This window comes from Pleurodeles waltl, chromosome 4_2, assembly GCF_031143425.1.
Source record: "Pleurodeles waltl isolate 20211129_DDA chromosome 4_2, aPleWal1.hap1.20221129, whole genome shotgun sequence".
Taxonomy (NCBI): Eukaryota; Metazoa; Chordata; class Amphibia; order Caudata; family Salamandridae; genus Pleurodeles; species Pleurodeles waltl.
Genome location: NC_090443.1, coordinates 341,442,025 through 341,586,203, shown reverse-complemented (window position 1 = coordinate 341,586,203; position 144,179 = coordinate 341,442,025). Strand labels below are relative to the sequence as shown.

Sequence of the window (144,179 nt, the reverse complement as noted above, 5' to 3'; positions counted from 1 at the left end):
TGGCCCTGAGACTTCAGAACAGGAGGCAAGCTCAGTTTAAGCCCTTGGAGTTTCTTCTCAAGCAGGAATGCACAACAAAGTCCAGTCTTTGTCCACTTTCACAGGCAGAAGCAGCAACTACAGGATAGCCCAACAAAGCACAGGCAGCACTTCTCCTCAGCTCTTTTCTTGGGCAGAGGTTCCTCTTGGTTCCAGAAGTGATCTTGAAGAAATCTAGAGTCTGGGGTTTTGGATCCACTATTTATACCCATTTCTGCCTTTGAAGTAGGCAAACTTCAAAGAAAAGTTTCTGTTGTTTACAGGACCCTGCCTTGCCCAGGCCAGACCCCAGACATACACCAGGGGGTCAGAGACTGCATTGCGTGAGGGCAGGCACAGCCCATTAGGGTGCAAGTGACCACTCCTTCCTCCACTCTAGCCCAGATGGCTCATCGGGATATGCAGGCTACACCCCAGCTCCCTTTGTGTCACTGTCTAGAGAAGATTCACAAACAGCCCAACTGTCAGTCTGAATCCACAAACAGGCAGAGTCACAGAATAGTTAAAGCAAGAAAATGCATGCTTTCAAAAAGTGACATTTTCAAACAGACAATTTAAAAACCAACTTCACTAAAAGATGTATTTTCAAATTGAGCGTTTGGAGACACCGAACTCCACATTTCCATCTGCTCCCAAAGGGAAACTGCTCTTAAAAGATATTTAAAGGCAGCTCCCATGTTAACCTATGAGGGAGATAGGCCGTGCAAGAGTGAAAATCGGATTTAGCAGTATTTCATTGTTAGGACATGTAAATGCATCACTACATGCCCCAACTTTAAAACACACTTTACCCTGCCTATGGGGCTACCTAGGGTCTAACTTAGGGGTACCTTACATGTATAAAAGGGATGATTTGGGCCTGGCAAGTGGGTACACTTGCTAGGTCAAATTGGTAGTTTAAAACTGAACACAAACACTGCAGTGGCAGGTCTGAGCCATGTTTACAGGTTTACTCATGTGGGTGGCACAACCAGTGCTGCAGGCCCACTAGTAGCATTTGATTTACAGGCACCTCTAGTGCACTTTACTAGGGACTTACTAGTAAATCAAATATACTAATCACGGATAAACCACTCAACAGTACAATTTACACAGAGAGCATATGCACTTTAGCACTAGTTAGCGGTGGTAAAGTGCCCAGTCCTAAAGTCAACAAAAACTTGTCAGAAACAAATAGGAGGAAGGAGGCAGTCTGGGGATGACCCTGCAAAAAGGGCCAAGTCCAACACATACATATAAAAAATTACATACTTATTCATTTTTATTTCTGGTATTTTACATACAATAAATTTATAGGGCAGGTACAGTGGGGCTGTCTGCAAAGATTTTTACTATAGCAGGAGCATCGCAAACACTAAGTGTTGTCCATTAATCAGTGGTGTGTGGGATGCAGTGAGACCAGAACCAGACAAGACTCTATGCTTGGGAAATACCTGCACTAGACGATAGTCTGAACTAGAAAACTTACTGCACTAGAGCACAAACTATACTGGAAACCACACTGTTGGACAGCACAAAGCATTTGAAAGCAGTCTACTAGACAGCACACCATGCTATACTACAACATACTCTATGCTGCCCTAGACAGAACAATGTTTTAGACTGCACACATCACTAGACAACACAGAATTAGCACAAAACAAGACTCCCTACTGCTCTATACATAGTAAAAAATAAACAAAATAGCCATACTCAAAACTAAATTGCATACAGTTCTAGGCTGCACAATGCACTAGACACCACACGGTGACAGACAACACAATGCTACACAAAACAAAATAGTAGACAGCACAATAGTGTACAAAGGGTGCCTCTGGCCCTCTTACACTGGTGATGAAGGACAATGGGCCCTCATACACTGGTGTAATGGTAAGACACAGCATTATCTAGTAGCAGGGGCCACTAACAACCCTATCCCTGCTGACACTCCACCTACAGCATTATTGATAGCTATGTTCTTGGCACTAGAGACTAGACAGCGCACAGTACATTGCACACTACACTAGACACACATTGCACTATAAAGTACCTTGTATATATAGTACATTGAGTAGACCAGGGGTCTCCAAATTTGGCTGTAATAAGAGCTACTTATGTTTAAGGAAAATTGTAAGGAAATGCCTCCTTGGCATGGTTGCCCCCTGACTTTTTGCCTTTGCTGATGCTATGTTTACAATTGAAAGTGTGCTGAGGCCTGCTAACCAGGCCCCAGCACCAGTGTTCTTTCCCTAACCTGTACTTTTGTATCCACAATTGGCAGACCCTGGCATCCAGATAAGTCCCTTGTAACTGGTACCCCTAGTACCAAGGGCCCTGATGCCAAGGAAGGTCTCTAAGGGCTGCAGCATGTCTTATGCCACCCTGGAGACCTCTCACTCAGCACAGACACACTGCTTGCCAGCTTGTGTGTGCTAGTGAGGACAAAACGAGTAAGTCGACATGGCACTCCCCTCAGGGTGCCATGCCAGCCTCTCACTGCCTATGCAGTATAGGTAAGACACCCCTCTAGCAGGCCTTACAGCCCTAAGGCAGGGTGCACTATACCATAGGTGAGGGTACCAGTGCATGAGCATGGTACCCCTACAGTGTCTAAATAAAACCTTAGACATTGTAAGTGCAGGGTAGCCATAAGAGTATATGGTCTGGGAGTCTGTCAAACACGAACTCCACAGCACCATAATGGCTACACTGAAAACTGGGAAGTTTGGTATCAAACTTCTCAGCACAATAAATGCACACTGATGCCAGTGTACATTTTATTGTAAAATACACCACAGAGGGCACCTTAGAGGTGCCCCCTGAAACTTAATCGACTGTCTGTGTAGGCTGACTAGTTCCAGCAGCCTGCCACACCAGAGACATGTTGCTGGCCCCATGGGGAGAGTGCCTTTGTCACTCTGAGGCCAGTAACAAAGCCTGCACTGGGTGGGGATGCTAACACCTCCCCCAGGCAGGAGCTGTGACACCTGGCGGTGAGCCTCAAAGGCTCACCCCTTTGTCACAGCCCAGCAGGGCACTCCAGCTTAGTGGAAGGGATTGTAACTAAATATGAAGATGGTGATGACATCACCAAATGGTTCACAGCTTTTGAGAGGGCTTGTGTAACCAGAAAAGTGAACAGATCTCACTGGGGTGCTCTCCTTTGGGAAATGTTCACAGGAAAGTGTAGGGATAGACTCCTCACACTCTCTGGACAAGATGCAGAATCTTATGACCTCATGAAGGGTACCCTGATTGAGGGCTTTGGATTCTCCACTGAGGAGTATAGGATTAGATTCAGGGGGGCTCAAAAATCCTCGAGCCAGACCTGGGTTGACTTTGTAGACTACTCAGTGAAAACACTAGATGGTTGGATTCAAGGCAGTGGTGTAAGTAATTATGATGGGCTGTACAATTTATTTGTGAAAGAACACCTGTTAAGTAATTGTTTCAATGATAAACTGCATCAGCATCTGGTAGACCTAGGACCAATTTCTCCCCAAGAATTGGGAAAGAAGGCGGACCATTGGGTCAAGACAAGGGTGTCCAAGACTTCAACAGGGGGTGACCAAAAGAAAGGGGTCACAAAGACTCCCCAGGGGAAGGGTGATGAGACAACCAAAACTAAAAATAGTAAAGAGTCTTCTACAGGCCCCCAAAAACCTGCACAGGAGGGTGGGCCCAGAGCCTCTTCACAAAACAATGGGTACAAGGGTAAAAACTTTGATCCCAAAAAGGCCTGGTGTCATAGCTGTAAACAGCATGGACACCAAACTGGAGACAAGGCCTGTCCCAAGAAAGGTTCCACTCCAAACTCCCATCCAGGTAACACTGGTATGGCTAGTCTCCAAGTGGGATCAACAGTGTGCCCAGAGCAAATCAGGGTCCACACTGAAGCTACTCTAGTTTCTGAGGGTGGGGTGGATTTAGCCACACTAGCTGTCTGGCCGCCTAACATGCAAAAATACAGACAGCAACTCTTAATTAATGGGACTAGAATAGAGGGCCTGAGGGATACAGGTGCCAGTGTCACCATGGTGACAGAGAAACTGGTTTCCCCTGGCCAATACCTGACTGGAAAAACTTACACAGTCACCAACGCTGACAATCAGAGAAAAGTACATCCCATGGCAATGGTTACTTTAGAATGGGGAGGGGTCAATGGCCTGAAACAGGTGGTGGTCTCCTCAAATATCCCAGTGGACTGTCTGCTTGGAAATGACCTGGAGTCCTCAGCATGGGCTGAGGTAGAGCTAAAAACCCATGCAGCAATGCTGGGTATCCCTGAACTGGTGTGTGTGAAAACAAGAGCACAATGCAAGGCACAGGGTGAACAAGTAGAGCTGGAGTCTGGAAGAATGGCCCAGCCTACCAAGAGAACAGGAAAGTCAGTTGGGAAACCAACTGCAACACAGCAAAAGAAAGGGAACCTCTCTTCTCAGGAAGAAGTTCTGCCCTCTGAGGGAACTGAGCCTTTGGAGCTTGAACCTTATCAGGTTGAGCTCTTAGGCCCAGGGGGACCCTCAAGGGAGGAGCTGTGTAAGGGACAAGAAACCTGTCCCTCTCTTGAAGGCCTTAGGCAGCAAGCTGCTGAAGAGTCCAAAGGCAAGAAAAATGGAACACATAGGGTCTATTGGGAAGATGGACTCCTGTACACTGAGGCCAGAGACCCCAAACCTGGTGCCACTAGGAGAGTGGTAGTGCCTCAGCTGTTCAGGAAGTTCATCCTAACATTGGCCCATGACATTCCCCTTGCTGGACATTTGGGACAAACCAAGACGTGGGAGAGGTTAGTCAACCACTTCTACTGGCCCAATATGTCCAACATGGTTAAGGAGTTTTGCCTCTCCTGCCCCACCTGTCAAGCCAGTGGTAAGACAGGTGGGCATCCAAAGGCCCCCCTCATTCCACTTCCAGTGGTGGGGGTTCCCTTTGAAAGAGTGGGTGTGGACATAGTTGGTCCACTAGAGCCTCCCACAGCCTCAGGAAATATGTATATCCTGGTAGTAGTGGATCATGCTACCAGGTATCCTGAAGCTATTCCCCTTAGGTCGACTACTGCCCCTGCAGTAGCCAAGGCCCTCATTGGTATCTTTACCAGAGTGGGTTTCCCTAAGGAGGTGGTGTCTGACAGAGGTACCAACTTCATGTCAGCATACCTAAAGCACATGTGGAATGAGTGTGGGGTGACTTATAAATTCACTACACCATACCATCCACAAACTAATGGCTTAGTTGAGAGATTCAACAAGACATTAAAGGGCATGATCATGGGGCTCCCAGAAAAACTCAAAAGGAGATGGGATGTCCTCCTGCCATGTCTGCTTTTCGCTTACAGAGAGGTGCCACAGAAGGGAGTAGGATTCTCACCCTTTGAACTTCTGTTTGGTCATCCTGTAAGGGGACCACTTGCCCTTGTTAAAGAAGGCTGGGAGAGACCTCTCCATGAGCCTAAACAGGACATAGTGGACTATGTACTTGGCCTTCGCTCTAGAATGGCAGAGTACATGGAAAAGGCAACCAAAAACCTTGAGGCCAGCCAACAGCTCCAGAAGTTTTGGTATGACCAAAAGGCTGCACTGGTTGAGTTCCAACCAGGGCAGAAAGTCTGGGTTCTGGAGCCTGTGGCTCCCAGGGCACTCCAGGACAAGTGGAGTGGCCCTTACCCAGTACTAGAAAGGAAGAGTCAGGTCACCTACCTGGTGGACCTGGGCACAAGCAGGAGCCCCAAGAGGGTGATCCATGTGAACCGCCTTAAGCTCTTCCATGACAGGGCTGATGTCAATCTGTTGATGGTAACAGATGAGGATCAGGAGGCAGAGAGTGAACCTCTCCCTGATCTTCTGTCATCAGACCCAAAAGATGGCACAGTAGATGGAGTGATCTACTCAGACACCCTCTCTGGCCAACAGCAAGCTGATTGTAGGAGAGTCCTACAACAGTTTCCTGAACTCTTCTCCTTAACCCCTGGTCAGACACACCTGTGTACCCATGATGTGGACACAGGAGACAGCATGCCTGTCAAGAACAAAATCTTTAGGCAGTCTGACCATGTTAAGGAAAGCATCAAGGTAGAAGTCCACAAGATGCTGGAATTGGGAGTAATTGAGCGCTCTGACAGCCCCTGGGCTAGCCCAGTGGTCTTAGTCCCCAAACCTCACACCAAAGATGGAAAGAAAGAGATGAGGTTTTGTGTGGACTACAGAGGGCTCAATTCTGTCACCAAGACAGATGCTCATCCAATTCCAAGAGCTGATGAGCTCATAGATAAATTAGGTGCTGCCAAATTCTTAAGTACCTTTGACTTGACAGCAGGGTACTGGCAAATAAAAATGGCACCTGGAGCAAAAGAGAAAACAGCATTCTCCACCCCTGATGGGCATTATCAGTTTACTGTTATGCCCTTTGGTTTAAAGAATGCCCCTGCCACCTTCCAAAGGTTGGTGAATCAAGTCCTTGCTGGCTTGGAGTCCTTTAGCACAGCTTATCTTGATGATATTGCTGTCTTTAGCTCCACCTGGCAGGATCACCTGGTCCACCTGAAGAAGGTTTTGAAGGCTCTGCAATCTGCAGGCCTCTCTATCAAGGCATCCAAATGCCAGATAGGGCAGGGAACTGTGGTTTACTTGGGCCACCTTGTAGGTGGAGGCCAAGTTCAGCCACTCCAACCCAAGATCCAGACTATTCTGGACTGGGTAGCTCCAAAAACCCAGACTCAAGTCAGGGCATTCCTTGGCTTGACTGGGTATTACAGGAGGTTTGTGAAGGGATATGGATCCATTGTGACAGCCCTCACTGAACTCACCTCCAAGAAAATGCCCAAGAAAGTGAACTGGACTGTGGAATGCCAACAGGCCTTTGACACCCTCAAACAGGCAATGTGCTCAGCACCAGTTCTCAAAGCTCCAGATTATTCTAAGCAGTTCATTATGCAGACTGATGCCTCTGAACATGGGATAGGGGCAGTTTTGTCCCAAACAAATGATGATGGCCTTGACCAGCCTGTTGCTTTCATTAGCAGGAGGTTACTCCCCAGGGAGCAGCGTTGGAGTGCCATTGAGCGGGAGGCCTTTGCTGTGGTTTGGTCCCTGAAGAAGCTGAGACCATACCTCTTTGGGACTCACTTCCTAGTTCAAACTGACCACAGACCTCTCAAATGGCTGATGCAAATGAAAGGTGAAAATCCTAAACTGTTGAGGTGGTCCATCTCCCTACAGGGAATGGACTTTATAGTGGAACACAGACCTGGGACTGCCCATGCCAATGCAGATGGCCTTTCCAGGTTCTTCCACTTAGAAAATGAAGACTCTCTTGGGAAAGGTTAGTCTCATCCTCTTTCGTTTGGGGGGGGGTTGTGTAAGGAAATGCCTCCTTGGCATGGTTGCCCCCTGACTTTTTGCCTTTGCTGATGCTATGTTTACAATTGAAAGTGTGCTGAGGCCTGCTAACCAGGCCCCAGCACCAGTGTTCTTTCCCTAACCTGTACTTTTGTATCCACAATTGGCAGACCCTGGCATCCAGATAAGTCCCTTGTAACTGGTACCCCTAGTACCAAGGGCCCTGATGCCAAGGAAGGTCTCTAAGGGCTGCAGCATGTCTTATGCCACCCTGGAGACCTCTCACTCAGCACAGACACACTGCTTGCCAGCTTGTGTGTGCTAGTGAGGACAAAACGAGTAAGTCGACATGGCACTCCCCTCAGGGTGCCATGCCAGCCTCTCACTGCCTATGCAGTATAGGTAAGACACCCCTCTAGCAGGCCTTACAGCCCTAAGGCAGGGTGCACTATACCATAGGTGAGGGTACCAGTGCATGAGCATGGTACCCCTACAGTGTCTAAATAAAACCTTAGACATTGTAAGTGCAGGGTAGCCATAAGAGTATATGGTCTGGGAGTCTGTCAAACACGAACTCCACAGCACCATAATGGCTACACTGAAAACTGGGAAGTTTGGTATCAAACTTCTCAGCACAATAAATGCACACTGATGCCAGTGTACATTTTATTGTAAAATACACCACAGAGGGCACCTTAGAGGTGCCCCCTGAAACTTAACCGACTGTCTGTGTAGGCTGACTAGTTCCAGCAGCCTGCCACACCAGAGACATGTTGCTGGCCCCATGGGGAGAGTGCCTTTGTCACTCTGAGGCCAGTAACAAAGCCTGCACTGGGTGGGGATGCTAACACCTCCCCCAGGCAGGAGCTGTGACACCTGGCGGTGAGCCTCAAAGGCTCACCCCTTTGTCACAGCCCAGCAGGGCACTCCAGCTTAGTGGAGTTGCCCACCCCCTCCGGCCACGGCCCCCACTTTTGGCGGCAAGGCTGGGGGGAACAAAGAAAGAAACAAGGAGGAGTCACTGGCCAGTCAGGACAGCCCCTAAGGTGTCCTGAGCTGAGGTGACTCTGACTTTTAGAAATCCTCCATCTTGCAGATGGAGGATTCCCCCAATAGGGTTAGGATTGTGACCCCCTCCCCTTGGGAGGAGGCACAAAGAGGGTGTACCCACCCTCAGGGCTAGTAGCCATTGGCTACTAACCCCCCAGACCTAAACACGCCCTTAAATTTAGTATTTAAGGGCTACCCTGAACCCTAGAAAATTAGATTCCTGCAACTACAAGAAGAAGGACTGCCTAGCTGAAAACCCCTGCAGAGGAAGACCAGAAGACAACAACTGCCTTGGCTCCAGAAACTCACCGGCCTGTCTCCTGCCTTCCAAAGATCCTGCTCCAGCGACGCCTTCCAAAGGGACCAGCGACCTCGACATCCTCTGAGGACTGCCCCTGCTTCGAAAAGACAAGAAACTCCCGAGGACAGCGGACCTGCTCCAAGAAAGGCTGCAACTTTGTTTCCAGCAGCCTTGAAAGAACCCTGCAAGCTCCCCGCAAGAAGCGTGAGACTTGCACCACTGCACCCGGCGACCCCGACTCGGCTGGTGGACATCCGACACCTCAGGAGGGACCCCAGGACTACTCTGATACTGTGAGTACCAAAGCCTGTCCCCCCTGAGCCCCCACAGCGCCGCCTGCAGAGGGAATCCCGAGGCTTCCCCTGACCGCGACTCTTTGAACCTAAAGTCCCGACGCCTGGGAGAGACCCTGCACCCGCAGCCCCCAGGACCTGAAGGACCGGACTTTCACTGGAGAAGTGACCCCCAGGAGTCCCTCTCCCTTGCCCAAGTGGAGGTTTCCCCGAGGAACCCCCCCCTTGCCTGCCTGCAGCGCTGAAGAGATCCCGAGATCTCTCATAGACTAACATTGCGAACCCGACGCTTGTTTCTACACTGCACCCGGCCGCCCCTGCGCCGCTGAGGGTGAAATTTCTGTGTGGGCTTGTGTCCCCCCCGGTGCCCTACAAAACCCCCCTGGTCTGCCCTCCGAAGACGCGGGTACTTACCTGCAAGCAGACCGGAACCGGGGCACCCCCTTCTCTCCATTCTAGCCTATGTGTTTTGGGCACCACTTTGAACTCTGCACCTGACCGGCCCTGAGCTGCTGGTGTGGTGACTTTGGGGTTGCTCTGAACCCCCAACGGTGGGCTACCTTGGACCAAGAACTGAACCCTGTAAGTGTCCTACTTACCTGGTAAAACTAACAAAAACTTACCTCCCCCAGGAACTGTGAAAATTGCACTAAGTGTCCACTTTTAAAACAGCTATTTGTCAATAACTCGAAAAGTATACATGCAATTTTTATGATTTGAAGTTCCTAAAGTACTTACCTGCAATACCTTTCGAATGAGATATTACATGTAGAATTTGAACCTGTGGTTCTTAAAATAAACTAAGAAAATATATTTTTTCTATAACAAAACCTATTGGCTGGATTTGTCTCTGAGTGTGTGTACCTCATTTATTGTCTATGTGTATGTACAACAAATGCTTAACACTACTCCTTGGATAAGCCTACTGCTCGACCACACTACCACAAAATAGAGCATTAGTATTATCTATTTTTACCACTATTTTACCTCTAAGGGGAACCCTTGGACTCTGTGCATGCTATTCCTTACTTTGAAATAGCACATACAGAGCCAACTTCCTACAAAAATGATCCTGAGCTACTAATATTATATATGTAATAGTAGACATACAGGGAGTGCAGAATTATTAGGCAAATGAGTATTTTGACCACATCATCCTCTTTATGCATGTTGTCTTACTCCAAGCTGTATAGGCTCGAAAGCCTACTACCAATTAAGCATATTAGGTGATGTGCATCTCTGTAATGAAAAGGGGTGTGGTCTAATGACATCAACACCCTATATCAGGTGTGCATAATTATTAGGCAACTTCCTTTCCTTTGGCAAAATGGGTCAAAAGAAGGACTTGACAGGCTCAGAAAAGTCAAAAATAGTGAGATATCTTGCAGAGGGATGCAGCACTCTTAAAATTGCAAAGCTTCTGAAGCGTGATCATCGAACAATCAAGCGTTTCATTCAAAATAGTCAACAGGGTCGCAAGAAGCGTGTGGAAAAACCAAGGCGCAAAATAACTGCCCATGAACTGAGAAAAGTCCAGCGTGCAGCTGCCACGATGCCACTTGCCACCAGTTTGGCCATATTTCAGAGCTGCAACATCACTGGAGTGGCCAAAAGCACAAGGTGTGCAATACTCAGAGACATGGCCAAGGTAAGAAAGGCTGAAAGACGACCACCACTGAACAAGACACACAAGCTGAAACGTCAAGACTGGGCCAAGAAATATCTCAAGACTGATTTTTCTAAGGTTTTATGGACTGATGAAATGAGAGTGAGTCTTGATGGGCCAGATGGATGGGCCCGTGGCTGGATTGGTAAAGGGCAGAGAGCTCCAGTCCGACTCAGACGCCAGCAAGGTGGAGGTGGAGTACTGGTTTGGGCTGGTATCATCAAAGATGAGCTTGTGGGGCCTTTTCGGGTTGAGGATGGAGTCAAGCTCAACTCCCAGTTCAACTCCCAGTTCCTGGAAGACACCTTCTTCAAGCAGTGGTACAGGAAGAAGTCTGCATCCTTCAAGAAAAACATGATTTTCATGCAGGACAATGCTCCATCACACGCGTCCAAGTACTCCACAGCGTGGCTGGCAAGAAAGGGTATAAAAGAAGGAAATCTAATGACATGGCCTCCTTGTTCACCTGATCTGAACCCCATTGAGAACCTGTGGTCCATCATCAAATGTGAGATTTACAAGGAGGGAAAACAGTACACCTCTCTGAACAGTGTCTGGGAGGCTGTGGTTGCTGCTGCACGCAATGTTGATGGTGAACAGATCAAAACACTGACAGCATCCATGGATGGCAGGCTTTTGAGTGTCCTTGCAAAGAAAGGTGGCTATATTGGTCACTGATTTGTTTTTGTTTTGTTTTTGAATGTCAGAAATCTATATTTGTGAATGTTGAGATGTTATATTGGTTTCACTGGTAATAATAAATAATTGAAATGGGTATATATTTTTTGTTTTGTTAAGTTGCCTAATAATTATGCACAGTAATAGTCACCTGCACACACAGATATCCCCCTAACATAGCTAAAACTAAAAACAAACTAAAAACTACTTCTAAAAATATTCAGCTTTGATATTAATGAGTTTTTTGGGTTCATTGAGAACATGGTTGTTGTTCAATAATAAAATTAATCCTCAAAAATACAACTTGCCTAATAATTCTGCACTCCCTGTATAGGGCATGATTTAATCAATGCCTCCCTTGTTTAAGATTACCAACAGTGATCATCTCAGTGCATTAGTCACGGCTGCCAGCATACTGTAAATGTAAAAAAATGCTTTGTCAATGTGAAATGCCTGTACATGAGTAATATATACCAGCTATATTTACAATGCCCCTGGCACCAAGTGAATAATATTAGCAATAAGTCTCCCCCAAATTGTTGATTTTTAGCACTCAAATATCAGCTTTAAATATATTTTGGAACTTAAAATATATTTGTCCAAACATCAGCATATCAGTTCTTAAAACATACTCATTTTCAACCCAAATACATGCTTTTCAATTTTAGCACACACATTAATTCAATCAAGCAAAAGCTTCTAATTTAGTTGACTGGACTGCACACAGGAGAACTACTTACAGATAGCTGGAGAGCTACCAGTCAATAGCTCATGAGCTACTTGTTGGAGAAGCCTGAAATACAACACACTGCATGTACAGTACGCTACACCATGCATTATACAGCAGTGTAAAGCATACTGCACTAGAAAGCAAAAAATAGACTGCACATTGAATTAAACAACACAATGCTCGAGACAGCAGGCTACACTCAATAGCATACAATTCTAAACAACAAACTGCACTAGACTGCACGCTCCACTAGACAAACCATTGCTAGGCCATGCCTGACAGCTGATTACTGTACTAGGCAGAATACTGCATACATTGACCTTATCGAGAACTAGACAGCAACTTGTATTAGAATGTCTACTTGGCTGGAATGCACACTGTAGTAGACTGTTTGCTGATTCAGAAACCCTGTTGCAGTATTCAGCAACCTGTTCTAAACAGAATGCAGTACTGGTCAGCACTGTATTAGGCAGTATGCAGCATTAGGCTACATTCTCCTCTGGACCAGATACTGTACTAAACAGCATGCAGCAAGAGAACGCAGTCAGTACTATGTTGTCCTAGATAGCAACTGTACTAAACAGCACACTACCCCGCACTTTACTAACACACTGAACTGGATAAGCTTGTATTAAACTACACTAGATAAAATGCTGCTCTACAAGGCTGAATCTACTACCTAGTACACTGCACTAAACTGCACACTGTACTGCACTACCCAACACTCGATAGGCAGGCAGGGTGCTGCACTAAATGACACCCTATTTTATACATCACTCTGTATGGGGCAGCATGCTGCCCTAGACTACACTCTGCACCATAATGCACATGCTTTTAAGACAGCTCAATGATCAAATGCACATATGGCCTTAATAGGAATTGTACAAACCGACATTTCTGCCCACTAATACAACCTGCTTCTCCAGTAACACATTCCACCTGCTAAATTGCTGTTTCTATCAATTGGACAGGGTATTCTATATATACATCCCAGTTATTGTTGGTTTTTAAAGTGTCAATTATGTACACAGGAGTAGTACCCCTACATAGGTTGTTGCAGACATAGTACTGGCATTCTTGAATAACGGTCTCATCAATTTATAACTTTTTAAATAGCGTTGCAAAATCTCCAATATTCTTTTATATGCTCTGAGGAAGACACTGTTTCACTCCCATTTGAGGATACGCATGTTATAGTCAGAAAGAATATATTCAAGATAATTGACCAGAAAGAGTTTCCAAAACCAGAATTTGATTAGACTGTACATTATGATGGGTTCTTGGAAAAAGTCAACGTGGAATACATAATCAATGGGCTTGTGATATGTTGGTAGAATGCTTGCACACAAATACAAATGTGTAGGCGGATTTTTATTGATTGTAATATCAATTAAAGGAATTAAGTTTCAGACGGGCTAAATCACACAGCCATTTGATTAAGCCAACACATGTCTGGCGACAAACGCAACTGAACTGCTTCATCAGGGCCTAACAAAAAATCAAGAGTATTAAATCCACCAGAAGATAGGATAATGGACCAATAACAAAAGAATACATATTGGTTTGGTGACAGGACAACTACAGCGGATAAGATAGAAACATAAGACCAAACACAAGATAGAACAACAATGACATTAAAATCAACAGAATTGATGTAATAAAAACATGACTCTTGGGACAAGTTACAACAATCATGATTAATAACAAGTCATAAATGCAGTGATTATCATAAGTGGTGTTGCACATAGCCAAACCCCCATTCTAAGAATAATCTGCCTTATTAAATTTGTATTGTACCTTTTGTTAAAGTCAGATTGTTATTGCCAGGGTTTTTAGAACAACTGCTGATTACAGCATTCATGTGTGCCTATTGGTCCTAATATTCAACCTTTTATGGGCAGTTCCAGAAAATCTCTCAAAGAACAGGCTCTGCACTAGGGCAATTGACAAAGTGCGAGATCCATGGTTACAGTCAGCTCAAGTGCTATCGTCTTGCGTTAAGTATGGAACAAGAACCCTGCTTGAAGTGCTGCTGGACGGCTCTGAAAGGACAGTGTCCTGCATGCTGTACAATATGATGCTGAGTTGCAGCTTTCATAGGAAAACCCACCGGCCAGTAGAGTTCAACAGCCTAGCTGCTCTCCAAATCTGTGCCAGCATCGAGGAGATCTATGCTTCTCCCAGACATGAGGTAACTGTGCTTGCTGTACAAGAGGAAGAACCCAACGTCCTCTCTCTGCATCACTTGTGGCCCAGGAAAAGAGTCATCACCTGCACTGTCCGTTGGGGTGCCCGCTACGTCCTTGTGCCCATATAAGCTGCAGGGAAAATGTGTGGGCCCCCAGCTGCTTCCAGAAACAACCAGAGGCATCTCAGCCTCTTGGCTCCAACACCTGTCCTGAGTATATCGGAGAGGTAGGTAGACAAGGCCGCTCTGAACCTTGACAGTGACTATCCATGAAGTAATTCCAGAGATATCAAAGCTTTAATTCTGAGTTTGTTGTTTCCAGTTTTGTTCTGGCTCTTTGGATCTGTGGTCACTCCTGGTGCTAAGAAAATCAAAATGCAACCAGCAGTTCCAATGCTTACAGGGACTTTAAAATACCTTGTGCCCTGGATGGGTATTCCAGGCCTAGCTACAGTCCCCTATTAGTAGTCTCTGAGGTAGTGGTAGTTGAATGGACTGTGGTAAGACACCAGACACTTGGCATTGCCCATTTACCCCTAAAGTGAACATTTGGGGTTTTAAGGCGTGGCTGAGCTCTTTGCGCTTTTGGGATGGCTGTGGCCATCACACTTGAGTCTGAGAGGTTCCCTGTCAGGGGGACAAATCTTGTAGAACAAATGGATAATTTTTTTTATTTGAAGTGTAGCAACGTGATTGGGGCCACCAAGTTCTATCTAATGAGAAACTGAGATTTTCTTTACATAGTCATATGTTGTGTGCAGTATTTAATGTATGGCTATTAAATTGCTTTGTTTTAACAAGGTAAAGCCCTGACTGAAGTGAGGACTGTCCTGAGTGATAGTACTGTCTTATTCTCAGTCTCTAGTCCTCATCTTGTTGAGCCTTAGACTTCACTGTTCCACACTCACAAGAGAGTCAAGTGTTAAACAGGAATAATTGGCAATCCAGCTTGCAATCCAATAGTATTGTGGGCCAAGAAAACAAGCGGTAAACAACCTTAGTTTATTACAGTGACCTTTGACTGCACTGGAGTAACATGAACCAGGCCTCACACTCTTACCACAAAGTATCAGTCCTCGTTTAGAATACACAATCGGACATTAAGTTGTACATCAAAGGTTACTGGCACAGTAGCCCTGTACCGTTGTGCTTTGTCAAAATTCTGCCAGATTGTACATTTTCCTGATAGACGACCAATGCCAGAAAGTCTCTGACAAGTGCTCCATCTGTCTTTTGTTGTTGTTCAACCAGTTGACTAGACTCTGCTGGAAATCAGAGTCCACTCAAACGGCAACTTCTTTACTGGTTGGTGGCAGCTAACCGATTGTCATGGTGCAGAGGCTGCTTTGCCGGAACTCAAAGCTGGGCAGATAACTTTATACGGGAGAGTAAAAAAATATTTAGAATGTCATGAGGGCTCCACTCAATTATTCAGAATGAGAGAGGTTTGTGTTTGACAAGTGTTTGTCTATAGGAGATGTGGCACAGTGCAGTATGGTGGTCCTTTATTATGTATGTTATTCCAAGTTTGTGGGTTGGTGTCTATGGAAGCTGTAGTATAGAAAGGTAGCAATATCCCTGCCCTTGAATTTTCCCCTACACCGCTGTCTGCATTCCCCACTGACTGCCTTAGCCATTTTAAGCCTGAACCTGTATGCATAAAAGCCTCAATGTAGCAGGGTGCTTTCTTTGTGTTTACCTTTCTGTGATCAAAGATGGTCTAGATCAGCCAGTGGAAAGAGAGAAACACCTGGACAAAAGAATGTGTCCAAGGGTATGCGACTACCAAATACCTAAAAGACAGGCGGTGTATCCACCCCTTTCTCCTGTGTCCAGCTCTGTCATCGCCAGGCAAGGACAGCTGACCCTGGCAACTGTCTATGTCTCTCTAAGGTACCATTACAAGAGCATGTGCGTGCTATCCCATACATTAAAAGGAAAATGTTACTTACCCAGTAAGCATCTGTTTGTGGCATGTAGTGCTGTAGATTAACATGCTCTACATACTTCTGTCATCTAGTGTTGGGTCTGGAAAGTTACAAGTTGTGTTTCTTGGAAAACGTCTTTCGAGTCATGAGGTGTAGCGGCGGCTCCTCTTGCTGCAAATGCGCATGGTCCTGGGCTCCATATTCAGATTGTTTTCCCGCAGTCAGTTGTGAATGGAGTGTACAGCAAATATGAGCAATATATGTTGACCATGCATGTAAAACTTATATTAGATTACTGCAACGACCACAGGTGTCCGGAAAGGCGGGTGGTCGCCTGTGAATCTACAGTACAACATGGCACAAACAGATGCTTACTGGTAAAGTAACATTTTCTGTTTGATGGAATGTGCGGCTGTAGATACACATGCTCTGCATATATTATAAAGCAGTGACGCCCCACAAGCTTTGGCTAACGTGTGGGTGTTGCAGTGTTTTGAAAAAGAGTAAGAAGCACTGCCTGACCTACATTAGCTTGTTGGCATGGTAAAACATCCATGCAGTAGTGTTTGGCGAATGTGTGCGGTGTTGACCATGTAGCTGCCTGCAGGTGCTAGCTATGGGTATGTTACCTAAAAAAGCTAGATGCACCTTGTTCACGTATTGAGTGTGCTCTAGGGGCATGGTAGTGGTCTCTTAGCTTTTGCATAACAAGTTTGTATACGCTTTACAATCTATTGTTATACTTGATTCAGTAACACAGATTCCTTTATGAGGTGGAGAGAAAGTTATTTTATCTTCCTAAATCTTTTAGTTCGATCAATATAGAACATAAGTGCTCGCATCACGTCTAACGTGTGGATTGTTCTTTCAGCAACAGGCTCAGGTTGTGAAAAGTAAGATTGAGATGAAACTGAGATATTACTTTTGGGAGAAATTCTGGATTGGTACGAAGAATTACTTTGTCTATATGTATTTGGGAAAAATGGTTCTTGTAATTTTAATGCCTGGAGCTCACTCACACGGTTTCACAAATTGACTGCAACTAGAAAAGCCATCGTCCATGAAAGAAACTGTAATGGGCATAAGCAGAATGGTTCAAAAGGCGATCCATTAAGCCGAATGAGTACCATGTTAAGATTTCAGGAAGGCACTGGAGGTGATCTTGGTGGCATCCCCCTTTTAAGTCCTTCCATAAAAGCTTTTATGACATGGATTTTCAAAAGAGAAGACATTTGTCTGTTCTGGAGATACATAGCGATAGCTGCTAGATGCAACCATATAGAAGTATACGCCAAGTTTCCTTGTAGAAGACCCAAAATAATATTTTGTACGGACACCTGCAAAGGGTTTCACTTTGTAGAGATGCAAAAGTGAACAAAGCATCTCCACTTTGCCGCATAGCATGCTCTTGTGGTTGGTCTGAGTGCGTCTTTAAGGATGTCCATACATTCTTGAGGTAGATTCAGATATCCAAATTTTATGACTTCAGGAGCCAAATTGCAAGATTCAACTCCTTGGGGCTTGGCTGCCTGACTGGTACCCGATTCTGAGTGAGAAGGTCCAAGCTGAAGGAAAGCTTCTTGTGAAGTACTTCTGACAGATCCAGTAGAGTGGTGAGCCATGGTCCTCTTAACCCATGTGGGTGCCACTAGAATCAGTGAGAGCTAAGTTTGTCTGAGTTTCCGAACCACATACCGAAAGAGAGGGAGAGGTGGAAAAGCATAGGCAAATATTCCTGACCAGTACATTCATAGAACATTGCCCTGAGACTGAGGGTGTGGGTACCTGGAGGTGAGGTTTGGGCATTTTGCATTTTCCTTTGTTTGCGAATAGGTCTATATTTGGAAACCCCCACCTTTGAAAGCAAGAATTTAGGACTCTGGGGTGGAGATCCCACTCGTTGACTTGGTGAAGCATCCTGCTGAGGAGGTCGGCTAAGTTGTTGTGTGAACCGAGAAGGTATTCTGCTAGCAGGTAGATCTTGTGTTGAAAAAAGCCCAACGCCAAATTGTCCGTGCAAGGAGAGACAGCTAAAATAAGTGCTCCCTACCGTTTATGAAGGTAGAACATGGTTGTCATGTTGTCTATATGAATAAGAACTACTTTGTTGACCAGATGCATCACAAAAGCTTTGAGTGATAAATGAACAGCTAGCAATTTTAGATTGTTGATGTGCATCATTTTGAGTGTTTGATCCCAAAGACTCTGTAATGTGAGATTTTGAAAAGGAGCATTCTATTCCATTTGGGAAGTGACTGTTGAAAGTGACTTGTCAAACCAGGTCCAGGAATGGCCGCCCTTTCGAAAGGCTGGTTTTGTTCCACCACTGCAGAGAGAAAAAAGGTGCAGTTGTCAGCTAACACTAGATCCTCCAAGTGATCCTGTGCTTGAGACCATTGGCATGATAGACATTCCTGCAACGGGTGCATGTGCAGATGTGCGTGTGGCACTATTGCAATGCAAGAGGTCATCATTCCCAGAAGTTTTATTATTAGCTTCACTGGAACCCATATACTCGGGCGCAAGTGAAGATTTCGTTCTTGAACATTCCGAATTCTTTGTGTATTTGGATAAGCTATGCCAAGCTGTGTCTGGATTACAGCACCAAGGTAGGGCTGTATCTGAAGTAGGGTGAGATGCGATTTCTGAAAATTGATTGTGAACCCCAACCAGTGAAGCAAGTCTATAGTGGTAAGAATATGGTTGAGACACCGATTTTGAGAGCTGACTTTGATAAGCCAGTCCTCTAGACAAGTGCAGACATGAAACTTTTGTCTGTGGAGGTGGGCTGCTACCACCGCAAGACACTTTGTGAACTCTCTTGGTGCTGTGGTGACCTTGAATGGAAGCACTTTGAATTGATAGTGCTGGCCTTTTATGACAAATCTGAGAAACTTGTGATGAGCTGCGTAAATAGGAATATGAAAAGTAGGTGTCTTTCAGATCTAGTGCTGATCTAAAATGGCCTTTCTGAAGAAGAAGTAACAAATCTTGAAGAGTGACCATGTGAAAATGTTCTGATATTATGTAATGATTTAAGGGTGATCTGAGATCCAGAGTGGGTCTTAGGATGCCATCTTTCTTGGAGATAAGAAAAAGTGAATACACACCTGTTCCTTGATGCTGAATAGGAACCAGCTTTATTGCTCTTTTTGCAAACAGCGATTGAACCTCCTGTTTGAGGAAGGTGATGTGATCTTGCAAGAATTTGCGAGTGGACACCCATTGATCTGCTGTGATATGCTGCTAGTTTTGTGAAAAGAACTGAAGGCGCCCTCCTACAGGTGACTGGTGTGCAGAGGTGAGCTGAAGTAAGTCACTGCTTGGAGGCAGTGGTAGATGCTCGAGAGGAAGTTGATTTGCCTCTACCTTTAGCCTTATTTCCTCTATAGAAGCCTCTAAAGAAACCTCTGTGTGAGGATGTACGTGTCTGACCTCTGATGTATGTTGAGGATGACTTGGCTGAGAAGGTTTAGAAGCCGTTTTTTCATTATGAAACCTCCCTTGCGAATTGGGAAGATGGAGCGCACCTCATCATCCATTTTCATTTACTACAGGGCCTGATCTACTTGGGGCTCGAAGAAGTGTTGTTTGTCAAGAGGGCCATTTAAAATTGTTTGCTGCACTTCTAGTTTAAAACCAGAGATACATAACCATGCATGTCGGCGTAGTAGAACACTAGTGTTGATACCGTTGGTTGCAGTATCAGCTGAATCTAATGCACAGCGTATGGAGCTATTCGATAAGAGCTGCCGTTCATCTATGTTCTTCTGAGAGGTATGGGAGCATTTGCTCCATTTCGTCCCAGTGGGCCCTATCATAAGTTGCTAGGAGTCCCTATGTATTAGCGATTCTCCAGTGCTTAACTGCTTGAGCAGCCACACGCTTGTCTGATGCATCAATAAGTTTAGACTCCTTGTCAGGAGGTGGTGTGTCTTGGGAGTTGACTCTTTTCCTAGCATTGGTTACGGCTATAAGGTCAGCTGGGATCTGACTCTTAATATACACAGGATCTGAGGGGGAGGCCTTATATTTCTTCTCCTCCCTTGGAGTAATAACCTGAGCCCTAGCTCGATCTTGGAAAATGTCTGCATGTCTAAACATTCCCTTAAGCATTAGGAGATACTGAGTATTCTTATGAGATGATGTAAGCGTCTAAAAAAGGAAACCTTCCTCTATAACAACATCATTATGCAGCGGTACCTGATGGTAAGCTGCAGCCCTCCCTACTAGTTCCTAGAAAGACGTAGTGTCATCAGGTGGTGAAGGCCTAGCAGGGTATACTGCAACATCTAGATCTGTGTATGTATCAACATCATATTGACACCAGGGATCTTTGTCTGTGTATAACTGGTTTTAAGTCCTCTCCAGTATCCCCTGCAATGTAACTCCAAGGGATTACTATGCAATTGAAGCGGAGACAGAGAATGTGGTGGAGGAGAGGAGGCTCAACAGTCTCCTTTTTGTATGTCCTTATCTGTCCTCCTTTGCTTGACTGAAGGTGTAGAATGGTCCAAAGCCCCCTCAAAAGAGAGCTGTCCTAAGGAGTGGAGATAGCGGTTTTTACCAACACCCTTCCTGTTTTAAGCTGGATATGCAGCTAAGATTGTTTGCCTTGGAGCTGCTACTTCATTTTATGCAGGATGGGCTCCAATAGTGATTTCGATTCAGAGCTCTTTTTAGACTCAAGTTTCTTCGGTTCTGAAGTGGATAGTTTTGGTGCCGAAGTCGTCGGAGCAGAGTCAAGCGGTCTTTTCGGTGCAGAGAGAGCCAGAGTCAAATAGGAAGTGGAAGGTTTCTGTGCCAAGAGAGATTGTGTTTGGCTTGGAGTAGAAGCAACCACTTACGGCTTAGTTTTCGGTGCCAAGCCCGAGGGCGGGGAATCCAAAAAGGGTTTTCCAATGCCTGCCATGGCTGGAATACGTTGGCAGGCATTGGAGAGTTTTAGCTTCCAAGGTGGTATGTTTTTTGGTCAGGGCAGGGGGTGATTTACTCATGGTTTGTTGACCTGGGGGAACTTCCTGCGTCTCCAATGTGACTTCAGTTTCGGAGTCCAAATCTTGTATGGAGAATGCCTCCTCCTCTGAAACTGAGGCCTCCTGGATCTCCTGCTCTGTGTCCGACGTGGTGTCCTCAATACCGAAAATGTTGAGCGTCTGTTCTATCTCCTGCCTCTGTATCTTTCTTCAAGGAGCTCTTCTGTTCCGTAGAGTCTTTTTTGACCTAAAAAACTGGTAAGCCTCACAATCCTCCTCTCCGTGCTCCAGCGACAAACAGTTTACAGACCTGATGCTGGTCAGTCCAAGGAAATTTGGAATGGCACTTCGGACAGAAACAGAAGGGCGTCCATTCCATCAGTCTTCCATCCTCCAAAGATGTAAAGTGAAGAAAATGGCTGCCCGAAGTGCCCGAGTCGAAAATTCGAATCCCAAGAAGATTTCTTCAGTCCCGGATCGAAATGGATAAAGAATAACGCATTCAGAAACAATACCGACGGGGTTGGAGAGGGTTTCTAGAACAGAAGAGACTTACACTCTCGAACTGGAGCTTCGAAGAAACACGACCGGACCCGACAGCGGAAGAAAACAATCTAAAGATGGAGTCCAAGGCCATGCGCATTAAAAGTAAGAGGAGGAGTCACTACACCTCGTGACTCGAAATACTTTTTCGAACAAAAACAACGTATAACCTTCTAGACCTAACATTTGATGGCAGAAGTATGCAGAGTAAGTGTATCTACAGCCACACATCCCATCAAACTTCCATTTTCATGAAGCCTACAACACAATTAATGACAACACAACTGTATTTACCTTTATAACTCTTTATATCCTCCTCCGGTTTCTCAATTTTTGCACGTTCATTATTTTTTAATTTCGCCATAATTTTTTTTATTTCTGGCTCTGGACCCTGAAATTTTACAGCATCACACCTGAAAGAGTACACAGGACTTCTTGGCATTAGTGAATAATCACAATTTGCATAATCTCTCAAAAGATCTTTTGATACAAATAAAATACAGTACTTAAATGGTCTCTGTGGGTCCAGAACACAGCATATATTACTATTCAAATACAAAACCCATAACTACAAGACTCTGAAACACACCATGCCTAAAAGTGGTAAACCCTGTTCTGGCTGCTCTAGAACCCTGGAGGAAATCGTCCACAATCCCTGATATTCTAAATTTCACCGTCACCACTCTAGGGCCCTGAAATAATAAGCATAAAATAATCCCAGCGTCAAGCACTCACAAATGGCTGCAAATAACGTTATACAAAGGTACAAATGCATATCATAATGAGGCTCTGGTAGGCCTAGGGTGTTTATGAAACACAAGTGCAGTGTGTAGGTATGACCTGCAATTTCATTAACAATTCACTTGTGACCATATATGGTGATGCTTCTATGTCTGACAATCCAAACTCAAGATAATGATACTGTCCTGATGAGAGAATGTTGCTCATGTGATCTGATATTATGTTAGTCCTGATACAGATGAAATGCACTGGATGATCACTGACGAACTTTACATATGAAAATGCAAAATTGCAGCAAAAACTCAAAGATATATATTTTGAACAAACAGTGAAGTGAAGTCTTTTGAAAAAGGGTGTTATTGAGATTGCTTACTTGGAAAGACTAAGTGCAGCACATGTTTTGCTTGATGGGCCAATACTCTCTTTCTGCTTTTGATACATTAGTCCTGCTCAGTGCTGATTTGCGAATGGTTCCTTTGTCAAGACTTTTTGCTCTGCAGCTTATCTCTAGGATTATCCGTGTGTTTGATTTGTCATTTAACAATGTCACTTCTTTTCTGCGATAGGATTATTATATTATTTCAGGACCTTTTCCTTTAGTACAAAGTCCCTTTTTTCTCTGTGAGGTTCTTTCTCGGTCGTAGTTCTGCATGCCGTCTCTTGTTGACTCCATGGTCTCTCTAAATGCCATACCTCCAACATCTGGACCACATAGACCATCCATGACCTTACAAAATCATTAACAGAAGACTCTTGGACCTAGAATTTTACATGGACACGTGGTTCTCAATACATTAAGAAGCATGCATTTTCATACCTCACTGGTAAAGCAAATATGTTTACCTGCCATGTGTTTCGGAATGTGATGCTAACAGCAGTGTGGGGCCCCCAGTGTAGGATCCAAAATGTCCCTTCAAAAGGTGTAAATTTGTGTCCCCTGCCCTGTGTGCCCAACTGTGAATATCTATTATCTCGGTTTCTAGATTTTGATGTCACTGTTTAACACAAATTTAGCATGTGCATGAAGGACTAGGCTGACTCTTGATTTGCGACTGGTCCTGGACCTGCCCTGATCCTAGAGGTGTACACCAATCAACCCCTAAGTAGTGACAGAAGGACTACTGCCCCGTCACGTATTCACACATGTAGTGCAATGCCCTGTGCCTGCCCTGCTTGAGCAGTTCTACCGCATGCCATGCAACAGTCCACCACAACTCGTGAACCTGCTTGCAAGCAGAAGGCCTTTTGCGGCCTTCTGCCGCCAGAGGAGATGGGTGAGAGACAATTTGTGCTACCAAACCTGGAGAGGATGTGTGCAAAGAGAGGAGCGGATCACTGCACCTAGCTAGGGATTATGCTACTGAGTTCCAGATTTAATGGGAGGCAAGATTTCCTGTGAGGGCCCTACTTAAGCACTCTGGACTTGCATTTGTCTATCAGGTATCTATGATATTATTGTGCAGGGTGCAGTATTATTCCTAACTATATAATGAAGTACTTGTCTTTTTTAAAAGGAGAAGCACTGGTCTGGGCCGTCACATTACTGCGCTGCTGGGTGCATTGTTGAATGCTGAGGATGTGTATAATCCTCACATTAACCCTCCTGAGAAGACTGAGGCTGCTCACCATCGCTACTGCCGAGAATGGAGTCCTGAGAGGACTGTACTTGGTCCAGTCTTCAGAGCCAAAGGAGGACAGGCCCCGGAACAGTAGAGGCAAACAACCCAGCCTCCTTGGCTGTTGCCCAGAAACCTCTGCCTGCCCTTTGCCCAACAATCAACAAGAGGGATGCAGGTAGGATAAAACCCCTCTGTGAGTCTCTCTTTTATTTTTAATTTTTTTAATTGTGCTTTGAAAGTAGTCCCTCTAAGAAAAGATTTGCATCCTAGGCCAGCAATGACTGTAGACATGGGTACGGAAGGTAGACACTGCCTGTGAGCTCTTTTAGGGTGTTTACTACCTCCCAAGATAGTTGAAGCGTATGGAGTCAAGTTTCCATTGCAGATTGTTTCAGAGTAATCCTAGGCTGGTACGGGGCCATGGGGTGAATGCTCTGCTAACACAGTACTGTAAGGTCACCAAAGGCTTCAGAAATGGCAAGGTTCTCTTTATATCATCTGAGAAAAGAACGTCGGTCACAGTCCCCCGGTGCCAGAAGTGATGTGCTGGGATATATTTCAGACACCCTTATTCTGTCAATACTTATAACAGATAGTGGCTTGGAGGGGAATTAATCCCTTGTACAGTGTAGTTCCTTCCAGTGTCCTACGCTGCTATACTGAAATCTCAGGAGACCAGTACTTTGGAGTCTTTGGAGCGCTACACCTCGGTATCTCTAGAAACCCTGCACCTTGGTATCTATGGAGGTCAGCATCCTGTAATGTCTGGAGCCTAATACCATGGAATATCTGCAGATCAGCATTTTGAAAGCTCTGATGTCCTGCACCAAGGAATCCCTGAAGCCCTGCCTCCCGGACTTTCTGGAGCTCAGCACCTAGGGATCTCTGGAGTTCTGCACCTTTGAATCTTAGGAGCACTCTACCTTGGGAATCTCTGGAGCACTATACCTTAGAATGTCTGCGCGCAGAATTCTCTGAAGGTCAGCTTCTTGGAAGTCCTGGAATCTTGAACCTTAAATTCACTGAAATCTTGCGCCTTAAGAGTCTCTGAAGGCCAGCAAATTAAATTCTCTAAAGTCCTGCACCTTGGAACCTCTGCAGCCCTCTTCCCTGGAACCTCAGATGGCCAGCATCATGGAATGTCTGGGGCGCTGCACGTTGGAATCTCTAAAGGCTAACACCTTGGAACCTTTCGAGTCATGCACCTTGAAACCTCTGAGCCTTGCATCTTAGAATATCTGGTGCCCTTCACCTTGGAACCCTTTGGACCTGCCCTATGGCATTTTTTTTTTTTTAACCTTGTGCCTTGGAATCCCTGCAGTCCTACACCATTGGATCTCTGCAGCCCAGTTCCCAAGAGGCTCTGAAGGCCAGAACCTTTAAACCTCTGAAATCCTACACTTGAGACTTGATCTTGTAATTTCCACAGCCATGCAACTTTGAATTTACATGGCCCACCGCCTTAGATATGCACTGTAGTGCTGTTCCTCTCTCCTTTGATCAGATAGCATGACAAGTTATGATAAATGGAGTCTGTTATGTCACTCTGAATATTGAGGTAGAATCAGATGACAGAGGATTAGATGGTTAGAGATAAAAATGCAGAGGATTAAAGCAAAGTCTTTGAGGACAGGTATAAGGATCTGTTTCTTGGTGAGAAGGTGCAGAGGAGTGCAGTGAAGCTTCTGAAGATTCAAGAGGATGCTACGGATTGAAGAGACATCACTGAGGGCTGGAGAGAGGTTTCTTAGGAACAGTTAGAATCTATGTGAGATTCCTGGGAACGTGTGGTAACATCTCTGCAAAGAAGGGACTTCACAAAGGATTGTGAACAGCTGTCTGAAGTGGACATGTTTTTTCCGTTTTTTTTTTCTTTGGAACTTTTAGGAAATTTCTAAGTACTATATGGATGCGCATTGGCCAGCAAAGGGTCCAGGAAGTCTTAAAGGAGTTTTCGGAGTGCCTCAAGGAGTTATCTGTGGACTCAGTGGGTATTTTCCTACAACTTTTTTAGTTTTTTCAAAAATTCAACAAAAAAAAATCTGAAAACTCAAATCATTTTCAGATTTTGCAAAAGAGTTTCCCAAGGATTCTACAGAGGTTTCTGTAAACACAAGGGATTTGTGTAAGGATTCAATGGAGTTTTCAGAGCAGGGGCTCCATACTCTCTGGAGTGGAGTTTCTGAGACCTGGGATAATCACCACAGAGTTATACTAGGAGGCCTTTTCAGGATAATTTGCTCAACAGTGGATTTATATCAGCTCAGCAGTGATCTTTCCATAGTGCACCCTGTACCGCTTGGTAAAAACTGAGATTAGGAAAATAACCAGCCATACCTTTTCAGGGTGCTTTTGATGTCCTGCAAAACAGAGGAAAACAGGATGTTATTTTAAACAGAACACGTTAAATTCTAGAAGTAGTCTAACTGTAACAAAATTTGAAATCTGAGCTTCATTAAACATGTGGCAGTATTGTCTGAGGAAAATTTTGAGGAGCTGTTGCCTCCTCTGCATACTGTGTCTGTGATATTGTGAATGGGGTTACATGACACGCACAACCTGTAATAATCTTACAGAGGGTTTTAGGGCACAAGACAGTGGTGACCTGAACAGTATCACATGGCAATCACAGTCTGTGATAAACTGAATTTAATTCCATGCCTGTGAAATAATAGATCTGTGCCAAATTCCACAAACTAGAACGAATAAATAAGAAATAATGAATAGCTCCAGAAAGGAAATATTTTACAAAGAGCTTGTGGGAAACAGACCCCGAAGGATAACTGGAGCAAAATGTATCGTCCCCAATGTGACATACCAAATGAATCTCAGGTACTCCTTTCTGTGTGCCCCATGAACCTCCTTTACCTCTCATGTGTGCCTCTCACATTTACATTGCCCCACGATTTCCTCCTAAATACCTGTCCACATGCCCCTTATCTTGACTTCCAGATACCATTCTCTTGACTTCATTAACCACCTCACATTATGTTTTCCTACCTTCGCTGTATGCTTACATGCATAAGACTGGCTAGGCACAATGTGCCCAGATAATGTGAAAAAGTAATCGGCATGCACTGTGCTTGTCGGTTAGTTGTGCTAGGTTCTCAGCATCCAAAGGGTGGAGGGTCACTGTAAATTAGACAACCCTGGAAATCACGCAGGTTCCCCTCATTCGTGTAAAGCAACTCATAACACATTGTTTCCTTATGTATTTGCTAAGCAGTGTCTTACCTTCAGTAGTCCCCAAACTGACTCCTTGCACTTCTTCTCTATCTCATTTATAAGGTCATTTAGAGAGGTGATTTGGTTTGATAGTTTGGTGATATTTGCGTTTTCTACTTTGGTTATATTCTTCTCCATCTCTTCAAGTCTCCCCTGCATGGTCTTTTCCTTTTCTTTTAGAAGCTGATGCAGTTTTCCAATCTCAGATGCAATTTTCTTCTTTTCGTCTCTTAAAATGTTCTGTCAGCAGCAAAGAAAAGATGGTAAGATACTGAATCATACATTCACTGCCTTCCTTAGGGTGCAGGTCCAGAGAGGCAGGAGGTTCTGTCAAAGGCCAAAACATTAGGAAAATAAGCTTTTCTTCAGTTCTGAATTGCACTCCTACCACTCCTCCTTCTACCACCCTCCTTACATCTCACTCTCCCATCCCTCCCCAACTGGTTGGCAGGTGGGTGCTTAGTAGGGCTGGGAGCAAGTCGCACTTTCACACTGTGGAATTCTGTGGAGTTATCTAATAACTCTGCAAGATTCCTCTGAGTTCCACAAGCGCTGCAATTTGGGCACATTGCACTGCTCGTGCTGATTGGAAGAGCCGGTAGGTTGTCCCATGCAACAGCACAACCGAGGGCGCTGCTTCTTCCTGTCGCTCGAGTAGATTTTCTACGCAAGCAGCAGCTTTCTCAACACGAGCAGCAATGACCTGCCACAACCATTGGCGCTGAGAAATCACGCAGAGACTCATCCTAGCGCCTGCATTTTCTTGCTTGCCAACTTAGTGCTGGTGAGCCACACGCGACAAAAACTCTGCCACATGGCGGTTGGCAAAGTTGTTGCAGAAATGGGCAAAACTCTGCAAACTATGCCAGGGGAGCAGAGTTTACCGCCCTCTCCTAGTGCTTAGGAGGGAGAATCTGTGTTCTCTGTCAGTTTGTGGAGCTGAACAGACATATGTCAGGGAGAATCTAGTAATGTGGTTGTTAGTTTGAGCTGTGAATGAATTTGCTCAAAGCAGGAGAATTAATCAAAATAGATAAGACTACCTAAAAGGCTGGGGAGTGATGAAGGATGCCCAGCTCTGAAAGGTCTAAATAGACGTGCTTTATAGAATTCTTCAATAAATGACATGCTGAATTAAGGAATACCAGAGGGGTAGTGCTCGCACTGCAGATCTTCCTCCACCCAGTTTTCAGTATTTGAAAGGAAGAGAGGGGGTTGGTTTTATGTTTGAAAAGAAAAGTGGTTTAAGGGTTTTCTGGGAAGGGATTGGAGTAGAGATGTTTAGGGAAAGGCTTGTTGTGCGCTGCTCTTCATAGACCGGTTTAAGAGATTTTAATTACCATCTGTCACTGAAGCCAATGGAGGGAGTCAGGTGAGGCTGAGGTGGCCTGCGCTGGATGCGAGTCAAACTTCTGAGCTGGAGCAAATGTTCTTGTAACAGTGGAGTTTACCTGCTTTACTGAAATGCTTGCTTGTGTACAAGTTCAGAGCTCTGGGGTAGACACGCTGTTTCAGATTGAAAAGATAATTGTACAAGAAACGTCCATGGGATAAAACAACTTTGAAAAGTACCTTGAAAGAGGTGAGCTTTGTGAATACTGTAGAAGCCCTTTACTTCTTTGATAAAGGACTGCCGTGACTGAAGATAGGAGTACTGGTGTGGAACCATTAGAAGGGATCAGGCCGAGTGAATGTCAAGGAGAACACTTTCCCAGGCATATTTATTTTGAACCATTTATGAAACTAAACGAAACGAAACGAATGGATGCCACCCACAAATTGGCTTGTATTATTCCCAGAAAGCCCAGTGTCATCATGTGCATCTTTGGGGTAAATGCGAACCCCTGACTCCTTAGTCTCAAATATCACCTAACTTGAAAGTATTAAAAATTTCCCAATGCCAGCATAAAAAGACACAAAAGGATGATAGACGGAGTGTTGACCCTTTTCAAACACTCACTCCCAGTTACAGATCTGGTTTTAATCCATCATTCTTTTGCTCATGGAAACAGTCCAGCACGAACTGCCAGGCTAGGTCCTCCCTGGACCGGAAACGAGCATAAAAAGACATGCATTAGCTAATCCGATAGCGGAAGCAGAGAGTGGTTGGATAGGAAGAGTGAGGCTGTGGAGGGAGGAGCAAGACAAAGCAAGCTGCAACAATGCTTAGTGTCGGAGAAGCAGGATGGAGTTCTGAGTCACAGAGCGAACAGTTAAAGATGATGGGAATGGGGAAAAGAGAAACGGTGAGAGGGGGGATGAAAAATAAAGCCTGAGAGAGAAAAAATATTGAAAGGGAGAGGGGATAAGTAGGAAGTCTGAAATGGCACACAAAAAATACAAAGGAAAATAGTCACCCTGATGTTAGCAATGGAAGGCCACACGCAACCAATCAAAAAGAAAGGTAAAACCTCAGTGCACTAGTCACAGAACAAACAATAGGGTGAAAGCATCAAGCCAGGAGCAGGGAACTGAAATAGAGAACAAAGCCATTCAAGCATGAGCGAGATACAGACCAAAAGCTCACTGTCACCATTTTAAAATATTGGTTGAAATGCTGTAGTGACAGGCAGTTGATGTTTTTTGAAAAAAGACGACAAAATGTTTTTTAAATATTTTTTTTAAAGATTAACGTCTGACACTGCAGACCCACATAAAAACAAAAAATCACATTGCACAAATCTTAAAAAATAAAAAAAATAAAAGACGTGTGATTAATTTAAAATGGCCATATATCTTCAGACACCGGAGGAAATCCTACAAATCACATTATAAACATGTAAACATAACAGATGCACATACTTGGAAAATTGAAATTAAGAAATTGCTACTGAATTGCAATAAAACACGTAACTCATTTCAACTTCTGACACCACTTTAGCCAAGACAAACAACATATTGCATGTCCCAAAAACAGAGGTACAGGATGTCTGACTTGCAAAATGAAGGTGCACACCAAAGGGGGGAAGATGACAGAAAGTACAGTGTGTGGGATGCATTTATGTTTTTCAGCTTGTGATGATGTCAGATACGTATTTTCTTCAGTTATACAATTTTTAGGTACATTTAGCATACACAGTGATCTCTGCCTATGCTAAGTATTACTACATGTTGCAGAGTTATACCTAGAATATCACTGCAAATGACAATTAGTAGTAACTGTCCAGTTCTATATTGAATCTCAACTGCTTCCACCTTCTGATAAAGGGGTGTAGAGTTTTGCAATCTTATTACTGTACACAAACCCCTGCCCAGAGTTGCTTATTTATATCGAGGCCAATATTTACACCGTGGCATTGGTGTCAACCAATGTAATATATGTGCAGGTAAATCTCTGCCTGTAGATTTACCTTTGTGAATTGGGCCCCATGTTTTTTAGGAATGGGTGACAATATTGCCGAGTCCGATGGAGACCACCGCCACTGAAGGTCGGTCTTCAATTGCGTCAAACGCTCCAGAAGGATTGAGAGTGATGAGCAAGGCACTGACATTTAAGACCACCAGTCATCTCAGGTAGGTCTCCATAGACCACTGTACGAGTATATTCGTTCCTCAGAAGATATGGCTCATCTCGTTTATCAAACATTTATGGCTAGTGGTGTGACCCTTGCATGAGGGAACTGCGACCGCATGTTCAGATTCTTGTAAAGTAGAGCTTAAACTATTTAAAAAAAAAAAATCTCACTAGGGCACACCTTGCAGCTTTAGTATTTTCTCGTGTGATATCAGATAGCCTTATTGTGCTGCCTCGTATCATCAATCTGTCACACGTGTTTAGATTTCTTTGGTAGACAGTAAATCCTAATGGGCCGTAATGTCATTTAATGGATTCCTAGCTTTACAGCTTCCTTTTTAATAGAGATCTTTGTCCCTTTGTGGGGCTACTTTCCACAGATTTTTTTTTCAGGTGAGTTGTTCTTAATGGCATATTCGGATAGATTTACTCAGCTCCTGATCGAGGGTTTGATAGCCACATTGGGCTTCCAGTATTGCTGAGGAAAGGCATGTAGTCGATGAATTACCTTCTTTCCGATCTCCCTTCAAAACTCTCACTATGGTTTTGGTGGAGGGGGCCTTTTGAAGCCAGGATCTTTGTTGCAAGTTAAATAATGAGGTCTACTGTGCATAAAAAATAACTGGGAGATGTTTGCATGAGATTGATTGCCAGAAGTGAAAGGTCAGCTCAGGTAGTGGAGAAGCATATCTGTTATCATGTCACCCACCAGTAAAATTTACTGTTTAGATAAATTTAAAAGGATGAACAGAAGATCATGTAGTATGTGAAGAATGCATTTACTTTGTAGGCAGTAGGTGTAGTAACTTGCATGGGGGGGGGGGAAACGAGCAGATTAGAGCTCCAAATGACGGGTGTGATGTGGCATTGAGGCTAGTGATGGTCATCATGTCCTGTAAAATTAAAACAAAACTCCACCAATCATGACAGTGGCGGTACGTGACGGTACTGTAACCGTCACAGGAGAACACTGATGAAAGTACATCAGGCGCCGTTCTGCCATGATTCAGGATGAACATCGATAGTTGGGGTCAGGTGAAAATTAATACTGCACCTTTACACATCTTTTATCACCAGACAAAGCAGATACTTAGAATAATGCGTAATACTGTGTCTAAAATCAGTCAGCGGTTAACACCCTTGCTCAGGACTTCTACCAGGAGGCTTTGCCCTCATTGTGATTTTTGTTTAGTGGGACTAACTTTCTTTGAAATTGTAGGACAATTGGGTCGTTCAACTACATTGTTTCCTTCCACTTTAGCCACTTGCTCCCACTCACTCAGGATTAAGGCAACCGACAAACCCTACATTAAATAAATACCCCTTTCTTCTCTCTTTCGTTTCCCCAAGCTTCAAGGTGGATTCCTGTTAGTTTCCAAAGCTACCCTCCTTTTTGTCTAATGTGCTCGTGAGTATACAAGGTCACAGAGAAATTCCGTTTTAGCCACCTTCTGTGAAAGACCTGGGAGAGTCTTGGAAGCAACATCCCAGGAGAAGGACTCTACAACCTTATTTACCTGCAGAGTTCACGGCCCAGAAGGAAGGTGATCCATCAGCTTTTGCATGTTTCGAAACTTGGCAGGAACATGCAGGCTCATGCATACACAGAATGATGTTAACGCAAAATGACTAATTAAAAATTATTGATGAGTGTTTATGTGATCAGATTATGAATTTGTTAGAAAATGGTTAACGTAGAAAATGAATGTGCACGTTTGAAATTGTGACCTCGGAGATTGTCCACCAAGATTCACGAATGTGCTAATAAAATGAAGAGCATACAGGAAATATAGAAAAACGTATAAAAATAATGTAGTAATGTGCCATATTGAGAGATATAACCTATGTTTTGCATTGATGGTAGACCTTAACTTAGCTAATGTCTTGACCTAGTTTTGCCATGCCACACGCAGAAGCTTTATTTCTTCGCATTTAATGGAAAATGCTGACAAGCGGAAATAACCGTGAACAGCTCATAGTTTAAATAAAATTTGCTTAGCTGAAACCTCTGCGTGAACCAATGGACAGGAGATGATAGAACTAGAATTGTAGCGATTAAGAGTGTAAAGCGCACTTAGGCGGTCATTCTGACTCTGGCGGGCGGCGGTTGCCGCCCGCCAGGCGGGAACCGCCATTTGGCCGCTACGCGGTCAAATGACCGCTGCCGGCATTTCAACCTTCCCGCTGGGCCGGCGGGCGCTAACCATCTTAGCGCCCGCCGGCCCAGCGGGAAGGAGGCCTGCAACACAGAAGCCGGCTCCGAATGGAGCCGGCGGTGTTGCGGGCGTGCGACGGGTGCAGTTGCACCTGTCGCGCTTTTCACTGTCTGCTAAGCAGACAGTGAAAAGCTTCATGGGGCCCTGTTAGGGGGCCCCTGGACGCCCGTTCCCGCCAGCCTCTTCCTGGCGGTGAAAACCGCTAGAAACAGGCTGGCGGGAAGGGGGTCAGAATCCCCAGGGCAGCGCTGCTTGCAGCGATGCCCTGGCGGATTCGCCCAGCCGGGGGAAAAACGTCGGGAAACCGCCGGCTCCGGTTTTCTGACCGCGGCGGTCAAAATGGGCTTGGAAGCACCGCCAGCCTGTTGGCGGTGCTTCCGTCATTCGCAAGACCGCCAGGGTCAGAATGACCCCCCTAATGTACTTTCCCAGGACTTGAACAATGAAGGCACTGACTGGAGAAGAAGATGCAACATTTTCGATACCTGACGAGCCGGACGATGAAAACACCGTAAAGCAGACCAATCAACAACATGAGAACTGTGGAATATTAGAATTCATAGATCTTGAATAAAACAACTATTTGGTAGAGTCTTAACTGGTGATTAATTGACCAATTGGAAATTGGGGGATAGTCTGGGTAACCTCGATATTACAACGTGACAGAGAGACGACAGACAGACAGTTGGAGAGAGGTGTCAGATGCCAGACGCAGTTGCTAGATGTTGTTAAGGTGATTTGAGATTCTATCATTGGGCTCATACTTTTGTGAGTCTGATGTGATGCTGACCGACTGATGACCTGAAGACGAAGACTGACTCTGTTGCTGATCTATACTGAGGATAGGTAGATATGATAATGTGACTGAACATAACTTTGTGCCTTTTCTTTCTAGGTACCAACTGCGCTGTCTGACACGTTTTTCATAGTCAGATGTTTTTCCAAAATTCTTGTTCAAAATTGTTTGGCATGAAGTCCCATATCCTGATGCTAATCTGGACTAGACAAGGTTTCCCATATATGACGATTGACTGACTTAAAGACAAATGATTGATGGACAGTTTTGCTGAACTCTATGAACAGGGAAGACTTATTGCCTTTGATCTTGCTATTGATTTTTACTAATGCATTAGAGTATGTTTTGATGCAAGTTTTGGTTAGATTATGTTTTTGGTGCTTTATGATAACTAATATGGAATTCTTTTGATTTGATTTGAATTGTGTTGAATTAATCTTATGACTTAGTATTGTAACAAATAGGGAAATAAAAATCAGTAAAACGTTTAACAGGTTGTGGTTATTCATGACTGGAGGGTTATGGGCGTTTCATTCAATTGATTCATTGCCGATTGATGACTAATGTTTATTGAGCTATGTATTGATCATTAGAGTACCAGCCGTAGCCTAGCTAGGATACTCCATGTGAATCAAAAGGTTCATCGACCCATGCGCGTCCCCTTGTAAGTTTTCTTATTAAAGACCAGGTGCGCTAGCAATGACAAACACACAGGAATCACAGCTACTACTCACCTTCATGGTTTTATATTTTTCAGCTTCCTTGAGTTTAGACTGCAAAATAGATTCTGTCTCCTTCTTTAAGGGACACAGCCAGTCCCGAAGCTTTCCCTGTGGGGGGAAAAGCACACAAGAGCTTACTACAAACATTTACAGTAAGGTGTTCCAAGCAATAAAGGCATTAACAAGCAACCATTAAAGATGCAGCCATGCATATTCATATTCTAAAAACAAGCATTTGCAATGCAATAGGTCTCACATTGAGACACATGAGATATACCTGCCTCCTCCCCCTTCCCCCCCCAATGTTCCCGTGCCACCCTGACTGGTCAGTGTAACGTACCACACAAGGGATGTGAGGACACAAAACCACTACCCACCCTGACTGACCCAACTGATATTAAAAGTCCAGAACATGCAAAGTGACTGCTCGTGAAGGGGATGCTCCTGCAAGCCCTGTCTAGGGTGTCAGGCAGACAGTGAATGGACCTTTGACCTACCCTTCGTCTTATATGTACCATCCACAACCCTGGGCCAGCAATTCACTTTCCCTCCCTCCCTCCAACGTGGCATGACAAAGGGCACCACATCATGCTGCAATGCACTAGAGGAAATAATGGTACTTGAGGGCTCACCTAGGGACCCGATTGACTCCTCTCACCCCACCTGCTCAACTGTGTCTACCCACAACAAGCTAGACCTAATCCTAACAGAAATTCGGAAATCACAAGCTACCCTTGAACGGAAAATAAATGCTATGGCCCTTTATCTTGGTGTGCTTAGAAAAGACCAGCAGAACCTGCAAGAGAAGATCCAACAACATACCTCCGCCCTGCAGGACATCTCCCCCCGGCACCCCATAGGCCTGCAACACCACATCCCTGCCTGAGTGGCTACAATATTGGTCTCTGACTGACGTGATGAGCTCAACATCGCCACAACAGGGAATACTTCTTCTCCCCACCCACGGGCTTCATGCCCGTTTGGACTAACATAGTGCACTCAGTAGACCTCATAGGGTACCCCACATACACATCCTACCTGGGCAAAACTTAAGTCACTGGAGACCAACTCTGAGCAATTGATAGCGCTCCAAGGGGACAGGATGGAAGGGCAGTGGCAGACCACACTCAGAGAAGTTCTAGAGAGGGACTGTTGCCACGCCTCTGCTGCCTGTATTGGACAGAACACGTGGCCCATACTCATGCCAAGGCTGTGCAGGCCTCTTGGCCACAGTAGTTACATTTCACTCCCAAAAGACACCCATGGACACTGTAAAGGAACTTGGGGGTGTGACACACAACACATAAAGGAGGCATCAACTCAACTTTCTGCTCTTAGTACTCCAAACTTGAACGGAAGGGGAGCCTCTAGGACACATGAGACACACTACCTGCCACCTGAAGACATACACCTACCCCATATACTGAGTGAACGCCAGCCTACACTAGAGGGCCCAATCATGGAACAAGATATCAAGGAGATTATCAGAACCCTTCGAGAGGCTGCACACACAGACCTGATGGGATACCCCTTGAATACTATGTGACCTACAAGACATCCATTGCACTGTGCTTCCTATAACTGTTTTAGACGGCTAGGGAACTTGGTTACCTCCGCCCACTCTGCAGGAAGCCCTGGTGGTGCCAATTCCAAAACCAGGCTCCAAGTGTCTGTGAATGTGTCTATTGCAGGGCATGGTGTTCCTCTTGTTCGTCTAGAAGATTCTTAGCAAACATTTTGCAGCCCAGACCCCACCTATCCTTCCAGAGCTGATCCATTCCGATCAGGATGGAATCATCCCTGGCCGCAATAGCTCATTAAACAGATAATGTCTGTATGTGGTTATGCAACAGGCATCTTGATTGTGGCCCAATGCAGACTGTCTTTGCATTGACCTGGACAAGCATTTGACTCGCTAAACTGGGACTGCATGTTATGGGCCCTCCGGCTCTATGGTTTGGCCCCCAAATCCTTCGCCGGATCATTCTCGCTCATACCAATCCTACTGCCAGGGCAAGCTGCCATATATCAGAGGTCTATCCAATATTGTGAGGCACCTGAAAAGGTGCCCCGTGTCCCTATTATTATTTGTACAGGCAGTAGAACCACTGGAGACGCAACTTCCAGCTAGGGGAGGAAGACTGCATCACTATGCTCAGCAACCTCATCACATACATAACACTAATGACTTTCTAAGAGCTCCAGGACCTCCATGACTTGCACGAGGGAGCCTTCCTAACCTACGCTGTGCTCTGGACAAAACTACTGTGGGGGACGGGGAGTTTGGGGCCCAGAACCAGCCCAGGACTGCATTACACTGAAAAGGACATGGTTGGCGCCTAGTGACCTGGCTATATCAGGTTTTGTGCTGGCCCCCTTACAGCACTGGCGCACCTATGTTCCAGATGGGAGGTCGCCCTGGGGTAACTGTTCCATTATTTGGAGTGGCTAAAGACCCTATAGTACACCAACAAGGGTTTCTGAAATGCCAGTTTAAAATATATACAATTCTGCATCTTAAACAGGGCCTACCTTGGCCCCAGACATCTGCACCATACATACTCCTCGGTAGCAAATAAGGGTCCCCACTACAGGTCAGACTCAGCAGAAATTATGAATATGTTCTGGGTCTGCAGGAAGCTTCAGGCTTCAGGCTGTCAGACATTTCACAGGCCACCAGCCAGAAGCAACTTCAGATGGTGTGCCAGTGCCTGCTCAGTCAGTTATTTCATCCCAAAACAGAAAAGGACACAACTCACTTTACAGTCCTTTCATTACTCCTGGACAAACAGACAGTGGCACTGAAATGGGAATATTTCACTATATCTTCAAAACACCTTTATAAAAAGCCCATCAGCAACTGCCATGTCACGTCATCTGACTTCCCAGTGTGCTGGCTGTGATAATGAGGTTTATTTGATACGGAAAACACATGCAGAGATTGATTATCAAGCTGGGTAGGCAGATGATGTGACATGGCATTTGCGGATGGGCGTTTTTATTTATTTTATAAAAGTGGTATTTAGATATAGCAAACGTTATTGATGCGGCAGTAGACTGGATTTCTAAGCAAACTGAGTTTTATATTGGATGCACATTTGTGATCACACAATTTTTACATATTTTAGAAGGATTTGATCTCACAAGCAAATCAAATATCTAATGTACGACATCAGTGCACTAAAGATTGGCCCTGAAGAAGTAACTTGAACGTCATGAAACAGGAGTTGGCCATTTTCAAATGGATCAGCTGGTCAGCTATGTTTTAACTCAGATCAAGTCTGTTTTTGTCTCATCATTGTGAATGCTTGGGAGAAAGCACTACATAAATTCTGAGGTTTGCTTGTCTGAATAGTCGAACCTGAGTCACAATGGCACTCACATAATAATGAATTGAAAACTAGAACGTGTAGACGAATCGACCATGAATGGAAAGATGCAACGAATACAGTTCGGCTGCCAGGTTACTATACCACATTATGGATCAGGGAAGGGCATAGTTTACAGTAAAGGTAACATTTGTGCCCATATATTAATACTGTTCGAACTTGTATTTAGGGTTCATTGATGCAAAGCCTTTATTGTTAGGGTGAGCACGCACTAAGGAAATGCATTAAGCGCATACAGCACTACTGATAGTAGTTCCAGTATAAATGTTTGCAAAATTGAACAATATGAGGCTACGCATGATGCTCCCAGAATGCTCTCTGATCAGTTGCAAGAATTTGCTGAAGCTTGATAGCAATATTCAGGATTCTTTGATTTCAAAATCAAAACGTTCATTAAGAAAATGCAATGAGGGAAAAAAAAATTGCTAAGCTGCTGTGAAATTTTAGGTACCATTTCTTTGAAGCAACATTTAGTAGTGTGTTGGTGCGTGCTAGTATTTCTAAAATAAATATATATATACATACATAATGGAAAAAACAGTGTAACCAGTTTCAACATGATTATGGGGAACAAGAAAATAAACAAGCATTGTCAAAGTCATTAGGTTCAATATTGGTCATCAGTCTTTTGGTTTTGTTAACGGATATCTTGTTTTGACGTGGTTTTTGTAAAACTTTATTGTTGTGGTGCTGCCAGGCCCTCTCTATTATAAAAACATTGGCAACAACAGAAATATTTTTGGATCTCAAAAAGCACACATTGCCAAGGTAGCTCCTGGTATTGAACAAAACTACTTTGTGTGCTGACATGCTCCTTGTAAAAGAACACAAAGCTGTTACACAAAGTGAAGCTAGCTAAGAGACAGAATTATAATAAAAACAAAAGGCATTGATTAATTTCAGACCTAGTTAGGGGCCTAATTCTTAAAGGAAATCACAATTGTGCACCTATGGTATAAGTCTTTGCATTAGTGCAGATTTACAACTCACGAATTACCAAATATTTGGGCAGGAAATGGTTTTCCTAGAAAATATTTGTGAACTACATTTTAGCTCAAGGAAATATGTATTCCTAGAGTTGCTCATTTGAAAATCTGTTGAGCATTTACAAGTTCAGTTTCCCTCCAATTACTTTTTTACCCAACTGTCAGGAATAAATGTCCAAGCTTTCTCAGTATGGAATGCAATTAGAGAAGAGCTGTTAAAACCTCTAAAACAAACAAGTTCATAGGTTGGCACGGATTCAAAAGGGCATTCCAAAACTGGAACTATTGCTTACTGCTACCTACAGCCTCAGTATGTACATCTGTGGAAAGGTGGCAAAATACGGAATGTGCTTGTACTCAACCCCTACTATAGTATTAGCCCTGTCATAATCAGAGAGGCTATTATCAGAGCCCTTGCATAATAAGATTGCTGCTGTCGTTTGTCGGCACACTACATGGTACCAAAGGGACAAGTGGATTTTCTTACAGGACAAGTAGATTTATGAAGCAACCTGTCCCATGGAAAAGTAGACATTTTAATAAATTCCACACCCCTGCCTGGCACTTTTTGGACAATGTTTTTCCATGTTAGTATGAGTAGTAACTTGGGACTTTCAGTCTTGTACATGGATCAGTGAGAATAATGACAATAGTTTTTTGCTTATTATTTGCAGACTCAGCATAGGTGGTAAGTGTATTGTCTGTGTGGGAATACTGGCACATTTATTTTCAGGACATCAGGAAATCTTAAGAAATTTTCCAGGAAATCATTCAAGATGAACAACGAATAGAGTGGTTGTCTCTAGCTTGTGTTTTACATTAGACAGATAGCAAATTATGAGCATTACTGAGTGAAGTTTGTGCCTTTTGTGGAATTACAGTGAGTGCATAAAACGCTGAACTTCGCAGCACAGTCATATGCTATGAGTATGTCTGCATCTGACAGACTGATGTGAATAGGTCATATTTGGAAGCCATTAAAAATGAGGAAGAGGCCACTATGGGATACTGGATATTTTATGAAGCTAAATAGAGCTCAAGAATATTGGACGAGTCATCGACCTTAAGCAGGGTACTATGTGAGAAAAGCACAGGGGCAGATTATTTTTTTAGCCTTTTTTTTTTTAGGAGGATGTCTCCTTTCCTTTGTCCTGAAGGAGACCCTTATAGAAGACTAAACCACACACACTAAAATGGGTTGAAACATCAATGGAATATACATGTGGCCTGCACTGTAGAACTGGATGGAGAAATAAGAGAGAGGATTTGTTTTGTCTAATTTCGTCAGGAACACTTTCACACGACACAAGCACGTTTTGTTTCAGAACAGCACGGAGCACCTTGCTGATGCTGAATTTTTTATGACATAATATGAAATTGCCTCAACAGTAATATACATTTTGTTTTTTTGTCCTTAAACGTGTGTTTCTTGTAACATTTTTCATCGAATGTTTATGGAGAAGGATTGGCTATCCTCCCAGGAACTGAGAAAAGGTTGATGAAGAAATTGCAAGAGAACCATAAATGTGTTGTGCTGCGAAAAGCCCAGGTTATGATGAATACATGGTTACCCTATATAGTATTGTGTGGAGGGATAGAAGAGGCAGATTACTTTACAGTAAGCCACTGTTTTGTTTTACTGGACCCAATCCCCTGAAGCGCTGGACGGAGTTGTGCTGCCACAATACAGCATGCTATATCTGGGAATCTCAGGCCATCCCCTGACAGTTTCTTGAAGAAGGCTGATCTTGCGGTCTAAGTGCTCTGATCCTCCATATGAACAAAAGGCAAAAAAACTAGATGTCTATGTACATTTTTGAGAAATCTTAGTGAATGGGTTTGGTCACATGCCTGACGTACCAGCACACAGCCTGCCTGAAACGCGAAGACCAGTGTCGGCCAGAAATTGAGCATTCTAGCCATCAGGATTCTGATGAAGATTTTTGTGTAGTTGCTAAAGACTATACGGCGCTATGAACCACATGATTTTATGGTCCTTGTCAGGTGTTAGGAGGACCATGATGGCCAACTCCATGTGTCTATGTGCCTTTCGACTGCACTTGAATGATTGTACATTTTTGCTAAGGTACCAGCCAAGGCAGTATCACTGAAAAGCTGTCAGAGCCTGGGGCTTTGCTGTGAGCCATTCCTGAATCGCTAACTTGACCAACACTGGGAGGATTGGATGATCCAGCTCATCTGTGTCACTTCATCAAAACAGTGAAGCAACACTTTGACAACTGAGTTTCTTATATTAATATCCTTGAATACCACTTTGCTAAGAATCCATGTGCCAGGGTTTCAAGGTTTAGGAACCAAGAGTTACTGTGATTGGAGAGTGATGAGATTGTATAAGATTCATTGACAGCCCAGTACTGTGTCAAATGTCTGTTTACCAGAAACAAGCCAATCCTGGAGTATACCGCTGACTCTGGAATAAGACAAGCAGTCCATCCACCTAGTGTGTAAGGATTGCTAAATATTTATCAGTCCTGAGGCTTCAAGCACGTGTATCAATTCCTTCAGCCCACTGGTAGTCCACAACCTAGAGGATGAACAGTCAACAGACTTTTCTCTCTTGCTTCAGTTGCTTGTTTTCTGACACAAATCTTATAAGGGGTTTGTGCCTATTGTCTTGTTCTGCTTGTCTGTCCCCTCTCCAAAACCTCTATGAAGTTGGTGTCTGTCTGCCCTGACTCATTGATGCTATAAGGGTTCGGTACCTGCCTTCTATTTCAGACTTCCTGGTCCTTGTTGTACACCCTTTATGAGATTGGTTCCACTCTGTCACTGTGGCTGCATGTTTCCTGTTGTAGTCCCTGAATAGGGTTTGCACTTTCTTTGTCCCTCCTACTGTTTCCATCACAGACCCAGTATGGTGCTGGTACTTGCACTCTTCTTTTGACCGCCTGGTCTCTGTCCCAGACAGTAAAAGATGCCACTGCCAGATTTTTTATTCTGGCTGCCTGTTCTCCGCCATTGACGGTGTAGTGGACAGGCACCTTGGAGGACAGTAGATTTGAGTGGAGTGCAGTAGACTGGAGTGAAGTAGAGTGGAATACATTGGGCTAGATTGTGTGGAATCGGGCAGACTGGAGTGGATTGTGTAGATAGGATCGTAGTGGAGTGGACAGCGGTAGTTTGGAGCAGATAAGAGTGGAAAGGAGTTGGATACATTGCAGTGGAGTTTGGAGTGAGGTAAATTGGAGTGGGGCAGAATGGAGTGGGGTAGACTGTGGTAGAGTGGAGCAGGATAGATTGGGGTGGAATGTGATTGGAGTTGAGTAGATTGGAGTGAAAAAGACTGGGGTAGACTGGCGTGGGGGCGACTGAGGTAGATTGGGGTGGGGTAGACTGGTGTGAATTGGGGCAAGTGCCTGAATGGTGGGGCCTAGAGCGTCTTAAGAGTGAAGTATTATAGTGATGTGGCGTAAAGTGGAAGGGCATACAGTGAAGCAGAATGTTCTAGAGTGGAGTGGCGCAATGTGGAGTATGCATGGTAGCGCACTGCCATTACAGACATATTTTCAATTTAAATTACTATTACATTTGCACAGAAATACAGTTTACCGTGCACAAATTATAGTGTGGAAATGCTATAACCTGGTGCACTGATGTGTTTTGACAGTCAAAATAAAAAGATTGTATTGCCGTTTTGTTTTTTTCACCTTCTGGCAGCAAACTGAGTGTGAGAGCACAGCGGGCCAGTCGTCCCTGCTGCCAATGATTGGGAGCAGTGGGGAATTGGCCACTTAAGTTTGAAGTGTGCATGCTGGTTTGGCCAGCTACCTTGCTACAGCCAAAGAGACATGTGCAATTCAGGTCACTCCAATTCGGCTGTCTTAGCAGGGTTGGAGAGTAGACACAGGCCTACAGTGTGTTTTGAAGCATGTGAAGCTGGCCTGCTCAAGCCCATCAAGACGCTTTACTCATGCAGCTTAACAGCATGAGACCAGCATCTTGATTGGATAAGGGATTTGGCTGTGGACTTTGCGCTCGGAGGACGTGCTGCAGAACATCGAGCAACAGTGTAAGCTAAGTCAGTGGTTCCCAACCTTTTGATTTCTGTGGACCCCCACTTTAATATTAATGGAACCCAGGGACCCCCACTGAATCACCAGGAGAATCCAGGGACCCCCGCCCGCCTGAGTCATTACTGGAAGCTGGGGACCTAATTTGTCAATATTGTTTCATTTTCTAGGCTCTCGCGGACCCCCAGGGGTCCCCAGACCACAGGTTGGGAACCACTGAGGTAAGTGATTTTGTTAATGCTTATATTAATGTGCATATTATTGTGTGTAGATTTGTTTGCCCCTATGTGATTTGCCAACAACTGCCACTGTATAAAAGTAGTGTTGAGCATAAGGTAAAACGTTCATAACAGGACAAAGGTATAGCAATTTGACTGACACTGTATAACCAAATAATTTGATTGGCAACGTATAATAAATCATTACAATTACTGCAGTGCAAATGAAACAGAGAAACAATTCCAAATAACAAAATGAGTAATCAAACAATGACTTACGAGCGGCTGATTCTAGAGTGGGCTAGGGGAGATAGGGGTCAGGAGCATCACAGGTTGACCACCTCGGGCACATTACACATACATACAGGACAGACCCGCCCACACAGTGACCTCGCCGAAGCATCGCCCAATCACCCCCGCTGAAATCTAAACCACCTGATTCCCTGCTCTCCACAGCCAACTTCGTCGCCTCAAGCAGGCACTGTCGGATGTGCCTCATCACCACTCAGACGTTACAGTTCATTTTTGTTGTATGCTAGAAAGAATAACATGCTACAGCCTCTCTCATGGGTACCCAGGATTGCCACATAAATCATCTCCCTTTGAAGCCAGAGAAAGACAAGTAAACACCATGTAAACAATGGGCGACATGCATTCCCAGGGAAGCTTTCAGAATGCCCACAAGACGTTATTAGCAACCCATACAGCTGCGCTGTTGAGTAGGCTTCGACCGAAAAACAACATTCCAAAAGGGTCTGCGAGAGGGGGCAGGCACTCTGAAGAAGACACACAGGGACAGACCAAATCAAATGGCCGATCCCAAAGCCCTGCAGGGTCTGCGACAAATCAGACAGCCAGAGAGAGACCGAAAGACAGGGAGAACGAGCAAGTGCCAGCTTCCTACATGAACCTAACTGAGAACAGGAGTAAAGGTGCCGACTGGCAAAGCCATATTGAGCAACCCCAGGCAGTCAGAGGCCGCAACAGGTGGAACTATGGGACAAGGTTCCAATCCCGGCGTCGCCTCAAAACCGCGGGAAATTCACAATCTCCAGTTGGATAAAAACGTATCTGAGCTTGTGTGATGTAACTGGAGCTCGTGCAAACCCCAACAATAAATACCCTTGGGACGAGTTCGCGCTATGTCAAATTGCAAAAATTGCAGAAAAAAACAAACCCGATTGGTTTCGTTTGTATTGTACGTATTATCACCCTGCTTTGTGGCTGCCCCCTCCAACGTGGGGCTCGGAGTGTGCAAACACCGTAGCTCCCACACACATACCTTGTACTCCTCGGCAGCCTCGTCTATGGGACTCGTTGAATGAGTTTTATGATCCTTCGACTCTCGGCACACCAGGCATATCATTTTCTGATCCTTCTCACAGAACAGCCTCAGTGTCTCCTCGTGTTTCTCGCACAAGTTCTCGCCCCGGGGCTTTACGGGGGATCGGTGAAGCTGTTTTGCAATTTCCACCACGTTTGCGAGTTGTCGGTTGGGCCGGATGTTTCTTCGAAAAGATACTGCTCTGCACTCAGGACAGGGAAAGTTTTTCTCTCTTCGCTCCCAACACTTTGTGATGCAGGACCGGCAGAAATTGTGTCCACATTCAATAATCACGGGGCTATCGAAATATTCCAAACAGATCGAGCACGTGGCCTCCTCCTGGAGATTCCCCAAAGGAGCCGGAGCAGGAGCCGCAGCCATGATCACGGAAGTGGAGCGCGTATACACTGAGTTTCGTTTTCTCTTTTGTGAAGTGGGCGTGTCTGCTTGCCCCCCCCCCCCCCTCCCCCCCCCCCCCCCTTCCCCCATCCCATCCCCCTCCAGTGCGCCAGGGCTTAGGGTTTCGGAACTGGGGAAGAGACTCGTAGGCGTGGGCACTTTTGCTAGTGCCACAGACTAGTATGGGATCTTGTGAGCCTGAGAGCACTGGGGGCGGTGTCAGAAACGTGATGGGACAACATATTCAGTAGCTATTATGTTGGGCCTTCACGTTCAGGCAACTGCAATAAAGTAACACATTTCAAAGGAAAATAATGACAAGGTAAATTGGAAGGTGCGAATGCGCTCCTTTGAGTTATGAAACCTCCGTTGGTTAATGCGATTACCTCAGATGCGTATGTCTGTAACTAGACAGCCAAAGAATCAGTCCTGGTTGGTATAGTATGAAATAGTGAGTTGCAATATGCTACTGAAGGTTACTGTTAAATTACTACTTCTACAGTGCAAAATCTACCATTTTATAGCATTGTCGAGCTTGCCATCAGCCAGGTGTATGACTTTTCACACACAACTTTTAATTGTATTATCCATTTTCTGACAATTCAAGCCGAATGATGCCAAACAATATAGACTTTTATGATGAAGGTAGAGATAGACCGAAGTGAGATAAAGTTCACATTTCCAAGGGCCCCTTGGAAGCTGGGGGCCTTGGGCCAAACTAGTGGAATTGTTCATTTTATTAAAGAAAATTGAGAAATATTTAAAGAATCTTTGAAACAGATAGTGACTGTTTTGTAAAAATACACAGCTCGTATCCTGCGTAAGATCTGTGGTACTAACTGGTGTGTGGGAGAGCCACCATCTTAGAGTGAATTGTCACATTACTTCTATTTTGAGGAGTCTGCATCGGCTACCTGTATCTTCTCAAACAGATGCTATAGTTTTTTGCGGTGGTCTTGAAGTCTATTCATAAACACAGAGGGCTGCACTAGCAACATATATTTTACTTGCACTAACGTTCGATGGATCTCCAGACAAGAACTGAGAAACTATTGGCTATCTCTCTTATACAGGAGCTAAATATTGCAAATGACAGGCGTGCATCTTTGGAACATCTTTCCCATTGACATCAAGCAGTAGCACAGCTTGAGATTTATTCAGCAGGCACCTAGGTACCATTTGATTTAGGTTCTTTACAAATCTACTAAACTTAAATTAACTGTTTTTGAGACCACTGTCCATTTTCCTACTGACATTCCAGAGGCTCCGAAGCGTCCTGGAACACTCTATATGCCAAAATGACCCCTCCTCCACTGTTAAGGCTTCTTTAAGTCTGGCCTATAGACTGCTTTAGGTGTCTCACCATCTTCACATTTTAACAAGAATCATAATAAAATTCATATATCCTTACAGACAGAAGTTACATTCTGGTTTGGTCACCAAATGTACAGCATCCATTTTAGGACATTCTCATTCCTCACTCCTCATCCCTACTTCTCATCCCTGCTTCTCATCCATCATCCCTACTTCTCATACACATCCCCACTTGTCAGCCATCATCCCTACTTCTCATCCATTATACATCATCCCTACTTCTCATCCGTCATCCCTACTTCTCATCCATCATACATCATCCCTGCTTCTCATCCCTACTGCCCATCCATCATACATCATCCCTACTTCTCTTCCATCATCTCTACTTCTCATCCATCATCCCTACTTATCATCTGTCATCCTTACTTCTCATCTATCATACATCATCCCTACTTCTCATCCATCATCCATCATCCTTACTTCACATCCATCATCCCTACTTCTCATCCATCATACCTCATACCTACCTCTCATCCATCATCCCTGCTTCTCTTTCATCATCCCTACTTCTCATCCCTACTTTTCATCCATCGTCCCTACTTCTCATCCATCATGCATCATTCCTATGTCTCATCCATCATCCTTACTTCTCTTCCATCACCCCTACTTTTCATCTGTCATCCCTACTTCTCATCTGTCATACATCATCCCTACTTCTCATCCATCATCCGTACTTCTCATCCATCATACATCATCCTTACTTCACATCCATCGTCCCTACTTCTCATCCATCATACACTATTCCTACTTCTCATCCATCATCCCTGCTTCTCTTTCATCATCCCTACTTCTCATCCCTACTTTTCATCCATCATCCCTACTTCTCATGCATCATCCCTACGTCTCATCCATCATCCTTACTTCTCCCCCATCATCACTACTTCTCATCCCTCATCCCTGCTTCTCATCTATACTTCTTTTCCATCATCCATACTTCTCTTCCATCATTCCTACTTCTCATCCCTCATCCCTGCTTCTCGTCCATCTTCCATCATTCCTACTTCTCATGCCTCGACCATCATTCCAACTCCTCATCCATCATCCCTACTCCTCATACCTTATCCCTCAGTCATAACAACACATTTTCAGTTTTGTGAAACACACCTTCACACTGATTGGCTGGCAACAGCCAATCAGAGTTATGAGAGAGGCCAGCATTGTATTTCACTGAAAAACAGCCTTCTCATTGCATGCCCCACCCTCATGTATCTCCACCTAACCTTGCTCTTCTCACCCTCTGCATCCTAATGCCTCACTCTTGTTTCTTCACCTTACCTTCCTCTTTTTCCATGTTACCCATCGTTTGCTATCTCATCCTCCTGTCTCCCTCCCTGCAGTGGCATCCTCTTTCTCTTCTCCACCTCACCCTAATGTCTTTCTCCCATCACCCTTCTGTTTTTCTGCCTCAGTCTCCCTGCTCTTTACCTTACTATCCTCTCATTATACTTCCACTTCCACTTTATTTTTCTGACTCCACTTCATTCTTCTCTGTTGCTCACCCTTCTTCCTCTACTATGCCTTTCTCTCATTCTCGCCTTCATTTGCCTGATGCATCTCTTTACTTCTCAAGCCTTAATCTCTTTCCTCAGTATCCTTAGTCTCTTTGCCTGATCCTCCTGTCTCCCTCACATATTCCTACCTATCTCCCATCCCTGCCTCTGCTTCAACACCCCGTCTTTGAAATACCACCTCCTCTCTCCATCTCAACCTTGACTCTCTCCACCTCACCATCTTCTGTCAGCCTTACCTTCACTGTTGCTGCCTACGGGGTAATACGTTTGAATATGTAAAGGAAGCTTGAACTGTTTCGGCCCAAGCAGTTTGTCACAACCTACTCGTTGTCTGTGGTCCACTGTAAATGTGGCGAAGTCTTTGTTCTTATAGGTTCTGCCTTGACCCAAGTAGGGGTGACCCTTTCTGGTAGCCAAGGTGCTGCTGACTGAGGGAACGCCAAAGACAGTCCGTGCCCTCCAGAAGGAGTCCCAGAGGGAAAAAAAAACAAAAAGGGAAAAAACCTCAAATAGGAACTCCTGGAACAAAAACAAAAGGTTAAAAAAAAATCTGAACAAAAGGCAAAAATGACAACGAAAAAAGCTCAGAAATCATATATCGGATGCAGAAGACCAGGAGCGAAGATCACCACCCAAAGGAAGTGTTGCAGCGCAAAGAGAAAAGGAATCACACACCTGTATACCCAAAGAACAGGAAGTGACCGGCAGGAAGTAAAAGACACCATATTGGATTGGGAACATAACATAGAATTCCATAGTAAAGTCACCACGTTAAGTAAGGTTCTAAAGGCATGCAGGGAGAAGGAAGGCATGCTGGGAAAGAGAAAAGAATCATGGACATGAAAGAAAGGCATAAAGTCAGGAAGAAACAAGGAAGGCAGAAAAAAGAAGAAAGGAAAAGAAGCTGAAGGCAAGTGGGGAAAATGGAGAGTGGGGAGAGGCAGGAAACTAGCGGAGCGCGTCGCGCAATTACTGTAGCGAGGCCCCATGCCCAATTTGGGGCCTCGATAAAAATAATAAATTGCCGGGGCGCGGCGTGTCTTACTGCTGCGCGCCTCGGCCGCGTCCCGAGCCGAATGTTCGGTGCCGCGGCGCGACACAGTTGTGCTTTTGTTGGTGTGCATAAATGGACTTTGTAATCCTGCTGCCCACTACCTCTTCTCCACTAATAGCTCTCAGTATTTCAAACACCAGTAGCACCAAGGCCTAGATTATACAGTGTGTGTATGTAGACAATCCAGAAAGACTTGAGGGACCTGCATATTTTAAAAAGATTGTAAAGGGCTGTACTACTTTTTGAAGATCCTATGTCTGTCCATTTACTATTGTAAGAGCAATCAAAGATGGCAACTGGCCAAACATCACATGCAAGCCTGTTAGAGCCTTTAGCTGTTCACTGTGCCAAGAGCACCGATTCTGCAGATTAAGACTGGAATTGTAATTTGATGGTTACTTCTTTTCTCCCTCTAGTCTCTTCTGTTCCATCTCCCTCTCTGTCTCCATCACCCTCCCCACCCATTATTGTCCTACCCTTCTGTTCTACCACGCTCCTCTCATCACTCCTTCTCTGCCCCAACACAATTTAGTATTCGCTTATATCGCATCTCAAATAAGTATGCTGTTTATCAGAGATCATGGACCCCTAGAAGCTCAGAATTGTTATAATGATGACAGGGCATACCATTTTTTACAGCTTCTACTGGCCCAATCTTTAGTCAAAAATAAGAAAGCTGAATAGCAATATTTGAACTCCATAGATTGTAGGAACATCTTAGCAGCAAGTGCATTAGCCCACTATATTATCTTATTGGTTTACGACCAAGGGGTTACAGTAGCCCTATAATCCATTTCTATTCACATAATATAAATAATTTGTTGGGAGAGAATAAATACACAGTTCATCGCCCCCTAAAGGGTTCTTCCTCCGCCTTAAGGTCCTTCAATTTATGTTAGCCTCAGCTATCACTCCTGGAGATTTGGATTAGGCAGGATAGTGGCAGGACGTGATGTCAGTGCTGACACAGAATAGCTGCCAATACTGTTTTTTGTATAATAGGAACTTGCACTGCTCCTGTCCATTCTGTTTCTGGGTTATGTTATTGAAACTTAGAAAAGTCTTTTCAATTCAGAAAAGTAAAAAACATGTGGCTTGGGTAGTGATTTTTTTATATAGTGCAACAATTTAAGAATAGGGACACAGCAGGAAGAAACTAAAACCACTACAAAAAAAAATATTGTTTGTAAGCTTATTTCCAATTACTTTTCTTAGGATGACAAAATCCTAATAGATTGTTTCTGCCATATCCAGGGCCAACTGTGATTGCGTGGCAAGGAAGGACAAAATAATGTGGCAAGGTGTACTAAATTATATACACAAGAAAATACAAATTATGTGGCCTCATGAGTCATATTTTTTAAGCAGTATTTTTACACATATTAACTGTGTGGACAAAACATTACCCTCACAAATATCAATTTAACATCTAAGTACAGCAATCTGCAACAGAGAAGTGGTTTGCCTATTCGTGTCAAAAAGCCTGCTATTGCATGGCAACACGTGGTAGTCTTTTGGGTACTTTTGATCCGTTTGAACTAGAAACATTTTTGGTTAAAATCTGCAAATTATTGGCACTATGTGACAAATGCGACCAATCTATAACAATGCGGAAATCACCACATCTGCAGAATCACAACATTCTCCGTGATTCTGGCCTTATATCATCTCTTAAGTAATGTGTAATTGGAGCTTGCAGGCCTCTTTTAATTCAATAGAAATGTCTTAGGTATCCCTGCTTTCACGTGTGCATTTAAACAGCCACCACCCCATGGACTTCACGCCTATCCCAGGCACTTCAGGTAGCCCATTGCCAGGAAGTTTACCAATTAGGTTCACTAAGCGAGGCTGAAAGCCCACATGAATCTTTAAGAAAAGAAACAAAATATATGTTTCTACTTCCATATGGGACTTGGGAGGGCCAGGGGGCTACCGTGAGTGGGCCTGGCCCACGTGGCCTCCCTGCTAGAACTGGGCCTGCTGAACAGGTGGAAAGTGTCAGCGGGAAGGATGGTCAGAGTGTCAGGGCCGCTCTTCGGGGAGAGCATTGTCGACTCATCCTGTATTGCTTCAGGGGTGAGGCGGGGCCAGCAATGCTACTGCCAGACCCCCTGCAGCATTGTAAAGGCTCAGCTGTCTACAGTTCTGGAATTATTGGCTTCTGAGATTGCAGACCTGATAATTCCAGCCTGGAACAATAAGGCTGGGCCCCAAAGTTTTACTAAGACATTCGCATAAGGCACAGTGCTTAATTAGTGCTTGTTGTTTCCGGTGCAGAGCACCGGCACTTATTTCTGAGGGCCGGCGCTTAGTTTTCTGTCTCAGGCTTTTACTGCGAACAAAAGACACGTGGGAAAGACGGAGGAAGAGAAGAACGAATAGGGGCGGAAGACAGAGGAAAAGCAGGAAGCTGACAGTGAGCTTAAAGGGCAGGGAGTGGCTTAGATGAACTGAAGAGGCCCGAGGTGGCTTCAGGATTACGCTGCTTCAGTATTCAGTACTCGCACTTTTAATTGCAGCAGCCTCGTGTTTAAGAGGAGGGCTTTGAGCACCGGCACCTTTTTATTTACAAATTAAGCACTGTCTCCTGAATCCGCCTGCCCAGCCCTTCATTTGTGATCTTGGTTCCATGTGATAGTGGGACTACATCATAACACCCGCAGTGTGGGGGAAACAGGGCAAACACCCCTTTATAAATGTTACAGGGTCCACACTACCCTGCTCTAATTGCATAACAGGAGTGACAGTACAACCCTAAACTCCACAGCCTACTACCATGCAGCTTAGTTAAGCTACCCACTGGAGTGGTAGAATGTAAAAACAGGGCACTATTGGTGCTTCATTGACCATTTTCTTGTGGGAAGGCTCTCTTGGAAGTCTCCTGGCTACAATCCCAACTCTAAAAGTATGTGACATCATACAGGAGGCCACAGAACTCACACTGTTTCCTTGCCTTACACCCGGCTGTTTGGAAATCCAGATTTTGGACCTGGAATGGAAAAGTAGGTTTAGATACTGGTAACAAGCCGGGTGCATAATAATGAGCTTTAATTTTAAAAACGGATCAAACAGGACATTCGGATAAATTAAGTCTGACAATGGTCTGGGGAATCAGAAAGCTACAGATGTACAGAGATCAGACACTCGGCAATATATTAACTGAGTTCGAAAAATTGCTAAGGAAATTGAAAGATGACACACATCCAATATTTTGAATGAAGAGATTGACCACCGAGGGCAAGACAAGACAGAAACATACGAACCACGATGCTTAACTTGCCTCAGACCAGTGGTTGTTAACCTTTTGACTTCTGTGGACTCCCATTTAATCACTACAGAAACCTGGGGACCCACACAGAATCATTATTGGAATCTGGGAATCCCCATTGAGTGATTTTTAGAAAGTAGGGACCCTGGCTGAACATTTTTGATGATTTGAATTTCAAAGTGGTACACAAAAAGTTTGGAAACAAGCATTCTTGAAACAAATACACACATGATGAAATATTTTATTTAATTAATAAATAAAAAATAAATAAAAATTTAATGGGACGTCTGGATCTATTCTGTTTGATGCATTTGCACTGCTCTCACAAATCTGTAAAACATTTATGAAAGGATACTATCTTAATTTTTAGTCTCCAATTTTAAATTCCTTCAAATTTACAGAACGTTTTAAAATGTTTCGTTTTGCAATTTCCTTTTTTATGTACATGCTCTTTACTTTCTGTTGATATCATTGAATTTTCTAAGCAATCCCGGACCCCCTAAGATGGCTTTGCAGACCCTGGGGGTCCCTGGAACACAGGCTAAGAGCCAATGCCCTAGACCACCAAGGGCTTGGGGTGGTCTCTTACAAACTCAGTAAAGAGGAATGAGACCAAGCGACCCATATGGAATATCTCATTCCTAAAATTGCACTTTTCTGGAGAGGGCGATAAACTTTAGTATGTGTAAAGATAAGGCCGTTTTATGTGCATAAGAAGAATCCTTTATTCTTCTTAAAATCCCTAGCACAACAGCGTAGGACATGACCACTTCCTTCCCTCGCAGATCTTCCCTTCCAACTGCCATGGAATCTCCTTACCCCCTCTTTGCATCACACACCAATAGTTCTAGACCGTACGGAAACCGATTAAGAACAAAATGTAAATAGAATAATCAAAACTCTGTGCAAATACAACAGCATATTTTGAAATTCAATAAAAATTTAGTGAAACGTGAAAGTGGAGATCAACTGCTTTCCGTGCCCCTTTTCACCCATCGTCCTTTGTGCCCTCCCCTGCGTGGCAGTGAGGGGTAGGGCGTGGATTTATTGAGGGAAGTAGTAGGGTCATCCCAGTGACTGATTTAAAAAAAAAAAAAAGTGTCGTCTTTTGTTTCTGTGTGGTTAATGCATTGATGAGGAGTGATGTATTGTGATGTCGACGCTAAAAATTGTAACACTTGGTTAATCAATATAAAGTTTGAAATCATACTAATTGCGTATACTATCCAAGGTGATTGTACTTATTCCATCGTCCTTAGAGGAATATATATTTCAGTTAGCCATGAAGGGGTTCAAAGTATGTCTGGTGTCGGTATGCAGATCTTTGCAGCAAGTGCACAACCCTCTGAGCTGTTTAACCAGGAATGGAGTTTGGGAGCAACTCATACTCGGAAATCTGCATGGACCCACTGAGCTCTCTTACTAGGATTGTAGTCTGCGATCTACAAGTCATACACAAGCTGTGCGGAAAGTACGTTACATATGTGTTTTCTTTTGAGGGTTTGAAACTTGCTACCTGCAGAATAGATACACACGTCTGCAGCAAGTGCATCAACCGCCCACTCTAACTCACACATATCCCTCTGCAGCAGTGGCTACTACCCAATGAGCTATGTTATTAGTGATGCACACGGAGGTCAGATGTAATGATAAGGTAAGACTGTGGCTTAATGTTCCTATTAGAGTCATCTCTCCGGATCTCGCTTCCGCCTGGGTGACACAATCAATTTTCCCCAACATCCCGTGGCTGTGGCTTGAATAAGGCACAGGCGCAAATTACTTTATGCTGACCCCACAGGTTCAGATGCGCAGTCGGTTCACTCATTCATACCTCCATTATTGATGCGGGCAGAAAAGTTTCTAGTCCCCAGGTTCGTGTCTTCGGCACGCATTACAGCCTGTGTTCCTACCTACCTGGCGGTTCTGCAGCAGCAGTAGGGGGAGGTTTAGGCATAGCCCGTGAAGTGCTTGTTTGTAAATAAAAACGTGCTGGTGCCCAAAGCCCTCCTCTGAAACTCGCGCTGCTGCAATTAAATGTGCGAGCACGGAATATTGACTCAACTTTTCCAGTGCTCCAATTTTTCAAGCATAATCCTGAAGCCATATCGGGCTTCTTTAATTAATTTACAGTCACTCCCTGCCCCATTAGATCTCTCGTGCAGATTTCTGCTTTCTCCCTTTGTGACGCTTTTTCGTTTTTCTCTTCCTCTGTCTTTCCCATATGGGACTTTTGCTCGCAGGAAATGCTTGAGGCAGAAGAATAAGTGCAGGCCCTCAAAAATAAGTGCGGGTGCCAGTACCGGAAACCACCGGCACAAATTAAGCAATGAATGCCTTGGGCATGGTGACGGCCTCTCTTTGGAACATGATTTGGTGACACATGCAGCATGGTGGGAGCTGTTGTAGCTGTGACAGCATCTTCGGCAGTGCTGCCCTCTAGTGTCAGAATGCAGACTGGCCGTAGTGCAAGGCAGTTGTGGCAGTCACTGGGCCAGTTGTTCAGCGAGGACATGTCTCTGCATTTACAGCCTTCCCAGGCCGACTGGCTCTACTCTACCTTAGTGGCGTATTCCTCTGTCAGCCTGCCCCACGGTGGCTACCTGGCAGAGATCATGATTGTTGAATTTGTGCATGTCTTTGGGTGCAGTTCTCAACTTATTTGGGTGCAGGTTTAAGCAATAAGCAGACAGAGACTCCAGCAGCAAGCGCAGACTTCAGGTGATGTCCTCTCTGTGACTGAGAATAAAACACACACCTGCCTTGGTTACACAGAGTTCTTTGAGTACTCTGAGCAGCACTCAGTACTGTGGTCATGACAATTCGGAAATGTATCAAAGTGGAGTGATACACCCAGTAACGGGACAGTAGTCTACCGTCTCTATCATCCCATTGGTACCCAACTCTGCGCTATGCACGACCTGTGGCCATGTGCGGCGGGGTTGGCGACCAACTCCCCGTATGTACCCAACCCCACTTAGGCCGTGTGCAGAGGTGGGTCTGCAGTAGGGCCTGGCCTGCAGCCAGGTCCTGCAACCATCTCCCGCAAGCACCTACCCCCACCCCTCGCACAGCTTTTGGCCGTGCTCGGCAGGGGGGCGGTCGCAGGGCTTGGCATGTGGAGAGGCCCTGTGGACCACCCCCCCATATGTAGGCAAACCAGCTGGGGGAAACACAACACCCCTCCCCAGGCCAATTACATCCCAGGGACTCCATTCCCTGGGGCTACCAATTACTAAAAGGGAATTGGGGGACGATTTTGGCCCCAAGGAATTTAAAAGGTGGTGTCCACTTCAGCTCGTACTCCTTAGGGGTGGGACTGGCATGAAGTGGGCACATCTTCTCGGGACAGGGGGGACGGTCATCTTCACCATCTGGAAACACCTGGGTCGCATTACAAAGGCGGCTAGGCCTTTAAAGCTGCCTGGGTGAGGTGCTAACACTCCCGCCCAGTGCAGGCTTTTGTTTCTAGTCCTCGAGAGCTCCGGCTCTCACCTTGGGAAGCCAGAAACGTGTCTCAGATGGTTGAACTGGTCAGGACCAGTCTGGTCAACACACTAGTAGCTGGTAGGTTTTCAGGGGGCACCTCTAAGGTGCCCTCTGGCTGCAGTTATTAATAAATCCCTCACTAGTATCAGTGATGGTTTATTAATTTGAGCTGTTTGATACCAAACATCCCTATATTCAGAGAAGCCATCATGTAGCTGGAAAACTTGTAGTGACCAGTGTCCAGCATAAGCATTTAAAATGGCTTCCCTGATCACTATGTCTGAGAAATGACAAAGACATAGCAAGGACATATCTGCTTGTGCATATATGCCGTCGCATGTAATATAATGCACCCTGCCTTAGGGTTATAAGGCCTGCTGGAGAGGAGACTTACATATATTGCATGCAGTATTTAGGGTACATGGTACACAGGCTGTATGCAATGTTGTGTTTTCACTTTTGTCTGCACCAAGACACACAGCCTGCAATAGCAGTCTGTCGTGTGCTTGGTGAGTGGTCCCCTAGGGTGGCAAAATTTGGGTGGCAGCCATTAGGGACCCTCTTTAGTACCTCAGGCCGTAGGGAGCTAAAGGTTTTGCCAATTGGGGAAACATCTTTTTTGGGGGAAAGAGATCTGGCACAGGGGACCCAGTTAGCAGGAGCCCAGCACATTTTCAGTCAAAAATACACCAGAAACCAGGCTAAAATTGGAGGGGGTGACCATGTCAAAAGAGGCACTCTCTTACATGACCCACTTTCAGACGTAAGAGGATAAAACTAACCCTTCCCAGGAGAGTCTTTATCTTGTAAGTGGAATAACCTGGATAAGCCATCCTCATTAGCATGGCCAGTCCAAGGTGTGTGTTCCAATGTAAAGTCCATTCCCTGTAGGGAGAAGGACCACCTTAACAGTTTGGGGTTTTCACCCTTCATTTGCATTAGCCACATGAGAGGCATGTGATCAGTTTGCACTAGGACGTGAGCGCCAAACAAGTATGGCCTCAGCTTCTACAGGTACCAAATCACAGCAAGGGCTTCCCTCTCAATGGCACTCCAACGCTGCTCTCTGGGGAGTAACATCCTGCTAATTAAAAACAACAGGTTGGTCATGGCCATCATAACTGATTTTGGACAGGACTGCTCCTATCCCATGTTCAGCGGTATCTGTCTGCAATATAAACTGCTTGGTGTAATCTGGAGCTTTAAGAACAGGTGCTGAGCACCTTGCTTTTTTCAGGGTGTCAAAGGCCTTTTGACAGTTTACTGTACAGGTTACTTTCTTTGGCATATTCTTGGAGATAAGTTCTGTGAGAGGGGCCACATTGCTGTCATACCCTTTTCAAACCTTGTGTAGTACCCAGTCAAGCCAAGGAATGCCCTGAGTTGAGTTTGGGTGGTTGGAGCTACCCAGTCCAGAATTGTCCAGATTTTGAGGTTTAGTGTTGAACTTGGCCTCCATCTACACAGTGTCCCAAGTATACAACCTGAACCTGCCCTGTCTGACACTTGCTTGCCTTGATAGTGTGGCTTGCCTTTCTCAGAGCCTCATGGACCTTTGGGTGGGCATCTGATTCGGTCACAGCATTGACCCCTAAAGTCCAACACAAAACCTCATGTATTTATTTCCATCCTGGGAATGATCCTTGGGAACCAGAACAACTAGGCTGGCCCAGAGACTCTCAGAGTTCTCAAGGACTCCCAATTCCAGCATCTTGCTTACCTCAGCTTTGATGCTCTCCTTGACATGATCAGACTGTCTATAGATTTTGTTCTTGACAGGTAAGCTATCCCCAGTGTCCACATCATGTGTACACCAGGTAGTCTGACCAGGGTCAAAGAGAAGAGCTCAGCATGCTGATGCAAAACTTGCTTGCAGTCAGTCAGCTTCCTGTCCCTCATCAGTGACCATGAGCATGGTCATCTCAGCTCTGTCCTGATGGGGTGTAAGGCAGTTTCATTGCAAATGCTGCAGTGATATTATAATTGATTTATTAGAAGATGTCATGGTTGATGTAATATGTGGGGTAATTAGCAGTGCATGGCCAGGGCGCTCATTATGGTTACCGTAGGGCACAAGTTATAGTTATTTAAGATAACTATAACTGCTGAATTTCAATTGGTTTTGCATGTGTAAAATTTCAACCTAAGTATAACGTCCCTGTAACCGTGTTTTTTAGTGAATTTCTACGTTTTTTTCAAATTCTATTTTCTAACTATAAGGTCCTTGTAACTTTTGTTTTTTTTTCAGTGAATTTTTAGATTTTATTTAACGTAAAGTAATATTTAATTACCATACATTAATCCAACCGCCGCAGTGCAAGGCTTTTGGCCATGTAAGGCAGGGGGTGCTGTGTCTGGACTGTGACCAGGCCCTGCAGCCAACCCCCGCATGCAGCCAACTCCACACCATACACGTCCTTTGGCTTTTGGCCATTTGCGGCAGAGGGTTGGCCACAGTGCCAGGCCCTATGGCCAAACCCAAGATTGCAACCAACCCCACGCGGCACACAGTCTTCGGCTGTGCGCGGTGAGGTTTGGCAATAGCGTTTAGCCTATGGTCAGGCCCTGTAGCCAATCCCCCCCAAAGGCAGCCAACCAGGCTAACCCCTCGCATGTAGCCAACCCCATGCCACACACAGCCTTCAGATGTGTGCAGCGGGGTTTGGCCAAAGTCCTGGCCCCCAGTGGAGGCTAAGCCAGGAGGGGGGCACAGAGTCCCCCTCCTCAGGCCAATTTCGGCCCGGGGTCCCATTCCCCTGGGCCAGCCACATTTTTAGGGGAGGGGAGAAGGGAGCCCCTTCCCCAGGCCATATGGAACCCCATCCTCTGGGACCCATTGCTTAATTTATGGGGTAGCAGGGCATGCAGCGCCCTCCCCTGGGCTAATTTCAGCTCCGGGGACCCCATCTCCTGGGGCCTGCCAGACTGTAAATGGGGAGCGGGGCAAGCAGCCCCGCCTCCCGGCCAGTTTTGGGGGCTGGGGCCACATATCCCAGAGCCCAGCCATATTAAGGAGGGGTGGGGGCATGCAACCCCTCTCCCCGGGGCAAAATTGCCCCCAGGGACCCCTTTCCATGGGGCCTATCTAATTAAAAAGTGGGGAGGAGGGCCGTGTGGCTCCCTTCTCCCCAGGCCGAGTTCGGCCCTGGGGATCCCATCTCCTGGGGCCCGGCCACATTACGAAGAGGGAGGGAGGCATGCAGCCCCCATCCCTGGGCCAGTATTGGCTCCGGGGACCCAATTCCCCGGGGGTCAGCCAGTAAAGGGTGTGTGCCTTGGAGCCAATCCAGGGCACCCACTGCATCTTTTTTGGGCCACTTCGTATAACCCTTGTGCCGTGTTATACCTGCACCAGGTATAATGTATGCAAGGGGAGTGTTCCCCCACAGGGAGGTAAAAAAAAAATGGCACAGTGAAATTCACAAGATTTCACTGCGCCATCCTAGCGTCATTTTTTAACACCTGTCCAGGGCAGGCATTAAAGTGATGCTAGTGCTCTATCCTATGGGCCTTCTTGAGCTTTTCTGGAGTAGCGCCAACATTTTTGGCACTAATCCAGCAAAGCGCCACAACTGCGCCAAAAATGCTGGTACAGTCCTGCTAATGAGTTCCATGGTGCACTGTATTGTAAATACAGCGCTACCATGGTGTTGTTAGGGAGGCACAGGGCAGAAAAGGAAACTGGTGCATCGGAGCCAATGCACCAGTTCCTTGTAAATATGTCCCTTAGTGTTTGCCCTTGCTTGGCGGGAGCTTTAAAATTGCTCCTGCCAAGCAAGAGCAAACACCGGATTCCACTATCTCTCCGCGTATGCACTCTGGGACATAGCTGGAGCCGGCCCTAGAGACCTAAAGCTGTTAATGGCTCCCAGTGGGGGGGATATTGGGGTGAGGGGGGGGGGGGGGGAAAGCTGCCCTCCCTTTTGTCTGCATGACTGGGCCCCAGGGATTGAGTACCCCGGGCCCTAAAAAAGCCCGGGGGAGGGGTGTTGCACGGTCCCTCTCCCCCTCCCCCTTTTTTAATGGCCAGGCCCTGGGGGTGGCTGTCCCCTGGGTCGAAATCGGCCTGAACAGGGGGGCCACATGCACCCCCTCCCCAAAACTATTCTACAAACTCTCCCTGGGACCTGGCCCACCCGGCGGGCCTAAAAATTCAAGCATGAGTAACACTGCTAGCTTTGTTCTTTTTTTTTTTTTTTTTTTTAACTTTGTGCGGATTCTATGGCGGATTTGCTGGAAATTCTTTTTAAAAACTGTTTTTGGGCCCTGGAAGGATCCCTGGGCAAGGAGGTCAGTGTATTCCTACCCCACCCCCTTATATTTTTTTGCCAGTTTTCTTGGGACTTGGCTGAGTTCGAGTCCCAAGATGGCTGCCAATGTTTGAAGGGGTGGCAGACAATCAGATCTCATGTTGAGATCTGGAGGATTCGTGGACCCTCTGCATCCCTAGATATCCATACATTTTTTTCTTTATTAACTCCCAAACTACTGAATGGATTTACAATAATTTATAAACAGCACTCTTTCTGGACCAAGATCTAGCTTCCTGCCAAATTTGGTGTAATTCTGTTCAATGGTTTGGGCTGTAGTCATGTTCAAAATCCCCACGGGAAATTGCATAGGGAAAACATGTTTTTGGAACCCCTTTTTCATGGCCCCACTTGACGAATCACCCTGAAACTTTCCAGACAGCAACTGAAGTGAGTGGCAAACTAGTTTGGGAAAGTTCGTGAAGGTTTGTCAAGTGGCACCAAAGTTATTGGCAAAACAAAAAAAATGCTTTTCCTATGGAAACTAGGTCCTAACTATAACTACCTTCTGGCCACTGTGAAATAGAGGGGCCTTGGATCAGTCCTCACCATACATTGATCTGTTGGAATGTTGTTAGCATTCTATTTATGCCTTTGACAACATACGGTATTGGGCAATGGGTCAACCCACTTCATTGATGCCATTTCCCTTATCACTTTGTACATCGTTTGGAAATAAGGGTGCTTCACTGCCAGAGCTGGTGGGCCAGTATGATCATTTTCCATGTTCTTCTTTTATAAATCAACTTTTCTTTTCTTCTTTTTTTTTATTAGTAAATTAATTTATTTTTATTTAGTGTAACCTGCAACTTCCCAGAAAATTCCACTGAGCAGCTTGGTTGACGGTCATTTCACCTGTACTGAGCAGCATCGTGCACAGTCACTGCTTCTAAACCAGTCAGCCATCTTCCAGTGGAATTGTCCAATTTGTATCACTGTTTTGATTTTCTGTAATGACCTTAACCTAATGAAGCACTATGATGGCCACCTTGGATCAATACAAAACGATACACTGATTACAACACCATTCTATGCTGGCCGCTTGCTGGTATGGTTAAATTTGACCTGTTTTTTATTGCAAGCATTAGGTGTCTGTATTTATGTTTTTTTTATTAATTCTATTCTAATACATTTTTTATATGCGTATTGAGTTTATGTATGTGCTTTACTGATTGTGGTCGAGTGGGTGACTGCAAGAATGAGTCAGTGGGTTGATGAATGAATGCAGAGTGGTGGGTTGAGTAACAGAGGGCACGTTTGATGAGTTACTGGGTGCCGACACTCACCAGTCACTGAGACACAGGATAAATCAAGCATTATCAGTGCTTGTTAAACACATCTTTATTGACATTTTTTATTCAGTAACAAAATATTCAATGTTTTCCCACTTCATAAAAAACTAAATAAACAGTACTCGTCAGTCACTTTGCGAGAAGTTTCTTGGTACCAAATCAGACTCAGCATAAATGTTGACTAATTCCCACGATACACTTCTAAACCCATAGCACAGTTCAGTTCTTTCAACTATTTCTATAGTCCATGGTCCTGACGTTAATGAGCTGAATGAAGGGGGTGTGGGAGATGCAAGTGATGGACACAGATAGTAACTTAGGAAAGGATGCCTGCACTTTGCAGCACCCGTCCTGATAGAAACAGATCAGCAGCTGCACTTTGTGGACCTGTAAATCATTTTTCAGAAGGTGATCAGACTCATAAATCACGAGTCAGGGGCAATTCTGTACAAGAGAGGAGTAGCAGCTTCTATACCATCCTCAGCTCTGCTCCTTGCCAAAGACTGAAGACTGGGAAGAGCCTTTGTGTGAAGCGGGTGTGGGGGAAAGTGTAGAGAAGCTCCATGGAGTCACCATTGTGCACGGACAGCCGCCCTCCCTCATAGTCCAGATAAAACCCCAGCTTCTTGGGCTTCTCCCTTGGGGACAGAGAGGTCTGAGGCTTGGTGAGTACGGAGTACTGACCATTGCAACCAGCCACAGCCCAGACTCCCGTCTGAGGTGACCATGTAAAGTAACTCGCCCTCTTCACAGAGTCGGCTAAAACACCCACATACCATCTTAACCCCTCCTGCACAAGCTGCACCTCCCAGTAATGTCTTCCTGAGGTGAACCCCTCACTCCCCAGCACACACCACCAGCTGGTGAATCTCTTTGGAGTTTGTGGCAGGGACTGTGCTCTGTCTGCGACTCTCACATGCCTCTGACTCTCAGACAGGACGAGCGAAGGATGTGCTGTATCTGGATCCAGGGTCACGGTCACTGTGGAGGGGAGAGAGAGAGAGCGTGGGGCATTAATAGTGATTTAATGAACACAAATCAAAAGCTATAGTAGGAACTTCTTATTTTATTTGTGGGTATTTGATATAATGCATCCACACCTAGAAGGAGCAGCACATTGATTTCATTGAATATATTTATAGTAATAGGAAAATCACAAACACCAGCTGCTGGGCATGGATCACTAGTATAGAGTGCATGGTTTTCTGCTGCAATAGGATCTAGAGAGCAGAGCACCCTACAACAGACTTCACACTGTAGTCAACGGCATGCTGTACTAGAATCAGTGCTTAATTTGTAAGAGGTGCTGGTGCCCAAAGCCCTCCTCTTAAACACGCGGCTGCTGCAAATAAATGTCTGAACACGGAATACTGAGGCTGCGTAATCCGGAAGCCATCTCGGGCCTCATCAATCCATATAAAGCCACCCCCTGCCCCTTCAGCTCACGCTTGCAGCTGTTTTCTCCCTAAGTGACGCTTTTTCCTTTTTTCCTTCTTCCGTCTTTCCCATTTACAAACGCTTGAGGCAGAAGAGCAAGCCCCGGCCCTAAAAAATAAGTGCCGGTGCTCAGCACCGGAAACAACAAGCACAAATTAACAGTGAAGATGGTACACTGCACTAGCGAGCATACTTAGGCTAGATAGCATACTGTATAAGAGAGCACACAGTACTAGATAGCACACCGTTAACAGAACGTGCACTGCACGAAACTGATCACCACACTAGACAGCACGTGCACCAATGAGCACACTGTACTACACAGCACATTGCACGAGACAGCACTCTGCACTAGGGGGCACACGCCACTAGTTTGAACACTACCCTGTATCAGACAGTGCATTTTACTAGACAGCATGCCACACTACAGAGCACAGCGTAGCGGACAGCACACTGTTCTCCACAGAACAATGGTTAGAGTGTACTTTGTGCTCGACTAAACACTATGTTAGAAAGCAACCTGATGACACACTGCTAGACAATATGCTGCACTAGACAGCACATCACACTAGACAGAAAAATGTACTAAATGATACACTGCAGCTGAGAGCACACCACAATGACAGCAGATCGCACTCTCTAAAAAACAGGTCCCTGTGCTAGATATTACTCCGTAGCAGAAAGCATGTTGCGCTAAATGGTATACTGCACTAGACGGCACACCACCCTAGACTGCACGAAACAGCTGGCATACCTTAACTGGGCTCCGTGCAGTGACACCATTAGAAAATATAATTAAAAGCTACACACGTTTTAAGACGCATGTGCTCAATCTTGGATTGCCAGTATCTAAGAAAACTACACATTCTAAATGACAGATCTTAGAGACATGAAATTTGGTAGAAGATACCCTAAATTAATGAGTCCATTTAAAACTGAGTTATTGGTCCCGCAGAGCGACTTCAGGAACCTCGATCAGCGGCTGATTTTCCTGATTTCGCCAGGTGTCAAGTTGGACACCTTAAAGCTACAGTGAGAGGAGGGTTTGAACTTCCTGTCCTGCAACCCAGTTACAAACAAGCAGTGCATTGGCTAAATGAGGGGAGAACTGGGAGAGAACCCTGCTGATAGGGGGACCCATACTTATGATGGAAAGAAACAGGCCGCATCACATACCTTATGTGACTGCACACATGTGCAATACATGGGATAGGGTAGTCAAAATTGTAACACACGCATAACAAACAGCTGGGACGGGACCAACAGGGCAACGTCTTGGGTAATATGGGAATGATTATACAAATGGCCCAATAAGAAGTGGACACTGGCAATGAAGAGGACAACAATTCAAAGCTGGGCTGTGATGGAAGGGATGAATGTGATGTTCGCCGACTGATTGTTTATTTAAAATATTAGTGTCCATCACACTTCAGAGTTACAAAAAGATGCTTTATTTGTGCTTTCCAAAATCTGATTTATTCTAAAATATCTGTACAGTTGATTTACTGGCATTTCAATTTTGTTCAGTGCTAGAAAAAACATAACATCCTAAAGCCTCTCCTTTCACATCCCCAGTGCCCAGTAAGATTGACATATCAACCCTCTCACTTTGCAGTCCTAAAAAGAAAAGTAACATTTGAACTCTTTCTTTGCACAGCAAATGTGACAAGATAAAAACAAAATTTAAAGGCCGGTCATTCACTTCTGAACTCCAACATGTTAATTGTGGGGGTGCTTCAGCAGCCACCACACCCCTACTTACAGTGCCTATGGCATGGGCGTGAAATTGAGGAAGCAAATAGTTTGTTATGCTATTAATACAGAGCACTGACCAAAATAAACAAGCTTGTAGACAGAACATTATTCCCCACTGGCATACAATATTGATGTACTGGCAGAGATAATCTGATAGAGACTTCAATCCTAAAATTCCTTACCTTAGAAAATTCCCCAGGCGTCAGACTTGATCTGGAAATGTTTGGTAAGTAGTATCCCTGCATGCCGGTGGGTGGCATCATTCTGCTCTATGTAGCATCGGCGGCATCATATGCTCCAGAAGCAACGTGAACGGTGCCTATATAGGCACCACTCCAGTGCGCTGACGTCAGTTCTTTTCTTTCTGCACCAGCCAGCGCAGATGCAGAGAAGAGCTACCCCCCATCATTTTTGACTGACCTCTTTCTTCAACCTTTTGTTGAAGATTTTTTGAGTTTGTCTCCTGGTGTGAAGGATGTCCACCAGAAAGGCAGGTTTTAATCCATGCAGTGCCAGTCATTGACAGATGTCAGTGACTAACCTGCATTTGTTTTTTCTCAGGTGTCCTGAACATGACCATGACGCCAAGACATGCAAGGACTGCTGTGCCATGCATGCTAAGGTGTTGAGACAGTGTTCCCTCAATCTCCTCGCCGTCCGATGTCGATTGACTCCGTGATGCTCCAGGTCTCGCTCGCAAGGAAGGCCTCAAGATCATTTGCGGAGTTGTACCCGACGATTGTCCGGCTCCAAATCGTCAGGGAAGTACCACAAAAACAAAGAAGAGGTCTTCGACATAATGGCGCAAGCCTTCAGACAAGTCACATGGTTGTCAGCACTTGAGGCCTAGCTCTGCGGTGGAGCCTGTATCCCACCTCTCTGAATTTCCAGGAGTGAACCCCACCCAACTTAAGGAATTTTATGAGCCCATGCACCTCATTTTTGGGTGGCTCAGGCTCTCTGAAGCACAATTGGACCCCACGTGTCAGGGGGGGCCCCCACTGGTCATCAGCTCGCGGGTTCAACCTCGGCACCAGTCTGGTCCCAGGGATCCACTGATGAATTTGAAGCAGCACTGGTGGAGCAACCTCGACCTTCCCCAGCACCCACTCCAGTGCTGATGCCCCCAGCACCACCGATGGCCAGCAGTGGTGCCGCCCCATTATCATTCCCAGCTCCAACACAGGGCATCGTCCGACGTGGCTCCATCGCCAACTGAGCGTCTACTCCCCATATTGGAGCCAGTGCGCTGTTCCTATGACAGAATGATAGGGAGTGGTCTGTGGACCTTTATGGATATCAGTCTTTAGAAGATCCTGAGTACAGGTGGATGCCACTGGACTGGCTCCCTTCCTAGACACTGGCCTGGTGTCTCCCCCTACCGTGGCTACAGAGGAGGGAACCTCTTTCGCAGTGGTAGTGCAGAGGGTGGCTGAGGTCCTGTCCATTATACTGCTGTCAGTGGCAGTCAAGACAACATATTGACAGAGGTGCTTCAGCCGGGAGTTGCCCCCACCAAATCTTTACTCCCATTCAATGAAGCCCTAAATGACGACCTTCTTGGGGCCTGGTCCAAGGCCTGCACAAGGGCTCCTGTGAATAGGACAACTGTCCGCCACCATAACCCCGCCCCAGGGCACAGCAGTTTCCTCCCCCAACACACCACTCCAGAAAGCTTGGTAGTCCAAGCCTCCACCTCTAAAGTCAACCCAGGCACATTCCATACCACCCCACCAAACAGGCAATAAAAAAGGCTTGATATCTTCAGGAAGAGGATGTTCTCTTCTGTCAGCCTGGCACTGAGGTCAGTGAACACTGCATGCCTCTTGGGCGGATACTCCCATACAATATGGGTCTCGGTTGAGCAAATGCTGTGAATGGCCTTGGAGGAGCTTCGAGCCATACTCTCTCAAGCAACTGCTGATGGGAGGGATGGAGCCAAGTTCACCATACGATGTGGACTGGAAACTACAGACTTGCTGGGCAGAGATTTCATTGTCAATGGCCTATAGGCACCACATCTAGTTGAGAACCACTTGCTTTTTGGGGAATGGCCAGGTCTTTGCTCAAGGACAGGCCCTTTGATGACTCCCATTCCTTCCGCGAGAAGGCAAACTCAGCAATGGAGTACTTTAAGGACAGCAGTGCTATGGACAGATCTTTGGACATTTCCATGGCCCCTCATCAAACCCAGTCTGCCTTCTGCCCCTTTTGTGGCGTCTTTTTTGTCTTCACACTCCCAGCCACAATGGCCAAGGAATTGCACAATTATTTTACGTCCGAGGACTCAGTTCCCACAGACCACGTAGGACAGGTAGCCAGAAGTTGAGCCAGTCCACCATCCCCGGCAGCTATAGCCTCCAAACACCATTATTTCACCCACTTACCATCATAGGCATCCAGTGCGAGGCAGGATACACCATCAGCTGCATGACTTGAAGCCAATAATATCAGACCCCTGGGTTTTACAGCTCGATCAAAGGGCTACCCCCTTCTCTTTGCAACAACCCCCCCACCCATGCCACCTACTTATGACAAGCTGATGGAGGACCACCGCTCCTTGCTCTGTCAGGAAGTGTTAGTTCTCTTGGCCAAGGGAGCTATAGAGAAGGTGCAGGCATCAGAAGTAGGTATTGGTTGCTATTTCTGCTACTTTCTGATGTACAAGAAGGACGGAGGCCTTAGTCTGATTCTAGACCTGTGCCTTCACAGTCTCTTAATGAATAAAGAGAGATTCAACTGCATTTGAAACATGTGCATACAATTTCCCTCTTATAATCTGCTGCAGTAGCAAAATTACAAAATCAGTTCCTTCTCACAACCTGCTGAAGCTGCAGATTACTTAGGAAACTTTCATAACTACTTACAAGTTTCATGAAAAATCAACTGTTACTCAACATCACAAGAATTACATTTTCCTAACCTGCATCACAACTCAAAGAAATTAGACACTCACTTAAGATATTTACACTATTACAAAGAAGCACATCAAATCAGAAACCAAACCAGCACATTACAGAAACCCAAATTACAAACCCTCTTGTTCTAAGCACTACACTTATTCATAAATGACACAATTCAATTGGTATCACGCTACACTAATCACTACATTTATTCATACCTGACCCAACTCATTCGGTAGCACATCTCTCTAAGCACTATGTTTTTGTTCAGGACTGTTCCAACTCACTTAGTAGCACACCTCCCTAAGCGCTGCTTTTTCACAACTTGCCCCAACACACTTATTACCACCTTATCCTACTCATTATATTTTCTTGATGGCTGATCCAACTTACTTGCTTTCACAATACACAATTGTAAGCACTCCATTCTATTGAGGTCTAACCCAATCTCACTTAGTACCACACAATCCTAGGCACTTCATTTGTTCGGAATTGACCTGACTCAGTTTGCATCACATCCTCCTAAGCATTACATTTGGATCACGACTGACCCAATTTACCTGGTATCGCACCATCCCAAAAACAATATTTTATTCAGAACATCCATACCATGTGTAGTCCTGTGCTATCCTGCTTTTTTTAAATAAATTTTTATGAAGTCAGAGTTCATTAAATCAATTACATCGATAACAAATAGCAAAAGCCAATAACGGAGAAAGGAGGGAATAGAGAAAGTCATGATGCTTGGTGACCAAGAGGAGTTTCTGCCCACACAACTGCTAAGAATTCCACATAGCCTGGAAAAGAAGTAGAGTGTAGTATCTTCTTAGCAGCCACACTTGCTGGAAATGGAATGTGACAACATCACAAAGTATGTAAAACAAGCTCTTGGTTTCCATGTTGTTCAGGCTAGAGAACTGAAGAGCAGTTGGTAAAGAAACCGGTTGGCACATAGAGGCAAAGTGTGGTGGCTGCTGTGATGAACTTGAACTTAAATAAAGATCCTTGGAATCAGTGCCAGCTCTCAACTTCATTTCATTGGCGACGATGTGGAGAAAGGGAACCTGTTATTTGTCAATTTGGAGAAGAGGAGTTTGCCATTCACCCCAACTCACAATTTACTGTGGACGGTTTGCGTGGAAGTTAGTGCTTCTGGTTTGCTCTATCACACTTTGGGTGAGTGACAATCATGTCTCAATTTACATTTATGGAGCAGCGTATTACATATTACTAGGCTTGCGAGTGACCCTGTGCATGTATTGAGGGCTATCCACTAGTATTCAACCGTAATCATTTTGAATATAGTTATGCAACTAAATTAACTGTGTGGAGCACTGAGCATAATTACCTTGGTGTATCGTGTTGGAGTTACCAACGGAATACACGCAAGCCATAACACGTGAGCCATACTGGCACAAACCTATTATTCTAAGCGTGCGTATCTTAACTTCTCAGCACATACTGTGGAATGCACATACCTCTGCCCTGTAGACATCTTGAACACCATGTTGCAGTGTGCATAAGTCTGCACTTCACCCCAAGTGTGCTTACCTCATCGTTCAACGCGTGTTGTGGAATGATCAGTTGACAGTGAATGTTACCTCTTCACGCTACGTTTTTCTTTTTGTGAGACGTACGGGCAATAAGTCAAAGAAACAAGCTCCATTGGCTTTAGAAAAGGTCAGGCTGCTCACTAATTATCAATCCGATGTCGAAGGTGCTCGGTGACGGGCACACTTTTTGTTTTCATTAAAAGGAACTACAACATACAAGCACTCAGTGACAGGCACATCTTTTCTTTTCTTTAAAGGAACTACAACATACAACAGCTCAGTGATGGACACACCTTTTGTTTTCTTTAAAGGAATTACAAAATACAAGCTCTCGGTGACAGGCACACCTTGTACACGCTGGACAGTCCACTGTTGAACATTTAGACAATCCAGTGCATTCGCCACATAAAATGTAAAAAAAAAAAAGAAGAAAAAAAAAAACCCTCTGTGACAGGCACACATTTACTGGATGAACAATGAAGGTATTTTGTGAAGGTTCCGGCTCATTACAAAAAGTTTTTTTTAAAAAGGGCCGGTGAAGGGCACACTCAGAGTGACAATAAACAAAGGTACCAGTTAGTCCAGATATAACTCTTGGTGAGCACTACCGTGTACCAGATAGTCCAGATATAACAACTGGTGAGCACTACTGTGATCACAGTATTTAGAGATACCTAAAAGAACATTGAAAGAACCTTGCATAGCATTCATATTATCTTCATATTTAGTACTTGTCTTATTTCATCATGCAAAATGTTACTTGCCCTCCATTTCTTCTGATGAGTCCTAGTGAACCACTGATTCCTTAGAAAAAAGGGAAGTTGGAATTTGCACATTATGCAATGGTGTATGGCACTTCCTTGAGTGCAGAGCGGAAAATGTCACTTTTGATGCATTGTGTTCTGAGGGTTAAGATGTTTTTGAAAATTTACAGGAACTCTCACCAGAAGAAGCTAATGATTTAAATGATTACGAAATATGTATACAAAAGTTAGATTTACACTATTTACATACAATGTCTACAGTTTTAGAGAGGTATCAGTTTGGCAAAAGGTGACCAAAATCTGGGAAGTCAGCACAAGAGATATAACTGTGTTTCAAAAATTAGCATTAACATGTAGTTTTGGAGGAAGTAAAGAAGGAAGATCGAGAGACCAATTTATGTTAGGGTGCAACTTAGAGAAAGCAAAAGAGTCTTTCTGGCAAAAGGATAATCCCTCACTCGCTGAGGTTATTAGTAGTGCAAAACCTGTGAACATAGCCTAGCATGTGTGGAAGAGATAAAAAAAAAGGAGGAATGAGTGACAAAGAGAATACAGTGCACTTTGTCGGTCAAACAAGAACAAAAATGATCAAACAACAAATCAGAAATTAAAAAAAGATTCTAGTAAGGATGAGAAAGTAATAAAAAAAGAGTAAGGGACGGCGCTTTCGGTGTGGGGAGCTTGGTCATTTTGCCAATTACAACGACTGTGTGGGATGGAAAGCCATTTGTAAAAAATGTGACAAAAAGGGACATGTTACCAAGTGTTGTAGATCTTCCAATCTTAGGAAGAAGCAAGTTCAAGAAGTAATGTGTGATGATGATGATTGTTCGTGTGAAGAAATAAGTTTACAGGTTAAAGAGAGTAACAGTGGTCCCATAGAGACTGTACAAGTTGAAAGGGTGTTGATTTCCATGATGTTTGATTTGGGAGCAAAGATAACACTGATTCCAAGGGTTATGTATGAAGAAAATCTTAAGGGCAAGGTTACATTGTTCAAGCCAGTAATTTCTCCAAAAGGGTATGGTGGATAACCCATCAAGGGTTATTTTAATGGATTGATTTGGTTTCAAAGTTAGATCAATGGTGGGAAAAGTTTACATCTTCATAAAAGGTTGACTTCTCTTATTAGTCAGTTTCACCAGAAAGATTTGAAGATATACCTTGATCCTAATGAGAATCCCTCAGTTAGACTCAAAGATATAGAACAGGTGGAGTTTGTTAGCAATGATAGGCCACAATACGAACACAAATTTCCAGAGGTATTTCAACACAAAAGGGGTTGTTTGAAGGACTACGTACACAAGATTAAAATGAAGGAAGGGGTGATACCTATGGGGAGCAAAGTGAGGGGCATACCTTTAATGGCTAAGGAGAAAATAAAGGTTGAGTTCGGGAAATTGTTCCAGAATGGAATAATTGATGAGGTTGAAGCTACTGAATGGCTGGCTCCAGTAGTAATGGCAACGAAAGCTAATGGCGAAGTATGGCTGTGTGTGGACTTGAGATAGCTGAACAAATGTGTAATAGTCAATCAATATCCTTTACCAAATAAAATTTAGATGTTATTTATGTTCAGGAGGACAAAGTGTTTCTCTTCCATTGACTTAAGTTCGGTGTACCATTAAGTGAGATTACACAAGGATTCACAAGACTTGACTGTGTTTGTCACTCTTTTTGGTACTTATAAATTATTTCCCATGCCATTTGGACTAATTTCAGCGGCAGCCGTTTTTCAGCGTGCAATGGAAAGGGTGCTTAAAGGGGTACAGGGAATCAAGGCGAATCACGATGATGTTTTGGTGTATCTAGTAAATGAAGATGAGCATAACAAACGTATTTGTGAGTTCCTTCAGAAATTAGAGGAGAGTGGTTTAACTTTGAAAGCTGAAAAGTGTAGGTTTAACTTAAATAAAATAAATTATTTAGGGCATAACATTTCCTCAGAAGGTATTGAACCCAAGAAAGAGTTAGTAGATACTACTGACAATTTAGCAGGTCAAGCATCTAAAGAGGAGGTGACTGTCCTTTTTGCAAAATTGCTCACAACTTTATTGTAGTATTCTGTCATCCCAATAAACTCAAAGAACATGAGAAGGTTAGTAAAAAGGGTGTTTTGGTCTAGTGGAGTGAAGAATGTGAAGAATGTGAGAAAGAATTCAGAGAAATTAAACGGAATATAAAGAAAGCTGCAAGTTTACAAAGTTTTGAGCCTGGTCAGGAAACTATATTAATGTCAGATGACAGTGCAAAAGGAGTTGGAGCAGTTTTATTTCAGATTCATAATGGTGTAGAAAGAACAATTCTTTTTATTTCTAGGGGTCTGAAGGGAGCGGAGTTAAACTACTCTGTTATAGAGAAAGGCGCTTTGGCGGTGTTTTGGGCAGTACAAAAACTGAGGAGATTTGTCTGGGGCAGCAAGTTTCAGATAAAAAACAATCATAAACCATTGAAAGAGATAGTTGAAAGAAAGGGGTTGGATGCTGTGTCTGGGAGAAGTAGAAAGTGGGTGATTACCTTACAGGAATTCAAATTTGATGTACATTATGTACCTGAAGTGAAAAATAATATTGCTCATAGTTGTTCAAGGTTGGTTAACACAATTGGTGATGTTGAAGAAAACACTGAACTTGTGGAAGATGATTTCAAAATGAGTGTGGTAAGAGAAGGCAAAGTCAAAGAAGAATGGATAGAAGAACTTAAAAAAGATCAAGTGATGCAGCAAGTGATAAACAAAATCAAGGAAGAGTGGAATGGACAAGAGAAAAATAACGCACAATTGTGTGGATTTTGGAGGGTTAAAGATTCATTATCTTTACAGAGAGGGCTAGTTATGTGAAGGACCAGATTAGCTCCCCCAATAGGTTTAAGGTAGGCACTAATATTGTTAGTACATGAGAGTCATCCAGGTATCTCTCAAACAAAAGAGAGGCTCAGACTAACGTACTGGTAGCCAGGAATGAATATTCAGGTGGAGAGACAAGTATGTGCAAACATATGGAGAGAAAAAATAACTAGAGACGAAGAACAAGAGGTTCCAAAAAATAAAAAATAATAGAAGAACCCAAGGGAAAACAAACACTGACTATGTAGCAAAGACAACCACGTATTTATGAAAAGGACCCAAAATGCAGATATGGCTAGGTTATTTTAAACCCTGCCCAGGTTTTCTCCAATTTCCTGAGCGAGTGGGAACCCCTTCCCCTAGTGAGAGCCTTTTCCAAATCATATATTTGCCGTATGTTTGCCCACCAGTCTATAGGCCATGGGGGGACTGCAGAGACCCAAGCTCTAGCGATGCAGAGCCGAGCGGAAATAATTTAAACAGCAGCTACCTTGGCCTGGTATCATGCTCCATTCTATAGCCTAACATCACCTCTACTGAAGTAAACTGAATTCCATAACCGAGGGCTGCCGTAATCAGTTTAGTCACTCCTTCCCAGAACTCAATGAGGGGAGGACATGCACAAAGCAGATGAAGAATGTCGGCAGCTAAACATCCACACTTATGACAAGTAGCTTTATCCGAGCTAGTATAGCATGCATACAGTCCTAAATTGCTGCAACTTCAGATTCACAGAATGCACCGCCCCCCTCCACTGTCTCCAACACTCTATGTACCTCTGGGGGCATCACCTCACATGAGAGAACTCTGCTCCATTTGGCAGCAAGACAAGGGCTATCATGGCTCCTCTGTTCGGAGAATCTCTGATACATAGCACTAATCAGAGATTTCGGGCTAATTGTAACAAGATTCAACACTATGATAGAGCCTTCCAAATCAAATTGTCCCTCAGCTGCAGGTATTTAAAAAGGTGATGATGGGGAAGGCTGAATGCGGCTTGCATATCAGCAAAAGAGCGAAAGCTATTTATATACAAAAGTTGCCCCACTATCAGAATACCTTGTCTTGCCCAAACTTTGCAAATGGAATCACAAAAACAAGCCGGAAACACCGGGTTATCCTACAGTGCTGTTTTCTCATGGATTAATTTAATTGAGTATTTGGTACATATTTCCATCCAGATAGTTAGGGTATCCCTAACAAACCTGAACCTGACCCACCTGTGGTAGTTAGGGTCTGTACTACTATAAAGAAAAAGCTGGTGTTCAGGGCCTAGAGCCAAACAGTAACCTATGACCAATACGTCTGGTTCTACTAACGTGAACAGGTTACGCAGTCAGCGCGCAAATGCTGCCCAAAATCTGGCAAAATCGGGGAGTTGCAGTTCCCCCATCTATATGGCAGCTTCATTTGGCCTATAGTGTGCCATGCCCATTTGTAGCCCAAGCTGAGCTGCTTATGTCACCTTCTAGCTTCCTAAAGAATATATTCGGTACTCTTAATGGAACTGCCCAAAAAAGATATAGGGCCAGATGTATCAAAGGGTTTTACCCATTCTGTGTCAATGGGAAAATGCTTTGGTACATATGGCCCATAGCAACTTAGGGAGAATGTTAATTTTTATGATATTGCACTGGCCGATGATGCTTATCTGGAGTTTACTTCTGGACTGTAGTTTGGAAGTGACAGACTAGAGTAAGGTTTCATAATTTGAAGATTTTGTCGACCATAGTTTCGTTCCCAGATAACTGGCCTATATTCACCATCCCGGAAATTGGGGTAGCCGGCTTATGATTCAGCAGCAGTTAGGTTTTAGCAACATTTAATTTGTATCCAGAAATCACTCCAAATTTCTTGGTCTCAGCCACAATACATTCCATAGCCGTTAATGCTTAAGTTGAGTTCATAGGTATATCATTAGCATATGCTCTAACCTTCAATTCGTAGCCCCCAGAGATCATGGGCTCAATTTCTGCATTCCTCTGTATTGCCAGCAAAAACAGTTCCAGATATAATGAAAATAACAAGGGGGAGAGTGGGCAGCCCTGTTGAGTACCTCTCTCTATCTTAAAAGGAGATGACACTACTCCAGTGTATACTAGTTTAGCGACAGGGGATTTACACAGAGACGGTACCCACTTAGAAAACCGTTCACTGACCCCAAAGGTCCCCATTGTCGCCCATAGGCATTCCCAGGCCTCATGGTCAAAAGCCTTCTCATTGTCGAGTAGGATCATTGCTAACTTAGAACCATTTTTCTCTGCTATGTCAATGGCGAAAATAGCCGTATTAATGTGGCTGGTAGTGTCTCTACTCGGGATAAAGCCATGCTGTTGTTTAGAGACGATATAAAGTAGCACGGGACTAGTTGATTGGCCAATACTTTAGCATAGATCTTAGCATCAGTACTGATGCGAGAGATGGGCGGATATAAACCCATTTCTTCCTGTGGTTTACCCTTCTTATCAAAGACCATGCAGGCCTCGAAAATTCTACTCGTCCACTCGCTATGACGAGTCATATATTACCAGGTCTTGCTATTTTTAGGACTTACTCACTCCTTTGGGTGAGTTGACATAGAACAGGTGTTCTGTTCAGTCAGAAAGTGAAGGAGGCCTTTAAATCTTGTTATTGTCACATTTGCTCTGAGCTCAGAGACAGGGGTCAAAAAGTCAGTTTGTCTTGCAATTAATTTTCCTTCTGACTGCAGAGTTCCAGGATTTTGTCAGTTTTTTCCTAACACACAACATTTAAATAGCTAAGTCATCTGTACAAATATATTTCAGTAGTTGTTAAAGCCCATTGTTTGTATTTCTGTGTGATGAAAGAAATATTTTAATAGAGTGAAAGCAGACCAGAACACTTAACTTGGTGATGTGCAAAGAATAAATGTTTTCTGAAACCAGGTTTTCACAGATTTGTAATACATTATGGGGGTCATTACAACCCTGGCGGATGGCGGAAAACCGGCAGTACCGCCAACAGGCTGGCGGTCTTACCTAGGTGAATTATGACCATGGCGGTTACCGCCATGGTCATCCGCCGGTTCTCCGTCCCGCCCGCCAGGGCAGAAACGACCACCGGGCTGGAGACCTGGGTCTCCAGCCCTGCGGCCGTCAGTATACCGCCGGCGGTATTTGGACCCGGCTTACCGCCGTGGATTTCCAGCGGTTTCAACCGCCATGAAATCCATGGCGGTAAGCACTATCAGTGCCAGGGAATTCCTTCCCTGGCACTGATAGGGGTCTCCCCAACCCCCCACCCCGACTCCCTCCCCTACACCCCCCACCACCCCTGCCAACCCCCAAAGGTGGCAGGGCCCCCCTTCCCACCCCGACCACCAACATAACATTACTGACACACACCCGACACGCATGCAGGCACCACCAACACACACATGCACACACCCCGACATACATGCCCACAGCCACACACACAGTCAGGCACGGACACCCACATTCAAACATACACGCACACATCCATACAGACATACCCAGAGACATACACGCACTCATTCCCATACACACAACACCCCCGCAAGCATACACGCACTCACCCACCCCCTCTACATACACACACGCACACCCCCATGCACGCACACAACACACAACACCCCCCCAACCCCCTCCCCTAATGGACGATCGACTTACCTGGTCCGTTGATCCTCCGGGAGGGGACGGGAGCCATGGGGGAAGCTCCGCCGACACCGCCACGCCAACAGAACACCGCCACAGCGAATCACAGGACGTGATTCGCTGGGCGGTGTTCTGTTGGCGTGGCGGGGGAGGTGGAGCAACCTCCACTTCCCCGCCGCCCGCAAGTATGGCTGTTGGCAGCTCTCCGTCGGAATAACGACGGAGAGCAGCCAACAGTCATAATACGCCGAGCGGCAAACCGCCTGCACAGGCGGTCTTCCGCACGGCGGTCCCTCGGCGGTCTTACAAAAAGACCGCTGAGGTCGTAATGACCCCCTATCTATTTTTATCAGTAAAGCTGCAAGTTAGTTGGAAGGATTTTAGACAGTTTTTGAAAATGTTCATCTGTAAATGATAGTGTGTGACACATCATGCTTTAGTAATATATTTATTTAAAAAGTGAGTGTTTAAAAATATACTCTCCTGCCCTGGTAGCAATGCTATTAGTAAACTAAGAGGCAAGTAATGGATCATGTGTCCCCTACATGCGGGCTACATTGTTTTTATACATGGTGCAAACGTTTAGTCTATTTGATGAAACACAGAAGTTTTTTTGCACAGCAGAAATGCTGCGCTCACATATTTGAAGGTACACTTATATGTGAGAATGAATTAAAAGGCGACTCTGTAAACTAAAATATTTCCCTAGGATCACACAATTTGAGAACCGTTTATGGGTCAAGTACATTAAAGTTATGGTATAGTAGACTATTCAAGTTAATCGACCTGCAGGTGTAGTAACACTTTTTATGATTTTTCAAGGCCTGCCATGATTCTAGTCATGTTTCAGGAGTCCAGAACCTGGCCATATTCATCAATACGCTACACCACAATTAGGAGGGGGTGTATTATGATACCTTTAAATACTTTATAGAACTCCAGCGGAGTAGAGTCCTCCCCCGTCGCCTTCCCTGAGGGGAGAGCCATAAGAGCAGCTTCTATTTCCTCTCCTGTAATATCTGTCTGCAGAGATGCTGCTTTGGCATCCTCCAGTTTCAGCACACCACTGCCCTGAGTGTAAGTTGTGAGCTCCAATGCATATGATGTTTGAGATTGGCTACACAGCTCATGGTAGAATAAGGAGAACTGCTCAGTAGTAACTTGGGGGAAGGTGTATACACATCCGCCACAGCCAACAATACGCTCAATCAAACAACTGGCCCTTCTATCTGAAATTTGCCAGAACTAGGCCAACCTGCTCCCCATATTCATATTGAAGAGTTTTAGATGTAGAATAACTAACTGCCACCTTCTCCGTGAGACTTTGCTCCAATTGAGATCTTCTGCTAATAAGCTGAGCCTGTATCGCTTGTTCATCAGGGCTTCCAGACCTAATAGCAGAAGCACGGGCAAGCTGTTTGTCCCTGTCTTGCTTGGTTCTATTTTGCTTATAAAGGAACTGCAGCATGATACCCCTAACATAGGCCTTCATTGTGTCCCATTTAACAGACGGGGAGGCAGTACCTATGTTTATTTCAAAAACCGCCTGAAGAGAGTTTGCCATTACCTAAACAAGCAAGTGCCTTGGAAATGTGAACGGGTGCTGTCTCCCCCCCACCCCTGACAGGTTGATAAATAATAGGATGGGGTTATGGTCAGACGAGACTTAGAACAAACCTTCATCTCGCCATCTCCAAGAAACTCCCTTTTAATAAAAATCATATTTATCCTAGAATAATATCTGTGTGGTGATGAATATAAAGTATAGTTTGGTTCAGTAGGGAACAAATCCCTCCAGGCATCAAAAACCCCATGCAGCTGGACCAGTTCTAAAATAATTGCCTGAGTCTTAAACATGCGAGGGGAAGCAGAATGATTAGTGGTATCTAGAGCATAATTTATCATGCAATTAAAATCTCCCATTAATATCATCTTGCTGGACCATGCCAGTAATGTGTTGGAAGATGGCAGGCTGATGCCGCTGCTGGGACTGGCTCTCCCCCGATAGCCCTGTGACTGCGCTCTGACCTCACAGAAGCTGCCTGGCAAAGCCCAGCAAACCACCTGCGTACAGGTCCGCCTCGGACAACTAGATACTGGCATCGTTTTTTTGTTCTGCAGTAAACTGTTTTTGGCTATAGGCGCTGAAAGACTTACCTATGTGGCAACTGTGTGGTTGGAGTCGGTGCAGCTGACTTATATTAGTCTACGGCTCCTCCTGGACTGTCTCTGGGGGATTACAGCACTGGCTGAGGCTGCCGAGCATTATGGCGCGACATGCTACAGCACTCTTCGCGGAGGGTGTAGGGGCACTGCACAGACCCAGCCTGGGGTGAGCAGGCTTATAACAGTAGATCACAGACTAGGGGTACAGCAGCTGGATGGAGCGGATCACCGAATCTCGGGAGTGAGGCGATCTATCCTCAAACTGCTGGGTTCATGCAAAGTGGCCAGCCTGCTTGCAGACCAACTGGGAGAACCTTCTGTAACTGATGAAGAAGTTTCTCTGGCCACTGCATTAATGGCGGCGGCCCCTGTTACAAGGTTCACAAGGCTTTCTTCAATTGTTTTGCCAGCTTCACTCACTGTGGCACCAACTCTGGAGAGCAACAATGTAGCAGAAGCAGGCTGGGAATCCCTCGTGCAACATAGGAGTAGCTCCTCTATTTCTATTTTGTATGACTCTCCAGTCTCTCTGGACAGGGACCTGACAGCAGCAGCAGCAATGGAACTGTCAATGGCAGCAGCATCAGTTACTGCATTGGCTCAGAGCTTAAGATGACAGCACTGTGAGTACCCTGAATTCTCTGAGCTTATCTGCTGGAAGCGGTTTGGGGTGGGGCTCCAGGCAACAGACCAGGTTAAGAATAGGGATGAGTCTAATCTAAGATCTTTTGGTGACTCTGTTGTATTGGTGCCGCCCCAGGATATCACTCAGGATATTATTCATGCTTGCCGCAATCTGTCTTCGCCCACAAGCTTAATTGCTCCTACCGCTGAAACAGACTGTACTGCTGACATTACCTAAGTAGGGGGCATTGGTCAAGAGGTTACCTGTGGGATTGCCCAGACACCGGGGGAGAAAACAGTGGCTCTTAAGCGGCCGGAGCAGCATTAGGAGCCCCAGTAGGTGTTTGAAGGCACTTAAGCAAGATAAGGTCCTGGCCCCCCGGGCCTTGCAGACTAAGAAATAGCATCCTGATAGCAGAGCTCAGGGCAGCCCACTGCAGAACTGGGCAACACTCAAAAGGTGGAGTAAACTCTGCAGCATTATGTTTAGCAGCAAACAGTAGGGACGCGCAGGCAACCGATAAAGGAGGTGCACAGCATCAATGAAGATGCCTTCTGTAGCCTTACCCTGTTCAGATACGAGTCTGCTCCCTAACGGCAGCTTCAACTCTCTAGAGGTGGATCATTGTGCTAGTCACTCCACACCCGGGACATCAGGGGTATTAGATGAAATTTTAGGTGTGAATGACAGCCAGGAACCTACCCTTCAGGTAATTCTGCAGGTTTTGCAAACCCAGAGGGCTGAAGCACAGCAAAACTACACTCAGTCAGAACTGACAACATAGTCATTCAACAGTCCATTGCAGAGGTCAGCAGGAAGGTATGCACCCTGATTATAGAAATTGCAGAGCTGCAGCGAGTCGTAGGCGCAGACGAGGTGGGAACTGCTGCTGTTAAATCTATCGAGCAGCATGACAGACATTTGGCTGTAGTGCAGTTAAATATTGAGGATTTGGAAAAACAATAAAGGAGGAACAATCTATGGGTGTTTGGAATACCGGAAGGCAAGGAGGAGGGGAGATCCCTGTCATTGCATACTGCAGCTGTTCGGGAAGGCTTTCCCTGACCTTATAGATTGGGATCTGGACTCGCAGGTACAATGGACGCATCACTTGCCTCTAAGCCAAGACAGAAATAAAACTTAATTGCGTTCACACTCTGTAAACCTGCATCCCTTTCTAGTATTTATTGGCAATTTTCTGCTGAGACAGGCAATTGCAATGAGGGCTCGGGCGGCAGCACTAGTGGCAGTGGATGTTTTGTCGATTTTTGTCTGCTCATATCTTTGCAAGGCAACAATGGATAAGCAATGGAAAGTGCACCAGTTGATTGACTCATTAAAAGCCATTGGAGCACAGGACTTTCTACAGGAGCCGGCATGACTTAAAATTATTCACAACTGGTGGACTCAGATGTGTTTCTGGGAACAAGATGCTGTGCTGGCCCTCATGAATCTTAAACGGGCAGCAAAGTGACTACACTATCTTTGTTCTCGAAGTGTCTCAATTTAAAGTATCAGAAGCAACTGATAAGGCGTAAGAACACTTTTTGGATAGGTTTATGAATTTGGGTTGTGACCTGGGATCAGGCTGGCAGATTTGTTTTCTCTGGGTTTTCTTCTTTTTGGATGTACGTATCGTATATCTGGCATATATTTGATTTGGTAACTGGAGTAGGTTGGAGGGCGCTCAGGGGGAATGGGGTGGCAGTCTCCATGGCTGTCTTGGTCATCAGGGTGGGGAAGATTCCCCTTGCCAGGAATGGGGGTGGAGGTGGGGTTGGCCAGCTGGAAGGGGTGGGTTGTAGGAAGAGGGTGGGTTTGTCTCTAAGGCATTTGGGTAAAGTGTTTGCACATGGCGGGTTGGGGGGACTGAGGGGTGAAAAAAGTAAAATTAATCAGTGGAGATGGTACAAGAAGAGGCGTTTGGAGGTGTACATATTTATAATGCTGTTGTGATTAGGAGGATTTTCTCAAGGTTTCTGGTCAAACAACAAAAGGTAGACTAAAGGGGATGTTATGGAATGTGTCTGGTTTGAACTCATTCAACAAACAACAACTAGTATGTGAAGTGATTAGAATGTATAGCCCACATATAATCTCAGTAACTGAGAGGCATTTGGACTATAAAGATTGCCATTTATTTAAGCAACTTGGGTATAAGATGATTGTAAATACTTCACAGACGGTCTCTATCAGAGGGGTAGCCATTTTAGAAGTAAGGAACCGAGAACATAAGGTTTTGAGAACTTCCCCGGATGCCAGGGGAAGGTGGGCAATTGCTCAGATTGTTATCTCTGGCCTAAAATTAGTGGACCAAATATGGATGATCTGGCAATGTTGATCATGCAGGCATGTGCTCTTCCGAACACTATATTTTACTCTGAACCCAACTTGTTTAGAACCACACTATCCTAAGCAGTACATTTATTCAGAAGCGACTCGATTAATTTGCTCCCACACCATCTTAAGCACATTTCATTTAGGACGAACCCAATCACTTGGTTCCACGCTAACCTAAGGACTGCATTTTACTCATCACTTACCACACAGTTGGTACCACACCATCCTAAGCACTATATTTTGTTTAGGACTAACCCTACTGACTTAGTATCACAGCATCTCAAGCACTACACATTCAGGATTAATCCTACTCGTTTGGTACCAAACTATCTTAAATACTTCATCTTATTCAGAACTCACTCAGCTCATTTAGTATCACATTATCCTAAGGACTGTATGTATTCAGGACTGCCCCAACTCAATAAGTACCAAGTGCAAAATCTGGCACTCCTCCAGGAGAGGCAAGGACCATACCCGATCCAAGAAATAGTGGAGTCCTGGCTACAGTATTGTATAGCAGTTTAATATGCTCTGTCCAGGAACTATTCTGAAATAAAAGTGTTGGCAGAAGCAAAGTATTGTGCATTATTTTGCAATTAATAAAATATCATGTCATCAAAGCAAGATCACAATTGGGATACGTGGCTATTTAGGAAGCATGAAATCTAAAAGGATCATTCAATTTTACTGAAAACATTTTAAAGTTCCAAATCAATCTACTTTGACATGAGAAGTAATTTACATTGACATTTAAAATAAATGTACATTTTTTAGTTAAGTTTTTGTCTTGATATGTGTTCATAATTTGATGTTTTGTTGCAGTGGCATTAGTGTGCTAAATCAAAAATACAACCCGAGTATACTACTTCATTTTTATGAACACCAAAACATAAGTATAGTTGACACAATTGTATTTACCTTTATAAAACTTCATCGACTGAAACGTCTCATCATTACACCTGAAACAGAACACAAACTGTCTTTCTATCACCTTAAAAATAACAGTTTAATGGATAAGAAGGAATGTCAACTGCACCCTGGTATCAGAAAGTAATTACAAATGAGCTCCTGCTGAACCATAACGAAGTGTGTTACTATTCACATGCAAGAATAAAACTCTGAAGATATCTGATATGCCACAGTTATATGTAATAAAACAGACTTTTGGAATGCCAATTAGTTTAAAGTCGAGTTAAAATTGTCCAGGTAATGAGGTCGTCCTCTTAATTATTACCTATGGACAATTCGGATATGTTGAATTTTTAAATTTGTTTTTATTTATATACATGCTTTATATTATCCAACTGAGCCCTAATAACTCCTTTATACCCCTTAATGCTTCCAGTTTCTGAACCCATAAAACCTCTCCTTAATGACAGCCTGCCCTGAACCCTAAAAGCCCATACTATCCCTTAACACTACCCTAAGAGCCCCTACCTACCCCTTAACACTAGCAGTCCTTGAACCCTGCTAAACCTTATTTCTACCCTTCACCTAATCTTAAAAACAGCTTACTACCCCTTTACACACCCTTCACCTAACCCTTAAAACGCTTCATTACCCTTTAACGCTAACCCATAAAGGACCCTAACTACCCTTTAGTGCTACCCTTCCTGGAACCTAAAACCCCCCAACCTCCCATAATTGTTACCCTTCCCCGAACTGTGAAGACACTCACTACCCGTTAATGGTATCTGCCCTAAGCCCTAAAACAGTGTTTCCCAACCTTTTGACTCCAGAGGACCCCCACTGAATCACTTCTGGAATCCGGGGACACCCAAGAAATTTGTACGATTTAAATTTCAAACATTAAAACAGTAATTCACAAAAAATACACAAACAAGTACATGCCAAACAAATACTCAAATTAGTAAACATATCATTATTTTATATTGGAAAAAATTGCAAAAATTGGAAAACGTTAATGGGAAAGTTTGTGCTGGATCTTGGCGACTAACTTTTCAATGTTTGGTTTTATTTAGGAAAGCTGAATCCTCAAGTCACTTTCTACATTTCCCAAGCGATTTTTGTTTTATTTTTTAGATACATAAACTTTTTAATTTAATGTGTGGTGGGCAAAGGAAGTAAAACCATAAAGGCCTCTCATCTCTCCCTAGCCTCTCTGTCACATTTATTTAATTTGATTTATAGCACCTCTCATACCAGTGTAGGGTGTCAAAACACTTTACAGGGGACTACAAGGTGTAGGATTCACCTCATCCATACTGTTAGGCATTTTCTAAGATTGCTTGGTCTGGAGAAACACAAACTCAGGATTCAGAACATAACACAGTGGCTAGCCTTGACTTTAATAATAGGATACCCCTATGCAAAGCAAACCTTTTTTTTGCAGTAATGAAAGAATTGGAAAAAAATATAATTTTCTAATTTGTTCCATGTAGTTCTTTGTTGGCAGTTCATAACTCACTGTGCTAGATTATGATTGTGACTTATGAACTGCACAATAACAAAATAATCTCTGTGACAAAAGCAGTAACCCACTGTGCTATGCACATAAAATGTGGTTCATTGCATGATACATGTTCTCTGCATCTGGCATATTAAAACCATCTGCACTACCTCCAATGAGTCAAATTTGCCAATAGACAAACTCCCTTCTCTCTAGCAGGTACATTAATCACCAGAGTTGACACTTATCTTTGTCTGAAAGCTTACACTGAACTTTGCAGTGCTTTTAAAGCTGTCACACAAATGAATAACCAGATAAAAAAGCACGCACATTTTTCTGCAGAGGGCCCAGCTGGAGAAGTGCCTTCATGCTGGTCCAGGCGTGCGGACCCCATGGGAATGTGTCCCCTGGGGGTCCGCGGACCACAGGTTGGGAAACTCTGCCCTAAAACATCATTCTACCCCTTAACACTACCTTTAAAGCCCAACTGCCTCTTAATACCACCAATCCCTGAACCCTACCGAATCTTTACTAACCCTTAATGCTATCCTTCCCTAAATCCTAAAAACAGCTTACTGCCTCTTTGAGTACCCTTCCCGGCTCTCTACAGACACCAGATTAGCCCTTAACAGTACGTTTCCCTAAACCCTAAAAACCTCTTACTACCCTTTTATGCTACCCATTCTTGAACCCTAAAACCCCCATGCTTCACTGATCCCCTACAAACACCTTATTACCCCTTATTGCTATCCTTCTCTAAACCATAGAACCTACTTACATCCTGTTAACGCTACCCTTCTGTGAACCCTAAGATTCCTCTACTACACTTCAATACTGCCCATCCCGGAATCTAAAAAACGCTAAGTTTCCATACTTGCTAACCTTCCCTAAACCCTAAAACCCCTTACTGCCCCTTACCCATCCCTAAGTACTAAAACCTCTGAACTACCACTTAATGTTACCCTTCCCTGAACCTACAAAAACACTTACTTCTCCTTAACACTGCCCTTTGCTGAATTCTAAAATACCCATACTACCCTTTTACGTTATTCATCTATCATCCCTACAAACCCTTAACAATTCCATAATACTACACTTTCCTGAACTGTCATAATAGTTGCAACCCCTTAACGCTACCCTTCACTGAACTATAAACTCTCCTAACTGCCCCTTAACGCTACCAATCCCTGAACCCTAGCAACCCCTTATTACCTCTTAACGTCACCCTTCCCCGAATCCTAAGAAAAAACCCTTACTAGTCGACCACCCTTTTACTTGTCCCTCTGGTACATCTGTGTGATAATATGTCTCCTGAACTTTGCCTACAGTATGCATAGTATACCTTCCACTTGCTTTGCTTATTACATAGGTACGTGTGGCGTTGGTTGCCTCATTCCTTAGCACTGCCTCTTTCCAAATTTAGAAACACCTTACGCTGCTCTGTGCCTTAAGGTTCCTGTCTTTTGCTGTGATTTGACAACTAATGCATTCTGGGAGCTAGTCTTGGTTTGTTTCCATTGAACAGAGTGGACAAAACACCCATAACAATGAATGTTAATAAAAAACTGGACGATGGTGCAATAAAAAGCATCGAGGTGACAACCCCATCTGTGCCTTTTATCTCCATATTACAACCATTGATTTATATCAGCCACAGGCTGGGTTTTTATACAAATTGTGCCACATCCAGGAGTATGATCTGTCATTTTAAATATGCCAAGATGTGTTTTAATGTGCGAGGTTTTCAAATGGATTGCTAGATTGATTCTTTCCTTCTGGTTTATTGATGACATTTGGAAACGATGTCTAAGGGGGTATGGGAGTGTGTCTCATACTATCTTTAGTCAGACACAGTGTTTAATGTCATTAACCAGTCTGGCCTGTAATCTGGAGTAAGGCCCGTAGGTGTTTGTTTCTGACAGTATACACCCCTCCCCAAAGTGACAAAATATATTTGTCCAAATCTTCATTGGAGGAGGTTCCTGGTGATCTGAAAAAAATGACCCCTTCCAAGCTGTTTCACCTTGAACTGCTTGTCAACAGTAGTTTCTGACTCTTCTGTCAGTCGCGAGCTGCTCGTGATTCCCTTTGATTAACTGAACACTGCTTTATGAGAGAAAAGATAAAGATTCTCTAGGTGTCACAGTCATGGTTGCCCGTGTAAGCTCTACCTAGAGGTATTAAAATACAAGGGTCTCCCTGAGGGTCAAACGGTCTCATTGCAAGAAATATTTCAGTCATATGTGATATTTCTAGGGCTACTGATTATTTTATAGTTTTAATGATAAACCTTTATGTTAGCAAAATTGCTAGGGTTATAAAAAGGGAGGTCTATTGGATATTTGGGTTTGCAGGCGAATCAGAAGTTGGGAAAACTTTATAAAATTCAAATTTAGTCATGGTAGCACTCTGTGGCTGACAGGTGCCTCCAAGTAAATTTCTTAATATCAGAGGTTATATAGCTTTTGTTATCTGGAACAACGCTTTGGTGCTTAATATAGTGTTGAGACAGTTTATAATCTTAGAAAGATGACCTTTGCTCCACATTAGTCTAGAATCTTGGGGCTAACCGAACGTGGTATTAAATGGTGAGGTGGATTACTGTGGAACAACTGAGCGTGGTTTTCTGAAAATTCCAATGATATTCCTAAGCACTTCAGGGACGTTTGAGGATTGGCATGGGTGTTAGAAAGTTTGAATTTGAGGGAAGAAAATTTTAATGGGTTTTACATGGATGTAATTGATTTCTGTGGGCCTTGGGAGCTTTCCTGGGACTCAGTGTGATAAAGAAGTTTACTGAGAGCTTGAGGTCATTTTCTGAGGACTCAAAATTTTCCGAGGACTTGAGAGTTGTGTGCATACATGAATGAATGAAGTTCTCTTGCACTACATGAAGGCTTTCAAAGACTAGAAAAAGAGCCTTCAAACTGATTTGGAATTTTCTAGAGGCAGGAGTTGTTTCAAAAGACCTGAGATGAGCTACTTAAAAATAAAGTATGAGGCGCTCTCATATTATTTAATAAGAAAAAGAGGAGGCATGTGACGGCAGCAGTGGGCTTTCCACGGCCAACCTACTCCAGACAGAAAGAACACAATAAACCAACCTTACCTGCTTAGGATGCTTCTGACATCCTGCAAAACAGAGGGGAAACACAAGGGAATCAGTTTACAAAGAAGATGTTAAATTATGACAACAGTCCGACTCTAAAAGAAGTCACAAATTCCAAGCTTAGTTAAATACTTGTAAAAATGTCTACTAAGAGAACACTGAATGCCACTTTAACGCCTCCTCACACACAATCTGTGATAGACTGAATATGGTCACGCGGCATAGCATAGTCCCGGATATTCTGGAGGGATCGGCTTACATGACAAACCACAGTCTGATCACAGTCTGATACTCTGAATTGGACCACAAGACATAGCACAGTTTGGTATTGTGAATGGGGTCCCACGACAAAGCCCAAACTGATATCCGGAACGAGGATTCATGACACCTGTTTTAAATCCATCAAGTCTAACAACTTCCTGGTGTTTGATATACACACACACTGTTACAAGGTGTAGCGTTAGCCAAGACCTTTTGATAATATCAAAATTATATGTACAATATGCTTACCGATTAGGGATTTTAGCCAGCCTTCATCATCCCTTGGTCTGCTAGTGTGTCACTTACATTTTTCTCTTGCCACTAAAGCATACAGCACTTCACCCCCTGGTTAACTTTACAGTGAGTGATGGTATTCTGCCCTTTCACAAGGACCACCTCCACATACAAAGAACTACCCTTCAATGCCAGAGCTTTTGAGGCCAAACAAATGTTTGCTTCTAGCATCAATTTTTTTTTTTTTTTATAGATGAGAGCCCAGCAGCTTCCCCAACAATAATATTTTGCAAAAAACACCACAAATTAAAGCAAGTACTGACAAAGCCAAAAGGCAGGTAGCCATTGCCTGACCTACTGGCTTTGCTAATGCTTTTAAAAAAAATGTATTTCATCCTCTTTTTCCAGACCGCTTCATGTTCTCACCTTCCCTTCCTTACATCCACTCATGGCTTCCTCTGCAATCTATCTCCCCCCTCGTCTGCCCAGTAGCGTAGCAAGGATGCAGTGGATCCTGGCGCAAGCCCGGAGAATGGCCCCTTTTATTGCTGTTGGGGTAGTAAAATACAGCAATTATCAAGGTTCAAAGGGACCTTAAGGGCTCTGGGCCCCGGTGCACTACACCTGCTGCAACACTGGTACCTATGTCCTGAGTCTGCCTCGTTATTCCCTTCTCACATGAACGTTAGCAATCCAATCTTTTACTTGACACCACAATGTAGCACTTTTTTACTCTGCCTTAACCTTCTTTTACAAGCTTCTTTGCACTGTCTTCCCTAGCAGGGCCAGCTTTAGGGCGGTGCGGCCGCACCGGGTGCAGATCTGGATTTGGGGCGCTGACCTCAGGCTGGCTGCTGTTTTTTGCAATGTCTTATGTAACATGCGATTTAAAAGCTCCTGCAGAAAAGTTCCTAGTGCGTCCAGCCTCCAGGAAACAATTAAAATGTCAAGATACTGATGAAGCAGAAAATGAAGGTTTTACATTTATTAGCGCTTAAACGTAGTACTGCAATAATCATGTGTGACTTTAACCAAACTAATAAAGATTGTACGGGGACAAAATGTGCCCTTAGAGTAGTTTGCCAACATTTATAAGCGTGCTTTATATAACGTGATGTATTAGAAGTGCACTAATCCGACATAATCGTAAACGTGTGCTACAATTTGCTTGTTTGAAATGTTGTAGCTTAGCATTACTTTAGTGGAGGCTTTGGCCTAGTTGCCTGGTCTCACGGTTTAGATGCTCGTATTTTTCCAATGTGCTATTAAACGTGTATTTTTGCTTGAAGCTGTACTTTTCCACTGAGATCGTTCACATGCTTATCTTAAAGTTTCGTGCCAGCTTGGCATTTTTCTCTCCTTACTCCAAGGTCAATCTGCAGGTGCGGACAATGGAAGCTCTGAAAGTGAGTTAATTGGTATAAAATGTTGCAACTTGCGTACCCATCTCCAAGGATAATGTATGCTTAAGTAAAAGCTTGAGAACTGTTGTTTTTGATTGGACAATTTGAAGCTAACCTATGAACCCTCCAATGGAAGACCCTACTGGATTTGAACTGTTGTCTATAAAAACCAGGTGCACGAGAAGAAATTAGGCCATTACCAGCTATTGCCCGACATTGCGTTATTTCGTAGCTATTATGGCCCACCTTGCTGCGACGCCATTTTGAATGAGACCTTGATGCTTTCTCTAATCGAGAGAAAGAGACTTTAAATGATTCTTGCCCTAGAGACTTTAACTTTGATCCCTTTGCATGAAGTAGTAGTTTATTTTGCCGCCGTGAGGCAATTGCCCCGTACACTTTGCCCCTTTGCCCCGTCCCATGCTGATCGAAACGGTACCCATGCTGATCGAGAAACGGTACCTGTGAGACGAAGACTTCCTTGTATGCTGATCGTAATTGGTAAATATGAAAGGAAATTGTACAATTGCATTGTGTTTCTTTTAGGTAACCAACTGCTGATTTTGATAAGATCCCTAGTTAGGAGTTTTTCTAAATTAATGTTGCTAAATTGTTTTCGCATGAAGTCCCACATGCCGATGCTAATTTGAGGTTAGATGAGGATTCCTTCTGTTGCACGATGCAATTTGAGACCTTGTTATGCTGACTAAATGTATGCAATTAGCTCTTTACAGATTATCGTATTAGTGATTTGCATTGCTATTATCGAATGTCTTGTGATTCAAATGCTACATAGATTGCACCTGTTTCCCCGTTATGGACAGCTATTAATGTTCATTTATGTTTATCATTTGGTGTTGAGACACATTTATATTGTGCTAGCTTTGTTACTATAGGGAAATAAATTCACTAACTTTGAATAAACTGGTGAGGTTATTCCTGACTGAAAGGTCAGGGTTCGCCGAAATGTATTCTGGATTAATTGTTAAGTGTTATGTTGATCAGGGTATTGCTTATGTTCGTTATTGATTTGATGCAATTGATCGATATAGAGTACGGAGAGTTCCACTTACCCAAAAGATTCATCGGCCTAAAGAGCGTCCAAATACAGGTAAATTATTAGTACGGACCGCTCTATCAGTAGATGGTAGCAGAGGACGGTTACACCTTTTGGGACCCCGTACTCTTAAAGTACATGGTGTTAAATTAACGGTTTCGACTTTTGACACTCCACTCGAGAAGTTGAATTAGATTTTTCTTGGATAAAACTGATTGAGAGAATGATGATGGGCTAGGTCCACCGCGACTTTCCCGGGATCTCGGAGCTTGCGAATGGAGAGAATGGAGGTGTGGAATCAGCGTTGGCGGTACTAGTGATGGTATGAGTGAAATTAGGGTTTTGCGCTTGCACAGCTTATTGCCGCAGATTGGGTGAAAAGGTTGCGAGGAATTTTTTTCTTTTTAGAGGATAGCGGAGGTGCGACTCCGAGTGTAGAAGTAGAGAAGTCGTCGAACTTCATAGAAATAGCGGAGGTGCGACTCCGAGTGTGAGAGTAGGGAAGTCGTCGAACTTCATGTGCATGTGGCGCTTCGTGCATAAAAAGGTCCACGTGGTTGTTGTTGTTGAGACGGGCCCTGCGAGGTCAAGAGACTCCGGAGTATGTTGATCTATGTTGTGGTCTGGGCGGTTTAGTAGGTTGATCGGGCGTGGTCAACAAGTCGGTACGTGTGTTAAGGGAGTGAAAGGAACTTCGACTTCGGGCTTTGACAAAATTCTAAGTGCACTAGAATAGATCATTGACAAGTTGAGAGCAGTCTGCGGGTCAGATTTGCTTGCGAACGTGGGGACCGAGAAAGATGGAATAACTGCCGAGGCTAGTGAAAAATCCCTAAGGTCCTGAAGCAATTGTGTTACCCTTCCTGTAGTAAACCGACAGATCTGTTTTATTTTGGTAGCTCGCGATACATGCAAGAAGTTGTTACGAGAGGAGCTGAGTGAAGGAGGACTAGCCGCGAGGCTTTGTCAGCCGCAGTGTGTGTGAGTGTGACATCACTAGGAGCCGCGCTGGGATAGGTTGGTTGCAGAGAAGGGTCGCGCACGGATTGGACGCAGTCCGTGGGGCTCGATTGGAAGGGGAAAGGCAAGCGAAGAGTATTCCGGGAATTAAAGTCACCTATTGATTACAAATTTTGTGAAATAAAAGACGAGAAAATGAAATTTTTTAAAGCATTAAGGAGTGCGATGAAGGGGGAGTCTTACATTAAAGCGAGCGTAGGAGAGGAGACGCCGCCCGAAGGCACACCAGCTTACATTGTAATGGAGGAAAAAGGGGTAGCTCCGTGCCTTTGGCTAAAGCAATGGCACAAGCTGACAGAGAAACATGGGAGCGTAGCGTTCCCGATTCATGGGACATTTAATATAAGGATCCTAGAGAATTTGAGATTCACGATGTACGACATGAAGGTACCTCCAAGGCCAGCACAGTTTGAGGCTCTAGCAATTTGGGAACTGATGGCTAGACAGCAACAGCAAAATAAGTTCGAGACCAGGATAAGAAAGGTAGAAAAGACACTAGCGGACGCTAGGTGGGATAATGCACAGAAGGTGTGGAGGTCAGATGTACTGCAGGGGATAAAATTGTTTCCCGCAATTACTAAGGAAGAAGAGGAGACAGGTAAGAAAACTACCTGTAAGACAAACAGGAGGTGTTCCAAGGATAGAGAGGACGAGGAAAAGTTGAGAAGGGAAGAGGAGTTAGAGGATGAGGAATTAATCATGCAATTGCTGAACGACCGTCCACCACCTTATGCAGAGAGTGGACAAGGTCCAAGTACCAGTTCTGCCCCTCCGGCATCGGTACAGAACGGTGAAAGTCAGAGTTCAGGGGCATCATCAGGATCTAAAGACCCGAGTCTACTGTTCACCCCGCAGATACCGCAGGTTAGGAGAATATATCCAGATGTGCCTATGTTGAAACCAGCAGAAAATTATCAGCCGCAGATGCCAGGGTACTACAGCAGTGACAACGGTGCAGGAATGATTCTAGATCCAACCGTAAGGGGAGTACAGAATGGTCACAACCCGACATTGGCACAAGTCGAATCAACTCAGTTTCTGATGCCTCAAAAGCAGATGCAGGGGGGAAATGCACATGCTCAGATGACGGGGAGTCAGATGGGCATGCCGGCAATGATGACCCGTAGTGTGGGAATGAACATGCCTCAGAACATGGGAAATGGACAAAACCCAGATGCGATATCGCTACCCATTACTGTAGGTCCACCGGTACCTCTGTACAGTCAGCCTAATTTAGGTATGAGCGGTCAGGGATCAATGCTGCAGAATGGGACAGAAAGGAGGTGCATAGAAAACACTCCAGGGATAACTCCGATAGCGGCTCAGCCAACTGGATCTGGGACCTTGATGGAGTTTAGTCCCATATGTGCTCAGTCAACACTGGTGAGGTCGAGTCCCCCACTGGTGATACCGCTGTCATCGAATACTGAAAAGTTGCCGCAACCATCAATGGCAGTCGATGTGAACGCTACACTGATGGGGTTGAATGCGCAACAGCTGACACAGTGGTTCAACAGTCTAAATTCCACACAAAGTTCAGCCAGTGGGAAGGGAGAAGATTATCTGAATAGGGTCAGGTTGAACATGGAAGCACAAGAGTTGGTGGAAGGGACTATGGGTGTGAATAGGTTGGAGTCCTACTTGGAAGAAGAGCTGAGGTATCTATGTCCCAGGATTACGAAGGAAGTGAATAAGGTACATAAAAGCTTGCAGGAAATAGCTGACAAAAACGGGGTTGATATAGACAAGACAAAACACTTGAGCAGGAGCTATAGGTTGGACTTCGGAACCACAGATTTTGAACACATGAGGTCAGCAGGTATGAAGGCGCACCTTAGAGAATTGCTGCAGAGTGCACAAGTGTGGAGGTGCTTAGACAAGTGGGAAAGCAGGTGGGTAAAGAGAAAGGAAAAGAGGAGGGACAGTGCTACAGAGCTCAATGACAAAAGACCACAGAGTAGCGAGGCAGTAACCATGTTACCAATGAGGGAGACAGCAGGGGGAAAGTTAATACATGTACCATGGCACAGAAGCGACATTCAGTCTTTTACGGATGATTTTCCCAAACTGAGGGAGAAGCCGATTGAATGGTATCAACAGACTGACAGGTTTGTGAAGCTTGCAAAATGTCTCTGGGAAGACCTGAACACTCTCTTTGAGATTGTGGTTCCAGCAGATTTGTGGGAGGATTGCAAAAGAGCTGTAGGTTGGCCGACAAGTGAACCAGAGAGAGACAGGGAGACGGGTGCACCATCACCTATGGTGATGAGCTTGTACTATAAGGTGATTGAGCATTTGAAGACGAAGGTTGCCGCGAAAAATGTGGATTGGCAGAAGATCGATCGAACGGCCCAAGAGGCTAAAGAGTCGATTCATAGTTACTATGAGAGGTTGTTGAAGGCGTTTAAGAACTACAGTGGCACGGAAACAATAGAGGCGAAGGACATGCTTCATTTTGTGTTCAGATTTGTGGAAGGGCTGAGACCAGAGATAAGTCAGATGATAAAGTCGCATTTGATTTGTTGGCAGTCGAAACCGATTGATGAGGTGTTAAATTATGCGAAATACTGTAGCGACGAAATTGAAGTGAAACAGAAAAGGTTGAAAGAGAAGGTGATGATGATGCAACTTAAAGCAGCTCAGACAGGTCTGCAAGGTTTGCAAGGGATGCAAGGGTTCCAACCGCAGGCACCGCAATTGCAGCCGCAGTTGCAGGGAAATATGATGTTTCAGCCACAGGCCAGAGGCAGAGGCAGAGGAGGTTTTGCGAATAATGGTCCGGATTTGAACACTGTCGTGACTGGTGTGCAGGCAATGAAGAAGGTGATGCCGTGTCACGTGTGCGGAATTGTCGGTCATTGGAAACGCGAGTGCCCGATGGTGGTGCAGGAAGGTGCAGGTGCAGGTGTTGGTCAGCAAAACAATGATGTCAGTGCATTTCAGACAATGAGGGGACCGAAAATGAGAGGTCCAAACCCAAATTTTCAGACCGTAAATCAGTTGCAGGGATTACAACCTATGCAGCCGCAGCAGATGCAGATGCCTCGTATGCAGATGACGCAAATGCAGCCAATGCAACAGCAGTTACCCATGGTAACTAATCAGCAAATGCAAATACCTTTGGCACCAATGAGTCAGCAGCAAGTGATGGTTCCTCCACAGGTCTCGGGTCAGGTAATGAGTACAAATGGCACCGTACAACAGTTCCCACTACACAGTGAGAGTGGAATAAACAATGTATGGGAGAGTGAAAGTTCAGAAGAAGAAGGAGATTGTGTGCTTGCAGCATCCTTGGAAGTTGATCAAAAGGGTCCGTACTTAGAGGGAAGAGTAATGGGTCATCGTGTTTCATTCTTGGTTGACACAGGAGCCACACGTTCAACTGTTAAGAGCAGTGAAGTACCAAATTTGCCACTCTCAGGGAGGACAGTTCAAGTGGTAGGAGTAGCAAACAGGCACCTGACGAACCCAATAACAGAACCGGTATCAGTCAGCATCGGTAACTATCAAGGGGTACATCAGTTTGTGGTATGTGACTCAAGCCCGATAGCACTGTTAGGGAGAGACTTGTTGTGCAAATTGGGTTGTTCGATTATGTGCTCGAACGAAGGAATAACAATCCAGACGAGCAGTGATGGGGAAGAAGAGGACAGTGTAGAGGGGGATGAGATGGAAACTGTCGATGAAGAATATCCTCTGATTTGTCTTTTCCCGATGATAACTGAAGAAGATATTCCAGCCGAATTACGGGAAACAGTCGGAAAGGAAGTGTGGGATATGACAGGGAAAGAGGTGGGATTGATGAAAGGAGTGGAACCAGTGAAAGTGACTGTAAAGCCCAATGCAATCTTTCCCCAGACTCCACAATACCACATGGCACAAGACACCCTCATGAAAGTTGCCCAACTTATTGACGAATTTGTAAAACAGGGAGTACTGAAAGAAGTGTTAAGCAGTCCATGTAATTCACCAATAATGGGACTAATAAAGCCAAGTGGAAAGGTCCGACTAGTGCAGGACTTGAGAAAAATAAATGACATCATAGTCAAGTGTTGCCCTGTCGTACCAAATCCAGCTGTGATAATGTTTCAAGTCCCTTGCGATGCCGAATGGTTCTCAGTCATCGACTTGTCACAAGCATTCTTTTCTGTGCCTCTTTATGAGGACAGCCAATTCCTCTTTTGTTTCAAATTCCTAGACAGAGTATACAGTTGGTGTCGAATTCCTTAAGGGTTTTCTGAGTCACCGTCAATCTTCAATCAGATTCTAAAGAAAGATTTGGAGGCATTAGAATTGCCATTCGAGTCAACCCTAGTACAGTACATTGATGACTTACTGATTGCATCAAAGACAGAAAGTGGCTGCACAGCCGACACCATTGCTCTGTTGAACCATTTGGGAAGAAATGGACACAAGGTGTCCCCTTCCAAATTGCAGTTCTGTCAGAAGAAAGTGAAATACTTGGGTCACCAAATAGAGAAAGGGTCACGGAGAATAATGAAGGAAAGAATAACGAGTGTACTTCAAATGAGTCCACCAAAGACAAGGAGGGAGGTGAGGAAGTTTTTGGGAATGGTGGGCTACTGTCGCCAGTGGATTCCCAACTTCTCAACTCTAGCAAAGCCTTTACTGAAACTGACCCAGAAGGATGCCTTGGATCAAATTGAACTGTAAGGAGATGAGATGGATGCTTTTGTTGAATTGAAAGAATGCATGTGCAGGGCTCCAGCTTTAGGTATGCCTGACTACACAAAGCCTTTCACATTGTTTTGTCATGAACGTGATGCATGTTCTTTGTCTGTCTTGACTCAAGCCCATGGTGGCGTAAACAGACCAGTAGCGTATTTTTCAGCTACTTTGGATCCGGTCGCAGCAGCACTCCCAGGGTGTTTGCGCGCCGTAGCAGCAGTTGGTATCAGCCTCACTCAGAGTGAAGGAATAGTGATGGGACACCCAGTAACAGTCATGGTCCCTCACTCAGTTGAGATACTTTTGACCCGCTCCCGAACGCAACACATGACCGGAGCAAGACTCACAAGGTATGAAACGATAATTCTGGGTTCACCGAACGTGCAGCTGAAAAGGTGCACTACGTTGAATCCAGCAACCTTGCTTCCTGGTGAAAATGCTGAAATTGAGAATGCTGAAGACGTCGAGCATGACTGCCTTCAGGTGACTGAATTTTGCACAAAACCTCGACCGTACATTAAGGATACTAAGCTTGATGAAAATGACCAAATTGTTTTTGTTGATGGTTCATGTCTAAGAGATGGGATGGGAATTTTGAAAGCAGGATATGCTGTATGTACTGTAACAGGTGTCTTGGAAGCGGGCTGGCTTCAAGGAGTCTATTCTGCACAAGTAGCAGAACTTGTAGCCCTTACAAGAGCATGTCAACTGTCTGTATTGATGAAAGTCACCATTTACACTGATAGTCAGTACGGGTTCGGAATTGTGCATGACTTTGGACAACTGTGGTCACAGAGAGGTTTCCTGACTTCTTCAGGATCCCCAGTGAAAAACGGGGAGAGAATAAGGGAATTGTTACACGCCATTCAAATGCCAGCCGAAGTTGCAGTGGTAAAGTGCAGTGCTCATACAAAAGGACAGGACTATGTTTCTCTGGGAAATGCATATGCGGATCAAGTCGCAAGATTTTGCGCCTTGAATTGTATATTGCTCAGGGATGAATGGAATTCGATAAGTGAGCCAGAACTCGAACAAGCTGAAGCATTTGCCTTAAAGGTTGTAGATACAATAGATGAACTAAAAGCATTGCAGAATAACGTCAGGGAGGATGAGAGAGATTCCTGGATTAAATCACAATGTATAAAGAGACCAGATGAGTTATGGGTTTCAAATGAGGGAAAATTTGTTTTGCCAAACAGTCTCTTATCACAGCTTGCGCGGTTCTATCATGGGCAAGCTCACCTAGGGAGAGATGCCATGATAAGATTGTTTAAAACTGATTGGTTTAACCCCAGATTTCGTCAAGCTGCAGAAGCAGTTTGCCATCGATGTGTCACTTGCCAGCAGATGAACCCAGGAAAGGGAACGGTTGTGAACGCGAGCCACATTGGTAGAGCAAGTGGCCCGTTTAGTCATATGCAGATAGATTTCATTGAGATGCCTGTGCATGGAGGTCTAAAGTATGTGTTGGTGATTGTGTGCATTTTTAGTCACTGGATTGAGGCATACCCTACACGTAGAAATGACAGCCTTACAGTTGCAAAGCTATTGTTGAGAGAGTTGATACCACGTTTCGGATTCCCGATCTCTTTAGAATCAGATAGGGGAAGTCACTTCAATAACGAGGTGATAAAGTTACTTTGCGAAGCGCTGAACATTGAGCAAAAACTGCATTGTAGCTATCGCCCTGAAGCATCAGGATTGGTGGAGCAGATGAATGGTACACTGAAATCAAGAATGGCGAAAATATGTGCATCGACAAATTTGAAATGGCCTGACGCATTGCCCTTGGCGCTAATGTCAATGAGAAACACCCCTGATAGAAAGACTGGATTGTCTCCGCACGAAATTCTCATGGGCAGGGCTATGAGACTTCCTGCAGTTCCCGCAAACGCGCTTTTGAATATTACAGATGATATGGTGTTAGACTACTGCAAGGGTCTAGCTGACGTGGTTCGCTCTTTCTCTCACCAGGTGGAAGCAACCACCTTACCACCGATCCAAGGTCCAGGACACGCACTGAAAGCAGGTGACTGGGTCGTGGTAAAGAAGCACGTGAGGAAGTCGTGTCTGGAACCCCGTTGGAAAGGCACTTTCCAAGTGATCCTGACGACAACTACCGCTGTGAAGTTTGCGGGGGTTCCCAACTGGATTCACGCCAGTCACACAAAGAAAGTGTTGTGTCCCACAGATGAGGAAGTTGAAGCGCTAAAACTGCCAGTGCCTGATAAAACAGTGCTGAGTGCTGAGACAGAACAAAACCGAACTGAAAGCGAACAGGCAGAAGCAGGAGAGAGAGAGATATTATTGGAGGACGAAGAGACAAACTCACTTGGGGAAGACCAAGGAGAAAGTTCAGACAGCGACGAAGCAGCTGAAGGTGACAAAGAGCCTGAAGCAGCTGAGGGTAGCAAAGAGCCTGAAGCAGCTGAGGGTGACAAAGAACCTGAAGCAGCTGAAAGTGATACAGAGCCTGACGAAAGTAAAGGTGACGAAGGGCTCGAAAAAGGTGAAAAAGCAGGAGAGCCTGATCCGAGGAGGGCTTTCCCAGAAGCAGACGATACAGAAAAAGAAAAAGAGAACGTGATTGATTCCCCAGAAGGAGGGGACAAGGCAGAACAGAACGAAACAGTTCAAACTTCTACAGAAAAGGTCGCAGGTCCAACAAATGGACATGGTGCAAAGAGGAGACTAAGTATATCACCAGTAAAACAAAGGACTGGAGAAAGTTTGAACGACGGAGGAAGGCCAAAAGTGAAAGAGAAAAGAAAGGAAGTGTCTGTCGTGGTACCATCCCCGAGTGAAGAAAAGGACTTGACAAAAGAGGAAAGTACCAGCGAAGCAGAATCGAAAAGAGAAGCAAAATTGAAAAGGAAAAGGATACCGAATAGGAGATATTCCGGTCCAGAATGGGCATATGCAGTCAATGATGATTGGACTGACGAATTTGTATCTCTAAGCATCGAGAACGAAGAAGAAGAGATACCAATAGAAAAGAAAAGTTTTATGGACAGTGTTGATTGAAAGGGTGATAAATGACATTGCCTGCTACAATCTAAAGTGATAAAACCAGCTGAGACATTGTTAAACCGGATGAGACATTTGCTAAACCGATAAAGACTGAGTTATTGCCGAATTGAGACAAATGCTGCTAACCGATAAGTGACTGGCCTCTTGAAGAAGACTGTGTGAACATTGCGCTCGTTCAGCTTTGTAACTGAATTGCTAAATAGTTTCTTTATAGGTGCTTCTAGCTCTCTGATTCTATACAGATCATGACGCAAAACAGTAGAAAGAAATATTGTAAATATGTGTGTATAGGCTTGATAATTGCATGTGTACTAATAATAATGGCAATAGTGCTTGCAATGCATGGAAAGGGTGAGAATGAGAAAATTGACGCTTCTACTTTTGCTCCTGTTACTGTCACTGAACTAACCGCATTGAAAAGATTAGAAATAGATGAGAGACTCTTGCATGATAAGAAAGAGCTTTCATATAATGTTTTCTATCGCTTGCTAACAGAATATGTTGAGACTATGGATGCGAAAGATTGTTATGTGTGTACACAGATACCGACATCAGTAAAGGAAGGGGTGACTTATCACCACATGCCTCTTACATACAGGATTACATGTAGTATAGTAATGTCTAGATTTTATGGTCAAACTAACATACAGTATTTTTACTCGAATTATGATGTTACCTTTGCATATGTTCCTATAATAGCGCAGCTAAGCCAGATTGCTAAAGATTGGGATGCTAAAATAATGAGGGAATTTTTCGAGCCAATGCTACCTTTTGAAACGGCTCACGCTCATAGGGAAAATCTTACCTGCTCGCTCTCTGCAGTAGAAATAAGCTTTTTAGATCGTACAGATGATAGAAGGGCACAAATGAATGCGAAATTAGAAAAAGAGCTACATAAGAGGACTTCAGTAGATAATTATGATTTTGCCGCAATAAAGACACAAGGGAGAATAGCTTTAGATGCTTGGCATGTAGGGAAATTTTGTATATATCGAGGTGAATCTTATTATGATAACATTTTTGTAGGAGCGAGTGAGTGTAAACATACGTTTATCTTTAAGGCCAAATGGACATTCATGATGAACAGACTTGACCCTGTCATTCCAGGTGTATATTACATTTGTGGGTATAATGCCTATTATCGTCTTCCAAAGGGATGGTGGGGGAGATGTTATTTGGGTATAGTGTTCCCAAAGGTTTATCAACTGGACGACCTATCGATGATTCAAAAGACATCTGGATCCCATCGTATCCAGAAAAGAGAGACCGCAGCTGCTGTGGTAGGAGATATATTTGGAGCCATGATTCCTTCATTGGGAGTTGTGTTGAATTCCATCAAAATAAGAATGTTGTCTACTATAGTGGATAACATGTTGACAAAGTTTTCAGGTGCTATAATCCTGATAGATGCTGAACTTGCAGCGGAAAGAGCTATGACTCTTCAAAATAGGCTTGCTTTAGACATTCTTTTAGCAAAGGATGGCGGCGTTTGCAAAATGCTTGGTGCACGACACTGTTGTACGTATATTCCCGACAATAGTGTGAAGATTAAAACTATGCTTGCTAATCTAACAAAAGAGAGTGCAGATTTGAAGGAATTGAAAGAACCAGGAGTGTGGGAGAAGGTTGGAAAAGGACTTGCTTCAGTGGGAAATTGGATTGGGGGAATTTGGAATGGAATATTACTAAAAATAATACAGGGAATAATAATTGTACTGATTTGCTTATTTGGAATTTGGGGAATAAAAAGGGGAATAATAATGATTATGGAAAGAATTAAAAGAAGGAAGGAAGAGAAAATAATGAAAAGAATGGCAGAAGAATACAAAGCGAAAACTAGGGGAATTAAAAGGAAAAGAGAACTGACAGAATTTTAATGGAATAAAATTTGTGGGCATGGGTTGGTGTGATGACAAGTAGTCATCAGAGGAGGGATTGATGAAGCAGAAAATGAAGGTTTTACATTTATTAGCGCTTAAACGTAGTACTGCAATAATCATGTGTGACTTTAACCAAACTAATAAAGATTGTACGGGGAGAAAATGTGCCCTTAGAGTAGTTTGCCAACATTTATAAGCGTGCTTTATATAACGTGATGTATTAGAAGTGCACTAATCCGACATAATCGTAAATGTGTGCTACAATTTGCTTGTTTGAAATGTTTTAGCTTAGCATTACTTTAGTGGAGGCTTTGGCCTAGTTGCCTGGTCTCACGGTTTAGATGCTCGTAGTTTTCCAATGTGCTATTAAACGTGTATTTTTGCTTGAAGCTGTACTTTTCCACTGAGATCGTTCACATGCTTATCTTAAAGTTTCGTGCCAGCTTGGCATTTTTCTCTCCTTACTCCAAGGTCAATCTGCAGGTGCGGACAATGGAAGCTCTGAAAGTGAGTTAATTGGTATAAAATGTTGCAACTTGCGTACCCATCTCCAAGGATAATGTATGCTTAAGTAAAAGCTTGAGAACTGTTGTTTTTGATTGGACAATTTGAAGCTAACCTATGAACCCTCCAATGGAAGACCCTACTGGATTTGAACTGTTGTCTATAAAAACCAGGTGCACAAGAAGAAATTAGGCCATTACCAGCTATTGCCCGACATTGCGTTATTTCGTAGCTATTATGGCCCACCTTGCTGCGACGCCATTTTGAATGAGACCTTGATGCTTTCTCTAATCGAGAGAAAGAGACTTTAAATGATTCTTGCCCTAGAGACTTTAACTTTGATCCCTTTGCATGAAGTAGTAGTTTATTTTGCCGCCGTGAGGCAATTGCCCCGTACACTTTGCCCCTTTGCCCCGTCCCATGCTGATCGAAACGGTACCCATGCTGATCGAGAAACGGTACCTGTGAGACGAAGACTTCCTTGTATGCTGATCGTAATTGGTAAATATGAAAGGAAATTGTACAATTGCATTGTGTTTCTTTTAGGTAACCAACTGCTGATTTTGATAAGATCCCTAGTTAGGAGTTTTTCTAAATTAATGTTGCTAAATTGTTTTCGCATGAAGTCCCACATGCCGATGCTAATTTGAGGTTAGATGAGGATTCCTTCTGTTGCACGATGCAATTTGAGACCTTGTTATGCTGACTAAATGTATGCAATTAGCTCTTTACAGATTATCGTATTAGTGATTTGCATTGCTATTATCGAATGTCTTGTGATTCAAATGCTACATAGATTGCACCTGTTTCGCCGTTATGGACAGCTATTAATGTTCATTTATGTTTATCATTTGGTGTTGAGACACATTTATATTGTGCTAGCTTTGTTACTATAGGGAAATAAATTCACTAACTTTGAATAAACTGGTGTGGTTATTCCTGACTGAAAGGTCAGGGTTCGCCGAAATGTATTCTGGATTAATTGTTAAGTGTTATGTTGATCAGGGTATTGCTTATGTTCGTTATTGATTATTGATTTGATGCAATTGATCGATATAGAGTACGGAGAGTTCCACTTAGCCAAAAGATTGATCGGCCTAAAGAGCGTCCAAATACAGGTAAATTATTAGTACGGACCGCTCTATCAATACCTCTTGTGACTAATGTTCCTGCTAGGGAGAGAGAGATGGGAGTTTTGTCTAGCTACAGTTTTCACTTGCCATACAGTAGCGTAGAGGGTTAATATGCCTGCTGCAAACAACAGAACTATATTTTATGTGGATAGCCGAGTAGATTAGTAAAGCTAGCATTTACAAGCCCTTTAAAATGAATGAATGTATGTGACAGGGGGGCTATGGAAAGATGAGGAGCACCTTTGCCGGATGGTAGTGAGTGAATCCGAGGAGGTGGTCATGGAGTGGGGGGGAGCCAAAAAAGACTGTCGCACAGGGAGCCACCAGCGCTAAAGCCGGCCCAATACCTAGTCTCTCTGAAGGTCTTCCTATTTCCTCCTGCCCCCTTGTCCAGTAAAGTCAACATCTGTTGTTTTTTTTGGCCACTCATGTTCTGTATTTAACATCCATAATGGTAATGTAATCCAGTTATACCTTTTTATCCCTGAGACGAGTTTAAATAGTTTTTAGCATCAGATGTTGGGTATAATATGTTATTTACACTGCTAAGGTTGATGAATTTGCCCCTTATTATAGGGTTATGTTCACTGTTGTATATGTTCACCGTGCCTACTCCGTTTGCTGTTTGGTACATGAGCGCTTTATAAAAATGAAAATTTAATAATAATGCAGCACGATCTGCGATATTTCAAGTCAAAAACCACATTATGAATTCCTCAAAATGTAATGTTTTTGAAAGGCTCCATCCACAAAAAAAGACATTTTACAAATATTTAAGTGGTATCACCCACTGAGAGCACAGCTCGTGTGGGTACAGCAGTCAGACTGCAAGTAACGTACTAAATAAAACCCATGTACGGTGCAGTACCAGAAAATCATGGGAAAAATCTGTGACACGAGAATATCGACTACAAAAATATTGTCAAGGTAATTATATATAGGCAGTGTTTTAAATGCGCAGGTACTGTCCACTACTGAGTACCTGAACTTCTTTAATTTGAAAGGGGGAGTACTGGCAATTCTCATCACTGCTTCAGTACATCTAATGGGAGAGTAACTGCACTTCTAAGCAGCATGCAGGTACTCTGGATAGTGGGTACCAGGACTTCTATATTTCCATTTAAAACACTGTATACGGGTAAGGACACATACCCAAGTCTTTAAATATGTATCTTGACAACACACAAACTGTGTGTGTGTGTGTGAAAGTGTTCACATGTTATTCAAGGTGCACAGCTGTGCAGTTAAGAATAGTGAATCTATACTTCTATACTTACCAGCATACACTCACCATGACAACATTCTGGTTGGTAATCAGTATTTTGGCTACAATATTTGGTGCACTGTTAGACCTGGAATCCTCGGCTTGGTTCCTCCTAAACCTTTTGCCCTTTGACCTCCTATTTTGCTGGCCTTGTTTTGCCTGGCTTTAGGACTCTGGGCACATTACCCGCCTAACCACTAACCCGTGTTAAAAAGCATGAGCTCTCTGACAAAATTAGGGTAACATTGACTTATCTATGATTGGCATATTTAATTTACAATAAGTTCTCAGTAAAGTGCTGTACTTGTGCCCAGGGCCAGTAAATTAAATGCTACTGGTGGATCTTCAGCACTAGTTGTGCCACCTACCTCAGTAGCCCCTTAAACATGACTTAGGCCTGCCATTGCAGAGCATGTGTGTGCAGTTTTAAACTGCCATGTAGACCTGGGAAGTTAATCCTATTGCCAGGCCCAAACCTACCTTTTTAAAACATATATGTCACCCCTAAGGTAGGTCCTAGACAGCTCTAGGGCAGGGTGCAGTGTATTTAAAAAGTTGGACATGTACCTTTTATTTTTACATGTCCAAGTAGTGAAAAACTCTTACATTCGTTTTTCACTACTGCAAGGTCTATCTCTCCCATAACATTGGGACTGCTTTATTACATTTTAGAAGTGTAATTTCCAATTGGGAAAAGATATGCATTTCAAGGTTGGTGTCTCTGGACTCACAATTTTAAATCACAACTTATGGTAAAGTTGGATTTTAAGTTGCAAGTCTGAAAATGCCCCTCTTAGAAATTGGCATTTTCTTACTTTAATCATTCTGTTCCTTTGCCTGTCTCATAATATATGTGTAGGTTGGGTGACAGTTGGGCTTTGTGACAGACATCCACACACAAAGGGAGCCTGGATGTGCAATCCACATCCTGATGAGCCATTAACTCTTAAATGGGTCATCCTGGGCAGGATGGGAGGGAGGGAGGGAGGAGCTGACACTTGCACCTGAATGGGCTGTGCCTGACCCCACACAAAGAACAGCATAACCCCTTGTAGTAAGTCCGGATCCAGGGCAGGAAGGGCAGGGACTCTGTGCACTTCATAGGCCTCTCTTTGAAGTCTCGCCCACTTCAAAGGCACAACTAGGTATAAGAACTGGACCTCAGACACCACCAAATCAGTACACTTCTGGACCTGAGGACTTTCTGACAGGAAGAAGGACTGTGGTGCTGCTGAAGGGACTGTCACTCTGCTGGTCTTTGCTGGACTCCTGCTCTACTGTGCCTACCCTACTGCCATCCTTGCCTGGGAGTAAGAAGGACTGGACCTGTATCTCTACATCCCCAGAACCAAAGTGACTCCAAGGCCTTGCTGGCTCACCTCCTGTTCTGAATTCTCAGGGACATCAAAGACTCCCAACAGACGTGTTGCACCTTCTGGACTCTGTCCTCAGAGTCCTGCTGGGTGGTGCCAATCCAGTCCTGTTCCATTTGAAGTGGTTTTGGTAGCTGTTTTCTACCAGAATCCACACATCAGTTGTTGTGCTGGTCAGAACTGACGTATCCCCTTTGATGCCACCGCATTGCCACCACAGGAGACATCGCATTGCTAGGAGTGAAGCTCGACGATGATGCATCACCTGTATCTAAGGGGCTCAACAGGACACACCGCTGATTGCACAGTTTGGAATTGACGTTTCACCTATATTGCCAGGATCAACAGTGATGCACCTCGCATTGCTTCTTGCATCCTCCCTCAACGCAACCCTGAACCAACGTACTGATTTCAGCAGGCCAAGGCTGGTCCCTGTATCCGACCAGCACTCCATCAAGGTTGGCCTGACTTTTCAGGTTTCATCTGGTCTAGCGCAACCAGATAGCCCCCAGTGGCGTTTCATGCTTTTGAGCAACTTATTTGCAGATATTCTTTAAACATTCATATCTCGACTTCTACTTATTGGATTTTTTAAGTTTTGGTCTTCTTTTGTTCATTAAATTAAGCTCTATTCTTTAACATGGCATGGGTTATTTTGTGGAGTGCTTTCACAGTTTTACTGTTTTAAGTGTTGCACAAATAATTTACACATTGCCTCCTAATTTAAGCCTGCCTTCTCTGTGCCAAGTTACCAAAGGGTGAGCACAGGTTAAGTTAGGGTATGTATCTGACTTAACCTGACTAAGGCTGTGGTTCCTGCTTGAATAGGGTGCATTCCTCTTCCAACCAGAAACCCAATTTCTAACGAGCACAGTATTTATATCTGTGATATTCTGACATACAACCATATACCTCTCTCTATGCCACACATGTACCCTTCTCTGGGCATTCTAGAAACTCCTCTCTTGACTTCCATATGTGTTAGCATGCAGAGGGTACTATAAAATGAACTTGCTTGTATATTATAAACACATCATTGCAATGCAAGAGCACTGTAGATAAGATTAACGAGTATGTTTGATGAATTACTGCACTGCATGCAAAGCTGTAGGCACAACATACCTATATACTGGGCTGAGTTTCCGGCATTCATGTGACACTGTAGGAATACTATTCCTTGTAGTGTAACGTATCATTAGCATGCAAGGTGTAACTATAATAACAACCTACCAGTGCAATGTAATTATATTTGGCTATTAGAATACCGAGAGTTGCTCTAAACTGCACCTTCTGTTAGGCTATGAACATAGAAGTGGCCACTATGAATTCACTCTGTCTGAAAATTGAGTGATTACTTCATACATGTAATGCTGCACATGACTCATGACTCCATTATGTCCTTACTGTACAGTAGTTACCAAACAGTGTCTCACCTTCAGGAGTTCCCATGCAGGCGCCTCAAACTTCTTCTGTATCTCAGTTATCAAGACATTGAGAGAGGTTATTTTATTGGACAGTTTGGCTATAATTGCATTTTCTACTCTGGTAATTGTATTCTCTATCTCTTCAAGTCTCCCGTTCAGTGTAGCTTCATTTTTTTCCAGGAGCTGGCGCAGTTGTTCAATGCCACCTTTAATTTTCTCCTTCTCTTCTCTTAGCTTGATCTGTGAACAGCAGAGAAAAACTGGTTAGACTTTGTGAGCATTGTCATACTTAGGGTACAGGTCCACGAAGGGGGAGAGAGGAAGGTCAGGAGGTTCTGTCAAAGGCCCAGCTATAAGGAAGAAGTCCTTTTCTTCAGTTCGCATCTGTAGGTTTTTGATACATCACCATGTACCACCTTCCTTCTTTCTGACTCTCCCATTCGCCCCCTTGTAGGGCAAACAGGTACTTACCCAAGGAAAATCAGTACTCTCGGCTAGCTCGGCGATCTACGTGAGGACTGTGTAAGGGAGATTCTAGAGAAGTGAATGTCAGTCTCAGCTTGTCAAGGCAGGCGCTGCTTGTAGTAGGAAGGACATCTATATGTAGCAGAATGTCAGTGCCCCGGACAGTGGGCAGGAATTTATTTGATTAAGGCCTGGGTCTCGTGGTGTGAAATGGAGTATGTTAGTAAGGCTCCTGTACTGCTACAAGTCGTTAGGAACCTAAATTGCTGCAAGGCATCTTAAAGGTTTGAAGGCCTAATTTGCCCAGCGGATACAAACCACAATGTAGTCAGAGTTCAGAATTTGGAAAGCTACAGCCCCAGAGAATGTGAGTACACAGTCCAGTGCAGAGACAGTCGAAGTCCCAGAAACAGGGCTGTGTGTAGTGATTGGCTGAACCCAACCGTGAGTGACAGACAGGTGAGAATGGAAATGAGTTAGGAACCCACGAAGTCTCAACCCTTGGGTTAAAGAGCAGGAGATACAGGAGAGGAGGACTGCTGTCCAGAAAGAGAGAGTTAGGATTCTTCTTGTAAACTGACAATGTCCCCCTGAGAGGTAAATACTGTGTGACTAAATTTCAGTGTTAGTACTTGGGGTCAATGGCCTTACAATACCACTGAATAGACTTGTTGCAGATATTAGAGGACGTTATTCTCACACTTGCCTGGAATACTTGTGTTTGGCTTATCAGGAGAAGTGTGTCTCACGCTAAACTGGAATAAGAGGGCTTCCGTTGCGGTGAAACTTATTTCTTACCGTAGCCTGTAAAGGGAAAGCATGAGTAATCAGGTGAGATGAAAGAGATTCATTAAGGCATGTCACCTGATAAAAATGGACAAAATGTGAAAATCTGTCCATAAATGTGGAATAACATGCAATAGTGTTCATTGAAACGTTGATATCCAGAGCTTATTTCCTATTCCAGTGTATAACTATCTAGTATCTATGTGCAGGAATGGTGTACAGTAACTGGAATGGTTGCTTTTGTAAGGTGGCATTCAATATCTCGTTCTATGCTTCTGCTTTAGCCCTAGACTGTGGTTGGTAGTTTATGTTTTGGCCTACCTGTCCTGGTAGGGAGTTGTGCTCATGTTGTGTCACACCATTTCTGGGAGAGGCCCTTGCTCCTATGTCTCCAGCCACAGATGAGGGTCGTGCTCCTGTGTTATGTCATCCGTCTTGGTAGCTGGGTGTGTTTTTGTGTTATGTCCCAAGTCATATGAGATGTTTGTGATCAATGTTGTGACACAAGTCCTGGCAGAGGGCTGTGCTCCTGTGCTGCGTCACCAGTTCTAGCACAGATTTGTGCTCCTGGGGTCTATCCAGTCCTGGTAGAGGGTTGTTCTCCTGTGGTGTGTCCCCAGTTCCTTAGACAGGTGTGCTCCTGTGGTTTGTCATCAGTCCTTGGGGAGATTTGTGCTTCTTTGTTGTGACATGAGTCTTGGTAGAGGATTCAGCTCCTGATTTCCCAATCCTGGCACAGGGCTGTGCTCCACTATTGAGATGCTAGTTCTGGTAGAGTGTTTTGCTCCTGTGTTGTGTGTGTTGTGTCTGAGGTCCTGATTGAGCTCTTGTGTTGAGATTTGGGTTCCTTCACTGTCAGGAGTCCAGGCAGAGGACTGTGCTCCTGTGTGGTTGCACCAGAATGGGAGATAGTTGTGCTCTTATGTTGTTTCACAAGTTATTGTATAGGATAGTACTTCTGTGTTGTGCTCTTTGTGTACCAGGTATTGCTAGAGGGTTGTACTCCCATGTTATGTCGCTAGTCCTGGCACAGGGCTGTGTTCCTGTTTTGTGTCACCATTGCTAGTAGATGGCTGTGTTCCTGTGGCTTTTCACCAGTCCTGACAGAGTTGTGTGCCTGTGTTGTGTGCTCAGTCACATTATACAGAGTGATGCTCTGGTGTTGTGACACCAGTCCTGGTAAAGGGGTCTCTTCCTGTAGCCTCAGTCCTGGCACAGGGTTGTTCTCCTGTGCTGAGTCACTGACCCTGATCAAAGGTTGTGCTCATGTGTTATGTCCCAGACCCATTAGATGGATTTGCTCCTGTGCTGTCTCCCTTGTCCTTGTAGATGGGTGCGCTCCTCTATTGTGTTGTTGTTGTGCTGCATTTCCGTACTGTCATGAGTCCTGCCACAGGGTTGCTGAAGTGTGTGATGTCAGAAGTCCTGAAAGAAGGTAGTTTCACCAGACATAGCAGAGGGTTATGCTCCTGTGTTGCCTCACTACTTGTGGTGTGGTAGAGGGTTGAACTTCAGGATAGTGTTTTGTGTGTACCAAGTATTATTAGAGAGTTGTGCTACTATGCTTTATCACCAGTCCTGGCTAAGGGCTGTTCAATGCATGCTGTGTCTTTAGTCCTGACAGAGCGTTGTGCTCCTGTGCTGTGCCACTAATCCAGAGAAAAGATTGTGCTTCTGAATTGTGTCACTAGTTTTCTTTACAGATTGTGTGTTGTGTCACATGTCATGGTACTCATTTCTGAAGAAGCAAAGTTCCCTTGTGAGTAAAAAATAAAGGGTGATAAGTATAGAAACACAATGAAGTCTATGAATAATATCAAAATGGACAATTTTATACATTTATTGAGTCAAAATATAAAAACACTGCAGAAGGGAAACAACCACAAGGACAATTATAAAAGACTTCCATACTCAGGCATTTCACAGGTGAATTAAATGACACAATGGTAAAGTTACTAACTTAAAGTACCTATGCTCCTTCATCATATAAACAGATAAGGCAAACTAAGTCAAGGTACTATGCTTGATGACATTTCGATCCCTTAACCAAATATAGGGATCATCATCAGGACATCAGAAATTATGCCTGACATACACTGTAAGGTTACTATAATATGTGTAACCATAAGCCATGGAGACCAATTGGTAGTCCTACATTCCATAGGTAGCGCCAGGTACCTAATGAGACGCAATAAGAATGCAACTAAACGGACTCCAAATGGATACTGGGGGTACACAATTACTTTAGTTCGATAAGTAAAAGTAGCATTCAACTTGTATGGTTTTGAAACCTATACAAATTGGGGATTGTGCAACCAGAAATTGAAGGAATACTGGATATGTAAAGGCCTGCATGAAGGCGCGTCCATGGTACACCATTAAAATTAAGTTCCTGTAGTAGCATGAGTCCTGGCAGAGGGTTGTGCTACTGTGACTGCAGTAGTCCTAGGAGAGGGTTGTGTCCCTGTGTTGTCTCCAAAGACACAGCAGAGGGCTGTGCTCATCATTTATGGTAGATGGCTGTGCTCCTGTGATGTATCATTTGTTTTGGCAGAAGTTTGTGCTCCTATGTTATGTGGTGGCAAAAAGTGGTGTTCCTGTGTTGTATGCACAGTGCTATAAGGATGTGCTCCTGTGTAGTGCTCTGTGTTGTGTCCCCAGCACCAGTAGCGAGCTGTGATTCCATATGCTGTTACTAGTCTTGGAAGAGTGTTGTCATGAGTCCTGGCAGAGGATTGTTCTGACTTGAGCAGTTCAGGTTGAGGGTTGAATTTCAACAAGGTATCACCAGACATTTTGTGTCACTGGTCTGGTAAAGCATAGTCCTCCTGTGTTTTGTCACCAGTAATGGTAGGCCGCTGTGCTGTTGTGTTATGCCTGCAAGTGTGATAGAGGGTGAGCCCCCATGAAGTATCACCAGCCCTAGTAGTGGGTTGTATTGCATTGGCCCTCTCATGACTCCAGACAAATGGCAAATTGAAGACAGCAAAGGTTTAACCAAAGACTCTAGAGTAGAGCCAAGTCTACCATGGTTTCCTAATCAAAGAACAGTGGAATATGTCTTTAATGAACTGAAGCGACTGAAAGGAGACATTTAGAGAAATATTAAATACATATAATCGAGGTGTTGTGTTTGGTTAATACCCAAGATCAGTGCACACACTACTGATCTTATTCTGCCAAGGCATGATGTCTAAAAGTAAAAAACATGTCCAGGTTAATGTTTTGAGTCTTGTGGGAGGGGATAAGAGTTGAGGTGTAATGTTGAGTGTTGCAGTACAGGGCTTTATGTAAAAGTCATGGCTCTCACTGAAGTCAATGGAGGGCCCTCTCATGATGTGGCTGAAGTGCCTTGGCTTATAAATTATTCTAGCTTTTGAACTGCAGCACCTGGAGATTTCTTGAAAGACTATAGTTCACACTCTCTGATAGGAAGTTGTGTTAATCCAATTTTTCAGAAGTAGTCTTTTGGTTATAGTCCTGAGCTCTGGGTGTTTCTGGTTGCAAAGGCATTTCAGCGTGAAACTTCAGGAGGCGATTACAGCATTTAGTTGAGAGTTAAGAGTAATGAAGAAGTTGGTTGCTTTCTTACAGAGAAAACTATGATTCAAGATACAACACCTCATACACAAACAGCTAAACCTTAGATAGTTTCTAGGGGAGCTAAAGGCAAGAATGCTCTTAAGTTTCCAAGTTCCATATGTACTCAGATTGTCAGAGAGTTTTTCTTTCAATCTGTTATTTGCAGTCCTGTTCAACCCATTATTAATTTAGGACTATAAGTCCCAGAAAACAAATAATAAGTAAGGGCCTGTGAAACTTGAAAGATATGAAGTTAGGAACCCTGGGCCTGAGTTACAGTTTAGTGGATGTGTACTTTGTCACAAACGTGATGGATATCCAGTCCACCTTATTACAAGTGCATTATATCCTAATGCACCTGTTTCTAAGACACAGGCCCTCATTCTGACCCTGGCGGTCGGTGATAAAGCGGCGGCCAAGCCTCCAACAGGCCGGCGGTCTAAAATATGCAATTCTGACCCTGGCGGGAACCGCCAACACAGCCCGCCAACTTAACACTCCGACCGCCACAGTGGTACAAACAAACAGCGCGGCGGTTCCCGCCAACAGCCCGGCGGCAGACAAAATACCGCCCACCCTATTACGACCCACCAATCTGCCACCTTTTCCGGGGCGGGAGCACCGCCGATAAGAACACGGCGGAAACAGACTACGAACGGGAAAACGCTCACCTCTACGCACTCCACGCGAGATTCCGGCAGTATGGAGCCAGAGTTACAGGTCATCCCCGCACTCCTATTCCTCCTCATATACCAGGAGCACGCCCGGCGGCGCGGAAGACATCGGTGAGTACTGCACCTACGACACAGGGGAGGGAAAAGATTACCGGCACACACCCACCCACCCACACCCACTACAACACACACATCAATGCATTCCCACAGATCACTGTCACAACCCACAAACCACCCCCCTCCGAAATAATGCAAAGACCAAAAGAAGAGATCATAAACGGGCAGATATATTGAAATATGTACGCCATTAATCCCAAAAAATAAATAAACTATGTACAAAATATATACAGCTACTAAATGTAGTCCAACCACTGTCCGTGGATCACAGGGGTCCTGTGCAAAGGGGCAAGGCCCAGTCCCACGACAAGAACTCCACGGAGAGAACACTGCAGGGGCATCAGAAAGAAAATAGGACAGGCACCTCAGGGGGAAGGGAAGGGGGGGCACCTCAGCCACTTGAGTACACGACGCCAGATCCACGAGGGGACTCCATGACCACTGGGCCATCCTGGGGAGAGCAAAGCCACAGTCCATACAGTCCATACAGTGGGTGGCCTGCCCACTGGGCCATCCTGGGGAGAGCAAAGCCACAGTCCATACAGTCCATACAGTGGGTGGCCTGCCCACTGGGCCATCCTGGGGAGAGCAAAGCCACAGTCCATACAGTCCATACAGTGGGTGGCCTGCCCACTGGGCCATCCTGGGGAGAGCAAAGGCACAGTCCAAACAGTCCATACAGTGGGTGGCCTGCCCACTGGGCCATCCTGGGGAGAGCAAAGCCACAGTCCATACAGTCCATACAGTGGGTGGCCTGCCCACTGGGCCATCCTGGGGAGAGCAAAGCCACAGTCCATACAGTCCATACAGTGGGTGGCCTGCCCACTGGGCCATCCTGGGGAGAGCAATGCCACAGTCCATACAGTCCATACAGTGGGTGGCCTGCCCACTGGGCCATCCTGGGGAGAGCAAAGCCACAGTCCATACAGTCCATACAGTGGGTGGCCTGCCCACTGGGCCATCCTGGGGAGAGCAAAGCCACAGTCCAAACAGTCCATACAGTGGGTGGCCTGCCCACTGGGCCATCCTGGGGAGAGCAAAGCCACAGTCCATACAGTCCATAACAGACCCCACTGCCACTGGAGGAGGCAAGTTGGCCAGAGGACATCCTGCAGCCCTGCCCGAGATAGATCCTGCCCTGCCACGTCTGCCAAAGGGCCAGCGGTTCTTGCCCTGAAGGGCCCAGTTCAGCGGTTCTTGAGACGGCGGGGCCCAGTTCAGCGCTTCTTGAGACGGCGGGGCCCAGTTCAGCGGTTCTTGCCTTGAAGGGCCCAGTTCAGCGGTTCTTGCCTTGAAGATCCCAGTTCAGCGGTTCTTGCCTTGAAGGGCCCAGTTCAGCGGTTCTTGCCTTGAAGGGCCCAGTTCAGCGGTTCTTGAGACGGCGGGGCCCAGTTCAGCGGTTCTTGAGACGGCGGGGCCCAGTTCAGCGGTTCTTGCCTTGAAGGGCCCAGTTCAGCGGTTCTTGCCTTGAAGGGCCCAGTTCAGCGGTTCTTGCCTTGAAGGGCCCAGTTCAGCGGTTCTTGCCTTGAAGGGCCCAGTTCAGCGGTTCTTGAGACGGCGGGGCCCAGTTCAGCGGTTCTTGAGACGGCGGGGCCCAGTTCAGCGGTTCTTGCCAAGAAGGGCCCAGTTCAGCGGTTCTTGCCTTGAAGGGCCCAGTTCAGCGGTTCTTGAGACGGCGGACGGTCTATGGCCAACTGCTAAATGCCTGGTGGTGCCCTCCTGGGCAGCGGGGATGGTGCTCCTTCACTGCCCACCTGGGCTGTGGGTGGTGGGGCCCTCCTGGCCAGCTGGGCTGGGTCCTCCCTGGGCAGCGGCTATGGGGCTGGTGGGCTCTCCCGGGGCAGCTGTGCCGGTTCCTCCCGGGGCAGCGGCTATGGGGGTTGTGGGCTCCTCCTGGGCAGCAGGCCTGCTGCCTGACCTCTCCAACTTGCTGCCCTTGCCCTCCTTAGTCGTCGGCCTGTGGCCCTTTCCTCCCTTTGGAGCTGTGGCTGGTGACTGTCTCTGGGTGGTGTCCGGGGGGGATGTAGAAGGCGGGCTCCTGCGGCGCCCCTTCCGCCTTCTGCTCCTCTTCCCAGGGGGTGGGCTGGCTGTCCCCTTGCTGCTGGGCGAAGATCCAGACATGCGGGCTGGCGGGCTCCAATACCCCTGCACCCTTGTCAAGGGGGCTGCAGGGCTGGTGGTGGCTGAGGTGCTCTTCTTACCCCGACGAGAAGGAGGGGGGGGCTCAGGGTCAGGAAAGAAGTTAGTAGTGGCGAGGAAGAGCTTCTTGGGACAATGGAGAGTGGTAGGTACAGTGGGAATGGGAGTGGAGGGAGAGGATGTGGTTGTAGGTGAGTCACGTTTGCTGTCTTTGGGTGCAGGTGCAGGAGGGATAGGCTGTCGTGAGGTGGATGGCTGTTGGGTGGGTGGGTGGCTGCGTTTGTGTGGTGTGGAAGAGGGGGTGACAGACACAGTGGGAGAGGACACAGGGGACGTGTAAATGGCAGTGGGGGTGGTGACTGCACGTGTGCGGACTGGAGTGGAGGGTGTGCTGGTGATGGAAACACTGGCTGATGGTGAGGTGAATGGAGGTGTGAGTGTAGACGTCACAGGGAGGGAGGAGGGAGACGAGGAGGTGGGGGTCACAGAGGTGGTAGTGACTGTTGGCATGTCTGCATCGGAATGTTGCGTGTGTGAATGTCTGCGTGATCTGTGGTGCTTATGTTTGGATGAGCTTCTCTTGGGTGTTGAGGTGTGTGCAGGCTGGTCTGATGGTGTGGGTGGGACAGGCAGAGGAACAGGAGACTGGGAGGAGGGAGTTAGTAGAGGCAGGCAGGAGACAGGGACAATGGCTGCCGTCAGTGCTGAGGCCAGAGCCTGGAACGATCGCTGATGGGCAGCCTGACCCGAATGAATGCCCTCCAGGTACGCATTGCTGCGATGAACCTCCCTCTCCACCCCCTGGATGGCATTCAAAAGGGTAGTCTGCCCAACAATGAGCGTTCGGAGGAGGTCAATGACCTCCTCACTGAGGGCAGCGGGGGTAACAGGGGCAGGGCCTGAGGTGCCTGGGGCGAAGGAGATGCCCGGCTTCCTGGCAGAGCGGGCACGGGGCGAACGCGGAGGGGCTGCTGGGAGGGCGGAGATGGTGCGCTGGGTGGCGGCTGTACCTGTAATGGCGGGGGGCACGGATGGTGCCACCCCCGCAAGGGAGCCCCCTTCCGAGGACGTGTCCGTGTCGCTGCAGGCTCCAGTCGTCCCCGTCGTGGAGCTCCCCTCGCCCTCCGTCTCACTGGTCCAGTCTGACTCTGTGGCATGGCCCTCCTGGGCCATGTGAGATGCAGCTCCCTCCTGCCCCGATGCCACTTCTCCTCCGCCTGATGATGCTGATGCACACAAGCACAGAAAGACAAACAAAAAGGGGGGGGGAGAGAGAAATAAAGGGATATTGATTACATGGATCTCCGGTACAGTTAGCGGACATGACAGACACAGATGCCCCCTGCACTAAGTTGCGCACTTGGGGTCCGCTACGCATTCCGTGGAACATGCCCTACACGCCTAGAGTTGACAACTGCACCCATGGATGACACGGCCCAGGGATGGCTGTACTGACAAACTACTGAGGGTGGTGGCTGGGGACACAGGGGCTTACGGGGGTGCCCAGCCTACAGATATCGCCCTGGCCTAGGGGGACCCACAGCCCTCCTCCCCCACCCAGACACCTCCACTGCGCGACAACAGAGTAGATAATGCTTGGACTCACCCCCTTGTGTCTGCTGTGCTGCCCTCACGCGCCCATCCAAATCAGGGTAGGCCACCGCCAGGATCCGGAACATCAGGGGGCTCAGTTGACGGCATGCACCCCGCCTACGTTGGGAGGCCATCCCCAGCAGAGACTCGGCGGTCTTCTTGGTCCCGCGGCGGATGTCCTCCCACCTCTTGCGGCAGTGGGTGCCCCGTCGATGGTGGACCCCCAGGGCCCGGACTTCCTTGGCGATGGCATGCCAAATCCCGATCTTCTCATGGGCGCGGACCTATGTGACACGTACAGGGAGGGAGAAATACCACGTTCAAGTTACTCAGCATTTTCCTTTCCAGTGGCCCAACGCCCCCCATCCCCGCCAGGCCCCCCGCCAGGCCCCCCGCCATGCCCAACATGCCCCCCATCCCCGCCAGGCCCCCCGCCAGGCCCCCCGCCAGGCCCAACATGCCCCCCATCCCCGCCAGGCCCCCCGCCAGGCCCCCCGCCATGCTCAACATGCCCCCCATCCCCGCCAGGCCCCCCGCCAGGCCCAACATGCCCCCCATCCCCGCCAGGCCCCCCGCCAGGCCCCCCGCCATGCCCAACATGCCCCCCATCCCCGCCAGGCCCCCCGCCAGGCCCAACATGCCCCCCATCCCCGCCAGGCCCCCTGCCAGGCCCCCCGCCATGCCCAACATGCCCCCCATCCCCGCCAGGCCCCCCGCCAGGCCCAACATGCCCCCCATCCCCGCCAGGCCCCCCCGCCAGGCCCAACATGCCCCCCATCCCCGCCAGGCCCCCCGCCAGGCCCAACATGCCCCCCATCCCCGCCAGGCCCCCCGCCAGGCCCCCCGCCAGCCCCAACATGCCCCCCATCCCCGCCAGGCCCCCAAGCCAGCCAGTGGCCCCAAATCCAGATTGAATTAAACTCACTTGTTGGTCTGGAGGACCGTAGAGTAGCGCATACTGGGGGAGGACCCCATCCACAAGTTTCTCCAACTCCTCTCCAGTGAAGGCAGGGGCCCTTTCCCCAGTCGCAGCAGCCATTGTCCCTTCCAGACCGAGGTCACAGCAACACTTGCAGTATAGGTCCTCTCCTGTGAAAGTTCAAGTCGCAAGTGGATAAGTAGATAGAAAATGGCGGTCACGTCCGCGGCGGTGCGTACCGCGGCGGTGCGTCCCGCCACCGCCGGCGCCCTTCGCCATTGGCTCCTGAAACCCATAGGCTTCAATGTTAACCAATGCGGCTTCGCGCCGCGGTCTTCGCCCGCCGCCCGCCGCGGTGTGCCACGCCAGCGCATTGACCTCACATCCCATTGTCACACTTCACAGGTCAGGCAGCCGCCATTTCCAGGGCCCACATGGCTCAATTTCAACTGCGTCACACAGGCCTAGGCCTTGCATAGCCACTCAGACACGCCATTCACTGCATAGAGAATCGTATACTGTGCTAGCTGTGAGTACGTACCTGTGGGTTGCCTGACTGTGTGCTCCATGTTGTCCTTCCTAGGCACCGTCCGCTGGGTTGGGCGAGGAGACGGATGAATCCTCCCGTGTACCGACCGCTGGTGGACCTGTCGACAATGGAAGAACGCCACATTATCCTGACCTACCGTCTTAACCGTGCCACTATCCATGAACTGTGTGCCCGGCTGGAGCCCGACCTGATGTCCCCCATCCGCCAACCCACAGGGATTCCCCCTCTGGTGCAGGTCATGTCAGTACTACATTTCTTGGCAAGTGGGTCATTTCAGACAACCGTGGGAATTGCTTCCGGGATGTCTCAGCCCATGTTTTCAAAGGTGTTATCCAGAGTGTTGTCTGCCCTGATGAAATCCGTGAGGAACTACATCATTTTCCCTGAGGTGGGCGAATTGGCTACAGTGAAGGGTGATTTCTACGCCCTTGGACATATTCCCAACGTAATTGGTGCCATTGATGGGACCCATGTGGCTTTGGTTCCCCCAAGAGACAGGGAGCAGGTGTACAGGAACAGAAAAAGTTACCATTCAATGAACATCCAGGTGGTGTGTTTGGCTGACCAGTACATCTCGCATGTAAATGCCAAATTCCCAGGGTCAGTGCATGACGCCTACATCCTGAGGAATAGCAGCATCCCTTACGTGATGGAACAGCTACAGAGACACCGTGTATGGCTAGTGGGGGACTCTGGGTACCCCAACCTGTCGTGGCTACTGACCCCAGTAAGGAATCCCCAGACCAGGGCAGAGGAACGGTACAATGAGGCCCATGGGCGTACTAGGAGGGTGATCGAACGCACCTTTGGCCTCCTAAAGGCCAGGTTTCGCTGCCTGCATATGACCGGTGGATCCCTAATGTACTCACCTAAGAAGGTGTGTCACATCATCGTGGCCTGCTGCATGCTTCACAACCTGGCTTTGCGCCGCCAGGTGCCTTTCCTGCAGGAGGATGGTCGAGACGGTGGTGTTGTGGCAGCGGTGGAACCTGAGGAGAGTGACGAGGAGGAAGACGACGGGGCTGAAACAGACAACAGGGACAGAATCATTGAACAGTACTTCCAATAGGACACAGGTAACATTTCAAAGATAATTTAGTAAATGTTAACTACTCTGCAGCATCTCTGCTGCCTGTCTATTTGCCCCAGTGTATGATGACTGAGTTTTGGCTTTTCCCTCCCTATTTCAGATCTGGGGTCCCCACTACGAGTCCTGTGCTTCGTTTCCCCATGGACTACAGCTTTGTGGCAGCTGTTTGTTGACTTCACCATGTACAAGGACATATTTGCACTGTCATGTCAATTACAATCTATTGAAATCACAGCCAGACTCCTGATATTTTGGTGCAAAATAGGTGTTTATTGAAGTGCTCAAAATGGGATGGGTGGTTTCAAGTGGGTGGGGGCTATGGTGAAGGAATGTCCATGGCAGAGTCCAGAGTAACAGTCACACAGGTGCATTGTCCAGAGGCCTGTGGAGAGATGGAGCATGGGCAGTTCGAGGATGGACAGGGTGACAATGTGGGACAGTGGGATGACATCAGGTGGTATCCATTGCTGGCGGGGGTCTTGACATCCTACTCTGTCTTGCGAGATCTCAGGGCCCTCTTGCGGGGTGGTTCTTCTCCTGCAGGAGGTGGGGGTCTGGTGGGCTGCTGCTGTGCGGGGGCCTCCTGTCCACTAGCGCCGGCGGAGGTGGATGGCTGTTCTTGGTCCAGGCTAGTGGCAGGGGCCCTTGGGTGTTGTTCAGTGTCCGCCCTGCTGTTTACGAGGTCCTGCAGCAGCCCTACCATGGTAACCAGGGTGGTGTTGATGGCTCTGATGTCCTCCCTGTACCCCCGATAGTGTTCCTCCTGCAGCACCTGGACCTCCTGGAACCGGGCCAGTACCGTCGCCATCGTCTCCTGGGAGCGGTTGTATGCTCCCATGATGGTGGTGAGGACCTCGTGGAGAGTGGGTTCCCTGGGCCTCTCCTCCCCCCCCTGTCGCACAGCTGCCCGCCGAGTTGCCCTGTTTCCCTGGGCCTCTGCCCCCTGGCCGGTGTGCCCACTACCACTGCCCCCAGGTCCCTGTTGTTGTTGGGGTGGTGGGTTATCCTGGGTGCCCTGTAGTGGTAGACACACCGCAGATTGATGCGCCCTGGAGACAGAGGCATGGGCCCGCTGGGTGGGAGCTGTGCTGGTGTTCCCAGAGGGGTTAGGGTCTATAGTGGCCTGTGCCTGTGTGAGGGGAACCGACTGTCCAGAGGTCCCCGATGGTCCGGGCTGGTCATCGGTGTCCAGATCGACAGAGCTGCTGTCATCGCTGACGGCCTCTTGGGTGGGGGGTGTGGATAATTCTGGCCCCTCCGCCGCAGTGTGTTGACGGTTGGGTCCTGCAGGGGTATAGAGGTATGGTTATAGTTTCAATGTGTGGCATATGGGTGTATCTGTGGGTTCCCGTGTCCCCAAGTGCTGGCATTCGTGTGTGGGGGCTTTGGTGAGGGTGGCTTGTGGGGGGGATGTGTATATGCATTGGGCATGCTTTGGTGATGGGTGTCCATGCTTAGTGGACGCATGCAGGCCTAGGTTTTGGGATGTGTGGGTTGTGATGGTGAGACATTGGCGGGGAATAGGTGTGCTGGGGGTGGGGGTGAGGATGGTGGTGGGGGTGAGGATGGTGGTGGGGGTGAGGGTGGGGGTGAGGATGGGGGTGGGGGTGAGGGTGGGGTTCGAGGATGGGGGTGAGGTTTGGGGTCTGATTTGGCATGCAGGTGGGGGGGAAGCAGTATTGAAGCTTCAACTTACCAGTATCCATTCCTCCGCCGACTCCTGCGAGGCCGTCAGGATGCAGGATGTTCAAGACTTCCTCCTCCCATGATGTGAATTGTGGGGGTTGAGGTGGGGGTCCTCCGCCAGTCTTCTGCACGGCGATGTTGTGCCTGGATACCATGGAACGCACCTTCCCCCGTAGGTCGTTCCATCGCTTCCTGATGTCTTCCCGATTTCTGGGGTGCTGTCCCACTGCGTTCACCCTGTCGACAATCCTCTGCCATAGCTCCGTCCTCCGGGCAATGCTGGTGTATTGTATCTGTGTGCCGAACAGCTGGGGCTCTACACGAACGATTTCCTCCACCATAACCCTGAGTTCTTCGTCTGTGAAGCGGGGTTGTCTTTGGGGTGCCATGGGGTGGTGTGTATGATGTGTGGGGTGGAGTATGTGTATTTAAGTGAGTTGAGTGTGGTGGTGTGTGTTGTTTTGTGTGTGGATAGTGTGTGGGTGATGGTGTTGAGTGGCTGTGGCTGTTATGTTTTGGATGCTGGTGTCTCGCTCTTGTCTTCTTTACGAATTTTTAAGCGTAGGGGTTTGTGGGTGATGTGGGTGGGTGTTTTATATTGTATTGTGTTTGTGGGAGTGGTGTGTGTATGTGTATCAGGTGTGTGGGATTCAAATCGTCCAATGTGGGTGAGTTTTGTTCGTTTGTGTGTATTCTGACCGCGCCGGTGTGTCCCGCCAATGGAATACCGCGTTTGAATGACCGCCGCGTGGATTCGTGGGTCGTAATGGCATGGGCGTATTTCTGTTGGCGTGGCGGTGGAGGTTTGGTCACCTCCACCTTTCCGCCGACCGCTGGTCTGGCGGTCTGTTGTGGCGGTCGGATTTTCGGAGGTTTGCCTTCTGCGGGTCAGAATGACCGTGGCGGGTTTCCGCGACCGCGGCGGGATTATGGAGGATTTCTGACCGGCGGTAGGCGCCTTTTACCGCCGAGGTCAGAATGACCACCACAGTCTGATTTATAATTTGTTGGACAGGTACTCCGTCTTATGAGATAAGATATAATGCACTGGCTTAAGGCAGACAAAATATTGGTCACGTTTGTGATAGAGTACCCAATCTAAATCAAACCCTCTGTCTTAGAAAGAGTTAGGCACAGATAGTATTTATTTTTACCCAGTTTTGAACAGACAATAGGGAATTCAAAGGGTCCAATTTGGTGAGGATCATTCCAGAAAGGACGAAAAAAAGCTGTAAGTTGTTTTCATAAAAACACACACTAAAAACCGGTGATTCATAAGTCTCACAAAAATTACAAGTAGCTATTCAAAGCTGCTGGCAAAAGAGTTTAAACTTGGGTACGCTTTGGAAGATTTGTGCTAAAGGATCAGAAAAGACGGCTTGCAAACCTGCAAGCTTTGCATTTTTATGGAGTGAGGATTTGGGTAGAATTTTGGATTCCAGGGGTTTAATGTCATGGAAAAAGCAAGAAGTAAAAGGAAGGCAAAGTCACTTAAATCCATAAGTCGAAGGTTGAGCTTCATCACAGCTACCAAGTAGATTTCCACAAGACAGGAGGGCTTAAAGGAGTTGGCAACATAATTGATATCTAAGACTTTCTGAAGTACAGAAATTAAGAAAAGACGAAGGCTTCTATAAGTTTAGCTAGCAACAAGATCAGCGGGCCCCCAGAATGATAAACATATTTTCTCATTCTACAATACTGGTAGCTCTGATTGTATTTAGCAATTCAAACATTGCAGTTATGTTCAGTTATCCCTTTTAAAATGCAATCAAATACAAGATTGCCATGATGCTAGTGGCGGACTGGACTGGCTTAAAGTATCTACATTTTGAAGGTTATTTGGAGCCCTCCAATCCACCTCCTCCCACACTCTGGCACCTGCTTTCAGGAAGCACTAGTGAATAAAGGTATTATAGATGGCCATTAAAGAGTGGCTCACTGATACTCGGTTTGCTTTCACACAAAAAACAACACTAATTGAAGCATGATGTTTGCTCTCTTCCCTAAGAAAATAATAAATACTCCTCTTTGCTAGGACAGGCTGCCCTCCCTGTGATCAATTCAGCTCCCCCCCACACTTTGAAGGCCTCTGCCATAGGATGGCCTAACCCATAGGCATCTGGGTGTTTATAACCTTGAGAGGAGAACACACACATGCACCCATGGGCACACACACCTAAGAGCTCCGACTTACCATCAGGGTTTTGCATTGTTCTTCTTCCCTGCATTTAGACTCCAGGGCATAGTCAATCTCTTTCTGCAGAGGACACAGCCAGTCCTGGAGCTTTACCTGCAGACAGCAAAGTGCATGAGAGATGAAGATCTGCTGTGTGTGTTTTTCAAGAAATAATATTCACTACAGACCCACACACTCATGTTTCTTCCAGTAATAAACTTTACATTTTATCATTGTCAGTACTGTAGTTTTGACAACTGGGAGAGCCAAGTTTATTTTGGCAATGTTTTCCCATACCTCAGGCAAACATTACACACATGCACACACACCATTCCCCCCAGACCATCCATATGTCACACATACTCATATTTTAAGAACCAGCCACACATTTCCAAACTATACATTCAAATCCACACACACATATGAACATTGGAAGTAGCAGTCATGCAAATCCAGAAAATAAGTGAAAGACAAAACAAACCCTGATTTAAAGGTAGGTAGAAAATGAGTTTATTAGGGCAATTGTCCATAAAACATTCTAAACAATACATAAAAAGTTACAGTTTAAAATTGACTTAAAAGCCATCCGGCCCTCCCATCACCCCCACCCTACTGTAACCCATCATTAAAACTCTGTTTAACAGAATGTAAAAAACAAGTAACGTATTTCTGACAGCAACTCTCAGCCTTCCTCCTTTGTACTGTTCTGTATTTAACAAAAACAAAGGTCTTGGGAACTTAGGGCCATATGTACAAACACATTTTCCCATTGACACAGAATGGGTAAAACCCTTTGCTACATCTGGCCCTTAATCCGGTTATGAAGAAAAAAAGCACGGTTCATAGGTATATGCAGATAAGAACATTTTACATTCAAGGAGCAGAGACAAAGACCATTATTATCCTGGACCCTGGACCAACAGGAGCGGGATGAGCAGATTGGATTGCATCCCACTCTTCCCCTTAAAATGCCATTCTACAGGCCGGTATCTGGTATCTGCACCAGGTAGGGGAAAACTGTGTCCAGGCCTAGACAGGGTATTGAGAAACTGATTGAGGGCTTCTGGCTCATGTAAGCCCGGTCAAGAGTCCCAGCCACCTTTGCTGCAGACTCTTTCAATTCTTGTTTACCTGGAAAAGGGGACTAGGAGGTAATTGTACCACACCCAGAATGTAGGATCTTAATATCTCTTAATCTATTCTTTACTTTCCTTGCCCACCGTCTTTCGCTACCTTGTAACTCATCTCAACAGAGTCTGGAGATCTTTATCATTTCACCATCCTCCAAGAGCTTGTTAAATAATCTTAAAGCCCGGGAAAATGGCAACAGATGCCAGGAGGTAAGCTTCAGCTCCCTTCTTATGCCCTGGACCATGGTGCCTAGTGGAAGCAACAGGAGCCTTCTAAGGATCTGCCCCCTCTATCCAGTCCCACCCCTCCGGGGAAAATACCTCAGTGCTGTACAATCTCAGGGAGAGTATTTTCCCTTCATAGTCCTTCAATAAAGGAATAAGGGACAAACATCCACATTTCCCATTAAATCTGGGCAAACGGCTTGCTTGCAGCAACAACTTCTGCTTAATAATATCCCAATGTGTGTCCCATTTTAAACTCCTCTTAAAAGTCAAACCTAAATATTTATAGGAATCAACTAACTCCATCCCCCGAACATATAGGTGCCAGCTAAATGTTTTTACTCTCTTACCAAAGACCAACACCTTAGTCTTCGTTAGATTAATTTTTATCTGGTTCTGCTTACTATATGTTTCAAGGGAGTATAGTTTCCTCTGCAGGCCAATTCGGGTGCAGTCCAACAGCACCAAGTTGTCTGCATAAAGTAGACAGGCAGTGTGCAGATTTCTGACTTTAAGAGAAAAAGAGTTTGTTTGTGATATGAAAGTAGGGAGGTCGGCTATGAATAAACTAAAGAGCAGAGGTGCTAGAACACTCCCCTGCGGAAGGACATTCTTAATAGGGATTTTCTGGGATAGCCAGCCCAATTTGTTTAGCTCCACCTATGCCCACTTGTCGGTGTGAAGACTTTGCAACACACTAAGGAGGTCCACAGGGAGCTCCCAGATGGCCCCCTTTTCTACACAGGGTTCCAGAGCCTTCTGAATGATAGCCAATACAGCAAAGCAATGATCTATAGTCGAATGGCCTTCCTGAAAGCCCCCTTGCTCAATTGGGATAATCCTAGATCTCAACTTAGATAGAATACGTTTGGAAAACACCTTAACTGAAATGTCCAAAAGGCTGATCAGCCTGTAATGTGTAGGCTCTGGGCCATTCCCTTTTTCAAATGACCAACAACGCATAAGAGTGTTAAGTACCAGTCACATTTACTCAGATTGTCTCTACCAACCACAAATACCCAAATTGGTCAATGGTCAATCAGTATTTTGTGAACCAATATATTCGTAAATAAGTCAGTTCACAGAATATCCCTTGATTTGCAAAAAGTCTGTGTAAACATTGGTAACTCTTTTTTCAAATCTAAACGCATATCCATAGCAGCCAATTTTAACAGTTAAAGACATTGCAAATCTCATTAAAAAAAAATATCTATTTTTTAACCAACAGAGATCACCCTTACAAAACCCTTTTTTGTAATTCTTTAACTTTTTTTTGTGGACTTTTATTTTATTTTGTGGGGTATTAACTAAAACTAACAAGACAAGGCATCAAAACCTGGGTAAAAAAATATTTTTTGCAGGTGGCTCAATGGGCTGCCATCCGTTTGTTACTGGGCAACACAGTTAATCGTAGTCAATGACTGGTCATTTGCAGAGCAAAGGGAGCCCTCGTGGGCAGAAGATTAGAGGTAAATGGCGCCAGGGAGCTGTGGCAGGCAGCTGTATGGAAGGGGAATTTGAAATCCTTGCCTTTCCCCACAACCATGGTAACTGGTGCCTGGAGAAGGGCTTCAAAGTATATGGAGTGGTAGGCCATCTTTACATTGGAAACACCACTCCGGGACCTCAAAGCACTGGTGCCACTGGAGGAAGTTGAGGAGGGGAATGAGATTTCCTGGGGATTTAAAAAGTGGGAGACTTGTGGACTACAGAGGGCCGATCTCCTTTGAGACACTGCAGGCAGAGTATGAATTGGTAGGGAGTCAGTACTTGTGATACGTACAAATCACATACCTCCTCTATGGATGTCTGGGTCAGAGCATGGAGGACCCAGAGGAGAGCCCCTAGAGTTTAGGGTGCTCGGTGCCCCATTACACAGGCATGCCATATCAGCTGTATATACCACCTTGCTGGCCAACAGCAACGCAATGCTCAGAGTTCTTACAGACAGGTGGGAGAGAGATCTAGGCATACTGGAAGACAGTGAATTTGGGCACGGGAGGGGGAATGCCGCTATCCTGGAGAGAGAGCAATATGGGCAAATTTTTGCTTGATAAAACTATAAGTCCTACACAGGCCATATTTCACAAGAACACAATATTTTGCAGTGAGTAGATGCCAGTCCAATGGGTGGTCAAAGAGTTGCACACAGTGGGGCACACTGCTTCCAACTATATGGGAGTTTCCCAGGTTGAGGCCCTTTTGGTTGGGTGTCAGGGACAGGGTGTCTGAGGTCATAAACACTCCACTGGACCTCATGCCTAAATCAATAATACTGGGCATCTGGGGGGAACAATCACTGGACAGATAGGACTGAAGTTCTGCTCTTTGGCAAGGGCAGCAACACTTGGAACAACTCCTAGTGGGCTTCAGAACTAGGACCCGCACCGACTCCCTTCAAACATGCCAGAAACCTCAGAATCAACATTGACAATAGGCTCACCATGGAATCATAGATTAACATTGTCTCCTTCACCCGTTTCTTCAGTCTGCGCATGCTACATAAGATTTTCAAGTGGCTACCCCTGCACATAAGACACATTGTCCTTATCACCGTTCGACTAGACTACAGCAATGCGCTCTATGTAGGAATTCCCTTGCATCTTCTACACAGACTTTGGACCATACAAAATGGCGCAGTTAGACTAATCTTCGACCTTCCCTAACGACTCCACATCACACCCCCCCTCAGGCAACTCCACTGGCTACTCATGCAGAAGAGGAGCATATTCAAGTTGCTGCATCACACACACAAAGTTCTACCCACCCAAGCACCTACCTACATTAACCACCACCTGAATTTTCACCAACTATCAAGAAGACTACACTCCACCTCCCTTTCGCTAGCCCACACTCCACACATCCACCGAAGCAAAAGTGGAGGATGTGCCTTCTCCCACATAGCAGCAAAAATCTGGAAGAGCCTCCTCACATATCTACAGACCATCACCCCTCATCCGGAATTCCATAGAGCCCTCACGACCTGGCTATTCGAATGAGCCGAGAAGGCCTGCAAGCACCTGGATACTCTCTAGAGTGATTATTCACGCTTTACAAATCTTGTCTGATTGATTGATTGATATACCTATCCATTCTGTAATGTGACTACGATGGTGGGTCGGAGGGATGTGATCCAGAAATGTAGCAGTGCCAGGATTCCAAGGATGGAGGACTGAGAAGTCGAGAGACTGGTGCATAAGAGCGGAAGAACAGATCTAAAAGGCGTGGGTTTGTCCAACCAAGTTTTGAAAAAAAACATGTGGTGCTTGGAAAGCCTGTAATAAGAGAATGGACTGAGAGCCTGAGGGGGTGGTGATTTGTGGCATTGGATGGACCATGTAGAAGTCGCCTCTGGAGGACAGTGAGAACAGGGAACTGGGCAACCAGCTGCGGATCACTGGGGTGAGGCTGAGGACCGCGGTCCAGAGAACAATGTGCGATGTTCAGTAGTAAATGTTGTAACTGGTTGCCTGAGTTTCCTCACAGTCAGAGGGATGAGGGGTGGGAGGTTGTGACAGAGGGGTGTTTGCTTAAAGTCTTCTTGAAAACGTCAGAAAATATATTTAAAAAACAGAGCAGAAAGAACAGATAAAATTCAATGTCCTTGTGAAAATAATCTTGAGGTGATCAGATTGACATACACGTCACCTGAGTTTACCTATTTCTAAGTGGGTCGCCATTATATTCTATATCAGTGTTTCCCAAACTCTGGGTCACTACCCACTGGTAGGCTGAAAGTTGATTTTTTTGTGGGTCATAAAAGTCAGAGCAATAAATAACAATGCCTTTATATTCTGTGTTTAACTTGTCACATTTGCTGGGGGTTCAAAGACAGAAGTCAAATGTCAGGCTGCTTTATTCTTTTAACATGGGATGGGGGGTTTACTTTTCTTTCTCTGACTGCAAAGTGAGAGGAAAGTGAATTGTGTGACAAAGTCAGATTTTAGTTTTTTTTGTTTTTACAAAATACAACATAATGTAAATACCTGTAAAGTAACTGTATACAACCAGCAGTAATTCTGGTGTGTGCTGGAAACAGATTTTAATAGGATCAAAACAAATCAAGACACTTAGTTGGAGATGCACAAATGATAAATATACACAGAAACTCAATTTCTACCCATTATGATTTGTGTGCTTTATAGTTTTATAAATACAATTGTATGTCTGTGCAAATTTAATAGAAATTTGAATTGAAAATGTGCTGCCTGGAAATGATAATGCTCTACCACACAATTCTTTAGTTACATTCAAAAATCTCCCCGCCTCATGTGTATTAAAGGTAAATTGGTTGCAAATGTTTGTTGTTGCAAATAGTGGGTTGTAGTTCTAAAACGTTTTGGAATCACTGTTCTGTATTATTCAGCAATGTGCAATATCTCAAAGACCTCACTGAGGTTCTGAAAATAAACATCCACACCTTATAAATGTCCACTTTACATAGAAATTCTCAATAGCACTGTATAACTATGTAACATGGGAACATGTCCCCACATCCACTTGTGGATAATTTATTGTGAACAGGATCTTTGGTTTTTCTAGCAGATGTTTTGGCAATAGGCGTCGGTCTTCCGTACCAACCTACATAGAAGCCTATCTATGCAACCCACACCAGGTGCAGTAATTCTTTCTCTTATTTAACATGGAATACTGATTGCATCTGAAATGTTGCGGACAGGTAAACTGTACATCATATAACTTTAACCACAGGCCCTAAGCAATTTCAATTATGTGCAACCACATGTGTACACACAGAAATTCTATGCTGTACATGACTCTACACCCTTTACTACCACCTTTCTTGTTTAAAAGCATGTAGGAGTTTACGGAGGAAAGTCAATAGCAATATCATGAATGATGCACTAAGCCTTGCACATACACACTCCAAATAGAGCCCTTCATGTTGGCATACAATTAGGCCTGGTATGTATATATCACCAGGAAAGTATTGTCATACACAACAACTATTTGTTTTAGTCTTAGACGACCCCACCCACACAGTGTGGATCTGAACATATGCAGTAGTACTTTGAGGCATATCAATCACTCCAATGCAGAAATATGTAAGGTGGAGACTGGATCATTGTGTCTCTATCACATGCAGAGCAACTGGGAGAGGTGAAAGTTGTAAAAGAAGCCTGTCCTTCTATGGATATCATACTTCACTGGCCCACTTCCACCGTCCTTTGCCTAGGCTTGTCAGCTTTTCCCGAGAGACATGATTTGTCTTGTGTGTAAGGCAACCTCCAAACCGTCCTTGTCTATTTCAACCCTTTCAATGATGGCAAGCAGATGTTCATCATCTTTGGATTGACAGTGATCCTGTGAGGTTCTTTTCAGTGCTCACCCAGGCCAACTGGGCTCCAGCATCTCCAAAAATCAACTGTTTACGATACAGGTACAGGTTTGAGATCCAGAAAATGTCTATTTATGAGACATAGGTTTGAGTTCAACAAAACAGGTTTTCATGATTGAAACACAGGATGTACTACAGTAAACAACTTTGAGATCCAGCAACCAAACATTAATATTGAGGGCAAGGGATGCCTAAGAAACCAGTTATTTGTGATGTAGAAACATGTTTGATCTCCTGAAGAACAACTATTCAGGATGGAGGCACATGTTTGTGCACCAAACAGCACTTATTTATGATGCATGCACAGGTTTGACATAAAGCAAAACGATACCAGGAAACAGACAGGGTTTGTCTGATGATTTCCTGCCCTACACCTGGACCCTCCTCCCTAAACGTGTAAGAGACAGCAAGACTGTGCCAAGAACTCTTTGAGGGTTAACTAGAGCATACCTTGCTACAACTAAATACCGCACAACAGTACAGACAGAGCGAGAGAGTAGACACCAGCTCCCTGCGACAGAGAAGAGGAAGCTGGAGCAACAGAGCAGGAACCAGCGCCTTAGAGGCCTGTGCTAAGGAACAAACAGCCAGAATGAGAAACCAGGCACTACTCAATCAGGCAAGACAAAATACATGCAACCACAGCAAGAAAGCAGACACCAGCCTCATAAAGGACTGTGGCAAAAAACAAGTGCAAAGGTACAAGCATCAACCATATCTCTCTACTGGTGGAAAGTATGAGAAGGAGTAGGCACCTCACGCATGCAGCATAGGTACATCCAATATTGTTCTTCCCTGGCAGTAGCAGTGCGAGCATCATCACATACTAGGCAGGACACGTGGGTAAGCATTGGGTATAAGCTTTTCTCATATGCACAATCCCCTTCTTCTGACAAGGCACCTTTGTGGCATTTAATCCAGAGAATGAGGGTGTCAAAAGAGTTAGGAGCAAAGAAAAGGGGGCAGCCATATATTTCTGTGTGTTAAACTTTTAAAGGGATTATTCCTCTACATTGGAAATATCAGCTTAACTTGTAAAAACATTGAATGTATAAAAAGAGAATAACGGAAGAGGCGGCTTAACTGAACAGGAGGCGTTTAAATGTGTTCAGATTGGTGAAACAGAGCTTTAGTGGTAGATGGGCTGACAGGATAGGTTACAGAGGTACGACATCTGTGACCTTGGGTCAGTGTTTTAAATGGAAATACAGAAAGGCGGGTACTCTGTATTCACTGAAAGCAGTGCCTTGGGTTAATAGTCTCATGACAGACCCTCGGCCAATCTGTTTAACAGATATGTGTACCTGAATCTCCTGGGCCTTGACGGTACATACATTTGTGCACAGACTGATGGTGCACAAATTTTGAAGTGAGAACTATCTCTGTTGGGGTGGCTACCAAAATGTCTTGGCCTTGCCATCTTGAGTGTTTTTTGTTGCCTGGACTAGTGGTGCCCAGTGAGGCTCCTACAGGGCTGGTTCTTTGCCATTTTTTGGGCTAGGAAAAGGATTCAAATCTATGTGTTTCTTAGGAATGCAAGCTAGGTCCAGAACCATGTCAGTGTTTCTGGATAACAACATAAGATAAATTATGTAAAAATAATTTATATGGAACTTACACAGTGGTTACCCTGCAAGCCTGGCATGGATCCTGCCTTCCCAGTCCTTAAATGGACATATGTGTTCTATAATGACATGCAATAAAGTGTTCTAATAGCCTCAATATATACCTATAATATGTATATACCACATAAAACCGCAAAATAAAAATGTAATAAAAAAGCTGCTGTGCAGTGCACTGCTTCCCGTCTTACCTTGTGTTCTATATATAGGCCACTCACTCTATCAGCTTGTGAGATCACCTACGTCTCTCCTCTCTCATGAAAAGAATGTACTTTAGGCCCAAAAAATTATTAAGTGAAAAGACACCCAGCCCAAAGATGCTATGGAGTAGCCATGGCTTTGCAGCCCAAGCCGCAGTTGACTGTTTCAGAATGCAAAGACATGCAACTAGCAAATTACGCCAAACTTCTGTGGACAGAAGCAAATGAAGACTGTCTGACCATAAATCACCAGCTTCACTTTAAATGGTAAATTAGAATTACAGAAGTAACATAAATATTCACAGGGAGGAGGGACCATTGGGATGCCACTCGGCCTGGAGTCATGGCTCCTCCAGTTATGTTCTCTGCTTGTGGGGCCACATTCACAAAAAAATCTACAGTCTTAAATTTACTCCTACATTAAGGGGGAGATTTCCGAATCTGATTTTGGAATTCTCTAAGAATCCCAGAAGTAATCCCGGAAGCCTGCAACAGTCACAACTTTTCAGAAGTACTCACAATCGTTAGTAGCAATACATACATAACTGCTCATGGAAAACACTTTCATGTGAGAAAAAAATGATTACTAAGACATTTAACTTTTCTAACTTTTTCCCCCGTTTTCCACTTGGAAAATGTGTTTCCCAGTGGAGAAGCCCCATCTCCTACAACTCCACAAATTTTAGGGATGTTTCCCCTCATTTTATTACTGAGAAATGGTTTACTTCTGTCTGTAACAGTGAGGGCCAGTTGTATCAAGCGTTTTTGCATTCGCAAACGGTGCGAATGGCCGTTTGCGAATGCAAAAATACCTTTCAGTATGGATGAAAGGCATTCGCTATGCAATTTTAAGGAATCGCTAAAATAGCAATTCCTTAAAATTTGCGAGCCCGTTTAGAGGATCGCAAATAAGGAATCCTTATTTGAGATTTCTTAAGCACATGTATCTATCTAGCTTTTCCTTAATGCGCACTGGGCATTAAGGAATCGCAATTACCACCCAGTAAAACTTGGTGGTAACCATGTGCACATTTTAAAAATGCATTAAAAATAAATTTTTAAAATTGACATGGAACGCACACGGGCCCCTTTGGCATGTGTGCGCCTTACATGCCCTGAAATATTTTTTTGGGGTGCAGCAGAGGGGGCCTTAGACCCCCCGCACCCTGGGGTTTTGCATTTCCTAAATTGCGAATTCCAGTTAGGAATTCGCAATTTGGGAAATGCAAAAAATGTGCAAATATGTGCCTACAGGCCGATAGGTTCCAATGGGCTCAAAATCGCTATTTGCGATTCGGTAATAGCATTTGCGATTTTTAAGAAATCGCTATTACCGAATTGCAAATATGATACATACCATTCAATCAGAAATAGCGATTTCTTAAAAATCGCTATTAGAGAATCGCAAAGTGGATTCTTCATACATATGGCCCTAAGTCTCTAAACTTTTCCAGGCTGAGACTGTTTGTGAGTAGTTACAAATTCATACATTTGTTAGTGTGCACAAACTCTCTATTCCATACCCACCGTGGAATGCACACTCCACACCCATGAGAACAGATTTACTCCAACCTAATGTTACATAATACAGGTGTTATATTATGTGTGTGTAAATTGAGTTATAAGCTCAAATTCATATTCCACTTTTGTAAATCAAGCCATTTACACAAGTAAGTTGAACCTATACATGCATCTGAATGTGAATTGGACAATGGATGCTATGAGGCGCATAGGCCCAACTTTCTGCTTCCCGGGAAATCATTTCACAAGTAAATCTCATGGTGACCAATTAGGTGCTGGGAAAAGGTTTGCATTCAAAATATACCTGCAAACCAGGATGTGGACATTGATCCAGCCAAGGGTGGCCACTGTCCACATCACTGTTGTGGCACTGGATATCGCAGTGGTGGCACCTTGACTTATAGCACACTGATGCTTGGTCCCCTTTCCAGTTTTGACACAATTTGGTTGTGTGGCACAGCCGTAAATGAGAAATCTCACAGACCTTTTCCAGCTGGCACGCAGATCTGTGTGAATTTAAATATTGACTACAGTATTCTGAGATATTGTGAGGCACATTCCACTCCATCGTTTTTTGCTTGTCTGTCCCATTACAGGATGGGACAATCCATGTGAGAATTAATTTGGCCCAACCTTTCAATTGACATTCTGTTGGAACAGCTGGGCCAGGGAGCGGTGCAATTTTCAGCTAAAAAATTAGTAATACACTGTTCCAACCATGTAAAACAGAAAGTAGTGACCAGGGTCCTAAATTCTAGGAGCAAGAGGCCTCACACACCCATGGGGTGTCATGCTTCATCATAGGCACTGCTCCTCGTCAGACCGGCGCTGCAATGTCTGACGGGCACCACCCCGTGTGGGGGGGCTCTTTGCCGGAGATCTTTTTATGTGGTGGTGCCGTGACCCCAAAGGTAATAGAAGTGTCAACGGAGATCAAAAAAGAATGTGATTTAAAATTGACTACCAAAACCGCCACTGAGACAATGGATTTTATTAGACCAGATGGACGGTCAGGGCCAAGGTTAAAAATATATAGTCAAAAGAGTGAATAGAGAAATTAAGATCAATCACTCTTATAGTGAAAAAATGTATCAAAAGGAGGGGTCTGGGAATTTTCCAAAGTCTACCCTCTCATGGGTCAACATGTTTCGCATCCTGGTGGTCCAAACGGATCCAGTGATGCTTCATCAGGACCTTATATGACTATGTGTATCTCCTAGGTACTAAGGGCCACATATATTTCCGAACAAGGTATACAAGTTACTATAAGCCCGCAATTAGCTGGGGGGAGTAACAATCACTTACATGAACGTGGAACCAGTCGTTCCTAACTCGTGCCCGTCCTAAACTTGAAGACGCGCATCCTAGGAATACACAGACCAATGGTCCAGCGCTAAATGACGTTTTTGTCTGCTGCTGTGACCAGGAAGTAACCTACCCCGGTCCGTGGTTCCCGAAGATTTCCAGCTGGCACGCAGATCTGTGTGAATTTAAATATTGACTACAGTATTCTGAGATATTGTGAGGCACATTCCACTCCATCGTTTTTTGCTTGTCTGTCCCATTACAGGATGGGACAATCCATGTGAGAATTAATTTGGCCCAACCTTTCAATTGACATTCTGTTGGAACAGCTGGGCCAGGGAGCGGTGCAATTTTCAGCTCCTCAGGCAAAATAGAACTGTGCCAATGGTGCAGTCCCCATATAGGTTTTTAAGGTAAATTGGCAATACTTTCACCTAACCGCCAGATGACTCAATTAGGCACCTTCCTTAGATCCACAAAGGCAACAAATATAAAGCATACAGCATTTAGTGTACTTCTGGTTTTTAGTGGTAGACCACACAATGTGAATAAGCTAAGACAGTCATGTCTCTCTCAGGCAGTGACTCAGCACTGACCTCTCTAAAAGTCAAACAAGACGTCCAGAAATAGTCTGGTCACGTCACAGGAATATTTGTGTGTATTGAAGAAGCCATGAGCCGCTGCTCTGAAAGAGATCAATGTTGTGATGATGCTGAGAGTCGATGTGTCCAAGTATGTGAAGCATAAATAGATGTTGTGCCAGCCACAAATTCTCGATGCCTCACAATTCATAAATAGGAATCATGTACTACTTTAGAGAAAATATTAACTCCTGTGATGGAAACCTAGACTGCATCATGTATATGTAGTGCAGTCCTAAAGGTGTATTTCTCTTCATAACCCCATCACACAACTAATGCAATAAAATTAATAATAAAATTACAACGATCATTTATGTAGCCCACTTTAAGCATCCAGTGTCTCCTCTCGGTGCAGCTTAGTAAGAAGAAGGGCCACTAGAATGATGCAGTTCTGTGACTCTGGCATTTTCTGCAGAGAGGCAGATCCTTTACCGAGGTCATCTGTTCACTTTTAAGTTACTGACTCTTGTGGTCATGTGTTAAACTGGTACTAATAAGGAGAAATCTTTGCTCAGACTGTATTAGTGTGTGTTAAATGACATGCGCCCATGTAATGTAACCAATGCTCACGTAAATCGCTGTAATACCTTTGTATTGAGTTCACACTATTTGAACTCTATTTGAAGAGGCCCAATTTACATCCAAAGGCTAGAGGTGTTTTGCTATCAAGCTTGAGGCCGTGAAGTGCTTGGATCTGGAGTCATGACTCCTCTTCTACCATTTTGGAGACAACACCTTTCGCCATCTTCTTGCCTAGAGCTAACCTATGGGCTTGGTTGGTGACTCTCCGGGGGTTAGCAAGAGCTATCGCCTACAGAACGAGAATGTCACAGATTACAACACTGATGTAGCTTTTTCACCTCTTCATCTCTGCAAGGTCAATGCAAATGAATTATAGTGATTTTGTTAAGAATGGCACCTGCTTTGCAGCGCTATGAAATGGCAGAACCAGTGGTACCAAAAAAAATGAGTTATTCCTAGACTGCCCCAACACGCACCAGACAAAGAACCCTAGGAGAGAGGATGTGGCGTAAGGGCCAGAGCTGCGACTTTGGAGCCGGGGAACATGGTTTGAGTCTCGGCGCCGGCTCAACATCCTGTGATTCTGGGTAAATCATTTAATCTCCCCTTGCTACCAAAAATGAATGAGTTCTTGTGTAATGTAACGGGTACTCATGTAAAGCGCTGTAATACCTTTGTATCGAGTTTACACTATATACAACGGCAAAATAATACGCTCCAATACCTTTGTGGCGAGCTCGCCCTACATAAAAATGCACAAAAAAAAAAAAAAAGACCCTGCAGACATTGCAAAGAAACAGCAGGATGGCCGAAAACAAGAAAGAGAAAGAAACAACATACCGCCATGAGCACAAAGCAGCAAGTCCAAAGAAAAAAATAGTGCCCCACATTAAGATACATGGGCGATAGTGCAACAATACATGTAACAGGGTCAGTCTCCAAGGTGGTAAAAAAAACAGCCTCAAGGCGGGACAAATGTAAAGCATTTACCAACGACATCAAGGGATTTTTAAAAGGCACGCCTAGGAACGGATTAAAGTGATGGGAGTGAGCAGTGCTTGCGTGCTGCTATGCTCCACCTAAAAAAGAGCCCGCTTGTTCCTTGGATAGTATTAAAAGATATCCATAATTCGGGTAGTGGGCCCTCGCACCTATGAGTGCGCATTAATGCTGTATTGAAGATAACTGCACCGCTGTTTATTGGTCTCTTTTATTTTATCTGTCTTCCTGTTTCCATCCCTCTCGCCTCATCTCCTTCCTCCTGCTCTTTCTCACATCCCTACCCACTTCCACTGTTTCCCACTCTCTCGCTCATTTGTCCTTATGCCCCTCCTCACTTTCTTTTCTTCTTCTCTCCCTGCTACCCTTCACCCTCCCCTCTTTGCTTTCCCATTTTCCGCTCTCCCACACATCTCTCCGTTTTATATGTCTGTTATCTACATTTCTCTGAATATCCCTTTAAACTTCTTCTCCTTTCAATCTCCTTCCCACTTTACATCAATATCTTGGTTATACTTTTCTCTCTCTACCTTTCTCTTCTCGTTGCTCCCTTTTGCTCTGATTAACGTATAACTGCAACTGTTTTTCCTTTTTCTCTCTCGTTCTAATCTCCTTTGTCCTTCCTCTTTTTCCTCTACTTGCTACTTCTCTCTCCTTCCGACTTTTCTACCTTCTCTAATTCTCCCTTATCCCCACGTCCATTTTTCTTCATCCTTCTTTGTCTTTCACCTCATTTACTTTTCTTTCTTTGTGTCCACTCCACTTCTGCGCGGTAACAAACAAAACAGTGACAAATTAAAATGGCTTCATAGAGGAAAGATTCTATCCACTTTTCAAACATCCAAAAGGCGTTGGTTAATTCTTTCCATTTGCCCGTAATGGGCTCACCTTCTTAAATGCCTGACTTCACCAGCATTTTTAAGGGAGGAGGTTGAGAGGTGTGTCTCTATGGAACAAATGGGTGCTTTATAATCCAGGAACACCCAGTGCTGTTCTGAGGCCTCCGTCATTAGTTTGGAGTAAAGACACTGTGAACCCTGAGCACCTACACAAATACCTTGTACTCCTCTGCAGCCTCATCTATGGGACTTGCTTGGTGAGTTTTGTGATCCTTGGACTCTCGGCACACCCAGCATATCAACCTCTGATCTTCTTCACAGAAAAGCCTCAGCCTCTCTTCGTGTTTTTCGCACAGGGTTTCCTCACTGGGCTTAATCGGGGGGCGATGGAGCTCTTTTGCAATTTCCACAATGTTTCCAAGTTGCCTGTTGGGCCGGAGATTTCTTACGAGAGACGTTTCTCTGCACTGCGGGCATGGGAAGTTGCCATCTCTTCCCTCCCAGCTGCGAGTGAGGCAGGAGCGGCAGAAGTTGTGTCCACAATCGATGGTCACCGGATCACTAAAATATTCCAGACAGATCGAACAGCTAACCTCTTCCTTGAGATTCCCGAACTGAGATGCGGTTGCTGCCATGATCCCGGAAACGTAGTGAGCCTGAACTAAGTTTCGTTTTCTCTCCCTCTGTCAGCCAGTACGTGTGTCTCCACCTCCCTAGGCATGCTGGGGCTTTCGGTTTTATATGGAAGGCACTGAACACACCAGGGGTCTGCCTGGTGGCCTGCAGTGCTGCTGCTCGCTGTGTGCGAGGGAATTATGAATTCGTGTGCCGGTGAGATGGACTTGAGTGGAAGATGCGCAGGGGCGTAGCTTGGTCAGTAAGACTTGGGGGGCCGGGGACTTCAGAATTTCAATCAGGCTGACCTATAATGGTTAAATACACTCATTATACGACAAGCAGGGTGCACGAGTGGTAGGGTGATCAGAATTTTAAAGTCGAAAATCGGGACATTTTATAAAAATCGAAAAAGGACTATGTAGGAGGCTGGCCTGGTTTGTAGTGGGGACCTTATACCAGGTCCAGTTATCCCTCATTAGTGAAGTAGTAGTGTTCTAGCAGCTTAGGCTGATAGAGGTAGCTATAGCAGAGCAGTTTAGGCTGAACTAGGAGACATGCAAAGCTCATGCAATACCACTTATAGTTACACAGTACTGATACACAAGTAAAGACAATACTCAGTGTTACCAAAAATAAAGGTAGTTTATTTGGGTGACACAGTACCAAAAATATCTTAGAGACAATACTCCTTCTGGAGGTAAGTATTATACACCATATATACACTAGACACCAAAATAAAGTAAGTAATTAGACATAGGATAGTGCAAATATGAAATGCTATAGAATGCATTGGGAGAAAATAGGTCTGGGGCAACACAAACCATATACTAAGAAAGTGGAATGCGAATCACAAATTCCCCACCTAGACAAGTGTAGTGTGTGCAGAATCGCTGGGAGAGTAAGAATACAGTAAAGGTAAGTAAATTACCCCACCCCAGAGCCCAGAAAAGCAGGAGTAAAGGACTGCAAGTTTCATTAGGACACACTACACCTCGTGATTGGGATTATTGAAATAACCAACCAAGTCTGCAAACAACAACTGCTGGATTCCTGGACCTGAAGCCCTGCAAAAGAAGGGGATCAAGTCCAGAAGTCAAAAGAAGTTCCAGGAAGGGCAGGAGCGGGTGCAAAAGAAGAGCCCCCCGTTGGACGATGACTGCAGAAATGCACCCTAGGAAGATTCCAGCTGGTTCCAGTGTGATGCAATGGATGTCCCACGACGTGAAGATGGGTGCAGACGTGATTTCGTGTTGGAAGTCTCCAACAAGCCTTGGTTACGACAAAGGTGCGTTTTGCGTCAAAATGGCACTGGCTGGACCCAGGAGGGACCTGGGGGCCTCAACTCTGTGTGAGGAGGAAGAGAGGGCTCTCAGCACTTTAGAGAGCCCTCAGGACACCATACAGCACCCACAGGAGTCCCAGGACACGGGGACAAAGGAGGTGCAAAATACGGTTGGTGCAGCACTGCAGAGAAGGGTCCCACGCTACCGGAGGTCAACTCAGCAAGTTGAGCGTCACATGATAGAGTGCTGGGGACCTGGGCCAGGCTGTGAATGAAGGAATTTTGCAAATAGTACACAGAGGCCTCAGGAAGTGAAGAAGACGCAGTGCACAGGTGTACTCTCATTCTCAGGGAAGGCAAGGTCTTACCTCCTCCAAATTGCGTCAGCAGGACCTCAGGACAGTCTGTGTCAGTGGGGTCCACCCTCTGTGTTACAAGGAGCACACTCATCGCTGTGAGAGGAGTCCAAAAGTACCGGTTGTTGACTTAGAAGGTGCCTGTGTGAGCAGGGGAGTGACTCCGTCACCCCACAGGAGATTTCTTCGGTCCTTCTGGTGCAGGATGAAGACAGGGAGTCCTCAGAGCGTGTACACCATGGAAACTGTTGCAGTTGCTTGCTGGAGCTGAAGTTGCAGAAGAAAAGTATCCCTTGTGAATACTTTGTTGCTGTTACAGCGGTTCCTGGAGCATGCTGCGGTTCATCCGAGGTCAGAGGATGAAGTAGTAGTTGCAGAGGATTCCTGCTGGAAACTTGCAAGTAGAATCTGAAGAGAACCCACAGGAGAGACCCTAAATAGCCCTGAGAGGGGGATTGGCTACCTTATCAGGTAAGGAACTATCAGTAGGGGTCTGAGCTGCTCAGACCCCAGGAGGGCAGAACCCTGTCTGTGAGGTGGCAGCAGCTGTAGCTGCAGTGCAAGCCTCAGAGAGCTGGTTTGGCAGTACTGGGAGTCCATAGTGAAGCCCCCAGAATGCATGGAATTGGCTCCCTGATACCAGTTTGGAATGGGGGGGGGGACAATTCCATTATCTTAGACACCTTACATGGCCATATTCGGAATTACCATTGTGAAGCTACATATAGGTATTGACCTATATGTAGCGCACACGTATAATGGCGTCCCCGTACTCACAAAGTCCCGGGAAATGGCCCTGAACTATGTGGGGGCACCTTTGCTAGTGCAAGGGTACCCTCGCACTTAGTAACTTTGCACCTAACCTTCAGCAAGTGAAGGTTAGACATATAGGTGACCTAAAAGCTACTTAAGTGCAGTGAAAATGGCTGTAAAATAGTGTGTGCACTATTTCACGCAGGCTCCAATGGCAGGCCTGTGGAAGGGTTTGTCTGAGCTCCTTATGGGTGGCAAAAGAAATGCTTCAGCCCATAAGGATCTCCTGGAAACCCAATGCCCTGGGCACCTAGGTACCATATACTAGGGACTTATAAGGAGGGTCCTGTGTGCCAATTGAAATTGGTAAATGAAGTCACTAGCCTATAGTGACACATTTAAAAGCAGAGAGAGCATAAGCACTAAGGTTCTGGTTAGCAGAGCCTCAGTGACACAGTTAAGCATTACTGACAACACACACATTAGGACACAAACTATGAGCACTGGGGTCTTGGCTAGCAGGATCCCAGTGAGAATGGCAAAACACACTGACATATAGGTTCTTATCTATGAGCACTGGGGTCCTGGCTAGCAGGATCCCAGTGACCCAGTAAAAACACACTGACACACACTCACAAACAGGCCAAAAGTGGGGGTAACCATGCTAGAAAGAGGCTACTTTCTCACAGACTACAACTTTACTTCGAGCGCGCAGAATAACATCAATATAAAATTAAAGCAGAGGCATGAAAAACATAAATAACATGCACTTTTTAACGCCAGTATCATGCCTGTTAATTAAATTGTTTTAACAACACCTGCGTGGGAAAAAATAAAAAGGCATCTAATACCGTTTTCAGAGACCCTCTCTAAAAACCAGGACCTGAGCTCAATTTCCTGAAATCTGCCGGGACAGCTGGTGAAAAACCTGGAATGTCCCAGCAAATCCAGGAGGCCTTGTCACCCTAATGAGTGGGGCCTAGAGGGCAGTGGAAAGGGAGAGAGAAATGTGTGAGTGTGGTGTTTTTTTGTCTGTGTGTATTTAAAAATACCTGCTGAGATCCAACTCATATTTCACAATACCCAACTGAAAGCACCTCCGCCCAACTATTTATAAGAAAATGCATTTATTAGGAGGGGGTGTTAGCGTGTCGGACCTTAATAAGTAAAGTTACAAGGAAACGCGAATAGGTCGATGAACCTTTTGACTTGCTTTGAGGTTTTCCCACCATATGGCCCGTACATACATAGATCAATAACCAATAACAATCAATAACATTAGTAATCGATAGGAGTCAGTGAATGTCACACACCATGAATTTGCAGTCATGAATAACCACACCTTTATACAAAAGTTTGAATATTTATCTCCATATATTAACAATGGTAATGTAACGTAGGTTAATCTCAAATACAATTGATAGACATACCAAAACAATACTGGCTGTCCAAAACGGTGAAAGAAACGCAATCTAATAAAAACTTGAGCTACTACACATTCTAAGGTTACAGTACAAATTAATAGCAAGAATAACTGCGCAGACGATATTACATACATTTAGATTCAGCAGAGAAAAGACATCAGTTGTTATTATGTGCAGCAAACTTCATCAGTGAGAACCCTAACTAACATCAGATTAGCACTGTATGTTTGGGTTTCACGCAAAACAATTTTAGTTAACACAAATTTGGAAAACATCTAACTAAGGCTCTATCAAAATTAGCAGTTGGTACCTAGAAACAAAATCAAATAGACATAGCTTTCAGTAATGTCAGTATATACCTGTCCTCAACAGGGTTCAGCAAACTGTGACAGTCTTCGTCAGCAGGACATCGGTCTGGTCAGTGAGGCATCAGGATTCAGCATCAGAGATCAGAAAAAGCAAAGTCTCTCTAAGCAGTTCAAAAGAATAAAGCTAACCTCTCAAGAAGAATAGGGAGAATGGCGTATCTCTTTACAGTGCAGTCTGGCTAAGTTAGATTTCCTCTAACTATTTTCCACATCCAAATTGGTCAGATGAATCTCATGTTCACACTTTGTCCAAAGAGACTAAAACTTCAAATCTACATTTCTATTAGTACGTGCTTCACATGTCGGTGATTGGCTCCTTTCGTTCTGTTATTATCCGGTTCGTCAGGTAACAACTCTCCAGTCAGAGTCCTCATTGTCTTCTCCTGGGAAAGTCAGTCTTACACACATTGCATTAAACGTTGTTGCACTAGCAAGTACATCATCTCCTAACAAGCAGTTCTCATGAGAAAAACTTTCAGCTACGAGTATTAGGTCAGCACAGTGATAAATCACAATTTAATTTTCTAAGCAGACTTTTTATTAAACGCTCAAGTAATGCAGCTTGACATGAGGCCGTACAACTAGGCCAAGACCTCGCTAAGTTAAGGCCTAATAAAGCTATTACATAATGCATAACCCTCAATATGACATATTACTAAATTACTGAAACATAAGCTCGACATTTCAAATGAATTAGCCATTAATAAGTACACTTTGTGAACATTGGCAGCCACTCTGGTAGTCGCATCTTCAAAAGCGTTCATTATTGTTCTCTAAGTTAGTACATTTTCTACATAAATTCAATACCCAAAACACATGAATATTAATGAATAAAATCATTGCTAAATTCAGCGTTAACAATCCCTCCTCTGGTGACTAAATATGTAATCACATTATATCTTCCCACACAAATTTTTGCATCAGCTAAAATTTGTCATTTCAATCTCTTCAAATCTTTGTTCCCTTTTTGAATTTTCCCTAAACAAATTTTCCCTTTTTTTTCTTGCCTCCTCTGATTATTCTTTGTCTTCTTTAATTTAATCCTTTTACACAATTTAAATATTCCCCATGCTCCATTTATGCAAATCACAATAATCATTATCCCTTGTATTATTTTCAGTAGTATCCCTTTCCCAGTGTTGCTGAGCCAATTTACCACTGAAGCAAATCCTTTGCCAACTTTCTCCCAAACGCATGGTTCTTTCAACTCTTTCAAATCAGTGCTTTCATTAGTTAGGTTAGTAAGTAAGCTTCTAATTTCTTTAATATTATCAGGAATAAACGAACAGCAATGCCTAGAATAAAGCATTTTGCAAACTCCGTCATCTTTTGCTAAAAGAATGTCTAACGCAAGGCGGTTCTGAAGAGTCATAGCTCTTTCCTCGGCCAATTCTGTGTCTATTAGGAGTGTGGCTCCTAAACAATTTGTCAGCATGTTACCCACAAAAGTAGGCAACTTTTGAATGTTTATCAAATTTAGAACAACTCCTACTGAAGGAATCATTGCTCCAAAAATATCTCCCACTATACCAGAAGGAGACTCTCTCCTTTGTCTAATGTGATGTAACTCAGTCACTTTCAGAAATTTCTTATAGTTGTCTAGTTGAAAAATCATTGGGAAAGCTATCCCCAAGTAACATGTGCCATACCATCCTCTTCGAAGACAGTAATAAGCATTAGACCCATAAATGTAATATATGCCAGGAATCGCTAGATCCAGTCCATTCAACATAAATGTCCACTTACTCTGAAACAAAAACACATGTCTACATTCATTCGCTTCCACAAACAAAGTGTAAGTGCGAGATTTAGGCCTATATACACAAAGCTTCCCTACATGTTGCGCATCTAAAGCTAATCTCCCTTGTGTTTTTGTTGCACTATAAGCATAATCAGCCTTGGAAGTCCTTTTCTCTAAACCCTTCTCTAATTTCTCCTTCAATTACTTTCTCCTGTCATCTGTGTGATCTAAGAAGCTCTTTTCTAAAGGTGTAAGCAAGCATGTCAGGTTATTTCTGTGAGCGTAAGCTGTCCCAAAAGTTAATGTAGGCTCGAAGAAACCCCTAACTAATACTATGTCATTATCCTTGGCTACTCTACTCAGGTACCTAATTATGGGGACAAACGAAAACACCACATCGTGGTTGGAGTGAAAGTACTGAATGTACTCCTGGTTATAGAATCTTGTTAGTAACAGACTACAACTTATCCCATAAGTTAGAGGCAAACTATGATAGGTAACTCCTTCTTTGACTGATGAAGGAATCTGCGTACACACAAAACAATTCTTCGCATCCATCGTCTCAACATACTCACTCAATAAGCAATAGAAGACATTAGAAGAAAGTTCCCCGTGAGCATTATCTACATGCAGATACTTCTCGTCTAACCTAAACTTCTCTATTGCTGTCTCTAAAGCTGAAGTATGGTTGGCTTCACTCTTCAAGAACAGTCATGCCCACAATCAATATCACGAACAATATCACACATACAATTGTCAAACCAACACTTGTGTATGTACAGCACCTGTTTTTACTACCCTGCTGGCTAATGTTACTCATGATCTGTAAAGAATCAGAAAGTAGAAGAGAACATTTAGAAATTATGCAGCAAAAAAAAAAAAAATATCTTCTTTCAGCAGTTATTTACAGCTTTCAGTCTCACTTACAGGATCCTTTGTCAAAAATCGGTTTAGCAGCTTGTCAAATCAGGTTTTTCAAAAAGGTCATATCAGGTTATCAATGTCTTTTCATGTTACTTTCGACAGTCTCTTTCTCTTGGCACTTTTCTCAGATTGTTTCAACAGTTCACTTCATCAGCTTCCTTCAAGTGCCAAAATATTAACCTGGACTGTCTCGATCAAAACAAAAAGACAAAAATTATTTCTGCCATTCACTTGTAGTTGCATACGCCCATTCAGGACCTGTGTACCTTCAACTTGATATTCTCTTTCTTTTCAACCTCCAATCACCTTGCAACTCTCCTTCACTCAGATCTTCTCTCCTTTTTGTATCTACTTCTTCCTCGATTGTTGTTTTCAATAACTGCTTCTTTTCTCTTTGCTTGTGATTCCGGCCACTTATGTCCTTTCAGTGCACCCTTTGTCAATGCTCTTCCCAGTGTTGAACTTGAAACTTCTTCTTGCTCTGCAGGATTTTCTCTCGGCGGACCTGCAACTGGTTCAGGAGGAATCAGATCACATTGGCTTTGATCCGCCTCAGCTCCTAATCCCTCGGGGTCT

General features: G+C 44.9%; 2 protein-coding genes across 2 annotated transcripts in view; both read right to left on the bottom strand.

The window, feature by feature from the left end:
- Window positions 1-44,916, bottom strand: part of LOC138292677 (E3 ubiquitin-protein ligase TRIM39-like) — a 47,544-nt gene extending 2,628 nt beyond the window's left edge. Inside the window, exons 1-5 of the mRNA XM_069231393.1 lie at window positions 44,448-44,916; window positions 34,554-34,649; window positions 27,303-27,533; window positions 26,406-26,428; window positions 22,003-22,121 (exon numbers count right to left, since the gene is read on the bottom strand). Coding sequence (XP_069087494.1) covers window positions 22,003-22,121; window positions 26,406-26,428; window positions 27,303-27,533; window positions 34,554-34,649; window positions 44,448-44,870 — 892 coding nt within the window. The 5' untranslated portion in view covers window positions 44,871-44,916. The remainder of the gene's footprint in view (window positions 1-22,002; window positions 22,122-26,405; window positions 26,429-27,302; window positions 27,534-34,553; window positions 34,650-44,447) is intronic.
- A 16,280-nt stretch (window positions 44,917-61,196) lies between these two features.
- LOC138292676 (E3 ubiquitin-protein ligase TRIM39-like) lies at window positions 61,197-136,839 on the bottom strand. The gene is made up of 6 exons (XM_069231392.1): window positions 136,356-136,839; window positions 121,796-121,891; window positions 106,007-106,237; window positions 86,726-86,748; window positions 82,125-82,165; window positions 61,197-62,164 (listed from the first exon to the last, which is right to left on the bottom strand). Exons 1-6 carry the CDS (start codon window positions 136,770-136,772, stop codon window positions 61,653-61,655), a joined length of 1,320 nt encoding a protein of 439 aa, XP_069087493.1. The 5' UTR covers window positions 136,773-136,839; the 3' UTR covers window positions 61,197-61,652.
- Between the last annotated feature and the right edge of the window lie 7,340 nt (window positions 136,840-144,179).

What these genes read in the sequence shown, in the direction of transcription:
- LOC138292676 (XM_069231392.1), bottom strand. Translation starts at nt 136,772, where the DNA reads ATGGCAGCAACCGCATCTCAGTTCGGGAATCTCAAGGAAGAGGTTAGC. An exon ending in AGGCTGCAGAGGAGTACAAG is followed by an intron (nt 121,892 to 136,355) that starts GTATTTGTGTAG and finishes TGCTGTCTGCAG; the next exon opens with GTAAAGCTCCAGGACTGGCT. An exon ending in AACAATGCAAAACCCTGATG is followed by an intron (nt 106,238 to 121,795) that starts GTAAGTCGGAGC and finishes TGCTGTTCACAG; the next exon opens with ATCAAGCTAAGAGAAGAGAA.